Source organism: Nomia melanderi, chromosome 4, assembly GCF_051020985.1.
Source record: "Nomia melanderi isolate GNS246 chromosome 4, iyNomMela1, whole genome shotgun sequence".
Taxonomy (NCBI): domain Eukaryota; kingdom Metazoa; phylum Arthropoda; class Insecta; order Hymenoptera; family Halictidae; genus Nomia; species Nomia melanderi.
In genome coordinates this window covers 4,930,250-5,052,145 of record NC_135002.1, presented here as the reverse complement: position 1 = coordinate 5,052,145, position 121,896 = coordinate 4,930,250, and the positions used below count along the sequence as shown (strand labels likewise).

General features: G+C 41.4%; 2 protein-coding genes across 4 annotated transcripts; one reads left to right on the top strand and one right to left on the bottom strand.

The window, feature by feature from the left end:
• Positions 1-325: 325 nt before the first annotated feature.
• LOC116435084 (uncharacterized) lies at positions 326-114,406 on the top strand. Its single transcript, XM_031994266.2, has 5 exons — positions 326-607; positions 92,808-93,124; positions 93,521-93,732; positions 106,423-106,766; positions 107,603-114,406. The coding sequence occupies exons 2-5, from the start codon at positions 92,809-92,811 to the stop codon at positions 107,730-107,732; spliced, it is 1,002 nt and encodes a 333-aa protein (XP_031850126.1). The 5' UTR covers positions 326-607; position 92,808; the 3' UTR covers positions 107,733-114,406.
• A 1,476-nt stretch (positions 114,407-115,882) lies between these two features.
• On the bottom strand, positions 115,883-120,317 carry LOC116435100 (cytochrome b5). 3 transcript variants are annotated; one of them, XM_031994300.2, is made up of 2 exons: positions 119,915-120,317; positions 115,883-116,704 (listed from the first exon to the last, which is right to left on the bottom strand). In XM_031994300.2, exon 2 carries the CDS (start codon positions 116,674-116,676, stop codon positions 116,233-116,235), a length of 444 nt encoding a protein of 147 aa, XP_031850160.2. In that variant the 5' UTR covers positions 116,677-116,704; positions 119,915-120,317; the 3' UTR covers positions 115,883-116,232. The 3 variants fall into 3 exon arrangements, with proteins under 3 accessions (XP_031850160.2, XP_031850159.2, XP_031850163.2); XM_031994299.2 differs by lacking the exon at positions 119,915-120,317 and adding an exon at positions 118,292-118,386; XM_031994303.2 differs by lacking the exon at positions 119,915-120,317 and adding an exon at positions 117,827-117,949.
• Between the last annotated feature and the right edge of the window lie 1,579 nt (positions 120,318-121,896).

Below are 121,896 nucleotides of genomic sequence, written 5' to 3'. Positions count from 1 at the left end.
ACAAAATTCATCGCAGACCTCGCCAAATTTCTGAATTCATTTCCAGCGCGAATGGTAAATACCGCAACAGTGTTCCCGGAAACCAGGGGCGTACGGAGTGCCATGACCGACACACCTGCGAAACTTACTCCTTATTCCTCCCCGTCTGAAAGATCCTTTAACCGTTTGCGTGCTCCCAGTCGTCCGTCGTATTTCCTCCTCGCAACCCTTTCCGTGTCCCCCGTTCGGCCCTCCCCTCCCGCCGTCGATCCTCTCAGCCGTGTCCTCCCGTTCGCGACCCCCGCGCCGCCAACCCCCGGACGATACGAGAGCGCCGGCCCGAAAGCCTCGGCGGAGTCAAGCTCCGACACGGTTCAGCCGAGTTCAGTCGCGCCACTCGGCCGTGGTGTTCACGCGCCACCGCAAGCTCGCAAGCTTCGTCAAGCTTCTGCCGTTCGTCCCTGTACCGAGGGGAAAAAAAAGGGAGAGAATTAACGTACAGTTCGCTAAGGGATACACGGAGAGGAGGGAGGAAGAGAGGAGGGGAGGAGAGAGAGGGTGGACGGAGCTGTCGGATCGGTGCACGCGTTCGATGTCCCCGCACGGTGTGTCCAGCGACGATCGCAAGGTAGATCCATAGATCGTAAGGCGGTTAATACGGTGCTCGGCCTGTCTCGGCGACCGCGTGCCAGTGACCAGTGCTGCGTTCCGATTCGACGATCGATTCGCGCTCGCTTCCCTTGAATATCTCACGGATAAACGAACCCTCTTGTCTCGGGATCGTTTGTTATGGTCCCCCGAACCGATCGTTCGGGAGTACGTTGGTCGCCGTCGATCGACGGGTCGAACGGTTCTGTGAGTGTGCACTTTGACGAATTTTCGGGGGACTATTTAACCCGTTCGCCTGCGGTATCGCGTCAGGCTCGTGGTGGTTGAAAATTTAACAAACGCGAATGCCGTTTGAATCGTTTCAATGGAGATTACGCATTGTTCTGTTATCGATGATTACAGTTTAGAGTGGGGACGTAGAACAAGACTGAAATTTCCTGTCTGCGAGAACTATTTGAAATGCGGGTTTGTTATTCGAAACAGTAACGAGGTAGATTAGAGCTCGGAAAGAATCAGGGCAAGGGGTGAATGGTTTTTTAATCGAGTAGAATGATTGTGACAGCTGTGTGGATGTTCTGTAAATAATGTATTTTCGTATTGAATTTTCGATCGTGCTGTTCGAAAGGTTTCGAGATTTCATCGATGAACTTCGAAATGACCAATGGACTTGTTGAGAGTTGAATATCACGCGAGTCGTTTTATTATAACGTGTTTAACGGGTTCTTTCCCGTTTCGTCGCGACAGTGAATGGGAAAGTCGCCCCCCGGTCCAGGGAAAATTCAGTTTGCGAAAGTTCAACAGCGTCGGGGGTAATTAAACTCGATATCTTCGTTAACCGTCCCTCAAGTCATTCCCCGGCCGTTCAACGAAGATATCTGAAATTTCGAAATTTCTTCATCGCCGTCGTTGATTGAATTCCGTTTGCCAAAGTTGCGCGTCGCGATTTCCGCTCGGTTTAGGGTGCGCTCACACTGGCCGTCCTGACAGGTAACGTTTCGGTATAGACAGTTATTCATCAGTTATTCGCCAATTGTTATTCGTGTCCATAATCACATTTCTGCTGAGTTAACTGTGTATTTTAATACAACTGAGTCCACGAGCTGGTACACGCTGTAACACACTCTTAACACTAGAACTACCAGATAGGTCAAATTGACTTGTTCCTACGTTCTTTCCGAATTATTAAACAATTACTCAAGAAATTGATTCAGCAATGCCCAAACTGAATCATAAGTCAATTGAAATCTTAGTAGCCGTATTCTTAGAGTTCCTATAAACAAATTTTGAAATGTCGATTTGACTGCTCGGTTCTAGTGTTAAACACTCGTGTAGTCCTAGCCCAACCGCATCGAGTATCGGTATCGAAAATAAGATGGGAACAGATGACCGACCAATTAGATCTGGATCCCTTCTGCTAACTTTGTCTGAAACGAATAACACGGTTCAACATACGAGAGTTGATACAAAACTCCACGTATAAATATTCCCATCGTATTACCTGCAAGAATATTTGTCTGAACTGAATCATTGTCATTCACAAACATTCTCTCCATTGTTGATAAACGAAGAGAAAGAGACTCGTAATGTGAACATATATTGGGTCGATGCGAAAATTTTGACGTTTTCTGTATTGGTTAACATTAGGTTTATCATTTCTTATATACCCATCTGTTCACCTATGAACAAAATCACATTTCCTTTGAAAACGACATAATTATACACAATGATCTTGTAAATGAAACTATAAGATGTCCGGATAAAAATCAGTATAGGTAGCAGAAAATGTAAACGGTTTCCGCAATGTTCACGCTCGAAATGGGTCAAAAGCCGCTCGGTAAACCTAGTGTCACCAGAAAATTGTTGTTACTTGTTTCAAAGGAAATCTGAACGAGTTCAGAGGAAATCAACAGATCTATTGTCAAACTATTACAATAAATATAAAGGACACTTCCTTCTCCGTTGTTACTTCAGCCATCGAACAGTTGAAAACTTCTTTCTATTTCCTACGAGAGAACATGAAAACTTTTGCATCAACCCAGTAGATTACAAACAACCGAGGACCGTTCGATCGAAACGAGAGCTGATCGAGACCTGACCGACAGTTGTGTGACGAGCCTAAACGCGCCCTCGCGCGCACAAGGGGAACTTGAACGAGTATTGTGCAATTCGACGGTGCAGTTGCGGGAAACGGCGAGCAAATGGTCAGGAGAGGGTGGACGGATGAATTTCACCGACGGGCAACAATTCCATCAAAGTTGAACAAATCTGCCGGCCAGAAATGAACTTTCCCCGCGATGACATATTTTCCTCGCCCCGAGTCCCCGTCCCGCTTCCGGTTCGAGCATAATAACGCGCGAAATCGGCCGACTGATCATTTCGACGCGAGCTATTAACGAGACAATGGCATTGGTATTTTCAGTTGCCGAATCGATTGATCAGTTAATTATATCGCGACGCGAGTTCATGGTTGACGGCAGACGCTGCTGTGGTATCTTATTATCGTCGTCCTGGGAAGAGAGTCGTCCGAAATGAATATACTATTAGCGTTAATACGCGGTGAGTTATGAGGTTCGCTAATTTGACAGTGAAACGTGTTTATTCGTTCGTTGCTGCTTTTAGTATATCGTGGCTTCCTATTTAATCTTGTTGATCAGTCAACGATCACGATGTATCGTATTTTTCAGTTGATAGAAAACAAAACGAACACCAAAATCCATCAAAATCTGCTAATTATTAGAGAACCATCGCTAGTGAAAATATCTCAACTTTCTCTTTAACCCGTTAACTGTGGAATTAAATTTCGAAAGTCTGATAATGCTTGCAATGGAATCAAATAATGATGTACACTCGTTAAGCTCAGGAAAAATGTGCCTGTCGTATATTCTAACGAAAAGCTAAAGCAAAACGCAGAATTGCATGTTTACCCGAAAAACTAAACAATTTATCGTTGAAGGAATTAGTATCATTATGATTTTAACTGGTTAAAACGAAGTAATTCTCCAACACAAATTTTCCTTTGAATCCGAAGAATCTCATGTCTCCAACTCGCGACCTTCCCTCGTGAGAATAAAATGACCGTACACAATGTTTATTATATAATCGATCAATATTGATTCAGTCCGAGGACAATCCTAAGCGACAACAGAAGCTGCCTTTTCTTTCAAATATTAGTCAGCAAACAATGCAACACGCGAATTCGAATTTTCTGATGGCCAAATCGTCCTCAAAAGTGACGTCTGCACATCGAGAATCAGTCTCGTGAATCGAATAACCGTATTCAATTCGATTCCACATGCATGGAAAGTATCGGTGTCGTTAGCACGTTAAGTGTCACGAGAATCATGAAAGTTTTATACATGATTCGTTCCTTCGTAGCAAAAGTAACTAGGAACAATTATTAATTTTTGCATCAGAATTCTTACGTTACGCTATTGTCCACTTATTTATGTTATTCGATACTTTCAATCGACAGCAGTCATCTTGCATATTATAATATCTGTCAAGCAAGTCAGAAGCTTGATCATCGAGCTTGTCATCGATGACCGACACGGCGTTCAACCTGTTAACACTAAAAGTCACTCATTCCCGATTTCTTTGTTAAAAAGATGACGCTTCTCTGAAAAACGACAAAATAATTCGATCTAGCAATACGCAAATTGAATTGTAAATCAATCAAAGTCTCAGTAGATGCGTTCTTCGAGTTCCTACAGAGGAATTCTAAAAAGTCAATTCAGTTGGTCGGTAGTTCTCCCGTTGATTTTAATTTCTCGTTATAACGCCGAAGAAGCCGCAATCGTAACAATGGTATAATAGAGATTCCCCGGCACGTAATGGCCGTTCGCAGTACAGCACGGGATTGTTGTTTAGCAAGTTTATAATTAATTCGCCGGGAGGCAGAGGGTTTACGATTCGAACGGCCGCGAGACGCGCAATAACTGCGGCCGGTCGTTCGCTCGCAGATCGAGCGAATTAATGCCGCCGTTCTTCCAGTTACCCGGTCGTGTCTCGATGTATAAATATTTTTAAGGCCCCGATAAAACGCGACCGCGCGGCTCCTTCGTTTTTGCCCAGTTAATGGGATTTATCGTCGTTCTATGGGTCGCGGGGAGAGACCGTTAATCCAGAACCGATGACACGGTGCCGCGATGAGATCACTGCGGCCGTCATTTTGGTCTACTCGAAAGAATTGTCTCGTAGTTTATGGTCACCGATAAGCCGGGCGAACGCCGCCGAAGGAGAGTTCGCTTTGATCGATATCGGGCCTCGAGAAATTGAAGTGGTAGCTTGGAAATGTTCGTTCTTATACTTTTCTATTATTCGGATCTCGCGAGGAATTAACCCTTTGCGCTCGAGAGTTTTTCGCTGGAAATATTCCATGTTTTCGAATGAGATAGGAACGATATTTTGGAAACTTACTTAAAGAGAAATTATACATAAAGAGAACAAAGCTGTTTCATTTCAATATTCCACGTGGTGATGCATTATAGAAAGATTAATTTAAATAAGATTAAAGTTAAATATCAAACTTTACAATTTTATATTGAATTAAGTGGTGACTGGGAGTCACCAGCCGAGTGCAAAGGGTTAATGTATTCGGAGGCAAATTAATTTGTGGAATAAAGATCTCCTTCGACTTAGGCAGGCTGCATTTGAATTTCATTCGAGAAAATAAGTTTCTTTTTTGTGTCTGTTCTATCTGTGCCACCTTTCAAAAGTATTTCATGGTCCTCGGATAATTTTACCGACTAACTTTGAATAACTACAAAGTATCTCTTTCGAACATCTTCATACAACTCTCCTATCTTCCGTTATTCATAATTTTCACTGAGGTAACTTATATCACATAGAAAAACTCAGATATCATATTCTCCTGTAATATATCTTAAATAGATAATCAATTCGAATTAAATTTCATATTTTCTCAATGCTGCGGTAATTAGCGAAGTTGCACAGCTAAGTGTCTTTATATAAAAACGAGATTTCTCGTCACCGGTACGCAACGTAACGATCATTGACTTATACCACTAACGCGATTATCGTTCCTTTCGCACGGGATAAAGGGCATTAATTCGCATAAGCGATTGCACAACAGAATAAATTTCTCGTGAGCAAATAAAAATGGGGTCACGGTTTCGAGAGATGTGACGGGATGGGGTCGAGAATGAAAAAAAGAAAAATGAAACGGCGATCGAACGGGTGGAAGAAGCGAGGGAGAAGGAACGATATTGTAATTAATCACGTTGATTCGTGCTCGCGGAGAAATGGTTGGAAACGAGGGAAAAAGAGCGGTCGCGAGGGGGAGGGGGTGGACGGGAGAGGGTTGATTGGTTGAAAAGAGCAATTTCTCCTTTCGACTCTCAGCAGTTTCATTTCGTTTGCCCGCGTCGCGTGTCACCCTACCGTGTTCGACGTCCTTTCAACGTTTTCGTTGGCCAGTTAGTTAGGCTCGATTCTGGACAGGCCGGAGCGTACAGGGTCAGAAGAGGAGGGAGGGGGATGGGATTTCATCATGAACAATTTCAATTCCATTGCGACGATCGGTGTTGCATCGGAGCGAGACTACGGCTTCTTTTATCTGTCCATTGACATTTGCTCTTCGCTTTGCTTCATCAAGCTTTCGTTGCAATTCCTTCAACCCCCGTAGAGAAGAAAGATTCTTCGAGATGACAGCAGCGTTTGATTCTTCGCGAGTGAACAGAATACTAATTAGTTCCGTCCTAAGGAACCGAATCATCGAATTGTAAGATTTTAGCTGTCGATCGTCATTTATTCTTTGCCTCGATTCGTCCACCTTTGTTGCATTTTCAACCCCCGTAGAGAAGAAAGATTCTTCGAGATGACAGCAGCGTTTGATTCTTCACGAGAGAACAGAATACTAATTAGTTCCGTCTTAAGGAACCGAATCATCGAATTGTAAGATTTTAGCTGTCGATCGTCATTTGCTTTTCACTTCAGTCCATCAAGCTTCCATTGCGATTCCGATAGAAAAGAAAGAAAACGAGAATCATGACTATCGTCTGATCTTCCGCGAATGAGATTAATAATTAACTTTCCCGGAGAAACTGAACCACCGCATTACAGAGTTACACAACTTATAAACTAGAAAGCAAGGAAACGTATTCTCCTGTAACTGAATTACGAATTGCATCGGGAAACAGTTAACTCTTAAACAAGAAAGAGATGATAATTCCGTTTCGAGCACATTCGTTCCAAGATCGCAACACCGTCAGACAACGAAAGAAGAAAGTACCCCGCAGCGTTCGAAAAATTAACCAGACATCTCTGATTGCGCCGGCCAAATAAAGTTCATCCTCTCCGGCCAAGGGTGGAACCGAAAAAAGCTCGACGGTTCGGACGGATTGAAACATTCATCAGCTCCCGTTGAGTTCGAACTGATTACAGTTTCGCCGCGTCGATTTCCCCGTCGAATTAAATTAAATTCGATCTCGACCATCGTAATTCGCGGACATCCGCGATCCTGCGTGCGCCGAAATTCGTCGGTTCCTTCGTTCGATTGAAAACACGCTTAATCGCGAGCGGACAGTATCGCCGCGCCCGTTCCTGTCGTTCCCGGCGCGCGGGGAGGGGATCGATTCCGGGATTATCGTTTTATCGGGGTCGTTGCCAAGAGTTTCGACGACCCGTAATCTAGACGACCCGACCGGTCGACGCGGAAACGGGCCAGCCCCGAAATTTCCGTAAATCTCGGCGTACACGACGCGCGCTCGCGGCGTAATGTGTTTTTCCCGGTTCAACTCCGGCCCGCTTGGGAATTCACGGCGATTATACTTTCCCGGGCGGCGAGCGCCGGCCTCTGAATGCATTAAACCGGCTCCTTCTGATGAGTTACGACGGGGGCCGTTGCGCAACCGTACGGCGAAAAGAGATTTTTTCCCCGCGACGGGGATCCGCGATCCGACCGTAATCAGAGGCCGCATCTATCTCGGACGTGAGCCGACCTGAACCCGGCAACTCGCCGCGTAATCTCCATCGAGCCCCGTCCTAACTTCAATTTAGATTAACCCGGACACCTAATCTCGACTTGATTCTGACGTACCGGTCACCGACGCTCGGCCAACTTCCTGATCGTACGACGGCTCGAATGGTATCTAAACTTTCGACTGACTAACGGTGATCTTCGCGTTAAGATCGATCGCGAGCTAAGCCTCGGCTAACGCGAACTTCAGTCGCTGCGATTCTGTTCGAGGCGACAACGGTTCCAGCGATACGCGGATCTGGATAATTTTCGATACGGAGATGATGGTTGATGAAGGATTAACGTCGGTTGAACGGTTTTTACTGTGAGTTCTTGGAATGTTTAAGGAAGTTTAGAGGCTCGTTTCCATCTGTTCGCAGCAGGTAATTGTTTCGGAGATTCGTGGAGTGTGTTGGAACAATGTGAAGTTTTAAAGAATTGGTTCACTTGGTGCCTACTCTATGTATCAATGTTGATTAGATGGAATATAGATGAATATACAGGGTGGAAATTATAAGGCGTTACAGTCGAATATCTCCGAAAATATTGATTTCAGAAGAAAGTTATTCAATACCGAGGGGGACATCATGGTGGAACTTTTATTTTTCCTGGTGACACTCCAAGGTGAGGCGAAGGTCGACTTTCTTTTTTTTGAATGGAATGACACGTTTTTTTATCCACCATCAAATAGTACGTTTTAAGACGAATTCGACGACCTATGACTCAAGGTCATTCAAGATCAAACTTGCAGGGAAATGGAGAAAAGGCGTGATCGTTTTATTTGTACTTTAGTATGTGTTCAAAATAATTACCTCTTACTTCAATGCACTTAACAATTCTTCTTAATGATTCTCCAACTTTGCTCAACATTTCAACATTTATCTCAGCACAAGTTTCGCTGTTGATGTTGTCCCGAGTAATGCTGACATATTTACAAATAAAACGATCACACCTTTTCTTCATTTCCCTGCAAGTTTGATCTTGAATGACCTTGAGTCATAGGTCGTTGAATTCGTCTGTATCATTCTATTTAAAAAAAGAAAGTTGACCTTCGCTTCACCTTGGAGTGTCCACCAGAAAAAATAAAACCACCACATGATGTCCCCTTCGGTCTTAAACAACTTTCTTCTGAAACATTTTTGCGTATAATCATTTTCGAAGATATTCGACTGTAACGCTTTATAATTTCCACCCTGCATATCGTCGATTAGGGGACATTTCCTGAAGGAATTTCCTAATTCAAACAGCGCGCTATATTTCTGTTCGTACACGGCGATCTCGCGATTCGAACGGAACGGAAGGAAGTTTATTTGATGTTTAATTTAGCACTTCTACGGGCACGCGACTGGATACAGGGTAAAAGACTGTGAAACGAGTGACACGCGTTAGCAGACGGCTCCGGTCGAAAATTCATAGGATATCGTCCGAGGAAAGCGCGCCGGCCAAATCCCGCGAGTGAACCGAAAACGCTCCACGATCCATTGTTTCGTTGTGGCTGTCGTTAGCGACGAGATTCGATCTATCCTCCGCTTTGCCGGGGACGCGGTGAACGGCGCACGATTTTCCCAACGGGGAAAACTCGTTTTCAGGCTCGCACGTGAAAGCTCGTTTTAATCGAACCTCGCGTCCGTATCGATTGTTCGCAGTCGAGGACGACCGTCACCGTGGTTTGTCCGCGGCGACATTAAGTGGAGGCTGATCGAACACCTTGCCTTATCATTGGTTCGGTGATCGAGCTTGCAACAGTAAGTTCATTTCTATTAATTTGGACTTCGCGGGAAGGAGTGTGGGTTTATTGTAGATCAAATATTTGTAACTTGTATCAGTTTCGTTATTAACACTAGAACTACCGAGCATTTAATAAGATTGATATGTGATCTCTATAAAAATTGTAACAGTAGATTATTTTCAGTTTCTTTGGATATTCATCGTAGTACTCAAGTGAAGCTATTTATTTCCAAAATCATTTCAAATATTCAATGCTCTTAAGGTATTGATAACTGCGAAACAAATCGAAACCAGTCATTTTGACTGTTAAGGTAGTTCTAGTGTTAACTAGTGTGACGAATTAATTTAATTTATAGCTTTGCCTTATCATTGGTTCGGTGATCCAGCTTGCAAGTTCATTTCTACTAATTTAGACTTCGTGGGAAGGATTAATTTCATTCATAGGTTTCTGTATGAATATTTTTCCATTTAAAATTTCAATGGACATAATCAGTACCGATCATTCTATCGACACAATACAGTTCAATTCAATATTAATTATACATCACATCCTGTCAAATACAATTTTCAATCATCAAAAATCCATTGAATTACATATTACCCTTAACTCCTTGCCACACCACTCGCCCGACAAAATCCGGGCCTTAATAATAATAATCATAACCGATATCTTACTCGTATTGTCACCTCGAGTCAGATTCGTGATATTTATATTAGAAAATTTTCATCACGAGTCAAGCTCGTTGAAGTACGGCAAGCGGTTGAAAGCTTTCACTGGAAAATCCTCCATCAATTTCTAATTCACTTCGATCCGAACATTCACGATTCGAAACTTCCTCGTTGCAGGTGTGAAGTTCAATGAAAATCTGATTCGAACGAAAGCGCGTGCAGCGAAGGCTCGAGATATTAAAGTTTAAAACGAGGGAACGCTCGCGGATCGAGCGCGCGCGGGTTCGAACATTTTTATAATCACAGCTCGGCGAGCTCGGTTTCGCCGGCTCCCGAATTTCCTCCCGCGCGACTCTCGCAATTTACTGCTTAATCAGACGCCGGCTAAAAAGCCCGCCTAATTAGACAAGCAGCTGAAAGGCTCGCATTTACTTTGACACGTGTATCGAACTAGGCCATTCCGAGTGCGCGACGCTGGGGCGTCGTCGTCGTCGCCCCGTGAAACTTTCCTCGCCGGACCTGCCCCCCTCTTCTTCGTCCCGTAACTTTCCTACCGCTGATAATTAAATTCCGAACGACTTACGTGACTCCGGCCGATGAAAATTTCAAGAACTAACAATTGAAAAAGGCAGCGGCCGGCGAAGTGAAGCGGAGAGCGCGGTACCTGTTAACTCGGGCGAATCGACGAGGATCCGATCTCGTCTCAATTACGAATCGCCGGATTCCTTTAATACGTTCAGTACTGGTAACGAGATATCTCGTTTTTATATAGAGACATGCAACTAATTACGGCATGTAGAAAATTATTGAATTTCATTCGAACTGATTGTCTATTTAAAGTATATTACATGATAATATGTGGTATTAATCCTTTGCACTCGAGAGGTGACTCTCGGTCACCATTCGATTTGACGAAGTAAAATTAGAAAATTTAGTATTTAATATTGAACTATGTGTAATGCATCGGTGATTTCTCTTTGAATTCATTTAAAGAAAATCATCGTCTTTGTCTAGTTGGAAAATGTTAAGTATTGCTAACGATATACTTCCGAGTGCAAAGGGTTAATTGAATTTAAATGTGTTTTATTTAAAAAGACATAGGAATATATAATTGAATAAAATACAAATAAATAGACTCGCTGTCCCACTGTCTTAACCCTTTGAACTCTGTAGGCTCCAACATTGCACCAGTTCTAATATTAAATATTTCAATGAACCTTAACCCCTTGGCGTACTATTTACTTTCGTTACTAAGCTCGTGTAATATTTTACTATCGACAATTTGTAAGAAATACAACAAAATTTTCCATTCTACTTCAGGTGGAAATTTCATTCGAAGATAGTACATTGATAATAGCAAAATAGTTTAATTGTTTATTGTTAAATTAGTTTAGAAATCTTCATCACGAGTCTCTCTCGTCATTGTACAACAAGGGGTTAAAAAACTACCCTAAAATTATTCGATTTTCCACACATACAAATTTCCTACTAAGGAAAATAAAAGATCGAAGAAATAGCATTTCTCATTTTCGCTAGGAATACCATAAAAATTAGTCGCAGTTACTGATAGATTATAAAACAACTTAGAGTGCTAAGGGTTAACACTACGACACTATAAATACGATGTCTGAGCTTTCGTATGTATAGTGATATAAATTGACCTCGCTGAAAATTGCCATTAGCACAATTCAGTTTTCTAAGAATAAGTGGTACGCGATATGTTTACACAAAAACTACCGAGCAATCGGAGTGACTTATTTCCAGGTTTCCATCGAAATCAGGACAACGCGTTTCTTGAGATTCGAAGAGCCTCTTAGACTCGTATCTACAGGAATACACGGATTTAATTGAAAATCGTTCGCAAAAACGCCTTCGTAATTGAAATACTTGCAGAATAAACATTCTGAGGTGGGTCAATTCGACCCGTCCGATAGTTTTAGTGTTAGCAATCCCGGAGCAGCGAACTTTCCCAGCTTTGGGAAGCTGTTGCTTCATAACCGTTAATATTATTTTAATATCGCTCTCCGCCGCGAAACGATCGGACATGTTCCGTGGTTTAACTCGATACGTTGGTGTGCGTATATCCTGCGAAAGTTTTCTCGCTTAATCATCGTCCCGATAAGAACGTCTGTGGAAGAAGTGGTCGCTGAATTAGAACTTGGACGAAGTTTCTTTATTATTCGGTTCCGCTGATGATAGGGCAGTTTCGGCTGGGAGGGTCCTTTTATTGGATGAAAAACAGCTGTTCGGTGGTGTCGGGGCAGATGTTGTAGGATGAATGTGTACCTTGGTTTTTGTTGGTCGGAACTTTGTCAGTTGATCTCGGTTTAACGCTAGATTTACGGAACCTGTCATGTTTTAAACATTATTTCGCAAAGCCGACTTTGATTCCGACAGTCACGCGAATACGCGTTGCAATATTCTAGCTTTCAAGCTACAATTTTCACGATCTATACAGACGAGCACGTAGTTTCCTGGAACCCATGGAATGCAGTGTAGAATAAGTGTCCGTAAATGTAGTGTTAATGTGACAGTATTGGGTTGTGGGAATTACTGTAATTTGGGGAGTTGGTGTAGTTATAGTATTATAGTAACTATTGTATGTAACAATTACAGTAAATAACAATGTAACATTATAGCGATCATTATAGTAGATATAGTCATTTATACAGTAATATTGTCGTAACTATTATTGCGATAATATATTAAATGCATTATCAAATATATCAGTAACGAATTAATAATCCTAACACGCTAAAGAAATAATTAATTCCAAAGCAAGTATTCTTAACCTGTTAACTGTAGAATTTAGTTTGAAAAACCTTTTGTTTTACGCTCAATAAAATAAAAAAATGAAGTGCACTCGTCAAACAATAGAATTACAAGAAAGCAAAACAAAGAATTACACGTTTAACCGAAAAAATAAATAATTCATCCTCGAAAGAATTCGTGTTATTTAAAGCTTTAAGATGACGCGTATACTCGTCAAACGCAGTTAACTGGTTGATCGCCTACATACATTATAATTCGAGAAAATGATCCATTCCCTTTAAATAAACGTCGAAAGCTAAAGATGTATAAATTCTAACAAGATTTCCAGGATCTTAAGGTTCCGAATGTTTCGATGAATATAAAAGACCCGATGATCGCTCGACGCGAGTACGCGGCGTCGGCGACAGCACACGTGGACTCGAAAATTCAATAGAGCTATTAAGCTTCATTTCCACTGACAGAACTGTGTCGCGTCTGTAAGCGACTCGCGTCCCGCCGCCGCGCGGCACGAGTGTATTAATCGCCATTTGAACTTCATTCAGCCGTCAGTTCTCATTTTCGCGATCCACCGCCGCCCCGCCGTGTTCGTCGAAATTGCTCGGAGCCGGTTTCGTGTAAGTGATTGTGTAACTCGCCCGACTCGGTGACCGTTGTCGGCGTCTTGTGTATCGGAGAACGTCGATCATAATATCGACGTCGCAAATCCCGCGATTGCCGTTGCAGTGCAATATCGTGTTGTTACGAGGGGAACGGACACTTTCAATATTTTCCGAGGGAAGATCCGTTCGGGATATTGAGACGCGACGCGAACTTCCCGAGGATATTCTTGAACTTCCGCCGCCGCCGCTGCTAGAGATTCTCATCGTGAATAGTTTAATCTTCTTGATGTCCTCGTGATTATTCTGATTTAATATCGTATCGAAGATAAGGGATCCGCGCTCTCGACGATTCGATTCAACGTGCTCCAACCGATGTCGCCGCGATCGAACATTTACGGAATTAATGTTATTGTCGCTTGTTGTGTAACGTTGAAATTCATTTCTACCGTAATCATTCCACGTTATTCCCATGAACAATTCTGAACAATTCACTTCCAGTTAAAGGACTCCGCGCGACGTATTTTCCTTGAAAACATTTCACGTCGGAACGGAGGATTCTCAAAAAGAGAATGTTTATCTTCCTAAAAAACAAGGGATGCTTCAAGCTTTTCAGTTGCGCCGGATATTTTTCGTTCCTTTTTATACACTCGCGGAAACTTGCCGACCGCCTCTCTTCTTTTCGGAAATGCAGTTTAATACAGTAGGAAGTTGCATGAAACTGGATCTGACGTACTCACTGACCATTTCCTTTTTACCATACGGCTTTCTTCTCCGTACCCTGCTCCTATCGCCGTACAACGCAAATTTAGTACTATAACCATAAAAATCGGAAAATCGTAGTTCGATATCAAAATAACTCGATCAACATAACTTAACATATCTAAAAGGAACTCCCTAATGATTTGCGCCCTCGAATCATTCTCCCGAACGAATAAAAAGCATCTCACATTATACTCCAAACGCAGTCATTCGCTAATTGACTTAACACATCAAAATCGTAAAGTTTTTCAAATTGTATCGATCATTACAATTTTGCTGCGTCGAGTCAATTGGCGAATGACTGCGTTTGGACCACAAGTTAATGTGAGATGCTTTTTATTTGTTCGAGAGAATAATTCGAAGACGTTGCAAATCGTTAGAGTTCCTTTTAGATATGTTAGGTTATGTTGATCGAGTTACTTTGATCAAGTTTTTCAAATTGTATCGAACATTACAATTTTGCTGTGTCGAGTCAGTTGGCGGATGACAGCGTTTGGAGTATAAGTTAATGTGAGATGCTTTTTATTTGTTTGGGAGAATAATTTGAGGGCGCAAATCATTTGAGTTCCTTTAGATATGTTAGGTTATGTTGATCGAGTTATTTTAATCAAGTTTTTCAAACTGCATCGAACATTAAATCTCGTAGAATGCCTCAATACATGAAATACTCAAAGACAATAGTTTCCTTCCTATACGCGATTTCTCAAGTCGATTTCAGAAAACGTCACCCGCGCCCCATTAGAGAATATCGATTGTTTCCAGCGAAGAACTTCTGCAAAGGGTTGAACATTCGAAAGTCCCGCGAATCCATTACCTTGTTCTTCACTCCATTACCATAAATTACAATCGCGGCGATGATTTTAACGCCTCCCGCAGTTCCCGGCACAAAGGACACAGCGTGTGCGAGGCGCGCGAGCTCGCTGAAACAATAAGAAACTATCGTAAACCGGCTTGGACTTCGTTCAAGTGAATTGGACTCGGTGCCTCCGGGATTCCGAAGACTCCGGCACCGTCGGTGCCGCGCCGCGCCGCGCCGGGATGGATTATCGGGGGTGGAATTTTAATTAATGCGTCTACGTGGACAATGTCTTAGAGCTAGGCTCCCGGCCATTCTATTCGGAATATTAAAGCGGGGCCGGCCGCTTAATTATTTATTCCTGCCCCTCCGTTCCCCATGTCCATTTACTTTTCCACTCGGATCCTCTGCGCCCGCGCGTCTCGGCGGGGACCGAGCCGCCACGCTGTTCAACGGAACACTCCCGTTCTGCATTATTTACCCGCGTTCCTTCTGTTACCGGTGATCCACCTCATTTTTAGCGTTCGCCACGGACATTTCCCGTCGCCCCTTTCATCGCACTCTCTCGCCAAACAGCGAGCCGCGTGCACGAAGAAATGGTAATACTAAGTATGGAGCACGCCGGAAAGTAAATGCTGGATTACTTGAGTAGAATTTTTTGCTCGTGCCGGAGTATTAATTAAATGCAAGGGAAAATTGGAATAGTAGACAATGATGCAGTGAAATATTAATTGTAATAATAGAAGTATATGGAAAGTAAATGCTGGATTACTTGAGTAGAATTTTTTGCTCGTGCCGGAGTATTAATTAAATGCTAGGGAAAATTGGAATAGTAGACAATGATGTGGTGAAATATTAATTGTAATAATAGAAGTATATGGAAAGTGAATGCTGGATTACTTGAGTAGAATTTTTTGCTGGTGCCGGATAACGGATGTTGGAGAGTATTAATTAAATGCTGGGAAAATTGGAATATTCGGCAATGACGTTGTAGTGAAATATTAATTGTAATAGGATACTGTAGAGTAATAGTATACTGTAATAATAATGATAATGATAGAAGTATGCTATACAATAATATTATATAATAATAATAATAATAACAATAGAAGTATACCATACAATGGTACTATATTATAATAATAAATATGATATACATTATGGATAAGAGTTTTAACCCTTAGCACTCCACATAGTTTTGTGACACGTCAGCAACTCCTACCAATTTTGATAGTCCTACTGAAAATTAACAATGTTATAACATTTCTTAGACCTTTAATTCTTTTCTCAGTACAAACTTCGTATATTTGGAAGATCTAATAATCTTAAGGTAGTTTCCTTAAAATTCAGTAAAATATTTAACACTAAAACTACCGAGCAGATAAATTGACATTTTGAAATTTGTGTATAGAAACTACAAGAGTATCTATTGAAACTTTGAATGACTTAGAATTCAGTTTGCGCATTACTAAACTAATTTCTCTAATAATTTCTCAGAAAAACATTTGTTATCTTTTTAATAATTGCAAGAAGAAGGAATCAGGAATGGGTCGTTTTGACCCGTCTGGTAGTTTTAGTGTTAATATTAGATCTGCTGCAATATTGGAGCCTACAGAGTTCAAAGGGTTAAGTATTCATTAGACGAATTCGGAGAATACTGTTTCCAGTAGATACTTCACTCTTCGCGTACGCGCAGGAAAACGAGTGTTCGCCCGCGAAATCACCGGCCGAAGCTTTTATTTCTTTCTACGCGTACGGCCCAATGTCGTTTTGCTCGAAAATAAACGTTTAACGCGTGAAATTGATTCAATCGCCGAGCGAGCTGAATATTCATATATTTTTCCGGACTCGGAATAACCGTTCCGCGCGCAGCAATTTCAAGGATTGAATTATATCGATGCCGTTCATTTCGTCGATAGTTTTTCAAATTGAATAAGTACTAATTGGTTTTCGCGTTCCCCGCGTAATATCGCGGTCCGCGAGTCTCGGGCGAAGTTCCCTTCTAATTGAATGCCGAAGAATCGCGGTCACGTCTCCGGGCATCGACGGCCTCGCCGCCTGACGAAAATTACCTGGAAACGTTGCTCGCGGTATCATACCCGAGACTTTTCTAACAGTTTCGTTATGAAACTCTGAAACCACGGAACACCAGTTAACACTAGAACTACCTTAACAGTCAAAGTGACTGGCTTCGATTTGTTTGTTTCGCAGTTACTAATACCTTAAAAGCATTGAATGTTTGAAATGATTTTGGAAATAAATAGTTTCACTCGAGTACTATGATGAATATCCAACGAAACTGAAAATAATCTATTGTTACAATTTTTATAGAGATTACACATCAATCGTATTAAATGTAAAGCTTGACATGACACTAATTTTTTCATGAATTCTTTATTTTTTCACGTAAACGTGTAATTCTTTGTTTCGCTTCGATCTTTCATTAAAATACACTGCGTGCATTCGTCCTGCGTTCGATGAGTACAAGCTCCATTTTTTTATTTTATCGCACGAGAGGTTTTTCCAACTAAATTCAGTTAACTGGTTAAATTACCGTTTCCATAATTGTTCGATGTTATACTTTCGAGAGGGCCGTTCTCACCCCGAAGAACAAAAATTTTTCTCTCATCAGAAAATTTCATAGATTATCATCTCCTCGTTAGATTCTAAATGAAGTACTTCCTGCAAATTCCTCATTAACCGTTTGAGTGCTGAGGAGCGCTATAGCGCTCTTGTGTTGTGCCAAAATTGCGGAGAGCGCGGAGGCGCTTCTGTTTATCAGTGTCAATTATAATTTTCTTACTGTATTCTTCAAGAAATAAATTAAATTTATTTGAATAAACGTTATTCTTTGATATTTTTTTGTAGTAACACAATATTTGTGATCTCATTAGATAAGTACTCTTATTAATACTTTTGCATACACACCCAATCACTTCCGCATTTTTGGTAAATATCCACTAAAGTTTTTTAGCATCCAAACGGTTAATGAATAGACGCGACCTATTTTGAATGATTAACACGTTGAACGCCACACGATTTCGCGGAGCGAAACATAGAGAAGGAAAGAATTATTAAATCATTTGATTGAATTGAATTGTTGTTATTGCAAATTCATCTAGCTGAACGTAACCGTAAAAAGTACCATTATTCATAATATAGAGTTGTTTCCAAATAATCATCTTTTTGTCGAATCAACTATAGTAACTCGATATGGGGTCGCACGTGACCCATAGCATTCAACGTGTTAAAAATTAATGTTTGCATTATTAAAATTGAATTTATTTTAGTCGAGAAGAGATTAGATTGTTAAGAATTTCAGTTATTTCAACGATTCAAACAAACCAACGAAATTTTAATGATTCAACGTGAACAAATTTTGTTTATTACGAATGGTTACGTAGTTCAATAATGATTTTCTCGATTGAATTATTAAAATTGAATTTAGTTTAGTCGAAAATAGATTAGATTGTTAAGAACTTCAGTTATTTCAACGATTCAAGTGAACCAACGACCATTTTTGGTGAATATCCACAAAAGTTGTTTAGCGTCCGAACGGTTAATATTTCTAATCGTTTTCCATAGGAATGCCTTCAAGGGTGTTGTTCCGCTCGGAAGTCAGGAAAATTACCTGATAATTATATCGACCTCTGTAACTCGCCGTAGTTGAGAGAGATAAATGAGAACCGGAACTTTTAGGATTGCCGAAGTTCCCTTGTTAGCGTTACCGTAATTCGAGGGTTATCGGCGATTCTTTCATCGATCCCCGCTCTATCCGACGATTTACCCGTGAAACCGAGGCACGGGCGGCGGCTCTTATTTATTTATCTTTTCGGGAAATAGAAGTAGGTCGTGGGATGGAGTGGCTCGGTCGTACTTACTAATTACCACGCTTCATGCATTCAGAAAGAGAATCGAGGAAAATAACGGCAGAAGCGGCGTGCGTCTTACTGAATAAATCCCGGTGAATGAAACCCGGGCGCATAGAGGATCCACCATAGAAATTCAGGGACAGGCCGGGTGATTAAACGGGGAGAGACCGTTCGATTCTTCGTGTCTCCTTCAATCTGTTCCTTTCCCACTGGCTCCATTGTACCTCCGACGTTCGTAGTTGCATTCACCGACGGTTATGACTTTCGGATCGACCGAGAGGCGTTTATCTTGCTCAACGAAATACGAACTGATAATGTCAGTCAATTTATATTGTAGCTCATCGATTACGTTCATTAGAATAGTGGACTGTCTCCTGTTTCTGTTTCCTCGAGAAAGAAAGCACTTTCGAGAAATATTCTTGGATTAATTGAATACCAATATCGCGACGATGTAAACAATTAATAATTATTAATCAGAAATTATTAAGTTTGATATTTAATATTACACTTTGTACGACGTATCAGTATGTGGAATATCGAAAGAATAGTTTCGTTCCTCAATTTATGTGATTTTACAAGTTCGAATGTTGGTATCATTAGAAAACATTGAGTGTTCAAGAAACTTCTGGAGTGCAAAGGGTTAATGTCATTAATAGCATTGTGCTGTCAGTATTTCAATCATAGAATATCTCAAAAAAGCTTCTTCTCCTCGAGAAAAAAGGACTTTCGAAAAATATTCTTGGATTAATCGAATACCAATATCGCGACGATATTAATTATCACACAGAAATTATAAAGTTTGATATTTAATATTACACTTTGTACGACGCATCAATATGTGAAACATCGAAAGAATAGTTTCTTTCCTGAATTTATGCGATTTCTCAAATTCGAATAAATGTTGTTGGTATTAGAAAACATTGAGTGTTTTCAACTTCTAGAGTACAAAGGGTCAATGTCATTAATATCATTGTGCTGTCAGTATTTCAATCAAAGAATATCTCAAAAAAGCTTCTTCCCCCGAGAGGTCGGAAATAAAAGTTAGAGCGCTATCATTGTGAGCCATTCAATTATAAATTTAGAGTTTCATTATACGAGAATATAATGATAAGCTGAAGAATGTGATATCCTGAATAGACGTTGAAAAGGATCGGACTCTTTTTATGATGTATTACTTTCGACGTGCAATTTTTTAGCTGTCAGAAGGCTCGGAGTGGCCCGACGTAATTATTCATAATTTCTCAAGACTCACTCGGGGATCCCGTTCGCATTATTCACAACGCAGCTGGCAGGATCGCGAGCCCTTTTCAAACGTATTCGTACCTGTTCGCGTGGCAACCGGCGCCGGTGTTAAATCGCGCGGAAAACCGTGACGTTCCGTTACTTTGGCCGCGAGAAACATTTTCACCTTTCACACCTCCGCAACCGGGCCCCCGTCCCCCGATATCTGACACACTTGACATCCCCTGGACGCGTCCGTGTTGTCTTTATTGCACGGGGACAATAGTCGTGATTTCCCATGTGCCGTCGCCTCTTATCTTCGCACCCGAACCCGTTCGTCACGGGCTTTCGGTAGCTTCCCGAGAAGAAATTTTGCCGCGCGACGAAAACAGGGGGAGGATGATGCAACGGTGGAAAGAAAATCAGGAAGCGATGAAAGACGAACGTTCGCAATGGATATTTTTTACTCGGGCGATGAAAAGTAATTGTTTGCGTAACAAGCATTAACTTTAGATGCTAGGAAGTTATTTTAATAATATAAACAATATAAGGGAAGAGTATAATAATAAGAGTAATAATCAGTGAATCATACTGAAATTTCTCTGGAAGAGTGATTGCGTAACAAGCATTAACTTTAGACGCTAGGAAGTTATTTTAATAATATAAACAATATAAAAAGGGAAGGGTATAATAATAAGGGTAATAAGTGAATCGTACTGAAATTTCTCTGGGAAAGTGATTGCGTAACAAGCACTAACTTCAGACGTTAAGAAATTATTTTAACGATATATACAATAGACAAAGAGAAGAATGTAATGAGAAACGGTATGATTTATAGTTGTTCGCGAAACGATCACTAAAACCGAAGAGAAAAGAAATTTTTCTATTGCAGTTTAACGATTAAATCTTCCGAATTACGATAAAAGAGAGAAATGACAAGCACTAACTTCAGATACTAGGAAACTATTTTAATAATGTGGACGGTGAAAAAGGAGAATATAATAATAACAGTGATAATAAATAAATCATACTGGAATTTCTCATTCTAAACGAGGCAGACTACAGCTGTTCGCGAAACGATCACTAAAACCAAAGAGAAAAGAAATTTTTCTATTGCTACAGTTTAACTATTAAATCTTCCAAATGACGATAAAAGAGAGAAATGACAAGCACTAACTTCAGATACTAGGAAACTATTTTAATAATGTAGACGGTAATAAAGGAGAATATAATAATAACAGTGATAATAAATAAATCATACTGGAATTTCTCAAACGATCACTAAAACCAAAGAAATTTTTCAGAGGCTAAAGAAGTGTTTCTACTGCTACAGTTTAATGATTAAATTTTCCGAATTATGGAAGAGTGGAATCATATAATAGAAGAGGAAATCGCGAACGAATGACAACAACTCTTTTTATTCCCCTCTCCGATTTTCTTATTTCGATCAAGGAAGGGTAGAATCGATGACAATGACTACCAAACTCGTACACAAAAAGAGTTTTTCCGCCGTGCGCGTTTGATAACGAAATTGGCGACGTTCAATTCTCCGCCGGAGCTTTTTAGATCTTGAGGTCGAATCTTTTGAGCACCGTTCGCCTCACCGGAGGACTTTTGTCGTTGAGCTTTCAGGGTCAGAGCTTTTTGCAACCGAGCTTGCGTAGCTATCTATGCCTCCTCTTTTTTTTTTTACTCGTCGCACAACTATCAGGGTCGAAGTTTCTTGTCGCCGGGCTTCAAAAGTTGCAGCTTTTTGCCGTGAGCCTCTCGAGGTCAGAGCTTCTTCCGACCGCGCGGAACGTTTTAACGTTTTACCTAACAAGACGGAAGGCATTTCGGTGTCTTCCGGCGGCGACCTTTCTGTGAATGATTTCCTACGCATTGTCGCAGCCCGCAGTTAATGGCTTCGTTTTCATTTTATTGACTGCAGTCTTCTGTAGAGTTTCGCCCGACAGGAAGCATTTATCATTTTTCTTTCGTGATTTTGTACGATTTTCAATTAAATTTTATCGATACAGAAGGTATGATATAAAAATATGGAACATAATTATTACTGCAATTAGTTAATACTAAAACTGCCGGACGGATCAAAATAACTCATTCTTGATATCTTCTTTTCGCGATTATTAAGATGACAAATGTTTCTCAGAAGTTATTAAAGAAATTGGTTCTCGTGCAAATTGAATTTTAATCAATTGGAGTCTCGACAGATCGTCTCGACGATTTCGTTTTAGGCAGCAGTTGTAGCTCGATATTAACCCTTTAAGAACGGAGGCTGTTTAAAGTACATAAAGCTGGCAACATATGAAGATAAATTATACTGTGGAGTAGGTGGTGAAGAACAAAATGAATTATAGAAATACTTTCCTCAACACTGTTTATTGACGTCGGCGTCGCGGAGATTCGTGACGACGTCGGTAACGCGGAAGAATGAGAGTCGCGAAACTCTCGTCGGAAAATATATACCAGCGCGAAGAAAGAAAGAAAGATGGAAAAGTAGAAGATCGAGAAGAGAAAAAATTCGAAAGATAGAGAAGAAGGATGACGGTGAAACAGCAAGTAAAGAGATGTGTAATAAAGAGTGGAAAGTTTCCAGTCCTGCAAGGGCCTGTCCGTCGAACTGGGCAGTTCCGAGCGAGGCCTGGAAAACCTTTGGAAAATCCCGCAGGCTCAGTTATAACGGTAGAAAGTGAAAATGAAGAAACCAGTGGCAGCTTTTCGGCCACAGTACATCGAATGCTTGAATAATAGAAATAAAGGAAACTGTACACCGAACTCTTGCTATTCGAGTAATCAAATCACACGTTTGCAACTTAGTGTTCCGAATACGAACATTCCATGTCGCCAAGACGTCGACGCTCAAGGGTTAATACCTTATTTCACCTTACGTTCCATTAATCCCCTACTACGGATCGTCTATCCGACAGAGACCAAAGCAATGCGATTACTCGTTACAGAGGTTCGCGTCGCCAAAGGGAAAGAAACCGGTTTCCACGTTGCAAGCGAACAATGCTCACGGTAGAACAACATTCCCTAACAATATAATCAAAGAGACTACCGGCGAGGGAACGCCCACGCCGCTTTCCTTGTCCGGGCCGCGTGCGAATGTGTCGCGAATGCTTGAAATTTGATTTCCGCCGGCAAATCTCCTCCGCTCGGCGCGCCGTGAGCCGATGCACAATTCTCGGATTCCTGGCGCACGGTTTCGTTTCTCACGGCCGCTTTCTTTCGCCGCGATCCCCGCTCGATCTCTCCGCTGCCGTTCTCGCGAAAGACAGAATTCAGCGGCGCGACGCGACGCGACGTGTAAAACGGTTTCGCGGAACCGGAGAGACACAACGGCGGCTTACGGGGCTGCCGCGGACAAAAGAGCCGGCGGAGCTCGAAATCGAAAACGTTCCGAAGGTAGAACAAAAAGAAAGGGGAATCGCGGAGGGAAGCCCGATCCACGGGAAAATCAATATCCGGGGACCGTCTCGATAATGTTTCGAATAGCTACCCGATCGGGATTTCATTCCTGCGGGTCGGCCCTTTACCGGCGCAATTTTTACTGGGAAATCCGAGGACACTTTATTGAAAATGCGCCGGGCGAACCGTCCGGATGTGGGCTGCGCGCGGAACGCGGGGAGCGGCGCGAGAATGACGCGTTAGAACTTTTTTAGGATGTTATCAGTGGCGGGATTTTGTCGTGAATTCACTGGATTAGGCAGGTTGCACTTGTTATTTTTGATATCAGAGTGTAGATTACGGGTGTTCTACATTTTTAGATCGTCGATCCAATGGAACGAGAAATCTGGGATTGCTTTGTTCGGTGTTGTTGGAGACTCGCGCGAATTTTAGATTTCTTGTGGTTACTTTTTGAGAATTGTAGAAAAAACGTGAATCTCTTTCGAGATCGGAAGATCGTACGCAATGAAAATAAAATAGAACTACTATTAAATTAAGACGTCCTTTAAGACTTCATTCTGCTGTATTCAATTATAAATTATTTAACAGTTGGTAGTTCATTGAAACAATGTTCGGGCGTTAAAATACTTGATATACAATTTGATTCGTCTGGTAGTTTTAGTGTCTACACTATTTACATAGCGTTGGAATCGAAACGCAGTGTCCATTGTCATTGGAAAAACTTCATGGCATCCCCGTAACGCGAACAAATATATAACCACCATATATTCAGCTCTATGCCTTACAACTTTTGTATGAACCAGTTGTTTATATCACTCATACTTCTTAAGTTATCGAGTTTTCTCCGGAAAACGATCGTTTGTTCGCTCGGTTCGCGGGAGTACAATATCAAACACGCAGGTGATCGCAAACAGTCCCAAGAATTAATATCGGCATCGAGGAGATGATCCATCGCGAGCGAAACAGAAACATTTCGTTACAGGGGGGCGGTAAGCGAGGAAGATCCTCTTCAGCGACGAAAGCGGGGAACAAAGCGGCGTTGCTCCGCGACGGAGGAACCACTCAGACTGGCCAGAAGCTTTAACCACCAATTAGAAGCGTTGTATAGCAGGCCGGGGGTGCAACAGAGGAAAAAACGTCGTCCTCTAATTTAATCGAGGCGAGATAACGAGCTCGCTGCGATATTCATCTCCTCCGTTATCTCCGCCCCCGGCCCCGTTCCGTTCGACCCCCCTCGGCAAAGGAACAACGGCGGACAGGTTGGAAGTTGCGTGTTCAAAATTGCAAATCGGCTAACAGAGCAATTAAAGCGGGGCCGTTTAACGGTGATTAAACGGGACCCGGAGAGTTTCGGAAGGAACTCGGCGGACACTCCCGGCTCGATTATGATTCCGGCCCGCCCGTAATTCTCTCGTTCGTTAAGGCGTTCTTCTTCCATTCCGCGTCATAATTTATTCCGAGGCCCGGAGCGCAGACTGTCTCGCGTCCTTGCGCTTCCCCGAGCCGGCCGGGCTTGTATACTTTTAATGAGCTCGCGAGGCTGCCAGGCTTTCGAGGCCCCGCGAAATAACGAACTTTTCGCGCGGAGACGTTGTTACCGCCTCTAATACGTCATTTTCTTTATGGCCGACTCGATTCGGTTCTTCTGTCGCTCCGCTCCGGGGAACGGCTCGAGTGTCCTGCGCGCGGAGGTCTCTCGCGATTTTTGTCTTTCGAGTTTCGAGAATTGGACGGTTCCTTTTCGGAGGAGAGTTTCAGCTGAGTTTGCTTGTCGGTGGATTTATTATTGGAACTCAGAGGGTATCTTTTATACGAATTTCTAGCTTCGGTTAACCCTTTGCGCTCTGAATTTCTTTCGCGTTTTTTCCCTCGATCACTCTGTATTATCTTAAAATGCATTTGAAAAAATAGTTCGTCGAGATTCTTACTAATATTGAAAATAATAATATAATCTATTTGAAAAGTATCTACAAAGAAGCACATCTGTGAATAGAGCAAAGGTTAACGCTTTGTGGACGAGAATTCTTCGAAATATGCGAAACCTTCAACATATGAAGCTAAATTACATATCAATTGCTTAATTAATAGAAGAAAGGGAAACTGCGGTCTGATCTCTTGCTATTCGATTGATTAAATCATTTGTTCGCGAGTTAGTCTTCCAAATATGAATATTTCATCTTATCGAAATGCCGACAACCGTCCGCAAAGGGTTAAGGAATAGCAACTCGGAATTTTTGTTTCACACTCGGAGTCTCGAATGTTTCAGAAGTTTCATCTTAATTCTTCCCACCCGGATAATTGAATGGACAATTTCGTATTCGAGAGATCCGGTGCGCGGGTCAGTCTCCGAAGCCACGGCGTTCCGAGCCAATAAACGCGGCGAACGTTACTTTCAATCTTGATAAAAGGAGTATTGATTCGTGCGATATCCGAACGACCGATCACGGCAATCACGGGCGTACAATAATAAACCCCGTCTTCCCGTGATCTCTGATAATCGCCGGCTAATTGCGTCCGCGTTTCGTAATGCCGGGCAACGGTTCACGTGGACGGCCGGCGATTTGCGTGAGATTTTCTTCCCCGTAACGCGCCGCGCCGCCCGGCTAATCGCGACACGTGAAGTCGATTCCCGAGCCATCGACCGTGCGCCGGTTAATCGGCGATCGTTGTTCAACCACTAACGTGATTGAACTCGTTTCACGTGCGCGGAAACGATGATCGCCGATTTAATGAGGGCAATTAACGTCCCGCGCGCTGGTTCAGCGTTTATTTCAACTGAAAGACACGTCGGTACAATAAGGGAGCGGGGAACGTTTATCGCTGAACGAGCTGCGACTGAAACCGGCTCGTTAAATGAATTATCGCGCGAAAGGCTATTTTAATTGCGCGACACCGCCACCGTTGTAAACAATCATCGGCCCGTTATCGTACGGTAACCACGCGCGCGCGCGGGATCCCGTGATCACCTCCCGATTTACGGTCGAATGAAAGATGAATTTCGGTGGGAATTCTTCGGCCGAATTTTCCGATGGGAACCAGGATGCCGGTAGAATGCACCGCGCGAGAATTTTCCACTAATATTCTGCGGAGGCTCGGGGTTATTTGAAACCTTCCTAACGGGATGTTTTAATTACTGGAGTTTTGCATAAAATCCCCGTCTTTCGGCTGCGAGAAGAATATCGACGAACGTTTGGGTTTTGGTTCGTTGAGATGGAGAGTGAATGTGTTTAATATGTTCTATTGTGAAATATTTTGTATGTTGAATTCTTGGTTAATTCTGTGTGTTATGAAATTCATATCTTCTATAGTTTCTATAATTCTATAATTCTAGTTTCTATGATCCTTTTATAATTCTATGATTCTAGTTTCTATGATTCTTTTATGATTCTATAATTCTAGTTTCTATGATCCTTTTATAATTCTATAATTCTAGTTTCTATGATCCTTTTATAATTCTATGATTCTAGTTTCTATGATTCTTTTATAATTCTATGATTCTAGTTTCTATGATTCTTTTATAATTCTATAATTCTAGTTTCTGTGATCCTTTTATAATTCTATAATTCTAGTTTCTATGATTCTCTTATAATTCTATAATTCTAGTTTCTATGATTCTTTTATAATTCTATTATATTATCCTATTATTTTAGTATTCTATTATTCTATCATTCTATCATTATATTATCCTATTATCCTATTATTCTATTATTCTATTCTACATTCGTATCATTAACACTGAAACTACTGAATGAACCAAATCGACCCACCTCAGAACCTTCAATTTGCAAGTATTTAAATCATGAAAGCATTTCTGCGGAAGATTTCCAATTAAATTTGTGTATTTACACGAATACAAGGCTATTAGACTGTTTAAATCTCGAGAAAAATACTCATTTTTACACATAATTGGAAATAACTGTAACTGCTCGGTGGTTTCAACGTTCAGTTCGATCACAACTATAGTTACAATCTAATTGCATATTTACTTCCTCGGAATTTACCGCGAGTCGTAGTAAAATATACCCTCTAATAATAAAATCTCTTCGAACGCTGACAGTCGAATACCGAAAGCTACCTTCAAATTGATCTCCCAAGAACAAGACAAATCGACGTCGGTCCAACGATACACCCCTCGAATTTCCTGGGAATATGTTTTAAAGCTCAGGAACAAAGTCGCGGCGCTGTAAAAATAAATTCCTCCGACGCAACAGCGAAATTGCGCGAGTCCCGCGACTTCGGAAGCGGAGACGCCTCTGCTCGTTGAATTTCTTCGCGATTCCGCGAAGTCCGCGCACGTTCCGCCCCTTTCCAGTAAAAAACGGATGTAACAGAAGGCGGTGGGACGTCCCGTTGGATGTGTTCTTGGAGCTTCCCCGCCGACTTCCGGGGAAAGAAGCTTGAGAGAATCGCGGAAAAACGGTAATGCACTTATCTGCGACCGCGAGCAAGCTCCGGGCAGCCTAAATGCATTTCCGAAGCAGTAATTCATCGCGAAGCCCCAGTGTACGGGGTGTCCTAAAATTTATTGACCGGAACGTTATTGCTTGGAATTTCATTAGCCCGTCGTCGCACCGAGCGGCCGAACGCCTGTTTTCAGGAGAAAGCTGAATAACTTGCAAAGTATCAGTGGTACAAAAATGTGTTTCCGATAAAAGTTGTATGGTAGAGCTAAGCTTATGGTGGTTGTGTTTTTGTTTACGTTATGGGGATATTATAGAGTTTCTTCAATGATAATGGACATCGCGTTTCGATGCCGTTATATGAATAGAGAATTTCCTTGCACAAACTTTGTATTTTTCAAGTGAAAATCATTTTGTAGCAGGGATCACTTAGTACATCGGGAATTCATTTCGTGCGCTGGATTCATTTGCACCGTCCACGGTCATTCGAATTTATTATTATAAAAGTTATCGGTTCGAGAAGTCCCCTCAAAGGCGTTTCAATTACCTGCACGACTGGTCCGCGTGTTTCATCTGAGAAGCGAGTTACGCTATCGTCCCGAGCACACTTCCTTAATTACTTCCGTTTAATTGTCCCGCTCGCAATCTCTTTCTTGGTCTGTCCCGAGAAAAATGAGGAGTTCCTTAAATCGATAGCGGCGACGACGACACGTGCGACTGATCTTTGTGACGAATGGAGCGAGCCTTCGGTGTGCTTCTTTTTAATTAAGTTCGTCGAATCGGTATGCTCTTTGTTTAAAAGTTTCGAATTGTTCGAAATGATAGGAAATAAATGAACTTTAAGTGATACGTGGAATTACGTTGCTTTAAATTTTTGGCATTCGTTGAAAGAGAGCTTATGAAATATTATTTATAGTTAGTGAGTGTTTCTTTTGTTTTGTTTGACGTTTTCTTCGAACAGAAAAGAAATTTGCAAAGGGAATCTAACAATGATATTTTTAACCAGTTAACTGTGTTTGACGAGTATACTCGTCATGGAGAGGTTGCAGTATTTTGTGTCATGACGAGTATACTCGTCATGGTAAAAAGTAGTGAGCCTTGGCTATTTAAATTATTTCTGTGAAAAACCAATGGTCATGACACAAAATCCTGCAACTTCTCCATGACGAGTATACTCGTCAAACACGGTTAACTGGTTAAAAATATTATTGTTAGATTCCCTTTGAAAATTTCTTTTCCATTCGCAGAAAAATTCAAGCGAAACAAAAGAAACATCCACTAACTGTAAAGTGTTTCCGACTGTTTCAGTTTTGCGAAGTGCACGCTCGCTTCATAAAATTGTTGGTTAAAGGACGACGCTACTGTTACTTAACGCCGACACGGTTTTATCCGCGTGACCGTGTACTTTATACGGTAATTGCATTTCATTACACACACGTAGGATTACGTGGTCCCGGTTATTTTCGTCCGGAAGACGGATGTGCAGAAACTTTACTGCTGTTGTTACTTCAAGGTATTAACTTCGATACGTGAGTTTTATTTGTTCGGCCATTTGCGTCTATAAAACCGTTGCCATCTTCGCCGAAACTTTCCGCGTAGGTACGTCGTTGGGAATAAACAATGTCGAAGCTTCCTTCGTCGAAGAAATTTTACGTGGAAGCATCAAGTCGAATATTTTTTCCAGAGAATTTCCGTGACCCTGTTCTTCATTAAAAAACATGGCGAACTTGTATTTCATAAAAGTGTCTATTCTTATTTGTAACCTTCTCTTTATGAAAAACCATTCTTCCACAGTTCTTTCTAATTTTAAAAGCAATAATCTATTAGACATTCAAAAATTATTAATTCAAAAAATTCTTTTGACCACTGAACCTACAGTTAAATTGACTTTGAAATTCCGTAGAAACTTCAATTGACTCGATCGAACGAAACGTGTTATTTTTAATAACAAAGCGGCATCAGAAATGGGTCATATTGACCCACCAGTAATTCTGTTAAAGAGTGTCTTATTTCAAACACCGAAATGCTCAAAAGCTGTTGAAAAAATTCCCGAAGAAAGCGTTTCATTTCATCCACCGAAATCCCAATTAAAAATTCTATCACCAAAAATAAAAAACTCTCTTCTTTCCCAATGATGAAACGAAACTCGAAAATCGGCCTGTTTAACTGGACGTCATAACAATTCTCGCAGCGGGGTCCATTGATCTCAAATATTATTTCCGAGAGACGAGCTGTGATCAAATATGCCCGGCGCCCGTTGAATTCCCGTCAATTAAACATTCGCCGGCCGAACAATTTTCCCGGAACAATTCAAGATCGAATTATCGGCCGGCCGCGTGCCGCGCGTTCGGCAGCGTTCCCCTCGGTGAAATTAAAGACACGCGGCCGCCTGTCATTTCGCTCCTGTGCGAGCAAAGCCGCCCGGCCGACGGTTCGGCGCGCACGTACACGTGTACCGTCGTTTTTGACTAATTAACTCGGGTCCACGTGTCGCTGCATTCGTCACGCGGCCGCAGCCTCTGTCAAATTCGCGCACAAACGGAACGCGCGCGCCTTACCCGCAAGTAGTTACGGTCTGTCACTCACAGACGGCGAAAAGTGCACCGCAAAGAGCGACCGCGGATTAATTATAATTATACGTTCGGACGGATTCGCGAGCGAAATCCGCCCGTTTCAAACGTCTCTTTGATCCGTTTCGCTCCCGCGTGCGGGAAGAATATTTTTCTTTTGATAATTTCCGCTCGGACGACTCCGGACCGCGATCGTTATCGGATTTGGTGGTAAGATGCGTGGCGAACGCTGGATTCGGGGGACACGTGTTTCACGGATGTTTAATCCGGAAGTTGTAAATTTTGAGTTTCTAACGACTGAGCGTGGGATAAATGTGAATAGTGTTAACCCTTGACACTGGAACTATCGAGTGTTTAATACAATTCATATGTAATCATACAAATTGTAACAATAGATTATTTTCAGTTTGTTCAGACAATCGTTGGAGTATTCAAATGAAACTATTTATTTTCGAGATCATTTCAAATATTGAGTGCTTTTGAGATAATATGAAAAATTCCATTGATGATTACATTTATCGTTATCGAAAATAAAGGGTAGCTCGCAGGGACCCTATAAGGGTTAACCCTTCGACCCAACAAAATGATGAAATTTAAAGTTCAATATTAAATGAACGACATCGATTGTTGTTAAATTAGTCTAGAAATCTTCATCACGAGTCTCACTCGTGATTGTACGGCAAGGGGTTAATCAAACGACTACCGAAGAAAGCGAAATAAAGCGACGTCCACGGATTCCTTCTTCACGAATGTATCGTGTTATCGGCGAGCTGGGATCTTCAAATGTCGAATGAAATTGCATATCATCGACGTGAATATTGTATATCGTTGACAGACGATGACCAAAGCGGGGGGCATTCGGTTCAGCTGTTGCTCTGCATAATTAAAATCGTTTGCGTTCCCCGTCGACGGGCATCGCGACCGCGAATTTCCGCAGTATGTACTTCCAAGTGGCTAATTAATCACTATCAACTACCATTTACGCTACGCTAATATTAAAAGTACGCAGCTTTTTTACAAACGACTGCCTCTCAAATTATTCGTTATTAAAACTCAAATACCATTTCCATAATTTTTTCAACTCAATAAAATTCCTGCTTCGCCGTGAAACATTCTGCTACTGTTTGCAAATAAAACGCTGTAATACCTCCGTCAATATTAACACTAGGAAAAGAAGACCTCACCAAAGAAATGTTTAAAACATTTGTCTCGAGGACACAATACGCTTTTTAACACTAGAACTACCGTACCAGTCAAAATGACTGGTTTCAACGTTTTTATTTCGTAATTATTGATACCTTAAGAGCATTGAATATTCGAAATGATCTTGAAAGTAAATAGTTTCACTCGAATACTATAATGAATGTCCGAAGGAATTGGTAATAATCAATTATTACAATTTTTATAGAGATTACATATTAATCGTATTAAACGCTCGGTAGTTCTAGTATTAAACAGAGCAGTATCCACAGCATATTCCTCAAAATAAAAAGTAACTCCAGAAACATTCGTCGGAGAACTTCTCCGAAACATTTATCGTTCGAACAAACGAGCGTGCCTTATTTAAAGGCAACAATCGCGCCGGTATTGAATTCGTCGCTCGGCGAACTCGCAGAAACTTTCCTGTAGGACAGAAAGTAGGTAATTTCCTCTGTGTACGTCTCTTAAAAAAGAAGTTTGATCGATGAACGCCGCGGGGCCCGATACAGATCCGAAATGAACAACTTCGTGCGCCCAATCGACGCACTCCGAGCCTCGATCGAGCGTGAAATCAAAGCGCTCGATGCTTCCAATTCCGCTCGGGCGGCGTTGCCGCCGTCGGGTCGTGGACTTTAATATTTCAATAACTTTGTCGTGCCCGCGAAAAACCGGTACCGGCGAGCGTCTACTTTTCAGACGAAAGGATCCGGGGAAACCAATTCGGAGACAGCGTTTTAGCGTCGTTTCGGCATGCGGGAAACCCGATTTCCCGAACGATATTCGACAATTTTCTATGTACCCACTGGAATCGTTTCTACGGGCGAATAGCAGAATATTTCATTGTACTTTTGCTCGTTTCAGCCGATTTTCGGACGGCGGGGACGAGACGCGAGCGTCGAACGGGGGTCGCGATTCAATCGGGCCGTGGGGAAATAACGAGAATATTTGCAATTAATTGGAGCGGCTGTAAAAATACCAATGGGCCGACTATATTCCCGAGCCGGACGGAGTCGAATAAATATTTCGAGCGTCGTGGTTATTTTATTAGGCGAGGAACGACGGGAAATTCTCGTTCCTTTCGCCTGACCCACTGCGGTTTCTCGTCGAGGAATCGACGAGGCTTCGCGCGTGCCGACGTGTGAACCTTTCCTATTTATGGAAACAAATGATCGAAGTCGCCGATAATTATCGACAGACAATTTACGCGATTTTTCCTCGAATCCGTCGGATGAATCTCATCAGCGGACTCGCTTTTAACTGAAATTTCAAAACTATATAAATCTCGAGCCGGAACGTGGCCACGGGGTGCTAAATACCTCTCTATATTCCTGGATAGAATATTAAACACTTCGGAAATAATGCATTATCACTCTGACGCCCCAATTTTCTCTTACACTCTGACGCTACTGTCTGACACCTACTTCCAAAACGAATACACTGTATCAACGATATTTATAACCGATTCATTGTCAATCACATAGACGACTAATTTCCCTTATCAACATCTCGTACCGCTAACGAGACATCTCGTTTCTATATGAAGACACTTCGCTAATTACAGAAATAAAATCTAAAATCTCACTCCAATTGATCATTTAAAATACATTATACAACATATCCGAGTGATCGTAAGTACGATATAAGTTGATCTCACAAAATCGCCATCGGCAAAGTTCTCTGAAAACCATAAGCTTCCCTGTTTACGAGCAATCGAGCACCTTCGAAATAACCGACCAAGTTCCGCGACATTTCGAATTAATTCGACGGCGAGCGGACGGAATCGAAATTCCTCTATTTGTCAAACGAACACGCTAGAACAATCGAAGAACGATGTCACGGTTAACAACCGCGAGCATCGGGGACGGTTCGATAAATCAACTGAAATATTGAAAAAAACCTAGCAGCCGCGCGGTATAACGATCCTCCGGCGGCATAAAATAGCCGGGACCGGATCGGCAATATTTATAATTAATTCGGCAGCGAGCAGATCGACGACGGCTCGGTTTTATTTGTCGTCGAGGCGGGAGGGCGGAACGGGTGGCTCAGTGACCTAGCTGTGACCTGGTTCCGCGAACCCCCGGGTCGACCTTCCCGCCGCCCACCTGCGCCCGGTTCGCTGCCAGTAGACCAAATTCCTGGTTTCCGGCGTTCTCTCGTCATTTCCTCCGTTCGTCGGGTGCATCGGTTCCATCTCCCGCGTCCCCCCCTTTTCTCGCCCCGTCGTCGGCGATGCGACACGCGCCGTTATTGTTGCCCGCGACAGCCAGTCGGTCTTTTCCCTTCCGCGGCGCACAGCGTCGGGGATGCACGCCGAGAATCGATCGGCGTCGTACCGGAGCCACGTCCCTGTTATATCGGCTCGCGTAAGGTGGAACCTCGGGCTCCTTATCAGTCGTTAATTGATCATTCGACTGATCCGCGTTCGAAGCGCGACGGAAATTCGTACGCGATGCGAGCTCCGACTGATTCGCGAAGCGGATGGTCTCAACTGTACCGGAATTTCGAATGTTTACAGGTTTCAAGGACTTCAGGAATTAACTTTGCACTCGAGAATATTTTTCTTAACGAATATTCATTATTTTCTGATGAAATGTCAATGATACTTTTTATAACTGACATAAGGGAGTACCTTGGGTAAATGAAGTGACAGAACTATTTTATTTCGACGTTCCATGTGCTGGTACATTATATAAAGTTTAATATTGAACTATAAATTTCATCATTTTGTTGGGTCGAAGGGTTAACCCTTATAGCGTCCCTGCGGGTTATCCTTTATTTTCGATAACGATAAATGTAATCATCAATGGAATTTTTCATATTTTCTCTTGTTTTCTGTTTACTTGTACCTCGGATTGTATTGTGATATAACGTTTTCCCAGTTTTATTCTATTTACAAACGGCACTCGATCGGTTGATATCTAATACAAAGGTGACGAGGATTAACCTTTAGCACTCCAGGTTGTTTTGTAATCTATCAGCAAGTGCGACTAATTTTTATAGTATTCCTAGCGAAAATGAGAAATGCTGTTTCTTCGATCTTTTATTTTCCTTAGTACAAAATTTGGATGTCTACGAAATCTAATAATTAGGGTAGTTTCTTTAACCCCTTGCCGTACAATGACGAGTGAGTAAAGATTTCTAAACTAATTTAACAAGAATCAACGTGGTTCATTACCCATGGGTTAAAACAAACGACTATTTTGCTATTATCAATGTATTATCTTCAAATAAAATTTCCACCTGAAGTAGAATGGAAAATTTTGTTGTATTTCTTACAAATTGTCGATAGTAAAATATTACACGAGCTTAGTAACGAAAGTAAATAGTACGCCAAGAGGTTAAGATTCATTGAAATATTTAATATTACAACTGGTGCAATATTGGAGCCTACAGAGTTCAAAGGGTTAATAAACTTCATTTGAATTGACAGTGAAACTACCGAGTTCTATCAACTTTTTGAAAATCCTCTATAGAAACACAAAGCCTCATCTCTTGAGACTTTAATCGAAACAATTCCTTTAATCAATTATTAAAAATTTCAGTGTTAACTCATCGGAATCTACGTCTTATTCCCGACTTCCCTGAATTCTCTCGAATTCTCCATTCCCCGTTACACGGGTCATCGTAATCCCCACGTAATCCAGATTTCTGAATATTCTTACGACAGCCTTCGATTCGTCGAAGTACGAAGAAGTGATAATTAGATCCGAATGAAATAGAAAAAGGTGCTGGAAACGAGAGCATCCCTCGTCGACGTCGTTCCTGAAGGGCTGAAAGACCAATTCCTCTTTCCCTTTGAATAACCCGACCGACGTTTCGGGTTACGCGACCTAATAATTCGAAATTCTCCGCGGCGGGCGTTTACAGGGACCAAAACGGCGTGAGCTGGGTCCGACGATGCTCGCGACGCGGAAGGGCCGGCCGGAAACTGTTTTTCGGTCGAGCTGATGTAGGCCACCGTCCGGCGAACCGGGTCAGACGCCAGGCATTTTCGGTTCACGTTAGGAACACGAATTTCGGGCTCGAATTACGCTTTCCCCTTTATTTAACCCGCACGTGACCCGAGCGTTGCACGCCTTTCACTCGGGGATAACGGGATTATTTAATGCGATCCCTTCGGTCCGGCGGTTTCGATTTGAATTTTAAATCGATGGAAATATTGGAATTGAAACGGAATATTAACACCTTTCAGTTGAAACTGAGGCGACAGTGATTTATAGGTTGATTTAGGCAGCTGCTTGTCAGTGGCGTTTCTCTCGAGGATCCTACATTTCTTTCAGATAAGCTTCATTTAAAGTGAATATAAGTTTCTTTGACCTTTCGCGAATAATTGGGGATGAAGTGTAGCTGTTGTTAACGCTAGGTATACGGAAAACGTCAAATTGACGCATATTGGATTTTAGAAATATTATTTGGTAAATGCTTCTGTCGATTTTCATTGATACAGTAACACGAATGTGTCTAATCATCTAATCTTTAAACGTCCAACTTCCAAAATCTAAATGAACGAACATAAAATTTGTTGAGACGATTAGAATAAACTGAACAATAAATATCCGTAAGCCTAGAGTTAAAGAGATTCCGGGATGAAGTGTTAAATGGATCTTCGTCGGAATTTCTAGTGGAATTTTTGTGAAATACCATTTTTATAGTTCCACGGATACGCTTGACGAAGAAATTAGATCACGGGAAAACTGCGTTTTCTACACCCTCGGACGTTTCCTTTAAAACTTTTCTCCAATTCTAATCAACTCAGCCCGTAATCGCCTTTGTATCCGAGCAGGCCCAGGCTCGAGCGGCGAAAATTCTCTGAAAATATTTTCCCAACGCGGAGAACCACTTTTTAATCACGCGAACATCGTTCCCGTGTCTATGAAAGTTCCCAGAGGGCACCGGGGAGCGCTCGAGGCCGAAGCTACGCGGCTTTTCCGCGATTTGCATACGATAATGTGGAAAGTGGAGGTCTGCGGTTTCGGGGCTGAAGGAAAAAATGGGTTGATGAAGAATCCTGGCGTGGAACGTTCGAACTTTTCTCATCTCTTTCTGAATGGAATACTATTTTAATTAACACTGAACGTATCGCGGCCGATACCGGTTTTCAAATTTCAGTTGAAATTCTGTGCTTCACTTCGTTCATTCGATCTTATATCAATTACTGCATTGTCCGTGTTAGGACAACAGGGGGAGAATTTTACGACACGGGAATTATTCTTAGAGACGTTCGTGACCATCAGCTTTCCGTCCGGTACTTTAGCAGGCCGGCGTGCAGCCAATATGCGGCCGCTGAAACACCGCTTCATTCGATACAACAAAACTATCAAGTTGAATATTTAATATTTGAAATGGAACTTTGCACTGCTACGTGAAAGATTGAAATAAAACTCCTTCAGTGCTTAATTTATCTATGAATTATCGTTAAATAGTTTCAAACTATCGCCTATATCTCGTCGGAAAATGTTGAATATTTCCATTGAAAAACTTTCGAGTGCAAAGGGTTAACACTAGGTTTACGGGCATTTATTGTACACTTCATTATATTATTCCCAAAAGAATCGATGCTCGTTTATTTAGACTGTGGAAACTGGAGATTTGATAGCAGGTAATTGGGGTACATGTCAGTGTGTAAACATTTACAAAATAATATTTCTAAAATCCAATATGCGTCAATTTGACGCGTTCCGTAAACCTAGTGTTAATAATTGCAAACAATCGCCGCTGTGAATGACCTCGTAACGGGTTCAAGTGATTCCCAGCTTCTTCTCGAGTCGTTTACAGTGTTCTCGAAGTGTCTACTAGTCCGCCGAAGCTCCTTGATCCGCGAATGAAAAAATATATTGACCGGAAACGATCACTGTACCCGAAATCCGGCGGGAAAGCAACAGAACCGCCGCTATTAAACGGCGCGCCAGCCGCCTGTATTTACGCAACGTTCCAATTCGCAGCGGCCTCCTCCTAGCCGTTTCCCTGTACACCGACCGAACGAAATCCCACGCAAAACGAACCGGGGAAACGAAAGCCGAGCTCGCGGGGGATCCGCGTCGAGTTCGATCGCGACTGAATCGCGCGAACCGACTTTGATAAGGATTCCATCGAACGCTCGATAGATCGGAGCCGGTGACCAACCGGTGGGTTCTGCGAACGTTGCTTTCGATAACTTTTCACTCTACTAGGAAAGAGATTTTTAGCAGGAAGTGTCGATTGTTGATTTCTGGTGAAGTCTTTGGGAAGCTGAATGTGTTAGGGATAAATTGATTGGTAGCATTTAATTTTTGAAGGGAGAATAATAGGGAATTGTCGTTAATAAGTGATTGGTAATGGAGGTTTGAAAATGGTAATTTTGTAAAAGAACTTTGGAAATGAAGTGGTTAGTAATGGTTCATTTTGCGAAATGTTTGTTATAAGGTTGTCAATTCTGTTAAAGTCTTTTGGAAGCTGAATGTATTAGGGATAAATTGATTGGTAGCATTTAATTTTTGAAGGGAGAGTAATAGGGAATTGTCGTTAATAAGTGATTGGTAATGGAGGTTTGAAAATGGTAATTTTGTAAAAGAACTTTGGAAATGAAGTGGTTAGTAATGGTTCATTTTGCGAAATGTTTGTTATAAGGTTGTCAATTCTGTTAAAGTCTTTTGGAAGCTGAATGTATTAGGGATAAATTGATTGGTAGCATTTAATTTTTGAAGGGAGAGTAATAGGGAATTATCGTTAATAAGTGATTGGCAATGAAGATTTAAAAATGGTAATTTTGTAGAAAAGAAGTACTTTGGAAATGAAGTAGTTAGTAATGGTTCATTTTGCGTAATGTTTGTTATAAGGTTGTCAATTCTATTAGAAAATGATATTTCTTAATGAGAGAATCCTTAAAAATATTATATGTGTGGATATAGTAGAATGTACAAGGAATGCAAGAGAAATGAAGATTTAACAGTATTTCCACCGAAGGTGTAAAAAGGTACCTCTTGAAATTTTCATTTAAAATTACTTTCCAAGCTTAGTACATCCTAAATTGAATTTTCGAGTTTTCCAATAACCACTATAAAGTTACCTGTAAGAAATATCCAAAATTCAATTGAGGAAAAATGATAAAGAAAATAATTTGAAGTGAAAATTTCAAAAGGTGTCTTTTGGAAATACCGTTGAAAGTGGTAATTTTGTAGGAAAGAAGCACTTCGGAAATAAAGCAGCTAGTAATGGTTCACTTTGCGAAATATTTGCCACAACTTTTTCAATCCTGTCATAAAATAATATTTCTTAATAAGAGAATATCAGAAAATATCAGATGTACGGGCACAGTAGAACCGAATATGCAAAGAACGCGAGAAAACCGAACAATACTGACGGAGAATTAAAAAACAAGTTAAGAGAACTCTCCTCGAAACCCGGAAAGTGCGAAACTTCGTAATTCATCGGTTGAGTACCGTAATTACCGAAATCAGTTGATTTAACGAGCATGTCCCCATCGATTCACGGGAGGCGCCTAAACTTGCCGCCGCCAGCGTAAGTCGTAACTCTCCGGGCTGCTATATTACAGCTAAGGGGGAGTAGCGTAACCCTACGTCATGTCAGACGAATTTAGTAAATTCACGGAATGTTGATCGAGTAGAATGAGAACGTATATCACCGGCAACGACTGTTGAACCGCCGGAGAGTGAGCTAATAAATTGCGCCGTTCGTACGTGTAAGCAAGTGAAACGGGGATGGATACGTGACCAGAGAAACATAATGGAATCCTACGTTGCTAGACGAGCAAAATGGAATCGTAAATTCAAGAAGTAGAAGCGTTACATAACATTTCAGGAATCAAGGAAATCTTCGCAAACATTTCGAGAGAAATCTACTATTTTATTCGATAGTAACCACCCGTGTGTAATAGATAATTATATAACAATACAATGACGTACTAAATATTCAAGAGAAGAAATATTCTAGCAAACTTAACACTAGAACTGCCAACTCTTTCAAATTTCTTCGTGAGAGACACAAGTGTATAATTCCTCAAACAAGTATCTGTGCCTTTTTAACACTAGAACCGATGATTTAATACGATTAATATGCAATTCCTATAAAAATTGTGACAATAGATTATTTTCAGTTTCTTCAGACATCCATTATAGTACTCAAACTATTTTAAAAATCACTTCGAATATTCAATGCTTCGAAGATATCAATAATTGCTAAACAAAAGAATCGAAACCAGTCATTTTGGTACGGTAGTTCTAGTATTTATAATTGTAAAGGAAATCGAGAATGGCAATTTATTTCTCCTTTAACACTTTGAATACCATGGTCACCGGTGATCCGTGAAAATTCAGTTACTGCCTCAATTAAACGATAATTATCTGGGAACATTCCTCTATTGTAAACAACGCTGTCTAACGCGGTGACATTCGGCAGGGCAAAACAGCGGCAATAACGGCGCAGTGCAACGAAATGATTTAATATTGTATCGTTACATCCCCCGCATTCGGCGTCGTAAAATCAGGTGGCGTTCGACGTGTTAAAATCATCCGTTCGACCATTTCGATTAGTCCGGAACAATTCCAATTAACCTAAACCTCGAGGAACCGAAAGAGTTATCGACAGCAGCGCATCGAGGCTGAAATTCCGTAGCTCCGACGCGATACGAATCGAGAGCCGAGCAGATGAAAAATAAATTTATTAAAAACTGCGCGATGGGCGTTAGAGTCTCAGCAGGAGGGCATTGTTTCCCAGGGATTTCCCGCGGAAGAAAAATCTGGCCGGCCCGGTACGTCTCGTATTTTCAATTGGAACAGCGGACTGGAAGCTTCGATATCGGGCTGTCGATACATCGCCGTTCGGTCGACAGAGAGGCGTACTTTTTGGCCGGCGGATAAACGCCGATGGAAAATAGAAAGTGGCGCGGCCTAAATCCGCAACGGCGGCGTGCACGTGAAAACAAAAAAAAAAAAGGAAAAAAAAGAGAGAAAAAATTGAAACCGTGCGCCGGCATACCGGCGGCGATTCCTTTCCTTCTGGCAACCCTTTGCCACGGAAATCATCCCCTATTTACGTGCCGACTGGGATGATATCGAGCACGCATCAAGTAGCATCGATTCGATGTAGTACCTGTTCGAATATTTCCGTCTGAACGCACCGAAACGCTCCGTGACTGCGCTGAAACTGGATAAGAAGGAATTCTTGGGTCGGGTCAGATAAAAAATCGAATCTTTTGTTCTTCGATGTGATGTTCACCGTGAATTTTGTTCCGTCCGGTACGGTAGACAATAATAGATTCTCGAAGTTTCGTTTGTGACGTGGACGGGCAGACAGTTGAGTTTAGTGTTCATTGTTTTTTAATACTTTTGAGTTTTAGTTACTATAATCGATATGTTTACATATATATATATATATATATATATATATATATATATATATATATCTCCGTGGGTAATGAACAACATTGATTCTTGTTAAATTAGTTTAGAAATCTTCATCACGAGCCTCACTCGTCATTGTACGGTAAGGTGTTAAAGAAACTACCCTAAAATTATTCAATTTTCCACACATCCAACTTTCGTACTGGGAAGGAAAATAATAGATCGAAGAAATGTTATAGCATTTCTCATTTAATGCCATTAAAGACAATTAGCTATTCAACTTCGCTAATTACCACAGCATTGAAGAAAATATAAAATTTAATTCGAATTGATTATCTATTTAGAATATATTACGTAACAATATGATATCTGAGTTTTTCTATGTATAAGTTGACCTCAGTGAAAACTAGCCGGTACGCAATGTGTTAACCCTTTGAACTCTGTAAGCTCCAATATTGCACTAGTTCTAATTTTGAATATTTCAATGAATCTGAAAGAAACCACCATAAAATTATTCGATTTTCCACACATCCAACTTTTGTACTAAGGAAAATAAAAGATCGAAGCATTTCTCATTTTCGCTAGGAATATTATAAAAATTAGTTGCAGTTGCTGATAGATTACAAAACAACCTGGAGTGCTAAGGGTTAACATGCAAATACGTGTCTAATTACTCACGATCTCCTTGCACCTGGTCGAACAGTGACTTCCTGTAGTCCCAACGGTTTTTCGTGCACTAAACACGATTTATTATTATCGTTGTTGTTGTTGTTAAGGAAGTAACTTATCTCCCGATGCAGTCTGTAGCAAGTTATTGCGCAACGGGAGCATAAACTCATCGACCTTTGCCTTTCTGCAGCCCGGCGAACTTCTGCAATCTAAAGATTACCGTTTATCTTCGTAATTACGCGACCTCCGAAACTGCAGGATACACTTTGCGGTGCGCGCGGCGTGTTTCGCGGTAATCTTACCGAATATTGGAATTCAATGTGACGGCGTGTGTACACCGCAACCTATGCATGCTCGGGTCTCCGGTATCGCCCGCACAAACTCCGTTTAAATTCAGTTGGGATAATGGGGGAAATAATGGACAGGACATACGTCAATTTCACGCAGAGTCGTAGGAAAAACCTGTCTACAACCTGAACGGCTTTTACGCTATTCAACACAAATGGTAAATTGATATGACCTAATGATAAATAATTAGATAATATTATTAAGTAGTAATTCTGATGTCAAATGATCAATAATCGTATTTACGTTCGCTACGGTAGAACAATCAACGTACAAAGCTCTCAAGATTCTCGTGGCAGTCAACGCGTTAAGCGTCATTCCGTAATGATCCAAGTAGATTTTGATGCAATTGTGCGAATGTACATTATAATTCTCGAAACTCTAATCTCCTATATGAACAAACACGTCTTCCAGGAGTGACAGACCAAAGTGTAGAACAGACGTCCGTAAATCTAGCGCTGAAGGCATCGAAACAGCGATAAAATTAATACGTCGCTCGATGAAATCGCGGGGCGTCCAACGTGTTAATAAATGAACGAGCGTCATGAACGTACGAGTCTCATGGTCAACAGAAACATGTTTGCGACCAGAAAAAGAAATATCCTCCGTTTGCCGTCTGCGAGCTGCATTGTTACGCATCTCCTTGTTCGTCGCGCATTTCCATCCGACAAAGGATCAAACGAGCGCGAAACAAAGGGGAACAAGGATAGATTCGGGCTTATCCTTCCGCGAGGCTCCCTCGAATACGTAAAAAGCCTTGTTAATGGCGTTAATGCCGTGCCGTCGCGGATGTAACTTTGTCGCTACCCTTCGCCGAGAGGCCAGGCCATCGAGCAATCATATTTTCCTCCATTTCTTTCCGCGTCCAACGTCCGCGGACAAGGTGAATGAATATTAAACGTTACTTAGACCGAAACACAAAAGAAGGCCGGTGAAGTCTTTGCGACGCGTTTCGATAATTGACTCGCGTTTGCATAAGCGATCGTCCTTGATGCTTCCCGCGCCGTCTCGATCGACCCCCCTCGAAATTCTGATTAACGAGCCTCCGACGGAGGAAGCTGCTTTTTGTCGAAGGGCAACGCGTGAAGGATGCTTACAGCCCTGTGATCCCGTTGCATGAATTATTGAATCCGATCTCTTGTCGCGTCTATTGTCGCTTTGTTGCGCCTCGCGTCTGAACCGGTGCGCCGCTTTGCTTTTCAAATCGCGCACGGAGGACACAGGGGAGCTTGTAATCACGGGAAATGGAGGAATTTCGTTACTCCCGCTGCCAAAAATGTTTACGGCGCTCGTTCTTTGTTTATATTAGCCGCGAGCGACGACGTCATTAATCAAACGGAATGTTGATTATATCGGGATTCAATGGGTTTCCACTATTGCGGAGGGTAACTATTGTCGATTACCTATTGGCGTCATCTGTTTGATACCTTTGTTTCGTTGCATTGTACTTATTCGTAACGGGCTAAGAAATTTAACGTTACAGCGAAGTTATTTTCAAAGTTAGTGATTCAATTGTGACTAGATTAGTGATAGCTAAATCGATGCTCACAGACACCAGTACGATCAGACCGGATTTTTTAATAACCCAGATACTGAAAAATCAGGATTCTTCGTAATTACTCTCCCAACCTCCCTGCGTCTCGCAGATCCAACAAAATCCACCGCACAATAACCCAATTAATAATCCAAACACTGAAAAATCGAGATTCTTCGTAATTACCCTCCCAACATCCCTATATCTCACAGATCCAACAAAATTCACCTAACGATAACCTAATTAATTACCCAAACACTGAAAAATCAAGATTCTTCGTAACTACCCTTGTTAATGTGTAATATAGGTCAATGGACCAAAGATGTTTATTTTATCTATCTGGTTTGTAAGACCAGATATTTTTCGTAACTTGGTTACACTGGCGTACTGAGTTTTAAATAATTGACAAGGCTTGGCTTGATTTATCGGACTTTGTCCCTTTATTTTCTTGTTGATAACACTTGTCCTAATACTACGATGACACTGTGATATCGCTGTCTTGATAAACTCTCGCTAATTTGTACAATCGAGCGTCTTATACTAATTGTGAAGATGAGGGTGTGTACTGTTTCATGTGCATGTTGAAAGTGGGAAATATTTTCGTCCGATGAAGTTGTTGGGGGTTGAATCTGCTGTCTTGTGGTCACGCCTTGTAGGGTAAGTCGGACAGGTCGAGTCAGGTATCGTCAGTAGGAGTGAGGAGCACCGTTAGGGTGTCGCGAAGCTAAGCCGTCCTTTGTGCATTGAAAATGTCTTAATTTGTTTTTTACGGTGTGTCGAATGGTTAGGATTTTACTTAATGTGTCCTGGCCTTTTTCTCTATCGTAAAAACTAAGTGTTCCTTGACTATAGAAATGCAAACGGGACGGTGAGGGTTACTGCTTAATTGTATGTATTCTTGCATGCAACAAAATTGCACACAAGGGAATCGTATTACCCAAATTCAAGTGTTACATCACTGAGACCACTAAAAAGACGTTCAGCCGAGTATCCGGCAACAACATAGATCTCCGGAACGTTCGCGTGGCTCACTTTCTACCACTTCGTAACGAGCGAACGCAGCTCCGTGTTTCACCTTTCATTTACGGGCGCTCCGGGCGTTTCAGCCGACAAAGGGGGAAATAAGCCTTCGAAATAACTGTAAAAAAACGAACGGGAGAAAACTAAAGGGGAAAGAGTCGGGCGTTAGCCGTCCGCCGAGCGTGGGCTCGGTTCCCGCGGGGGATCCCGGTCGACAGAATTAACTCCTGCGGGATTAGCGATCGCTCCAGGATCCTCGGGGGTCACCGTGGCCATTAAGGATTACCGCCGCCGACGTTTTAATTCCGGGACACCGATATCCGAAGTACCCTGCGCAGGCCAACTTCCCGCGAACTTCTTCAGGAAATGAAGCTCGGCCGCGCTGGCCCCAGGGAAATGGATTTAGAATTTTCCACAGCGAGCACGACGCTTTGAGTGGGAATTAACACTAGAACTGTCGATTCGATATAGTAGAATGATCAAGTGTTGAATATGTGTAACCTTTAGCAATTGTAAAATTTGTCAATATATGAAACATCGAAACGAAACAGCTGCGTTGCGTACCGGTAACGAGAAATCTCGTTTTTATATAAAGACACTTAGCTATGCAACTTCGCTAATTACCACAGGATTGAAAAAAATATAAAATTTAATTCGAATTGATTATCTATTTAGAATATATTACATAACGATATGATGAACTAGTCGGTACGCAATGTGTTAACCCTTTGAACTCTGTAAACTCCAATATTGCACCAGTTATAATATTAAATATTTCAATGAATCTTAAAGAAACCACTTCTATTAAGAAGGAAAATAAAAGATCGAAGAAATGTTATAGCATATCTCATTTAATGTCATTAAAGACACTTAGCTATGCAACTTCGCTAACTACCACAGCATTGGAAAAAATATAAAATTTAATTCGAATTGATTATCTATTTAAAATCTACTATATATATACATTTTTTTTTTAATTATCAGGAATGGGTCATTTTGACCCGTCTGGTAGTTTTAGCGTTAATATTAGAACTGCTGCAATATTGGAGCCTACAGAGTTCAAAGGGTTAAATCCTTCGATCGAATTGCATTACGATTATTACACGTTGATACAATCAATTCAAACTATAATTGTTTCGTTGGTCACAGTTTCCAAGTAGATACTTCACCTCGCAAGAACGTTCACCGAGAGACTCGTGTGATTACATAAGAACCTTCATCGCGTACAAAACCGTAACAGTTTCTCACCCGACATTTTGAAATTATAAGCGAACATTCATTCGCGAAAAGGTATCCCGCACACTCCACTTCGCGCGCAGTGTTTCATATTTTCATTCGCGGAAGTCCCATCCATTCATCTCCGTTCCGCGCGCGATCCGAACTCGCCCGCGGAGTGAAAGATTAAAGTTGCAAGAAGCTCCCGCGCTGCCCGGGCCCGGATATTTTTCAATTTGTCGGGAGCCGGTCCGTTTGACATCAAGTCAAATCGATTTCACGCGGCCCCGCGCGCCCGTAATTTTCTGATTGATAACGCGCGTCAACCCGAAGGGTAATCCGCGCCCGAGATTAAATTCTCCGCGGGCTCTCGCACGCCGCTCGGACCCCGGCGACCTTTCAGGGAGAAGAAACGCGGGTGTAATCTTCGGGAAGCACGATTAATGGCCGGCTTCGCGACAACACGTCCCGAGAAATACAAGGATCCGGCCCTTTATCCCTTCGGAGATGGAACACGCGTCCTTTTTCCCGTTCCAGTCTCACGAGTCTCTCCTTTTTCATAGCCGGAAGCTCTGACACTTCGGGAAACGTTCTCTTGGAAATTAACGACGTTAACGTATGTCCCGTCCGACACGGAGGACCCTGATCAAATATTCTCGAAGTTTCGTTTATGACAGACAGTTCAGTTTAGTGTACATTCTTTTTTATTATTTCATTAATTTCATAAAATATTCTTTCCACCTCATCAGAAGACGTTAAAATATTTCTAATGAAAAACTTCCGAGTGCAAAGGGTTAATTGTCAAATCCTAAGAAGTGTAATAACTGTTAACACATCGAATGCGACGTTGACACTCTAAAGGTTAAAAGTGGTAAAGGATAAATGAATGTAATGATGATCTTCAACTTTGAAGTTTTCAGAGACTTTGTTCATGGTGAACGAAAAGCTAAAAATAGTTTTCATGCACGTTGCCAGGTTTTAGTTAGTTTTACGCTACTTTGGCGACCAGTTGTCCAGTCAGTGCTCATAATTTTCTCGTACGGCAAGATACAGTCTAATTATGTCGGACCATACCCGCCATCCATTCCGCTTATCCGGCTATGGACGACCTCTGTTCCGCGTGTCTGACCTTGAACCGTCCCTATTTCACTTGCTTCGCTATGAGAATAGAATATTCCGTTTGTTTCGCTACGGAATATTAACACATTGCGTACCGGTAACGAGAAATCTCGTTTTTATATAGAGACACTTAGCTATGCAACTTCGTTAATTACCACAGCATTGAAAAAAATATAAAATTTAATTCGAATTGATTATCTATTTAAAATCTATTACATAACAATATGATATCTGAGATTTTCCATGTATAGCGATATAGTGTGTCTTATATCTGTGCAGGTATACAGATTTAATTGAAAATCACTAGCAGAAACGTCTTCGTAATTGAACACTGGAGCTACCGTAGCAAGGTGATTGGTTTTGGTTTTCTTCTTTATCAATGATCGATATCTTAAAAGTATTGAATGTTCGAAATGATCTTAAAAGTAAATAGTTTCCGTTGAATACTATAACGGATATCCGAAAAAACTGGAAATTATTTATCGTTACTATTTTCATACGGATTGCATATTAATCGTATTAAATTCTCGGTAGTTCTAGCGTTAAGGGGCTCGCTTTTCCCCGGGAAACGCTTTCTGTGCAATTATTAAGAGGATGACATGTTTCTCTGAGGAATTATTCAAGAAATTGATTTAGCAATACGCAAACGGAATTTTAAATCTATCGAAGTCCCAATAGATGCACTGTTGATGTTTCTATAGAGGAATTTCGAAAATTCGGTTCAATTACTTGATAGTTTTAGTACTAAATGATTGCTTATATTGCGATTGGATTAACTGGTTATTTGGAAAAGTGATTATACGTGAAACGATAGGAAGATCGATTTGTGGTAACTGGTGTACCCATATATTCGTGATGTATGTATATTAATTAACACTAGAACTATCAAAATGACTGTTTCCGGTTTTCTTGTTTCGCTTTTGATATCTTCAAAGCATTGAATATTCGAAATGATTTTGAAAATAAATAGTTTCACTTGAGTGCTATAACGAGTATCCGAAGAAACTGGAAATAATCTATTGTTACAATTTTTATAGGCATTGCATACCAATCGTATTAAACGCTTGGTAGTGTTAATTATTTTGTCGATTATAAAACGTCGTTTCGCCTCTATATTTTCGACGACATTGAAATAGAGGAAACGTAGAAAGAAACCGAGTTATTCGACGCTACAAACCGGAAGGATCCATCAAGCCAGCGACAGACGCGCGTGCGTCGAGTTGTCTCGCGTAGGCGTCGAATAGACGATGAAACAGAAAAAACAGTCGCGACGAGCTGGCATGCGCGCGCGCTTTTTATTAGCAGCGACGGGGAAAAAACAGGTGGATGCTCCCGAGAACGACTGAGAGGACGCTGAATAAATTTATATCCTTTTGACGGGAGGGTTGACGGTGCACGATGAGAATGGCGGCGGAAAGGAACGCGCGGGGTCGAGTTTAATAAAAGTGATAACGTTTCTGCTCGTTCCGGATTATTAAGAATTTGCGGCGCGCCGTCGCCGGATAGATTGACCCGTTTCACTGATTATTCTGTTTCAGAAGTCGGATCGACGGGCGAGAGATAATAAAAATATTTCATACCTCCACAGTCTTCTCCCGTTGACGGTAATCATCGAGATTTCGGAAAACGAGAACCTTGAAACCAGTACCTTCGAAATGATCTCTGAAAATGATAATAATTGAAAAACGTAACATTCCATCGATTTTAATTTACAATCAATTATACCACTTCATTCAGAAACTTTGTAATCATATCGTCGATCATTTATTTTCGAAATACTTCGCTGTTTCTAGAAACTCCCCGTTATTCGATCGTATCGATCTCCCGATTAAACGAGATTGAAACCAGTACCTTGGAAATGATCTCTGAAAATGATAATAATTGAAAAATATAACATTCCATCGATTTTAATTTACTATCAGTTACACCACTTCATTCAGAAACTTTATAATCATATCGTCGATCATTTATTTTCGAAATACTTCGCTGTTTCTAGAAACTCCCGGTTATTCGATCGTATCGATCTCCCAATTAAACGAGATTGAAACCAGTACCTTGGAAATGATCTCTGAAAATGATAATAATTGAAAAATATAACATTCCATCGATTTTAATTTACTATCAATTATACCACTTCATTCAGAAACTTTATAATCATATCGTCGATCGTTTATTTTCGAAATATTTCGCTGTTTCCAGAAACTCGCGATTATTTCGTCGTTTCTCTTCAGGCGCGTGACTTATCTTGACGCGGAGAGATATTCTTGAACGGCGACAGACGTATGAATATGTATGGGCCGGCATGTTGACGATCAACGGATTGTTTTAACGCGAAAGTAGGTAAACATTGTTCGGAATTAACCGCGGGATACAATGAATAGGAATTAGCTCGGAGGGATTGCCTCGCGCTCGTTCCGCCGCGGAAATCTCGAACGAAATTCACGATTACAACCCGGCACGCCAACATTTCTCTCGTATACAGATTAATATGTAATTGTTACACACTCGTCTGATGGGAACCACACTCGAGTGTCTATTCTGCTTGTCCGACGCCGAATGGTTCTAATCTGCTTTCCACGGCTGCGTGGGGTTTATTCTTGTCTGACGGCGGAACCGTGTTATTTCACTCGCTTAATCCTTTGCGCCGCTGATGTCTTTGCGCAACAATCTTGTGCTACTCGCGCGATCCTCGAAGCTTTCGTCCGCCCCGTTAGATCCGCCGTTCTTTTCATCTATTTAATATATTCAAAACAATTCCCGCGTTCGCATTACATAAGAGAACGTCAGTTCATTTCCCATTCGCCTCGCAGTAACGCTTTATTGTCTGATCCGAACAATTCTAATACTACTGCCACGTTGCGAGGACTCTAATTTGTCCGACTTGAAAGAGGTCCAATACACTTTATTTGATCACAAAAACTGCCGTTTGTCCGCGTACCGGTATTGTTCCCTTTGTCCTTGCCTAGACAAAAGTCGAAGCTTTGTCTGATGGAACACCGTCTCATTCTACTGGCTTTGTTTATCTATATGCATCTATAGGTATCCTACTAATATCAATCTAGCAAAGTATTTCAGGGTATTATGTGTAAACGGTTGTGACATTAGGAAAAATGACAGAACAACAATTTGTAGATTTTTTACTAATTTAACATGACATTTCAAAATAATGTTCAATATTTAATATAAAATAAAATAACGAAGCCACAGAAAATATATTCTTCTATCTATAGGTATTCCACTAATATTAATCTAGCAAAGTATTTCAGGGTATTATGTGTAAATTGTTATAACATTAGGAAAAATGGCAGAACAATTTGTAGATTTTTTACTAATCTACCACGATATTTCAAAATAATATTGAATATTTAATATAAAATAAAATAACGAAGCAAAAGAAAATATATTCTTCATTCAGAAGTATATCCCTTGTCTGACTATCAATGACTTATTCCACTGAAAACTTGTTCCATCGTGTTTAAAAAGCGAAATTGAACGATATAGTGTTTAATTTTGCACGAATTAACCATTCCACTGGTTCCTCAAATATCGATTGCTTGATATATTGCCGTTTTCAGCTTCACGGCTACCACCGACCACTTCCTAACGTTCATTAAAAACACTACCGTCGGATTTCACAGATTCTCCGGCCATTGTGCGGTCCCACAATAAGTCTGGCATTGAATTCGACACGGAGAACTCTCACGGACACAGTTCCGAATGAAATTCAAGGCTGTTCGCTTGATTCAGCACGATCGGCCGAGCGAAAAACGCGTGTCTGTGCCACTTCCACCGGCTGCTAATCCCTCCGATCCGTTTTATTAGAACAGTAACATCCCGCGTCGCGCCTGTTCCTCCCGCTACTTAGCAAATTGATCGTGAAAAACGAATTACAATATTCGTTTCTATTATTCCGCCCATCGACCGCTTAACGGACCAACACAATGCACCGGTATATGCCCGAGGAATTTGACATTCAAGTACCAGCTGGAAATCGGCGACGTTCCTTCTAACTTAACCCTCTGTAGAAACGAGTAACTTTGAAGTCACATATCAGTATATTGGCATCTTGTTGATTTATTTCATTTTGCACTCGAAGTGGTGAATAAAATTAAGTAACTTTTATACGTTCAGGCGTGAAAGTTTAACGTCACTGTAACTTGAAAGTTACAAAATGTATTCGTTTGATGAAATTATTGAAACTATTGAACACATTGCTAATTCGTATTCATATGTGGATACTTATTAATTCTGTTATAATCATGAACAAAAATTCGGCCTACAGAGAGTTAACATGGCAACGCATTAACATATTCTGCGTGCCATATTCTAATCCTTCGATTAACACTAGAACTACCAGTCAAAATGACTGTTTTCGTTTTTTCTGTTTCACAATTATTGATACCTTAAAAAGATTGAATATGAATGATCTTGAAAATAAATAGCTTCTCGAAAATAATCTATTCTAATTTTCATAGGGATTGCATATCGATCGCATTAAATCTTCGTTAGTTCCAGTGTTAAACATTCAATAATTAATATTCACACAATATCACAATAAAAACAAAACCAGCAGAAAATACCGTAACTCCCAGTAACAAAAATTTCCAAAGAAAAGAAAATTTCCAGTGAAAATTACTTCATCAAACAGACCTTATCAAAATTCACATCTTCAACATGAAACACTTTATCCTCGCAACACGATTACCATCGCCATCATCACCATTCCACACTATCCACAATATCTCCTAACAAATCAAAATCACATTATCAAAACTCAAAGAGAACCGCAGCGATTCCTGCGTACAATTTAAAAGCGCCCCTTTGAATTCCCTCCCTTCACGCGGACCAATGGCTGAAGAGTACCACATGTTTGTGCCCGGCGAGCAGTCGAATGGTTCCGCGTCGCTGCTCATTTGCATTAATCACGGACGGCTTTTATCGCCGGGTCGCCGGGGTTACGATTTGTCATTCAGCCCGGTTATCGCTTCCAACTCGCCGCTGCCCGGCTGAATAATGAAATCGTTTTTTACGGCCGCCCCGACCCCGTGAAATTTCATTTTCCCGCGGCGCGCCGCGAAGCCTCATTATAAGCCGCGATCCCGCCATTCCTGTAATTCCCCCTTTCAGGTGCACGCAGGAAAAGGAACGTGACCCCGATCCGTCGCGGCGGGGAGTCGCGCCACCTCAGCCACCTCACCTTTCTGTCTTCCCCGCCGCCCCGTGGCCTCTGTCATCCAATATTCTTAATCCGGACTGATCTCTTTTGATTAGCCGCCGCCGACGCCGCCGACGCCGACGCTGAAAGAGCCCCTTTCATTCGCGGATCCGCCGACACCTGGCTGTCTCGTTTGTTCCCCGTCATTTTTCTTTTTTTATTGACTAAGCCGCTCCTCGATCGATGCCAACCGCCGGCTCATTCAGCGCGAGCTTTCAACGGGCCGCCCGGAAAGGGATGATTTATCGGTAATCGGGCGAAAATGTGACGGGAATTTCCTCGGGAGGAACTTAACTTGTCTACCCGTGTTTCGGAGCTCGCGTCGGGTGTTCGTAATTCGGAGGGTTCTCCCGTGGGCTCGGTTTCCTTGTTTGAGTTATGGGAGATCGTTCTACTTGGAATTTGAATCGATGGTCGCGGCGGGTATTTTTGAAATGACGCAGAGATTTCGGGAATGTTACGTGCCGCGAGGTTAACCTTTTGTGCTACTTTGTCGTCGTTACGGTTTCCCTGTGGGCTTGGTTTTGTTGTTTGAGTTGTGGGAGATCGTTCTACTTGGAATTTGAATCGATGGTTGCGGCGGGTATTTTTGAAATGACGCAGAAATTTCGAACGGAAACGTGCTGCGAGGTTAACCTTTTGCACTCCTTTGCTGCTACGGTTTCCCTGTGGGCTTGGTTTTGTTGTTTGAGTTATGGGAGATCGTTCTATTTGGAGTTTGAATCGATGACGATGTGTATATGAAGTGACTTATACACCTAATAATGTAACAATATAATTTCTACATACTACTGAAACCAATTTTGAAAATTTCCAACTGAATCGCTAGAAATCTTTCATTTCCAACAAACTATCACTGCGCTACGAATTAACCCTTTGAACTCTGTAGGCTTCAATATTGCACCAGTTATAATATTAAATGTTTCAATGAATCTTAACCCCTTGGCATACTAATTACTTTCGTTACTAAGCTCGTGTAACATTTTAATATAGACAATTTGGAAGAAATGCAATAAAATTTTCCATTCTACTTCAGGCGCAAATTTCATTCGAAGATAATACATTGATAATAGCAAAGTAGTCGTTTGCTTTGTTCCGTGGGTAATGAACAACATTGATTCTTGTTAAATTAGTTTAGAAATCTTCATCACGAGTCTCTCTCGTCATTGTACGGCAAGGGGTTAAAGAAACTACCCTAATCATTAGATTTCGTAGACATCCAAATTTTGTACTAAGGAAAATAAAAGATCGAAGAAATAGCATTTTTCATTTTCACTAGGAATACTATAAAAATTAGTTGCACTTGCTGATAGATTACAAAACAACCTGGAGTGCTAAGGGTTAATCCTCGTCACCTTTGCATCAGATATCAACCCATCGAGTGCCATTTGTAAAAAGAATAAAACTGGGAAAACGTTATATCACAATACAATCCGAGGTACAAGTAAACAGAAAACAAGGGAAAATATGAAAAATTCCATTGACGATTACATTTACCGTTATCGAAAATAAAGAGTAGCGGTTAACCCTTTGCAGTTCGAGCCAACAAAATGATAAAATTTAAAGTTCAATATTAAATTTTATAAAATGTATCAGCACATGGAACGTCGAAATAAAATAGTTCTGTCACTCCATTTATGCAAGGTATTCCTTTATGTGAGTGCTAAGGGTTAACACTAAAACTATCGAGTATATAATACAATTAATGTGTAACTCCTATAAAAATTGTAACAATAAATTATTCTCGGATTCTTCAGACATTCACTATACTCAAGTGAAACTATTTATGTTCATAATCATTTCGAATATCCAATGCTACCAGGATATCAATAATTTCGAAACAAAAGAACCGTAAGCAGTGATTTTCACTGTTACGGTAATTCCAGAGTTGATATCGCTACACGTGTATCACTTACATTGTACGTATAAAAAACAGTCCATCCACAGACTCCGTGGAAGCAATATCGTCGGCGTTGTAGTTCACGCGAACGAAACTTAGTCCGCAACAAGACCGGAGCGCACAACGGCTCGAAGTATCTTCCCCGGCAGAAATTCGAGATGATTTCCGACGGAGACGCTGCGCGGAACAATGGGCCATGAAGGGAAACGCGGTTCGCGGCGAGCGGAATACCCGCGTGATGCGCGAGCCGGCCGTTTTATTAACAGATCCATTGAACGCGTCTGTCGTTACGGTTCTTTCTATTACAGCGCGCCGCGCGGCCGGGCGATACGCCGAGAATCGAATATAACCGGATCGCGTATGATCGGATAACGGGAATAAGACGGTGCACGGTCGGACCTCGGTAGAATGGGATCGTCGGAGAAGTATCAGGGCAAGAGCACAGAGAAAAAGCATCAAAGTCCGCGCGGTCGGACGAATTGGAAGGGAATGTGCTCGGACAACTGGAAGAATGCCGTGTGTCGTCGGACAAGTGAAAGAGGACGGTTCGTTTGAGACGGTTGAAAGGGAATCCGACGGAGACGTAATGCAGAACATCGGGACGGAGGTTCAGGCTTGACAGATGAAATAATAAATGATTAACCCCTTAATGTACAATCACGAGTGGTTAACATGCTCCGTGCCACGGAAATTTCGGTCATATTTTGCTTATGAACTGTATTGATTTTTTAAATAAAATATTAAGTTATATTCAAATTTCTTTTTTAATTTTATATATTTTGATATCGTTTCTTGATATTTTCGGTGCTTTGTAACGTGTAGCTATTCTTGACCATGTGTCCCTTAAAAATATTTTGTTAGAAAAATTAACGTGTACCACGTATGGTACATATGGCACTGAACGTGTTAATTAACCGATTTACTGAAGATTTCTAGACGAATTGGAAGAGAATGTGCGCGGACAAGTGAAAGAAGACGGTTCGTTTGAGACGGTTGAAAGGGAATCCGACGGAGACGTAATGGAAGAACGTCGGAACGGAGGTTCAGGCTCGACAGATGAAATAATAAATTATTAACCACTAACCGTACAATCAAGAGTAGGTAATTAACCGATTAAGCGAAAAGTGAAAGAGAACAAAAGAAATAAAAGATGATTAACCCCTTGACGTACAATCAAGTGAGACTCGAAGATTTCTAGACGAATTTAATAACAATCAATATTGTGCATTACCAACGGATCAAAGCACTATTTTGCTATTATCAATTTACTATTGTGGGAATGAATGTACCAATGGATGATGAGCACGTGTGCAAATAGATGAACGGCGATTATGCATGTGCGCGTGAATGTTCATGGTGTGTGGAATATCCTGGAATATATTGATTTTTTGAATTATTGATTTCTCGTCGCTAATGATATTCGTTTTAATGAATCTTGAATATTCCAGATATATATAAAGTTGATGCATGGTAACGGAAGAATGTTCTGAAAGGTGTGCAAGTGAGATGAAAGTATGCGATTGTATAAATTAGGGGTGCACTTGAATTTCGGTGTGAAATTCAAAATATTGAAGTCGAGTTGTGCTAGCGTGACGAGTAATTACTCGTATTCTAATTATAATCAAACTTCTTAACACTAGATTTACGGACATTTATTCTATACTTTATTCTATTGTTCCCAGAGAACTACGTATTCGTTCATATGAATCGCGAAAATTGTAGCTTCCAAACCAGAGTATTGCAATGCGTATTCGCATAATTGCACGAATCTAGGTCGACTTGAGCTATTACTAAATAATGTTTAAAAAATGCAATATCCGTCAGAATGACGGGTTCCGTGAATGTAGTGTTAAAGCGTGTGTATACCATTTAGCGCGCGCGTGTGTGTGTGTATTATTCTGCGTGAAATATTATTATTTCCTACATTATCTTCGAATGAAGTTTCCACATCGTGTAGAATGGAAATTTTAATTGCGTTTCTCCGAAATTGTCGATAGTAAACTGTTACACGAGCTTCGTAGCGAAAGTAAATAGCACGCCAAAGGGTTAACAAAGCAAAGCCGTGCGGCCGGACGGTTGGGAACATCCTAACGAAGCATGAAAACGTTTCTTTGAGAATTATAATTGCTAATTCTGAGAATGATTCTGAAAATGACGATATTGTAGTTACCGGACTGTTGAGTTCCATGGAAACACGGAGGTTTTCTAGGTAAATCTGAGTGACGAAATTAAATGGAATTAAGTGGACTCCGGGTTCCTTCGTGGATGGTTTTAGTAAATTACCAACGAAATGGGATGGTATTTAATTTAATGAAATTCTCTTTACCGCGATTTTTCGAAGACTTGTAAGCGCGGCAGAGGTATTAAGTTCCATAGCCTGCTAACAATATTTTCTCGTTTGTAGATCGCGCGAGTCAATCTCGCAGTGATTTCACCGAACTTCATTTTCTCCGTTGAAATACGCGGTGATTCCGTTCGAAGAAGCCTGTTACATCGGTTTAATGCAGAATCTGCCGAGCAAGAAAGCTCGTCGCAGGAAGATATTAAATCTCAACCCAATAAATTAATAACCTCCATTCACTCCATAAGACTTCGATTAACGGAGTCGTTATCTTTTCAGCGAAATTATTCGCATTTTAACCCTTTCCACTCGAGAGGTGACTCTCAGTCACCACTTGATTTGACACAGTGAAACTATAGAATGTGATATTTCATGTTAAACTTTGTGTAATGCCTCAATGTACTGATGATTTCTCTTCGAATTAGTCTCAAAGAACATCGTCTTCGCCTCGTAAAGAAATGTTAAATATTTCTGGTAAGAAACACCCGAGTGCAAAGGGTTAACACACAAACTACCTGACGGATCAAAATTGGCCCATTGATTTCCTCTTTTCAATGATTCAAATGATAATATACGTTTCTCTGAGAAACTATTAAAGAACTCGATTCAGCAACACGCAAACCGTAGATCAATTCAGGTCTCGACAGATGCATTGTTGGTGTTTCCATAGAGTAATTTCAAAAAGCCAGCTTAATTGCTCGATAGTTTCAGCGTTAAATCATTTCGGTTATACGGTGCTTTCGATGCACCAGTAATCAACGCACCAAACTAAGCCAGTTAACTGTGGAATTTAGTTAGCGCGCAACAAAATAAAAATATAGAGCGTGCACTCATCGACGAATGCACGTAGAGTATATTTTAATGGAAGATCAAAGCGAAACAAAGAAGAGTTACATGTTTATGTGGAAAAATAAAGAATTCATGAAAGAATCGGTATCATGTCAAGCTTCACGATGACGTGTATACTCGTCAAACACAGTTAACCCTCTGTAGGCCCATGTAATCTTTGAAGTAACATATCAGTATATTGGCATCTTGTTGATTCATTTCATTTTGCACTGAAAGTGGTGAATAAAATTCAGTAATCAGTTCACTGAAACTTTTATATGCCCAGGCGTGAAAGTTTAACGTCATTGTAACTTGAAAGTTACGAAATATATTTGTTTGATGAAATTATTGAAACTATTGATGTAAAGTACTCCGATTGTCACGAGCACTTTTGAGTATATGCTAAGTTTTTCGAAGGACCACCCAATGATGGGACTAAATGACTGATTGACTGATAGCTGAGCTGATTCTCAACTGATTCTGACTCTGAACTGAACTGCTACTGATTTTGACTGAACTGATTCTGAACTGATACTTATACTGACTGTCAAACTGATCTTTCTGACTGTTTGAAGGGTTTTTATACTGATCCTGGGCCTACTCCCTCCCTCTCGATATACGAAGGTGGGCCTCAGGGGCGGTTTTTCTATCCCTTCCTACGCAAGGTACCTACCCCTGTCTCATCCCCTTCCAGTCGCCAGTAGCGCGGGTTTCCTGGAGCGGGGGCGACGGAGTTGGTCGCTACGCTGAACGAATGTTTGGCAACGCTGGGGAAATTCCATTAGGTCAAAATCCTTGAGGACACTTTTTCTAAAATTCTAACAGACCCTCTGGAACACGACTTCACGATACCTGGACTGAAGTGAAAAAACTAGACAATGGTTAATTTCTACGCTGAACCCTTATATGCTGCATATTGGCTGCAGGCCCGCCTGCTAAAGTACCGGAAAGCTGATGGTCACGATCGTCTCTAAGAATAATTCCCGTGTCGTAAAATTCTCCCCTTGTCCTAACAATTGAATACGTTGTTAATTCCTATTCATACGTGGATATTTATTAATTTTGCACCGCATAGATTTTGTAATCACGAACAAAAATTCGGCCCATAAAGGGTTAACTGGTTAAGAAAACCAAGAACAATCATTCCAACCGGTAACTCCGGTGTCGATTAAATCGGACAACCGGTTTGCATTAGCCGAAAAACCACACCAGCAATTTCATAACTGATCCATCCCGCTAAAAGCGTAACGAAAACGCTTACGCACGAGGCTGCGAACGTATAGCACGTCACTCGAGAACCACTTTACAACGGTGCATTTGCAAACCGGCGCAGCTTGCTGCTCCCGCGATTACAATTGCATTTTCCCCGAGATCCTTGTCCCGTGTCCTTGGCTGCAAAGAGTAACCAACGCGCGCGCGCGCGCGCGTCGAGGACGAGGAATATTTTTCAAGGAGCACACGCGCGCGCAACAATTTCCGCTCCCTTCCCGCCGTCCCCATTTTTCTTGTCTTTTCGGACCATTGAAGATTTTGTCGGCTCTTTAACACTATTTCTACGGAAATTGTCAAAAGACACTTCGAATTTTTAACTTGAAATCATTTTACAAGTGCAGTATATTCTGAATTGACTTCTCTAGTGTTCCAATAACTATTGTCGAACTAACTATAGGAAATGTAGAAAATTCCATTGAGGAAGAAATTTTTCTCTAGAAATCTACCCTTTTTGATGAATCGTAGAGAATATTTCCGAAACGAACTTATCGAGAAATCACGCATAAACTGAGAAACGAAGGTATTTTATTTCAATGTCTCATACATTCGTGGCGTTTGCAGAACTTAACCTTTTACGATCCTATGCCGAGCACGGCTCGACATCAGTTTTACTCACAGCTGTGATTCTTCGCCAAGATATTTTTAAAATAGATTACATCAATATGTTATTTTCAATATTATTATTAAACGAATTATTTTCAATCATCGAGGAGAAGCTACAAAAGAAATTCGGAGTGCCACGTGTGGTGCACGTTAATTTTTGTAACAAAATATTTTTAAGGGACACATGGTCAAGAATAGCTACGTACGTTACAAAGCACCGAAAACATCAAGGAACGATATCAAAGTATATAAAATTAAAAAAAGAACTTGAACACAACTTAATATTTTATTGAAAAACTCAACACAGTTCATAAGCAAAATATAACCGAAGTTTCCATGGCACGGAACGTGTTAAGCATTGAACTTAATGACTTCGCTACATCAAATTAAACGGTCACCGTCAGCTGTCGAGTGCACACGGTTCGACCGAGAAAAGAATTTTAAGTGACAATTTCAAAAACTGTCTTTCGACACCCTCGGTAAAAATAGCCACGTATTTCGGCGCGAACAATGGGGCCCGCGTTTATCGTTCGGCCCCTTTCAACGTCCGGACCGGAATAAACGATTCACGGATCGCGGGGAAAAAACGACGCGCCGCGGAACGGGAGCAACACGGAGGGAAACGGGGCCGGCGAACAAAGTGAGCGTGAAACTAAAGAGCCGGCAACTTTGGATTAACTTTTCCCGACGACGATGACGGCGGAGCTGCGAGGAGTATTTAACTTTGATAGGATTTGCCCGGGACGCGGGGTCTAAGCGAGCGCCGAAATTAGAAATTCCGGTGATACTGATCCGCGGAGTTTGAAAATATCGAGCCACCCGCGCCCGCCCGTACACTCCTGTACCGCTCTCTTCCGGCGTGGCCGGGTTATGACGAAACTTTCAGCCAGATCGCAGCCGGAATTTTACTCGGGGGCGTGCAATCGGTCGGAGTTCGGCTCGACTTACCGCGATCCTGGGAAGTTTGATTGATTATGCGCTCCTCGAAAGGTGACCGGGTCAAGAGTCGGGTTTTCTTGGATCCTCGGTTAATGGGAATCGATTCGCGGCTTTGGGTAATTATTCGTGGCCAGGGATATTGGATTTCTTGAGGTTCCCGCGGCGCCTGCGACGACGCGACGGTATTTTCAAAGGAGATTTCCTTCCGGATCAACTCAAGTTCTAGGGAAATGCTAGCGAGTTTTATAATAGATTCGTGATAGAATGTTTTTTACGTTTCCTATGAAGTTTGGACATGATGCTTCTCGAGGAGTAATATTAAATCTACGTGTGATTGAGACGAAGAAATTCATTTTAGTATCGCAGTTTTAACCTTTAGCACTCCAGGTTGCTTTGTAATCTATCAGCAACTGCAATTTTTATAGTATTCCTAGCGAAAATGAGAAATGCTATTTCTTCCATCTTTTGGAAGTGCGTGTGTTGGCCTTCGTGGTATTAAGTTGTATTTTTACGTGTTGTCCATATTGTTTCCTAATTCTCTTTTTACTGAAGATCCACCTTTTCAATAACTATAATAATAGTAGCCCCGCTATAAAATTGTGGGCTCAGCCGGGATCACTATATTTCTATTTATTTGTATTTCATTGAATTATCTATTCCTATGTTTTTTTAAATAAAACACATTTGAATTCCATTAATATCACATTTTCATTCCCGCGGAGTAAGAGTCGCAGCGAAATAAATCCACAACGCGCCGCGGCAAAAAGGAATTACACGGCAAAAAAGGATTCTAAAAAATTATACGGCGGATGCAAAAGATATTTACGTTTCCCTTTTCCCGGAAGTCGCTCCATATATCAAGCCCGGCGACCCTCGAGCTCTCGCTCGTCCACTTTTCCCTCGATAAAGCTCTCAGCGGGTTGCAGCTGTTCCTCCTTTGCGGCCGCGCGCACGGATCCGCAACGGGCACATTCGAATGCCAGTCGCGGTGTCCCTTATCCGAAAAAGTTGAAGCTTATTACGCGCGCGCGCGCGCGTGGCCGGGATTGCCCTCCGACGGAATGAAAAACGGGGCGAAGTTCGTCGAATCGTTCCGCGCGACGAAACGCCGGCTTAAGGTCGCCGGAGTCCACCGTGACGTTTTCACGGTTAACCCTTTGCGCTCTTGTGTCGAGCATGTCATCAGTTTTATTCACAAAAGCGATTCTTTGTCGAGATATTTTTCAAACGGATTATATTGTTATGTTACTTTCGATATTATTAGTAAGAAGAATCGTTTACACTGCTCTCTACAAACTATCTATTTCCTCAGGACACGGTTTTTTATCCACCATAAAATAGTGGGTTTCAAAACGAATTCAATGGCTCAAGGTCATTCAAGGTCAAACTTGCAGGGAAATGGAGAAAAGGTGAGATCGTTCTATTTGTACTTTATTTCGTGCCTTCGAACGTTCACAGCAAAACATAACATGTGTCAGTATCACCATTACTCAGGACAACGTCAACAGCGAAGCTTGTGCTAAGATAAATGTTGAAATGTTGAGCAAAGTTAGAGAATCATTAAGAAGAATTGTTAAGTGCATTGAAGTAAGAGGTAATTATTTTCAACACATACTAAAGTACAAAAAGGGCGATCACACCTTTTCTCCATTTCCCTGCAAATTTGACCTTGAATGACCTTGAGTCATAGGTCGTTGAATTCGTCTTAAAACGTACTATTTGATGGTAGATAAAAAAACGTGTCATTATATTTAAAAAAAGAAAGTTGACCTTCACCTCACCTTGGAGTGTCCACCAGGAAAAATAAAAGTTCCACTACTTGATGTCCCCCTCGGTATTGAATAACTTTCGTCTGAAACATTTTTGTGTACAGTCAATATTTTCGGAGATATTCGACTGTAACGCTTCATAATTTCCACCCTGTGTAACACTTTGTAATTTTGTCATATCAAATGAAATGGCGACTGAGAGTCGTCCCTCGAGTGCAAAGGGTTAAATTATTCCTCGTAGGCTGGAGGCGTTATAAACACGGAGGCAGATTTAACGTTAATAGTCCCCGCAGAAACGTAAACTCTCGTTAAGGCTGTTGTTAGACGACCGCTTTAAAATCTGAGATAATAGAACCAGCCGGCCATGGGATTACCGGAGGTAACAGGAATTTGCGGCCGGGAAGTCGCGTCACCGGCGCATCGCGTTTCCGTTCCGCGAATGGCACGGATAAAGGGGGACCGAAAGCTCCGTGGAATTATTGAATCTTCCGTCAGGCACGCCACGAATCACCGGCGCTTCTAGAACGTAATTAACTCCAATGTATAAATTAGACATTCATTGGGTACGTCGGATTAATTCGCTAGGAGGAACTGAGAGGTTAAAAATCTTTGGCTGCTTGATTGCGTAGACATTGTCTTCGCGAAGAATGTTTTAACACTAAAACTACCGAGCAGTTGAATCGACTTTTTGAAATTCCTCTATAGAAACTCCAGGAGTGTATCTATTGAGGCTTCGATTGATTTATAATTCAATTTGCGTATAAATCAAATTCCCTCAAATCAATTTCTTTAATAATTTCATAGAGAAACATCTGTTATCTTTTTAAAAATTGCAAAAGAAGTCGGGAATGGGTCATTACGACTCATCTGGTAGTTAGTGTTAATAATGATAAAAAATGACGTATTATTTGTTATAAGTAGATGCTGATGATTAGTGTATGATTTTAGTTGCAGAAATAGTAATTTTCTATGGTAACAATTATATTAATTTCAATAGTTTAGGAATGGTGGAATTAATGCTGTCTGACTGCACGCTGACTTAATCCACTGAAGACGTTACTTTTAATTTCGCAAGTCTTGGGTAGATGAAAGTAGTGCTGCAACGAAGCAGGAAGCTTTTTAATACACTTTATACTGTTTTATATTATGTACCGCATGTCTGACCATGCGCCAGTACTTTCTACTTTTCCCGCTAATAAATTACTTTACTACTTCCCGTAGCCGTTACATTCCGAATTATTCAATTCCCAACTTTATGTCATATTACCGCAACGTTATTAGACAGTGTGAGATTAATTTCGTCCGAACATACACCCACTCAATCTACTGAAACCATTATTTCAAATATCGCAATATGTATCGCTGAAACTGAACCTTTAAAGGAGAGCTGTTGTACTATATATATTCTGGATATACTTCTGGATCGTACTCTAACAATTCCACTCGCGTATACATAATACATCTTTCATACATTTATTCACAATTCCCAACAGACGTTGCAACCTAACTCATTTTACTTTCAGCCTGATACTGCTCTAACACACATCAAACTTACATTTACAACCATTTTGCTGTTACAGGCAACACATTAGTCTCGTGAAAAATTATGGGTTTAAAGAATTCACTCAATTTAGTCCACTCAAACCTTATCAAACAACACATTAGTCCTATACAAAATCATTGATTCAACTGTTCACTCAACTTAATCCACTCAAACCTTATTAAGCAACACACAAAATCATTGATTCAAAATGTTTACTCAACTCATTTCACTCAAACCTTATCAAACAACACATTAATCCCATAAAAAATCAATCATTCAATTGTTCATTCAACTTATTCCATTCGAAACTTACCAAGCAACAAATTAATCCGATCTAAAATCACCGATTAAACTGTTCACTTAACATATTCCATTCAAACCTTATCAAACAACAAATTAGTCCGATCTAAAATCACCGATTAAACTACACACACAACTTATTCCATTGAAACCTTATCAAGCAACAAATTAATCCGATCTAAAATCACCGATTAAACTGTTCACTTAACATATTCCACTCAAACCTTATCAAACAATAAATTAGTCCGATCTAAAATCACCGATTACACTATACACACAACTTATTCCATTGAAACCTTATCAAGCAACAAATTAATCCGATCTAAAATCACCGATTAAACTGTTCGCTCAACGTATTCCGCTCAAACTTCATCAAACAACAAATTAGTCCTACCCGAAACCAATGATTTCAACCGTTCACTGAACTTATTCCATTGAAACCTCATCAAGCAACAAATTAATTCGATCTAAAATCACCGATTAAACTACACACTCAACTTATTCCGCTCAAGCCTTATCGTCCTGCCAACAATCCTCGTTGAAGTGAGTCCCGAGCAAGAGACGTTTCACGCCCAACGAATACACCGGGTTTCGATTACCCGGGTGTCGTTTATCAAGCCAGTGATCAGACAAAGGACAGTTACGACGAAGCGATTGACGAACACTGTGATCAAGCCGGAGGGAAACCAGGCCAGCCGAGAGGCAAGGGCCAATGATAACAACGTTCCGACGACACGCCGCCCGACTCGTAATGAGTCCAACACCGTTAACACGTTTGTTCCAGACTTATCTGTCTGCCAATCTGCTGCCAAACCCTTTTTACCAGAGTATAATAAAAAACATGAGCACAAACAACTCTATTAACACTTGACACTAACTTTCTTCATGTGTGCCTTGTGTCAATTGCTTACATTCATAATGAACGTGTCAATCTTCACCGAGCGAAGGCTGGGTCCATTCTGACCCAGAAAAAATAAAATGTTTCAAACTCTATCACATTATTAAATACATTCATAAACTTCATTGATCCATTTTCGAACGGTTTTCGAACAGTTCATTCAACGTTTCACATTATATCAAACTCGACTCATTAACTGTGATTACATTTGATTTTACATGAAAATTCACTTATCCTCTACTTTGGTAGATGAATGGGTATATGAAAATTCAAGGAATTTAACACCGACCGTACCGAGAACCGGTCAAATGACCGGATTTCAAAATTCTACGTTTCGTTCATTTAACTCTATATCGTTTCCCATATTGGCAAATTAGAACTGGTGCAATATTGGAGCCTACAGAGTTCAAAGGGTTAAGTATTTATTAGACGAATTCGGTAAATACTGTTTCCAGTAGATACTTCACCCTTCGCGTAATGGAAACGCCGAAGCTTCTATTTCTTTTTACGCGTACGGCCCAATGTCGTTTTGCTCGAAGATAAAAATAATAAAAAAATAAATATAAATAAAACGTTTAATGCGTGAAATTGATTCGATCGCTGAGCGAGCTGAATATTCGTATATTATTCATATGTATGCAATATCCGAGCCTACGGAGTTCAAAGGGTTAACTGTTCGAGACGCATCGGACCCCGAATTTCTTTGCCAGTCGGGCCGCAACGGCTCGATGAAAAAGGCTCGCCCGCCGAGGGCGTCGCGGGGGCGTCATTAAAACTTGCACGCGAAGTCGTTCGCGTCGCGGCGCCGCAAGCGGAATTCCAGCCCCGACGTGTTTTGTCCCCGGAACTTCGTGCCCGCTCGATGCCGGCTGGAATTGCTAATCCGTAACTGTTTCCCCGCGCCCACCGCCCCCCTACCCCGTCGGCCGCGTTTACTTTGGGGAAATGTAGGACACAGGACAAATTAAAGCGGTCCGTGTTTTGCTGGACCATTTTGATCATTTTTCGAAGTCGATTTGCTGGCTATGTTTTTCGATAATTGGACGGTGTAACAGGTCACTCGATTTCTCCGGTTTCAACGCTATTTCCACCGAAGGTGTCGAAAGACGTTCAATTTCAGATTTCAAATCTCAGAAGACAGAAGTCAGACATCTAATTTCAAATTTCAGAAGACAGAAGTGAGATTGCAAATTTCATATATCAAGTCTCTTAATTTCAGAGTTCAAATTTCGTTCACTAGTTTCACGCAGTATTCTTAAACTATTCCGATCGCAATCAATCTGAACTAACTTTCCATTTTCCTAACGCTCTCTATTTCCCCCTTCCCACGCTTTCCCTTCGATTCGCCACTCACTCATTCTTCCCCTGGCAATTGTCAATAGCACTTTTGCAAAACTCAACGCGCAGACGCTGCGAAGGTTCCCGGGAACGCAAGAATAGAATGACAGACGGGAGTTTTCGGGAATCCGAGGAGAAATCCCTTATTTATATTCACCGTATACGTCAGCGCGATTGAACGGGCACTGAAATCAGAACCCCGGACCGTCCGGAACGCCTTTCACAGTGGAAGGTTTTAAATAAAACCGTCGCCGGACCAAGAGAATGGCCAAATAAATTTGCGCGGCATCTCGCGCGCGCTCCCGCAACATAAATATTTGAGTCAACGTTTCCCTCCTCGTCCATTTTTGTTTCCACTTACTTCTGCTTCCATCGCGTTCACTGTTTATGCGCCGAACGATTTCCCTTTTTTATTTAAATCGGAAAACCCAGCGAGGGACCAGCGTCGAAAATTCGAATGGGAAAAATCTGCTTCACGGGCAAGCGCTAAAACACATTATTATCGATATTTTCGATGTGTAAACTTTATAACATTAAATTCCGACGCGTCGAACAATATTTTTAATGTCCACACAGTTGCTCGGTTCATTTAATATGAAGAATCAATTACGACTGTCGGTTACGATTAATTTGTAAAAAGTTAATACATCCAGATTCAGTTAAATAGTAACACCCGATCCAATGTATGAACTTTTTGACAGACCGTTGATTTTGTGCGTTCATTTCATTCTGAAATTTGAAATTAGATGTCTGACTTCTGTCTTCTGAGATTTGAAATTTGAAACTGAATATCTGACTTCTATCTTTTGAAATTTGAAATTGGATATTTGACTTCTGTCTTCTGAAATTTGAAATTGGATATGTGACTTCTGTCTTCTGAAATTTGAAATTGGATGTCTGACTTCTGTCTTCTGAGATTTGAAATTTGAAACTGAATATCTGACGTCTGTCTTCTGAAATTTGAAATTGGATATTTGACTTCTGTCTTCTGAAATTTTAAATTGGATATGTGACTTCTGTCTTCTGAAATTTTAAATTTGAAACTGGATGTCTGACTTCTAAAATTTAAAATTTGAAATTTGAAATATGAAACTTAAAATTTGAAGTATGAAACTTGAAATTTGACTTCTGAAATTTGAAATTTGAGATCTGAAGTTTGACTTCTGAAGTTTTACTTCTGAAGTTTTACTTCTGAGATATGAGATTTGAGATTTGAGATTTGAGATTTGAGATTTCAGATTTGAGATTTGAAATTTGAAACTTAAAATTTGAAGTATGAAACTTAAAATTTGACTTCTGAAATTTGAAATTTGACTTCCGAAGTTTCAAATAGAAAATTTGAAATTTGAGTTTCAGTACATTAACATAGAAGTTACCAGAAAATCCGTGGCTATGAAAAATTCGCAGCTGAAAGTTGAGAATTTAAGTGTCTGCGAGTGACACGTTTCTTCGCTCCACGCGACGAGAATACTTTCCGGGGTAGAAACGAAATAAAACGAACTCGGTTCACTCCGAACCGAGGAATCGCAGCACACCGAGTTGATACGTATAAATTTTGTTTCATTGCTTTTACAAGGCGCATCTCTCTTACCCATTCCCCCCGGGGAGAATATTCTTCCTAAAAGCATCGCTTCGCTTTCCTGCAGGACAAATTTCCTCGCGCCATCTAACTTCCGTTGTAATCCGTTTTAGTCTACGCTGGCTGCGCTCCTAACGAAGACAGTTTTTTTCGGGGACAGCTTTTTCCCTCGATCGATCTCGGTGTAGTAAACTTTTTCTCGGCAAATTCAATTAAACCCTTGCCGTACAACAGCGAGTAAAATTGATGAAGGTATCAAGCTCGATTTAATAAAACTCAGTGTCGTTCGGTACACACGAATAAAACTAAACGACTACTCCGCTGTAATCCATGTTTCACCTTTAAATTACATAAATCGCGCACGTGTAATTAACTAAAAATTCTCGCAAATTAACACGCAGGAAGTTCTAAATACGAAAGTTCTAAAGCTGATTCCTACAAACTTCTGTCATACTATAATAAAGACCAGAGTTGCTAAATTTAAAAAAACTACCAGACAAAAATTCCTTACTTTCGTAATTATTAAAAAAAATAACGAATGTTCCTCCAAGAAAATATTAAAAAATTCAAAGGTGATGTAAACATTGAAAAATAAATCATAGAATCATGACATACATAATCACTTTCAAATTTTCTGTAATATTAACCCTTTGCACTCCAAAGGTGCCTCTCAGTCACTCGATTGGTGTATCGAAATTGTAAAATTTCATATTTAACATTAAGTCCTGAGTAATTTGTCGATACGTGAAATGTGGAAATAAAATACCATTGTTCCCCTTATTTTGTGAATAGATTCCTCGTTAAGTTTTGAAAGTGTCATCTATATCTCATAAATTGAATATTTCCAGTGACAAATTCTTCGAGTGCAAAGGATTAACACGTTAAGCACAAAAGTCTCAAGCGCTTTCCCATAGAGTTTCTTTCGTATCAAAGAAAAGCAGGAACAATTACGAATTGTTTATCGTTGCAATGTTTGCGTTACACTATCAACTCAGTTGCTAAACATTTTTATTTCACATCGATTGTCTTGTATTACGATTGTTTCTTAGTCATTCAGAAGCGTCAGTCCGGTGACTGACATGGCACTTGATGCGTTAAGGGTGCCGAAAATCATTGTCATCTTATTATTCGTTTATCGTCGGTCACTCGGCCGGCAGAGATTGGAAAGAGACGAAATCTGACGGGCGCTTAAGTGCCTACAACGATTGCCGGGGACGACGACAATCGCGTCTATCTTTTCTGACGTTTATTGTTTCGTCTAACAGGGAGAGAACGCCGGCCGTGAGCGTGTCACCGCGATCGGCGCCGCGCAATAATAGGAGACAGCCGTAAGAAATTCAATTACGTCGTTTCCCGTGGAAAAGCACGGGTCGCGTTCGCCTTCCCTCGGGCCGTGTATTTACCGTCTGTTTGCCAAGGAAACGTCCTAACGTTGACCGAGCAATTACCGCGGGAACACGTGATCGTTCGTGATAAAGCTCCGCCTTTCGTCGGCGGAACTGACCGCGACGAATCTGATTCACGAGCTCCGATGCTTCGTTGTTCTGCTTTACATTTCACGATTAACGCGTTCCGGCTTATTTGGAAAAACTGAATTGCGATGGAAATTTTCACTGAGGTCAACTTATATCACTATACATAGAAAAACTCAGGTATCACATTGTTATGTAATATATTTTAACACGTTCCGTGCCACGGAGACTTCCGTTATATTTTGCTTATGAACTGTATTGATTTTTACAATAAAATAATAAGTTATATTCAAGTTTCTGGTCATTTTTATATATTTTGATATTGTTTCTTTGTGTTTTCTTTATGACCGTGACCATATATCCATTAAAGATATTTTCTTACAAACGTTCGCGTGTACCACCTGTGGTACACGTGGCACGTAACGTGTTAAATACATAATCAATTCGAATTAAGTTTTATATTTTCTTTAATGCTGTGGTAATTAGCGAAGTTGCATGGCTAAGTGTCTTTATATAAAAACGAGATTTTTCGTCCACTTTACACTGAAGCTATCCTATGTCACCAGTTATTACTCTGTAATTAAATATGAAAGAGAAATAATCTAAATAAACTCCAGTACAGTTTATTTATACATAATGAATTGAAATGAAACTTTGGACGTATCTTTCATATAGTTTTGAATATTTAGTTTTTACGATATATATTATCTGTATTGCCCTTGTTTTCAAAAATTGAAATTGCTAGTAACGTGTTAACAGTCAGCGTACCGGTAATTTTCCTACCGTGACTAGTCAAATAACTGGATACAAAATATGTATGCAAATCTGACAAATTTCTCGAAATCTAATAATAAATATCTATCTGAATCTAACGAAGCAGATGAGAAATTTTGTTTAGGAGAAAGAGAAACAGAAGAAAGGATGACAATATAGGAATTGATATAAAATTCGATGAACAAAAGAAAAAGGATCTGAACTGGGAATGAAAATGTCTTGTGTTTAGTGGTTTCTGCCGGGGATATAATAAATTTGATTGTGAACTGAATTATTTTGGTAATTTGATTAGTCTTTAGTTTGTCAGTTGTGAAGATTGTAAGATGTGTGATACCTTGTATCGATAGTACATTTTAGAATTATGCGATTCGAGTTATTAATAACTGTATTCAGGGCAAAGTTATAATTCCAGTCAACGTTAACTAATAACAATTCGATTTGACAAAAAACTTGTACCAATTCAATAACACTCTTTCCAAAAAAAATTGATTTTTCATTGGTATAATTATTACTACAAATGAGAGACGCATTATTTTACTCCTCTCGTGAGATTGTGTTCATACTGTTCATTTGTTGCACTTTATTGATTTCACTAGTGAGAACGAATTGCTTGACACCAGATAGACGCGTTTTACTTGTCAGATTACACGTTATCTCGCGCGAGCCTCGCACGTGGCCGCAAGTTGCGAGATTACGGATAAAGTCTAACCAGAAATTGACACGTTCCACTTTCCAGTTGAAAAACCACGTTGTTCCAGAGATTTCCCGGTTTCCTCTCCGCCGTGTCAGTCACCAGTTGGTTCGTTCCGCTGAAGTATATTGCTCGATCAATGTCTGACATTTGCACCCTCGACCCGCGCGTGTTCCGGGCAACGAGAATCTTAGAAAAGATTCCTCGCTGATAAACATCTCCGTATAAAATTCAGCGAAATCAGAGGAGCGCAAGAGAAATTCGTATCGCGCCGGAATGAAGTGGCTCAAAAATCCCCGGAACTCGACGTAACGCGAAACCTTGAGAAGCTCGGGCATTAAAGCATTCGTGACTCCCGTGGAGGCGAAGGGACTCTAAAATTCAAAAGAAGGAGGAGCGACGCCGCGTTTTGTTTGCTCTCGTTCCTGCGGTATGCCAAACATTCCAGCAAAATCAAACAATCGCGCGCACCGGGGCGCGTAAATACTTTAACACATTCCACTGGCCCAGAATTTCTCGGAGAACGAAGAAATTTAACCCCCACGCGCCCCCCGAATTCTTTCACTTTTATTTTCTGCCGCTATTTTGATTCCAAATACCAACTTCCGCGCCGTAGCGCGGTAGATGCTCGCGAAATTCAAGGAGAATCCAAACACTTTTCGCTCGCGATTGAATTTTAATGGACGTTGCCGAACGACAAAATTCGATCGTTCGCGAATCTCGCGAACTGACAATATCCAGTTCAAACCTCCGAGACGAATCCTACACTTTATATAGATCTCTGCTGAAACTAGTATACTCGAGCTATCAGAAACCACAGAAAATCAAATCCTGACTAATCATTCTCTTATTGATATTCAAAGACATTCAAGACAGTAATACATTAATTAATTAACACACTGATTAAAATATTGAGCGACTTAGAGACAGTTAGCACTAGAACTACCGAGCATTTAATACGATTAATATGTAATTCTTATAAGAACTGTAACAATAGATTATTTTCAGTTTCTCCAGGCATTCATTATACTCAAATGAAACTATTTATTTTCAAAATCAGTTCGGATATTCAATGCTTCGAAGATATCAATAATTGCTAAACAAAAAAATCGAAACCAGTCATTTTGACCTTTGTAATTTCCACTCTTTCCCATTTGGCAGCTGAATGATCAAAATTGATAAAAATATTGAAATGATCAATAAGTAAATTAATTCTCAACTATATGGCAATGTTTTCTAATTACCAAACCATTTGACGAGCCACGTATTTGATGATGCACACCGTCTAATGAGTCTAATCAATGGTACTCATTGTCTAATGTGATATTTCACAGTGAGCCACCTATTCGCTTGTATCTGATCAATGAGTAGCCAAAAAAAAATATTCAAAACATTATACATTTTCGTTAAACAGTACATTTTAATTTCGTCACGTACAATTTAACGGAAATCCAGAAATCCTATTCCATCTGTGATCCCAAAAACACAGACAGCAAAACAAATTGTCTATATTAAATTCTAATCGAAATGTTAAAAACAGTCATTTGACTGGTTACGGTAGGAGTAGTGTTAAGAGACCATCCCAAGTTCGAACCCGAAAGGTCAAGGAACACGGCAGGAGGATCGTCAACGAGAGGTAACCTAAAAAACGCGAATCCTCGAGAGCCGAAAGGAGAAACAGAGGAGAAGGGGACGGCAGGAGAGCAAGAAAAAGCCGGCTCGTTTCTCCAGCGATTTACCTCTCAGAAAGGGAAACATCTAACCCACTCGAACCGGCGTAAGGACTTTATGAAAAATCCGCGAGCGCGGTGGAACGCGGCGATACACGCTCACACTCGACACATTTTATTAGCCGGGGCTTATTAGGTTACCGGATCCATCTCGCAGCGGGCGGATGCATAACTGGATGCGGGAGGGCGGGACCGCGCGAAGGACAAGAAAAGGGAGAAGTGCAAGGCGGGAGGGCGTGGAGGCAGGTGAATCCGGGTCACGCCGGGACAGGAAGCAGTGACACCGAACCCAACCCGGCCACCCTTCGCGGAACTGGGTCACCTTTCACCCTTATTCCCTTCCTTCGCCCGCGATTCGCCGTTTCCGATCGGGAACGAGAAATTCCCGCGTATTGTCCCCTCCCTCTGACCTCCCCCGTTGCAACGTTCGCTCGTGTCGTTCGGTTACCGAACGACCAGGGTTGATCCCCTTTGCGGCGGACCGAAAGGAACACGGAAAATTGCAAACGGACGGGGGTATAATCGATGATTTACTCGGACGATCGGCTTTGTTATTTCGCGGCCGCAGCGGCGGGAAGCGTCGGTCCGTGCCGGAAATTCCGTGCCCGTAATCGGCGTCGTTCTTATAAATTATGCATCGGCCGCCGCCGGTATCGCTATTATTCCAAACGCGCCGATTTTTCGCCGGGAAAATACGATCGGACATGATTCACGGCTCTCCGCCGAGTGTTTCGCGCGGGCTCGAACGGCGGTCCCAGTTTTTCGGGCGAAGTTATTGTTGAATTTAGCAGGGGATTATTGGTGAGATCGGCTGTTGTAATTTATAATGGGATTACTCGGAACGGGCTCGATCTCTTGAAGCGTCCGCTGGTTTCTGTTCGGGACACGCGATCGGGAATGATTCATGGCGAGTGTTTTGCGAAGGTTCGAACGGCGATTGTTATTTTTTCGGTGGAATTGTTGGAATTTAGTAGGGGATTATTGGTGAGATTGTTCATTGTAATTTATAATGGAATTGTTTGGGATTCGATCCCCTGTTGTAGAGCCTCGGTGGCTTTTGTTTCAGTGATTTATGATCCTATCATATTTTTCAGATTGTTTTCTCGCTCGTTCGGGAAAGAAGCAGAGAAGTTGCTTTTGTAATTTTCACGTGACAATCGAACATTTTGCAACGAAATTGTTTAGGATTCGTTCTATTCCTGTTGTAGAGCCTCATTGATTCTTGTTTCAATGATTTATAACCCTATCATATTTTTCAGATCGTTTTCTCGCTCATTCGAGAAAGAAACAGCGAAGTCGCTTTTGAATTTTCACGTGACAATCGAACATTTCGGAACAAAAGCTGCTGTTGAGGTAGTTTAGTAACAATGCCTGTTGAATATAATTGAATATTGTGGAGTTAAAGTCTGCACAAGGGAATTAGACTGAAATGTTAAATGATTAATCGTAGAAGATGGTTTTTGATTTGGAAATGGCACGCAGCTCGCGCGACGGCGGAGGAATCAACGACTTCAACGGGACAATGCGAAAAAGCTAGTTTCGCGTTGCCGCTGTCGCGAGTGAACAATTTAATCGTATTAGCGCCGTGTACCCGTTCTAACGGAGTTTCCGAATTGTTTTGAATAAATGACTCACGGCACGGGTCGAAAATATGAGAACGCAGCCCGGAAGCTCGGTCGATGTGTACGGATCTAATTTTACGGTCTAATTCGCGGCGCGGCTCGTAACGGAAAACTCCCGAATGCGAAAGAATCGATTTCAAGCGAGCCTGAAATAATTTTAATTACTCCTATTTTAATTAATCCTGCCGTGCGCGCGAGCTTTTCCTCCTATGGAAAAGAAGGAAAAAGGCACATGCTTTCCGGAAATTTCACCTGGCCTGTAACAATGAACTTATTGGCTCGTTAATAGGAGAACCAGAGGTTTCGTTTAATTGAACTTTATTACTGTGTATTTTGCAGGAACAGCGGAATGAATATTGATTCTACTTTTTTAATGACAAATGCCGTTAGGGTCCAGCGAAAAATAAGGAAACTTTTTGGCCAATTATTTACTCGCTGACTGTTCTACTGGTATTTTGTGTATCTAGTTGTACATTTCTGATTATTATTGTTTATTCCACTTACTTTCATGAGAGAGAACCTTAAGGCTGTCTTCACAATGAATACCGTACATTATTTTGTATATGGAAACATGAAAGTGCTGTCTGATTAACAACAACTTATTCCACTTTCGACTCATCGCCAGTCTCCCCGACTTGTTCCATTTATCTTGACCCACTTTCTACAGATTTGCACCACTTTCTGCTGTTGCGTAACGCATAACCGCGAATTAAGGAAACTAATGCTCCTGAAATTATTTTATTACGGTAACATTCTGTGCGTGACACTCTTTTCCCAAGAATGCAAATATCTACTCCGTTATTCTCGATCCTCGGAACTCACAATATTCCTCCGGCATTCTGACAAGACAAATTATTGATCTACTTACATGTCCCCTCACGTACTGACCTATTCTACTTGAAGGAACATTTCATTCTCGGATTTCTTGCATATCCCACGAACAAATATTACGACAGGAATATGCAGATGAAGTAATAATTTATTTATTTGTTAACCACTTGCGCTGGAAATGCCACACATGTCGAGACGTTTCTATCCCAAAATTCTCAATGATGTCTTTCACACATTGATAATCTTGTTGCATTATACATATTAGATTGTTTCAAAATGTATCATTCTATACAAAATGATTAACAAATGAAATTAATGTCCACATCTGCGTAAAATAGGTAAAAACAAAATTCGTCGTAGGAGACTTGGCCAAATTTCTGAATTCATTTCCAGCGCAAGTGGTTAACACTAGAATTACCGTGCCAGTCGAAATGACTGGATTAATTATTTACATTAGTCGCAACAAGCATCGTATATTTTATCAGAGTTGAATGTTTCTAGTACAAAGCTTTCGAGTGCAAAGGGTTAACATTAAAACTAATTGCTGGAGCAACTGGAGTGACTTATTTCTAAGTTTTCATAGATATTAGAATATATCGTTCGAGATTCGATGGGACCCTTATTGCTGTACCTGTGCGAATTCAGAAATTTAGTTAACGATTTCTCGCGAAAGCCGTGTCATAATTTAAACGCTTGATTCGAGAATTACTTCTTACTTAACTCTCGATTATTCAAGATCCACTCTTTCATTATCTATACTATAGTAACACTATAATATACATGCGCGTTATGCGCATTTATAGTATCTGAACGTGCATTGTGCGCATAGAATGAGCAACGAAGAAACGTTTATGAGAATTTTAGAATACTAATGTAGATTCTTTCTGAATTTTTTCAAATCGTTGAGAAGTCAGTTTCCACTTGTTGTTCGTTTCTGCCGCGGAAAATTCAGTTTCTTTTACGTCGAAATTACCGTGGAAATTATTAAACGATTTCGGTTGGTTTCAGTATAATTCGGTAGAATCTATAATAATTCCACTTGAATATTATAACGTACATCCGAAGAAACTGAAAGTTAGAATTTTTATAAGAATTACATATTAATCGTATTAAATGCTCGGCAGCTCCAGCGTTAAGTACACTCGACGTCATTCTTTCGTCGTAGCGAGAAAACAAAGAAGGAAGCGATAAGACACGAAAGGAGTAATTGAATCTGCAAGGATGCTCGCGCGCTTTCGTCGAACTGATTGTTCCCAATTAGCTCCGGTTGCCAGACTGTCAGCAACATTATCGACGATTTAATCAATAGTAGCATCTACACTGGTACTACCACCAGCACGCTCGGAGGAGTTGCTATAATTAATCCAGTCATGCGCCGGCGGGCTTACCGAAGAAAACCCTCGGAGCACGTTCAGGACTTTCCAGAAATTAATCTCGCCCCGCAGCCGGAATCACATCACGTCCCCCCCTCGCGGGGGTTCCCTTCTAAAACGGGACGTCTTCGAGTCCCGATTGGTTCCGTGTCCGGTTCATTGGAAACAGATTCGATTCTTTAGCCAGCGAGCCACGGCGCCGTATCGAACTTATCGAAAATTCTTCGCCCACACATGCTCCTGATTGGCCGCGTTTCGCGAATCGTAATCATTTTTCGGGACAAAAATGTCTCTTACGTTGAGAGCTTTATCATTCGATTCATAGATTGTTCGCATTGCGATTTACGATTCTCACTTTCCAAAAACTACCTAAATTACAATTATACTGTATATTATTTTGAATTCTGCGACTGAAATACGTGATCTTGCTGTCGTATTTTCCTCAGATCTTTACTGTTATCAGTAAAGGTATATAGTTTCAAATGGGGAATTATAGGTTGTAATTGTAATAAACTATTCTGCTGCGACTCAAGATTTTTCGTAATTTACTTATGTGTGTATTTTGGTGTAACGTGGTTTGGTATAGGGGTTTCACGAGGGATTGAATCTCGTATAGAAGCAGAATTTGAATTTTTCGGGGCTTCTAATAGAATCCATTGTGATTATGTAAAGGACCGCTTTAATGATTTCGAGCACGGGTCATAGACGAACTGAAAAACTCGCAGCGCCAAGGGAGCAAGCCTTTTGAAGGAACTTTTCCATGGCCGAACGACCCGACTCGCCACAATTCCCCCGTGTTGAGGGCGTATTCGAAATTGCTAACCCGTGTAATCGCGGCCAATGGCGTCGTAAATTTTCAAAGACGTATCTCAAAGTTCGGAATTGCGATTGACAATTAATTTTCTTTCAAACGGAGCCCTTTGAAGTCGAAACTTCGTTAGCGCGGCAGATTTTTCGTCGTGTGCCGAACAACTTTCGTGAAAACTACCTGAGTTCCTTTTCTCATCTCCCTCGGTCGAATTAGTTCCTATGATAATAAAAAAAGAAAAAAAATGGACGAAAGTATCGGCGGTTAATGTCGCGAGCAGACTATGAAAACGGAAAGCTGTCCGGGCTCTCGGTCTCCCTTTCGAGAGCACTTAATATTAGTTTCATTGGATGCACGACCGGCGGGTAATTCAGATGCATATCGGGCAACCCATAAAAGTCTAATATCTCGTCGAAGTGCAATAACCGTTTTTCATCCCCCGCCGCCGCAAACAGTGATATTGCTTCTTAACTCGCGGCAAACGAAAACGAATGAATCGCGCTTTTGTTTTCCCGCTTTAACGTGCTGCGCCCCGATAGATTAAGATGTGTTAGACGAGTAAACTGAGTTTATGATAAACATCGTAATGTGACATATAATATTATTATACTTTGAATGTTTTTCAATCTATTTATTTTAGTTATTTAATTCAGTGTTTGTGTTCATTCTTCTAGTCGTGTCTGCTCTATTTGATCTACTCTATCTTTCGCTTGTATCGATTCTACTGAGTTTATTTCTTCTATCCATTCTATTCAATCTACTTCTTCTCGTTCTACTCTAATCAACTCATCCTAATTAACCCACTTTTTTCTTTTCTACTTAGTCTACTTAAAATCTACTCAGCCTACTCAGTCTACTAAGTCTACTCAGTCTACTCAGTCTACTCAATTTACTCAATCTACCAGATCTACTTCCTCTCATTCTACTCTAATCAACTCATCCTACTCAACACACACTTTTTCTTTTCTACTCAGTCTACTTAAAATCTACTCAGTTCACTCAAATCTATTCAATCCACTCAATCTACTCATACCCAAACAATCCCACGAAACAACTCCAATCTCTCTCAATCCACTCAGCAACAACTTACCACTCCCAAACCTCGAATTCTCTCATTCCTTCCAGCTCAATTCCCTCTCTATTCACTCCACTCCCATCTCCACCTAAACTTCGTTCAAACTACTCGATCCACCCAACCAATCCGACTCCCGTACCTACTCTTCGTCCCATTCTAATCGCCGCAACGATTCTACTCAATTTCAATCCCCAATGCTTCACACCATATTTCCCTCTGCAAACAAGTGCCGGCTCGAATTACAGAACGCGCCGCGCGGATGGGATCGCGCGAACTTCCGTTCGAAGTCGCGCATGCACCGAGGCGAATTTCAACCAGCCGCGAAACCGCAACCGATACGCCAGTTGGTTAATAAAACCCCTTTCTCCCTATTCCTCTCTCTCTCTCCGTCTCTCTCCCTTTCTCTCCGGCATTCACACGACCGACCCAATTTTTCGAGCACCCGATCGCGCACGCCGCTCGCCAATTACATGTAGCATCGGCGGCGTATCGCGATGCGGGAGGTCGTGCATTATTCCTACGGCCGGATTCCCGATCCATAATGAAAAGCAGGTAACAAAGCGTGCCGGGACGAGGGCGGCCGGGCGGGGCAGGGGGGCACGTGCACACAGTCGGCCGACAGATATACCGATGCCCCACTTTTACACACCGATATTTCCATATACTAATAACGAGACCGCCGAAGCATGCATAACGCAGGTTACGCGGCTCAATGATTCCGAAGGAAACGGCCCCGCGGAGGACGAAGGCGCGCCCTCTTCAACGGGGTTCAAATTTTCTGCCCGATCCTCGGATCCGAGCAGTCTCTCTCTCTCTCTCTCTTCGTTTTTTTTTTCATCTTTCTCCGTTCTCCTGTAGTCGATAGCTCGCGAGGTTCACGGCATCCCGAGCCAGGAACATCCTTTCTCGCGTCATGAAACAGTAACTGCCTCCCGGAGACCACTTTCGCCCGGGCGGGTAGTCCGATCGTATATTTTCATGTTCCGCTTGGTCTTTTACCGCCGCAGTTCGCTCGTATATCGTCTCATTATTAATTCACCGGGTGCAGCGGTACACGCCCGTTCGGTTTATTAGTTCCACCGACTACGGCCGGCTCTTCGTTGCGACTCTTGCATCTTCGCTCGGTTACGAGTCTCGGGAAGGTTGCTCGAGGAAGTTCGGACGGTGATTTTGGTTTCATCGAGAGTTAGAAGAGTTTCGTTGGATGTCGTTCTGAGGGGAAGTTGTATGTTCTTCGGAAGTGGAAGAGTGGGTTGGAGTAGAATTTTGAAGTTTGTTTATCGTAGTAGACGTGAACATTGATTGTCTACGTCTCTCGGCCGCTTCCCTCTTTCGTGACCTCTCACGCTCATTCTTGCGTTCGCACTTTGAAATATCCTGTTAGGTATCAATGAAAACATGAAAAATACTGAAGATCAAATTTGTAGTTTCACAATGATTCCTCTTAAAATTGTATTTTAGGACAAACTCTGAATTATGATCGTTCCAAGCCTCGTCACATCACTGGCAGAGACGTTTGATTGAATCAATAGATTAATCAAAATTTCAGTAATGTGGCGACTTGCAACCGTCCTTACGGTATTACGAGCAGGGACCGTGGCAGCCATAAATCCCTGAACCCATAAGGCCCGCGATTCTTGCTGTAGATTTTCCTTGTCTATTGTTCACATCTGGCGTCCAGCCACCAGTATTTTTAACTCTCTAGCCCGTCTGTTAGCATGTGTTAAGTCCAAGCGTTTCTTGCTTTTTACCTGCCACGGTCGACGACTGCAAACGGGACGAATTAGTTATTAACATTAGCAACTAGGAAGACCCAAAAAGGGAGGGGACTGTGTCTCCCTTCCACAACCATCTAGATCTAAAAGGGCCAACCAGAACGTCTTCACCCCCGCGAAGACGACATTGCGGAGGTGTCGTCAAAGACGATTCTGGGAGGACTAGGCAGTTGAGAAACATAGTTGGAAACAAATAGTTAGACAAGCAAAAGAGATCTAACAAGAATTTCGAGCAGACAAGCAAATAAAGAGTATATTACATATTTCGAGTCACTACATTGATTTCCACAAGTGAATACAGTCCACTCAACGAAACTAAAAATTGCACAAAGTTAATTGCGACGTACTGATTTAACCACCGAACATCGTCGGTGGAAATCGGGTACACGACAATCATCATTCAGAAACAAATCACAGAGCAATAGATGAACGACGCAGAACAGAAACCAACCGATCTCGACGAAGTCGCAAGATCAAGTTCACGAAACGTTCCCGACGCACACTCCGCGACGACCGGCGAACGCGCGGCGCCCGGTAAATCGAGCGGCGCGCCGAAACGCGGCATAATTACGCGATCACGCGTGGCTAATTAACGGGCGGAATTAATTAGAAAACGTTTCCGACGCGAGCGTTATCCCCGTCGACGGGGATCAGCGTTAAGCAGCTTTGGCTTGTCACCGTGATCCGGCGGAGAGACCGACGATTTTTCGATCCGCGGCCCCGTCGCGAGCGCATTATTCCGTCGGCTGAGATTTTGCATAAGTTAATTGCGAACGGGGATTATACATCGGGTATCGGGCGCAAAGAAGCGCGAGGAGCGGCGCGGCGGGGCCGCGGGAATAATAACGGCGGATCACCGACGCAAGTTCCGCGCGCCGATCGACAGGCTAAAAATTAAACGAAAAACAGATTATCGGAGGACGCCGGTGATCCGGCGCGAGACGATCACGCGCTCGGAAAATGAATCCGAAACTTTAAATTGAATTCCGGGAGGGGGGCAGATTACCGGCTCCCCGGTGTTGTGGATATTTAAATTTACCGAGGCCGCGATTTTTCGAACGGGAAAAGTGGCCGGCCTCTGGGAAAGTTCGGACTCCGGGAGCGATCGGCCGCAGGAAGTGGTTTTCAAGTGTGATTAATTAGGTTGTAAAGCGTCCGATCGACGAGCAATTAGCTGGAGATTAATATGGCTCGCGAAATAATGAGTCGTTGCGGGATGTGTAATTTATTTTGTGATTTGCGTTCAATGGGCTAACGTTTGTTCGAATATAGTGGGACCTCCGAGAGTTGTTGGATGTTTATTGTTAATGGAAGAGGATCGTGTTCGTTGGTTTCTTTGATTAATGTTTTCGACGCTGGAACTATTGTACTAGTGAAAACGATCGGTTTCGATTTGTTTCGCAATTATTGGTATCTTACGTGCATCGAGCATTCGAAATGATGTTTGGAATTAATAGTTTCACTTGAATACTGTAATGAATGTCTGAAACCGAAAGCTATTGTTATATTTTTTGTAGGAATTAGATATTAATCGTGAATGCTCGGTAGTTCTACTGTTAACCCTTTGCACTGGAAAGTTTTTCAATGGAAATGTTCAATACTTCTTGACGAGATATAGGTGATACCGTTTGAAAGTAATTTAACGATAATTCATAGATGAATTAAGCAACGAAGGTGTTTCATTTCAATATTTCACGTAGCAATGCGAAGTTTAATTTGAAATATTAAATATTCAACTTTATAGTTGAATAGACACTTAGCTATGCAACTTCGCTAATTACCACAGCATTGAAGAAAATATAAAAGCTAATTCGAATTGATTATCTATTTAAAATATATTACATGACAATATATCTAAGTTTTTCTATGTGATATAAGTTGACCTCAATGAAAATTGTCATCACAATTCAGTTTTCTGAAAATTAGCCGGTGCGCAGTTAATTGGCTTTCTACTGCATTCCAAATACAACTGAATCATTAAAGAAAGAAATCTGTTCAACGGCAGCTCCTCGCATTAATCTCCGACTAAGTATTACGGGAGATGTAAAGGGAAGTTCACAAATTTACGTTCGTTTTTAAGGTTCCTCCCGTCCTCGATTGCTGCACAGCTTCCGTTATCAATCGACAATGCTTTCCGGCTCGTTCCGTCGGGTCATGCGATGTAACAACTGGCGTTGGTACAGGTTAACTGATAAACCATTACTCAATGAGTATCAGATACGTTGCGAAACACAGTGGTACTCCGTTATCGGATCACAGCCCAACAGACATCGGAATCCGATACCTTTGATTTTGGCTCAACCCAATTCGATGAATTTTTTTCCATCTCTATGTACATACCCTCACAAAAAAAAACTGTTTTCACTAAATTCAAATACAAACGCCGGTCGCCGTGGAACTGTATATTTTTCGAAAATCCACGAACGAACCGAAATTCGTGTAATCGATTCCACGCGTTTTACATAATAATCGAATCCCCGATTCAATATTAAATTCAATACTACGTCAATCTCACTGATTAATAGAAGATTCCTGATCCACGTTCACATCGTTTAACCTGTTAACTGTGGAATTTACTTTCGAAAATCTCTCGTTGCACGCGCAATAAAATGAAAACATGAATATTTGAATCCTTTGCAGAGGCGACTCCTAGTCAGATGATTTGATACAGGAAAATTGTAAATTTTCGTATTTACCATTAACCTTCGTATACTGCGTCAATACGTGAAATATTGAAAGGAAATAGCTGTTCCGTAATTTATGTTTCTTGATAAATTTATTTTCAAGAATCTTGTCTACATCTAACTAGAAAGTTTTAACCCTTTGCACTAGAAAGATTTCCACTGGAAATATTCAACATTTTCCGATGAGAGACGACATTGTTTGAAAGTAATTTAACGGTAATTCACAGATAAGTTAAGGTACAAAGCTATTTTATAATATTTCACATAGAAACACAAACTTTAATTTAAAATACTAAATATTAACTTCATAGTTTTGCTGTGTTAAATCAAGCGTTAAATACATTAAGCGAAAAACTTTCGAGTGCAAGGGTTAATGAGAGGCTAAAGCAAAATAAAGTTGAATCACACGTTTATCTGGAAAAATAAGGAATTCATCTTCGAAAGAATTAGTGGCATTTCAAGCTTCAAGATGACGTGTATACTCGTAACGCAGTTAACTGATCAAAACAAACTCTTCCATTCCAAATACGCCGAGACCATTTCAACCAGATTTATTTCAAATCGTTCGAAATAACGCGACGTTTCGCAGTCGAATAATTGCTCGCGGAAAGCCTAAACATCCGCAATCAAAGGGAACAAGCGTCGAGCCGAGGTAACTTCGAGCCAGAATTTAAACGGGAAGCAAAAGCGCGTGCGGCGTGACCCATTTAACAGCATTCACCGAGCGACAAGTCGAAAACTTTCGATCAGACCGAGCGACCGTTAAACAACGTTGCAACAAAGGTTTCGCTCCGTTTGCCCCGCGTCGCGACGCGACGCGACGCGACGCTCGAAAATGAGCGTCGTTCCCGATCGGCGCGCTCGCTGTTTGCTCCGGCCGCGACAACAATTATCGGGAGGAATCGAGGGCTCGGTTGAGCGCCGCGGCGCCCGGGCTCCTTCGTAACGATCAAGAACCGACGACCGAATTTCCCTTCCCACGGAATATGCCAGCGACGTTGATTGCAAATTGGAGCGAGTCTCAAAGTACCACGGGATCCGCGGTTAATCCCGAAAACGTCCCGGTGTAATTCGAAACGCCCGACACACGAGACGATGTTCCGTCCCGCGATACAGCCAATTTCGGATTAATTGAAATTCAAGCGCCCCCCCCCCCTCCCTGCCGGTCTCCGCTTCGTTGAAAAAGCGCGTCGACGCGATCGGTGACGCGCGATCAATGTGTCCACCGCTTTAATTGCGTTTCGGTTAATCAACTTTACATCGGAGCATTCCGGCCTCCTTCGGAGGAATTTCGTTGGCGGTTTTTTAGTGAAATTCTTTGGGGCGCTGGGAAATTAGAGTTATCAGTGGGAAATATTCTTCGCAATGTGTAATATCTGTTTGAAATGAAGAATTGATGGTGTCACTTTGAAGCTCTGTGCGGAGTGTTCGAGCTTCTCAAACTTGACAGTTTACGTAGATCTTCGTTCTGAGGAAACTACAGTTTACTACATTGCTTTGAGAATTCATTTCAAATCACCTGTGAACTAAAATCCTACTTCCATAAGACACCATAACATTAACACTGAACAACCAGACAAGTCGAAATGACCCATTCCTGATGATCCTTCTTGCAATTATTAAAAAGATAGCAGGATGTTTCTGAGAGAAATCATTAAAGGGATTGATTTAGCAATACGAAAGCTGTAAATCGATTAAAACTACAATAGTACTCTTGGAGTTTCCACAGAGAAATTTCAAAAAGCCAATTGACACTAAAACTACCAGACAAGTCAAAATGATCCATTCCTGATGATCCTTCTTGCAATTATTAAAGACATAACAAGATGTTTCTCTGAGAAATTATTAAAGATATACAAAAGCTGAATCGTAAATCAATTAAACCTACAATAGCACTCTTGGAGTTTCCACAGAGAAATTTCAAAAAGCCAATTAACACTAAAACTACCAGACGGTTCAAAATGACCCATTCCTGATGATCCTTTTTACAATTACTAAAAAGATAATAGATGTTTCTCTGAGAAATTATTAAAGAAATCGGTCTAGCAATACGGAACCTGAATCACAAATCGATTAAAGCCTCAATATAAGCACTCTTGAAGTTTGAATAAAGGAATTTCAAAAAGTCCCTGTAACTGCTCGGCAGTTAGCGTTAAAACAGGTAAATTACCGAAACACTTCGTAATGAAACAAAAGTCCCCCACGGGGGAAGATCCCAAAAGATTAATAAGAAATTTTTACGGTCACTTTGTCTGATCGAGGCGGCCTCGTCCCAACAGTTTGCCTCCTCTAGGGAGCGATCCATCCATCTCGGCCGAAAAAATATAACAACCGGTGGAAGAACGATCGAGCAAACACGCCGGCAAACAAAAGGATTAGCCATCAGTCGGTTCCGTTTGACGGATCGCCGGCACTCGGTCAAAGTCGTCGCGGCGACGAAAGGCGTCGCGCCGCCTCGCGCGGTCGTGTTGGAGGGCAAAAGTTGGCCAGAGGCTGTCGCCGGCCGGAATGAATACTAACGGGTCGGGTTGGCGCGGTGCAGCGAATAGTTTGCCGTCGAAACTAACTAAGCTCTCGGGGAGCTCATTTCGCAGCGCGCCGCGTAATTTAATTTCCGCGCAGCGATTTCTCTGCCGCCGCCGTCGCCGCCGCTGCTCCAGCTGGATGTATCTTCCCGTCGCGTCGCTTCTCGTCGCATCGGAAGCAGATTCACTCGGAGATATTATACCCGTGGAGCGGACAGCCGGAAAATTAATTTCATCGATTATGCTCAGTATTAAATTCCGTTCGGCCGTAAAACACTTTACGATTCCTGGAACGTTACCCTCCCGCGGTAACGAGGCAATAAGGTTTCGATTATCTGATACATTATCTGTATCGCCGGTGATCAATATCGCTGCCGCCTGCCGGCGTCGAAGGTGTACCATTATTTCCGGTATCCGGCGGAAGACCTTCTTTACAGCGGAAACGCGAGATCGTTCGTGGGACAAGGAATCTGGTATTACTGATTTGTAATTTATATGATAATTTCATAGATTACAAGTTTTAATGAAATATTCACTGTCGTAGAGGATTGTGCTCTGGATTATTGACCATTGTTCTAGCTAGTAGATACCAGAGCACCTATTTTTACTGTTTCCTGAGCAATTTGCAATTTTCTAAATATTCCACTAAATTATGTTCCAAGTTTCTCTAAAATATTAATATATAATTAATAAATATTCACTGTCGTAGAAGACTGTACTCTAGATTATTGACCTTCGTTCTAGCTAGTAAATACCTGAGTACAAATTTTTACTGTTCTCTGTGTAATTTGTAATTTTCTAAATATTCCACTAAATTTTGTTCCAAGTTTCTCTATGATATTAACACTAGAACTACTACCAGTCAAAATGACTGGTTTCAACGTCTTTATTTCGTAATTATTCATATCTTAAAAGCATTGAATATTCGAAATGATCTTGAAAGTAAATAGTTTCACTTGAATACTATAATGAATGTCTGAAGGAACTGATAATAATCAATTATTAGTTTTTATAGGGATTACATATTAATCTATTAAATGCTCGGTAGTTCTAGTGTTAATAATTAATAAATATTCACTATCGCAGAGTACTGCCCTCTAGATTATTGACCATTGTTCTAGATAGCAGATACCTGAGTACCTATTTTTACCGTCCCCTGAGCAACTTATAATTTTCTAAACATTCCACTAAATTACGTTCCAAGTTTCTCAAACACAATTTAAGCTTCGAGAAAAAGCTCGTGCAGATGCCCTGACTACAATTTCATCGCGCAACAAAGGATCGGATATTGACAGTTCCTAATTCATACGATAATTTGATACATAACAAGCTCCAGTTAAATATTCACTATCATAGGAAACTGTACTCTCCATTATTAACCTTTAATTTATATTCAAAATATAAATTACTGTTCCATCCACCTCAGTACTCTTTTCTATTTCCCGCGCACTCCGCAATTCGCCGGACATTTAACTAAATTACCTCCGACCTTTCCGACGCGTCTTCGTCGATGTAAGCTTCGGGGGCCAAAAAGCTCGCGCAGAAATACCCCGACGAATTCAATGAAACCCGGTCGTTGTAGCCGACGAAGGATCGAAATACATTTCCCGACACTTATTTCGCCCGGGCACGAAGGGAAGCGAGAGATCGAACAATTCAGCGAGCTTGTAATTCACTTTTAAACACGGAACGGCGAACGGGGGTCGGGAGGGGCGGCGCGGACGTCCGAGGGGTAACTTCTTTTTAATCTCTCGTGGGAGCGGAGGGAAAAGCTTGATGTACAAGGGAGGAATAGGTATCCCTTTCGATTCGCCGGCGATACGAAAATTGGATTGTGCCGTCGGCGCTCGATGTCGCGGCAGCCGGGGCGTTTTCTCGCGGAGAAGTTTCGCCGGCGTCGGAACGAAATTTACGCGCGGACGGGAGGGAAGCCGGCTCCCTCCGCGAGAGATCTCGAAGCGGACGGCGGGTACGTCGCCCTCGGGACCGCCGACGCTCCCTTTCGCGCGCATCGGCCTTCGATTCGGCCTTGTTGCGCCGTTGAATTACGAGCGGCCGTTGTTCGGCCGCCTTTCACCGACTCGCGCTGAATTAACTCCTCGAATCGGAGTTTCGGGGAAACGTGCCGGAATCGCGAGAAACTTCTTTCGTTTCGGCGGACAAACGAAGCGCCCGCCGGGGCGTTCCGAAAGCCATTTGAATTCCGGGTTTAATCTCGTAAGAGAACCGCGCCGGAACTCGGAATTGCGTCGGTAATTGTAACGAGGGGTTTGGAGGGCGACAGCGGTCGGGGAACTGAAAAATTGATTTCGAGATGGAAGTAAATTAACCCTTTGCGCTCGAAAGTTTTCCATTAGAGATATTCGATATTCTCCGATGGGATACGGACGATGCCCTTTAAAACTAATTAATGAGAAAACGTATGAATTAAGGAGGAAAGTTGTTTTATTTCAATATTCCATTTATTGATGCGTTGTACGAAGCTTAACCCTTTGAACTCTGTAGGCTCCAAAATTGCACCAGTTGTAATATTGAATATTTCGATGAATCAAAGAGACTGTCCTAAAATTATTAGATTTTCTTTAAATAAAAGATTGAAGGAATAGCATTTTTCATTTTCACTAGAGATACTATGAAAATTAGTTGCTGATAGATTACAAAACCATCTGTAGTGCTAAGGGTTAATATTATATAAGACTTCATAATTCTGCGAATCGAATCAAGCGGTGACCGAGTCACCTCTCGAGTGCAAAGGGTTAAATAAAGTATCATCGATCCAAGGTACAATACTACAGTAGTTAGAACTTTAGATTTAACATGGAAGATCGCTGTACGAAGCTCATGGAAATTACACAGATTCCATTCAAAGGATGACGCTAAGGGGATTATCTCATGTAGACGGAAAAATAGACGTCTAACTGAAGCCGGTGAATTTAACCGACGTCTGCTTAATTCGACGTGTGCGATGATAAAGCAGTTCGAATCCTGGATTAAACTTCGCAATAATATCATCTCGCCGCGAGCTGAAACGCCGGAGCCAATTATAATTGGTTAATTCAAAGGGTAGCGATGGTAGAACAGTGCCGCGCGGTCGGACGTCTGCCAGATGAAATCTAAACCGGCGACTAAGTTAAAATAACAGAATTCAGCGTAATTGGACGTGTCTGACTGTACACGGTCGGCCTATAGTAGAACAGCGGCTGCAATCAGACACATCAGTAGCACGACGGTACATATTTGCCGACATAAGTAGCGCAGCGTTGCCCGCAGCGAGGCGCGCGAGCAGCGCGGCATCGTAAATACTCGACCGTACCGATACGACCGGAGTAAACGTCCTCCGGTGGCAACGGAAGACCGTTTCAATTAGGATAATAAGGAAGAATAATGACAGAGGACATCCGAGCGACTCGGGAGCACGAGAGTATCGTTAGAGCTCCGGTCGGCGGCGCACGAAACACGACGACGGCGCGACGCGTATCCGAGCCGCGACTCGAGAGAAAAATCATCGAAAACGAGGGACCCCGCGGCGACGTAATGGGATTCGGAGCATTGTTCCAGCGGAGCAGCGCGTCGCGAAGCGGGAGGAGAAAGAAGACCTGCCCGTTTCCCGGATTCCGGTAAATCACGCCTTTAAATCTCGGATATCAAAGCGACTCCCTTTGATTTCGTGCCTCCCCGCCGCGCGGCGGGGACGGGGAGCCGAGGCTTCTCCGAGAATCGAATAATTAACCGAGCCAGTCGATGGCACGGCTGCCGGTCCTCTCCCTTTGCCGTCTTCGTCGGCGATTATCGATTTATTGCCGAGTCTCAGACGCTCCGAGAGCTATTCGGACGAGTTTATCATCCGCGCCGGCATTCCCGCTTGTAATTCCGAAGGCGGGCCGAGATGAAGACGTTTATGTTTGACCAACCGTTCGGTTCTACTTGTACGGACAGGTATGACGTCGCTGCTAGTAACTGGAGCACGGGGACCCATAAATTCTGCGTTTCCCGGGGAAAGTTTTGGGAGAGTAATGGGTGGACTTAGGTAGCTTTGCTAGCAGGTGTTTGTAGTGAATGAGGACAGTGTAATAATATGGTTGTGTTCTATATAGGTATGTTCTGATGATAAGTTCTATTGTAGATTATACCTATGTTGACGTTTTCAATGAGAGGATGCAGACTTCACGGTAATGTTAACCCTTTCGCGACGGGTGCCGTGTATATACGGCAGTCCATTTTTGTGCCCCCACTACCAGGGAAAATCAGTATATAAGTACGGCGTTTTTTCCCAGAAATGATCAGAATCCAAATTACCAAACATCCAACGATGTTACGCTGCCGACGGAGCGTTGACTTATCGTATCGTATCGTCACTAAATCAGCATCAGAAAGCAAATTATCATCAACGACGTTACGCTGCCCGACGGAGCGTTAACTTATCGTATCGTGTTGTATCGTAACTCATCGTATCGTATCGTATCGTATCGTATCGTATCGTATCGTAACTCATTGTATCGTATGGTCAACTAAACCAGCATCAGAAAGCAAATTATCATCCAACGACGTTACGCTGTCAGACGGAGCGTTAACTTATCGTAAGGTATCGTATCGTATCGTAACGTATCGTATCGTATCGTATCGTATCGTACCGTATCATATAATATCATATCGATATCGTCATTACAACACGATACCATTTCAACGCGTCCTCCAACGTTAATTCATAACAAAACATACCTTAACACTAGAACTATCGTGCCAGTCAAAATGACTAATTCTCATTTCTTCGTTCCGCAATTATTGATATCTTAAAGGCATTGAACATTCAAAATTATCTTGAAAATCAATATTTCTACTTGACTACTACAATGAATGTCTGAAGAAACTGAAAATAATCTATTACAATTTCTATGGCAATTATATAGTAATCGTATTAAAAACACGGTAGTTCTAATGTTAAGCACCCAACGCTCAAGAACCTATAATATAAATTACTCGGGTGTGTATAGGTATTTATCCTACTCCCCATTCCGAACTAATTACGTCCACGAAAATCGTGATTCTTCCTCGAACCGTTTCGTTCTGGAATTTCCATTCCTAAGTAGCTCCGCCCGGAAAAAATTGGATTTCCTAATAGTTGAGATAACCGTCGCGGATGCAATTTCAAGAACACGTCTCCCTTTGGAAAGCAGTTCCGTTTATTCCCTTATCTTGCCCTTAATCGCCCGAAACGAGCGCTGAACGGCGAACACCGGGGCCTCGGTCGAGGGTAAACGTTCCGAAGTGACTCCAATTAGAGGCCATTATGGCACGGTTATTAATGGTCCCCGCCCGTGGGCTGCATAACGCGATTCCGCGGAACGCGTGGCGTTATTCCATCAGATTATACACCGGCATTACCGTCCGACAGTGTCGATATCACGGATCCGTTCGCGTTTCCGGCGGAACGCCGTTGTTTGCCCGCCGATCCGCCGTTGTGTTCTACCCGTGGCCAATCCAAATAATACTTCATAGTAAACCCAACGAATTTAGGGGATTAGACGGAACGCCACTATTATTTTGTTTATCGCGGCCGCGCCTGACCGTGAACGGACCCTGCCCACTGTTTCATTATTCAATAGACCGCGCCCATTTGTGTCACCGCGTATAAATTTATTCTATTCGCGTGCGCTCTAAACAGTCCCGCATTACCCTGGTACATCAACAATTTAGTTTATCCGCCAGATTGCGTGCGGTAATGTTCTACGCCCACGTATCGATCTTTCAGGAAAGAAATGGAAATCCGGCGTTAATAAGATTGATTATGTACGACGTTGTTCCTGTATTCCTGTATTCGTTCCTGTGCTTGTCTGAATGCACAAGTCGCACTCCACTTGGAGTTACTTACATTTTCCCTTAACCCTAATCGTAATATTTTATAACGAATACCGCGATGTGACTGTCAGTCTCTTATGAGAATAAAAGGAATGATTGAAATTTTATTGTTTTTGTTTATAGGGCGCAAATATTAAAAGCCCAAAGAATCCTTTGGTCATGCAATGTGAAATAATCAAGAAATTTAAGTGAAGAGTCCAAATGTGACTCAAAGTGACTCACTATGAATATTGTAGCAATAGATTATTTTCGGTTTCTTCAGACATTCATTATAGTATTCAAGTGAAACTATTTATTTTCAAAATCATTTCGAACATTCAATGCTTTGAATATATCAATAATTGCGAAACAGAAAAACTGAAACCAGTCATTTTGACTGGTACGGTGGTTCTAGTGTTAATTACTCTGACAGCAAGAGATCAGCTCCTAGTTTCCTTTTTTCCTATTAATTAATTGATATTTGATTTAACTTCGTTTGTTGAAGACTTTGTATATTTCAAAGTATCTTCGTCCGCAAAGGGTTAATAGTGATTGTGTCTAATAAAATTGGTTAAACAAGATCTTATATTCTTCGTTTTCTAATGTCTGATTACACGTTTGGATATTCTACTTGATATATACAGTTCTCCTCGGACAGCATTCATTTTAATGAAATTTATTAGAAGATTGTACTGTATATAACTGGTTTCTACTTATACGTCTGACTACGTGCAGGTATAATCTACTTAATGTCAGCAGAGACTTTCAATTTTTCATTCCGGAAGCTACGAGCATTAACGAAATTAATTACTTTAGGTTGAACACTGCTCTCTTCCTTTTTTCGTGTCTGATTAGATGCAGGTGCATTTCACTCGCTGTTCCCATTACCTCTGAATGTAAATTACATTCCCCATTAGGGGATTTAACCGTCCACATACGATCTTGTTCAATAGCAGCGATCCAGGCTTACAAGCCTCACTGTATATTACAATATACGGCACTATACTTGCTTCGGTTGCACGTCTGACTATATAACGCACTGTTCTACTTGTACATAATCTACCCTGTTTACTTTCAATCAAAATTAACCGTCCCCATTGAAACGCAACGTTGACTGTCGACTGATGATTCGTTCCCTGATCCACCGTGCTATTTAACCAATCAATATCCGTATTATAATAAACTAAATGTTCGTTAACAGACTTGGAATAACAATCAAGTGCCAATATCGGCTCGTGATTTCCTGTTGCTCTATGTCAATCGTCGATATCTCCGGAACATTAGTCGAACAGAATTTCCAAATAAATTCATTATTCACGGTACACTTCTAATTACAAATCACGCGTGTAATTAATGTATGTGCTTCGGCGTGAGCAAAGGTTCGCGGCGCGAATATGGAATCTACGTTCAGTGATGCTCACCTCCAACGCGAAGCTACCTCTCCCTTTTCACAAAGTTCCTCTGTTATTATTTCACATAAATAATCTGCTTCCAATATATATCAACCAGTTAACTGTGTTCGACGAGTATACACGTCATCTTAAGACTCTTAATGGCGCTAACTTTTTCAACGATGGATTATTTATTTTTTGAGATAAACCTGTAACTCTTGTAGTATCTAGAATATTTATTGAAAAATGATCGCCTTTATCATAGTTTTAAGACAGTGGGACAGCGAGTATTCTGAGGGTCATAAAAGGGAAAGGGACTCATGGAGACCAGGCCCAAGGGTTGCTGGGTTTTCCCAAAGGATGCGTAAGCAAGGATGAGTGCGTGGTGGTGAGAGTAGGGTGTGTTTGAGAATTTATTGGAAGTGTGAGTAAGAAGAATGCTTGTGGGGGAGAGAATGATTTTTAACACGTTGAATGCCATGGAGGTCACCGGTGACCCCCCATCGAATCGAATTACTATAGTTCATTTAATTGAAAGACGATCATTTGACAATATTTCTATATTATTATACATTGAGCAGGATCAGCGTGCAATAATAATAACGCAATTCAATCAAACGATTTAATATCATATTTTTTCCATTTTGTGCATTTTGTTCTATGAAATCCTACGGCGTTCAACGTGTTAAGTACGGATGGCGAGAGATTAGAAAGAGAGTTGCATTGAGAAGAGAAAAGACCTGTACACTGCGAGCTATATCGTTTCTATTTATTTGTATTTTATTCAATTATCTACTCCTATTTTTTAAAAATAAAACATATTTAAATTCCATTAATACCACAGTAAAATCAAAATCTCCCTTCGATTAAAAGATCTTCGTCTGTTCGTTTTCCCCAGAATGCCTAACGAAAACGCGCCAGTTTGCGGGTGCGGAGTGGTGGTCGATCTCCCGAAATCCCGGAATGGCTCGCTGGCCTCGAAAAAGCTGACGCTGAGGATATCGAAGTCGAAGAGCGGCAAACCGGATGGACGGTCCGGGAAGAAACAGCAGGATGAGGCGCGCTCGAAGAACAGGAGCTCCGAGACCGGAAGCAGTAGCTCGGTCATGGATCAAGCGAGGCAAGCCACGAAGAGCAGCAAGCACGAGAAACGCCTGAATCACTCGAGGCGGACCCGGAGCGCTGACAGAGCGGAATCGCATTACACCTACATTGGTTCGTACCGAAAAAACATACGTATCCTTTCCCTCGTATATTTTCTCTGGATCCTAAACCCTTAAAACATGGAATCATCATAAAAAACGGCAGAAATCACTGAGCCAATTTGCAGTCTTGTAATCAGGAATTTAATATTCGCAAATTGAGCAAGTTTTATATTGTTGATTGGAGCATAAATCAGTTTCGATTGCCAATAAATCAATAGTCGAATGAAATGTTGTTAATAGAATCTGAACTCGGTGATTGATATTAAATATTGATTTTATTAAGTTCTAAATTTAATATTAAATTGTTCAGTATAAAATTGATATAGACTTTCAGTTGTATTCTCTTTTTAGTAAATGTTGTTTCTAGATGGCGTGAATTCCCAAAATTTCTCTAAAAATTTCGCAGATTCGGGGTCCAGTATACTGGGCAGCGGAATCCGAGAGAACACCATACCAGAGGCTCTGTACGCCACCATCCCAGACATGCCGAACGCGAGTGTCAACGAAACCGGAAATGGTCAATTAAACGCGCAAAGAGGATCGCAACCCGTTTACGCCGTACCCTCTATGGTGTCGCCGCCGCCGACCTACGACGTGGCGATTTCGAAAACGTGGCAGGTGAGGGGCATCAATCCGCTAAACCATGAAATCATTCGATAATCCAGTCACACTCGATTGATTTACAACTCAAACATTTGATTAATAATTACAATTACATTCCAAAACAAATGTAATACACTAACCCTTGAAATCATCAAAAAATCCAATCACACTCGATTAACAATTCAAACATTAAATTAATAATTAAAATTACATTCCAAAACGAATGTTATCCACTAACCCATGAAATCATTCAAAAATCCAATCACACTCGATTGATTAACAAGTCAAACATTTAATTACTAATTACAATTACATTACAAAACGAATGTAATCCACTAACCCATGAAATCATTCAAAAATCCAATCACACTCGATTAACAATTCAAACATTAAATTAATAATTAAAATTACATTCCAAAACGAACAAAACATCCATTATTCAATCATGGCAGGATAGTAACTTCAATCCACTACCCATCAAATCATTCAAAAACCCGATCACACTCGACTGATCAAAAACTCAAACATTAAATTAATTAAAATCACATTCCGTAAAGAACACGCGGAGCATCTATCGTTCAATCATCCCTGATCACAAAAAGCTCGTTCGAAACTCGTTAGATCGACCAAAATAAAAGATCAACACACGCATCGGGCAAAATCTCATGAAAAATGACATCTCGATAAACGTAACGTCGGCGTTGTATCTACCCGGAGGATCGTGATTTACCGGCAATTTAATTCCGACTAGACGGATGGAAAAAAAGAAATTGTTTGTCCAATGAATTTCCGTTCCTATCTCGCGGCGAATAAATTTCTCGAACGAATCGCGCGGTCCGTTTCATATCCCCGCAACGTTCCGAGCCGAACTTTCGATCATTATTGCGGAACGTGTTTCATACGTGAACGTTAAGTTCCGAATTGATGCGTGCTAATTAAATTTAACGAGACCACGTTCGTTCCGAACCGGCGAATCCGCGCGCGGTACGTTCACTCGTAATTTCTATTTACTCGTAAATGATATTGATGAAGATCACGTGACGCGGGGAGAAAAAGAAAGCGGCCGACCGTTCGCTCCCGGCTGCAACCGAGTTCGCAGCGGCGAATTAAGATATAACCGCGGACCAGTGGAATCCATAAAAATCGATGTTATCCGGGAATCCCGTGGCCCGTTCTAATTCTTCGATAATTGCGGCCCGAACATTTTTCCCTACAATAATCTCGACATTCGTTTTCCTCCTCGGTGATCTCGCGCGAATATCGCGATCACCTTCCGTTACGCGCGAGAAAATTCTTCGTTCCACCGACGGGGCTCAAGGTGAAGATAAAAATAATCGCCGGTCGAATAATGAATTATACATATAGGGTCGCGCGAGTATTTCAATGTACGGAACGATTTTTAACCCTTTGCGCACCGAATTTCTTTTGCGTTTCATTCTCGATTGCTCTGTGTTACTGTAATGTTTGATTTGAAATGCATTTTGAAAAATAGTTTATAGAAAGTGTAAACAATTCTTTTTACTAATAATACTGAAAATAACATAATAATATAACCGTTTCACTGCTGACTTTTTTGTTATGCCGAGACTGCGTTTTTACTAATTTCATCCACAAAATGAATTAAAACAAATTGAACTAAATAAATGGTATTTTTAAAAATGTTTGTTGTTGCAATGCAATATAAGTGGATTTATTGTATGAAATGTGTTTTCCATTTTTTTGGCATAGTCCGAAAAATCCGAAAAACGGTTAATGTACTTGAAAAATACGACAAAGCACAGCTGTGAATAAAACTGGTATCGAGTCGTACTCGAGGTAGCGCAAAGGGTTAATGGATTAAAGGCGGGATCTTCTGTAATGTAGTTTGGTTAACCCCTTGGCGTACTATTTACTTTCGTTACTAAGCTCGTGTAATATTTTACTATCGACGATTTGTAAGAAATACAACAAAATTTTCCATTCTACTTCAGGTGGAAATTTCGTTTGAAGATAATACATTGATAATAGCAAAATAGTTGTTTGCTTTGATCAGTGGGTAATGAACAACATTGATTCTTGTTAAATTAGTTTAGAAACCTTCATCGCGAGTCTCTCTCGTCATTGTACAGCAAGAGGTTAAAGAAACTACCCTAATTATTAGATTTCGTACACATCCAAATTTTGTACTAAGAAGGAAAATAAAAGATCGAAGAAATAGCATTTTTCATTTTCACTAGGAATACTATAAAAATTAGTTGCGGTTGCTGACAGATTACAAAACAACCTTGATAATAGCAAAATAGTTGTTTGTACAACATTGATTCTTGTTAAATTAGTTTAGAAATCTTCATCGCGAGTCTCACTCGTCATTGTACGGCAAGGGGTTAACGATAGAAATTTATCTGGTATATTCTGATGAATATTTTGAGTTTTGCGCGATGGAAAGGAAGGATATTCGCGAAGATTTTACAGAATCCTTGACTATCGTAAGATCCCTAGATATTAAACGCGAGAAGGAAATTGGAGCGGTGATCGGCGCGCAGAATGAAAATTGAGCGTTTGATGAACGCTCTCGAAGGTCAATCGAAGCTTCTGACCAAAGGGAATTTTTCGAAAGAAGGAAACAGCTATTGCGCACTGGAATATTCTGAGTGCAGAATTTATTACAAAATTCCCGTTCGGAGAGATGGTCTCACGTAAATAAAAGGGAAATGTACCACATATCATAAAAGGTAGGAAATATTCTTCATTTCTCGGGCAAAAACAGGATCGCAAAGGACGTCGCGTGTATCCAATACGACTCGAAATCGAATATTCCCATTGGCATAAAAATTGCATTTAGGAGAAAGGGTGTTGTGCGAAAGAAAAACTGGATGAATATATTAGTTTCATCGAAAGCTCTTGTTTTCCTTCGCAACATGGCATTTACATTATAATGTAACAATAAATATTGCAAATAAATAAACTAAAAACCAACAGAAAGCAGTCGAATAAAATATTCAACGCATAATTAAGTAAAATTTAATTTAGCACGTATTATATTAGTAAACATTGCAAATAAATAAATAACAACAGAAAGCAATCGAATAAAATATTCAACGCATAATTAAATAAAATTTAATTTAGTACGTATTACACTAGTAAATATTACAAATAAATAAAAAACACAAAGCAATCGAATAAAATATTCAACACATAATTAAATAAAATTTAATTTAGCACGTATTACACTAGTAAATATTACAAATAAATAACAACAGAAAGCAGTCGAATAAAACACAGAACGCATAATTAAATAAAATTCACTTCCACGTACAGTGGTACTAATGAACATTGCAAAGAGGTAAATTAAAAAAATAACAGAAAGTTGTCGCGTAAAGTATACAACGTACAGTCGAATGAAATCTAATTTAAAGTACTGCAGTTTCTCTTGCAGCTTCGCTTAAAGACGCGACGAGACTTTTTGGCCAATACAAAAAGGGGGGATGTTCTTGAATCTCGACGACGGAAGAGGGCCCCCCTCCCCGTGAGCGTGACACAACAGGCAAATTTCAGCCACCCCCGAACCTGAAGGACCACTTTGCCTCTGGCTCGCCGTTTCGCATAGTTCCGCGGCGCCGAGCGACACATAAATTTCCGTGGCACATCGCGGTGGGCATCCCCGACGAAAAACACTGTCACCCCCCCCCCAGCTTCCCCCAGACCCACTTCAAAGTCCCCGGTAACGATGCCAGGACTCTTCGAATTCCGCTGAGCTCGCGTCGTTCCGTTCCCACCGTGTTTTATCGACTACCCACTTCCCGCCCGCCGTGTAATTCGAGCGGACCACAGATTTTTCGGTTACGAATGCGGAAATAAAACTATCCGCGTGTAACTGAGCTGTTAAACTTGTTAATGGACTGTGGATTTTGTGAAGACACTGTAAAGCGAAGGTATTTTAACACTAAAACTACCAGACGAATCAAATTGACACGTCTTAGAATATTCAATCTTCGAGCGTTTAAATTACGACACGACTTTCGCGAGAAATCGTCAACTAAATTTCTGCACTCGCACAGATACAGCAATAATCCCATCGAATCTCGAGGAATATATTCTAATATTTATAAAAACTTGGAAATAAGACACTTCAGTTGATCCAGCACTCGAAAGCTTTTTACTAGAAACGTTCAACTCTCTTTGATGAAATATACGATGCTTGTTGCGACTAATGTAAACAATTTAATCGATAAATTAAGGGACAAAGGTGTTTTACCTTGATATTTCGTGCAGTGATGCTGGATCAACTGGAGTGTCTTATTTCCAAGTTTTTATAGATATTAGAATATATCGTTCGAGATTCGATTGGACCCTTATTGCTGTACCTGTGCGAATACAGAAATTTAGTTAACGATTTATCGCGAAAGCTGAGTCATAATTTAAACGCTTGATTCGAGAATTACTCTTACTTAGCTGTCGATTATTCAAGATTTACCTTTTCATTATTTATACTATAGTAACACTATAATATGCATGTGCGTTGAGTGCATTTATAGTATCTGAACGCGCATCGTGCGCATAGAATGAGCAACAGAGAAACGTTTATGACAATTTTAGAATACAGATGTTGATTCCTTTTCAAATCGTTGAGAAGTCAGTTTCCACTTGTTCGTTCCTAATTGCCGCGGAAAATTCCGTTTCTTTTACGTCGAAATTAACGTGGAAATTATTAAGCGATTTCGGTTGGTTTCAGTATAATTCGGTAGAATCTCGAATTCATTCCGGCGCAACATGCAACCGTTGCGTGCATAATGAATTTGAGTGCGACTGTCTCGCGCGAAATATACGGTGCACCGCACATTTTATTGAATAATGCAATGGAAATGTATACAAAAAGTTATCCCCTTCTCGCCGCAGGATTTCACGGGAACAAACAACGAACGGCGGACTTTTACTTCGTCCGTTGCCGGTAAATCGAAATGCACGTAAATATAATAAAACGTCGAATTAAATAAAGTGGGATGATATTATCTCGCTTTTAATGTAACAATCAGCTTATCGCGTCGCGCATCGACAAATGAATTCATGTTTTACAACAAAGGCGGTTCGAAACTTTCATGATAATCTCCGCTGAAAGGAAAAAAGAAATTAAATTCCAGTTGCAATAATTGGCGCAATCGAGAAACAATATTCATTTCGATAATATTATCAACAACCTTTTCCCTTCGTTCAGCGAGTGTCGTCGATCTTAAAAATTCCTCGCACTTTTTCCTCAGTCGATAGAACAATCGCGATTCTCGCAAACACGTTTCATCCATTCCCGACAGCAATACCGTCCGCGTCATGGAAAACGCTCGGCCGAAGCGTTAAGCGAGAAATAAACGGCTCGCGCGATGATTTAGGTCCGCAACTTCCCGACCGCGTCTTAATATCGCGTGAATCGCGCGAGTAACAATCTCCGCGGGAGATTAATCTCGCCGACGCCCCGAATGAAACAGTATAAATCGCGCGCGTCGAAAAGTTTCCGCGGATTCGCGTGGAACCTGTCGCCGGCGAGTACGTTCGGACAATGCTCGCGGTGGAAGGTAACCGTCGCATTCATTTCCGGTGGGAAAGTCGAGATGAATCGACGTCTCGGCCCCTTTCAGGTAGTTTTTTGTTGAAACCCTTGCGCCGGAATTCACTGCGCCGTCTGAGACGCGATCATGACGCACGTGAGATAATGCATTGACAGACTACTGAAAACTCAAATTTCAAGTATTTTGAACGTTCAGTACATGAAATTGAAGCTTGAAGTGTGCACTTCAAGATGCAAATGTGTTGGATGAGAAAGAACTGTGCGAACCCATTGAAAACTGCATCCGAACGTCGCAGGTGACCGAGGTCAAAATTGAAACCCGAGTTCGAGTTGACGTTCGAAATGTTTAACTTGAATTTTTTGGTTTAATTTCTAACTTGAAGTACACTAAATTGAAGCTTGGAGTCTGCACTTTATGATACAAGTGGATAGGATAAGAAATAATCATGAGAACCCATTGAAAATAGCAGTCGAAGGTCAAGAATGACTGAGATCAAAATTGAACCCCGAGTTCGAGTTGACGTTCCAAACGTTTAACTTGAAATTTTTAATTTAATTTCTAACTTAAAGTACACTAAATTGAAGCTTGGAGTCTACACTTTACGATGCAAGTGGATAGAATAAGAAATAATCACGAGAACCCATTGAAAATAGCAGTCGAAGGTCAAGAATGACTGAGCTCAAAATTGTACTCTTCATATCGAGTTAACGTTCATCAGAAGAGTAACCCCGAAACATTCCAAATTTCCAACAATATCCGAATCGTGATAAATCCCGCGAGTACTCTCGCGTGTTCCAAAACCCGGGCCGACTTCCAGAAAAATTATCTTCCCGATCCAAACCCGATATTTTCGGATTCTCGCGGCCCTCTAAGCGAAATAAATCAGCGAATAAATCTTCGAGCCCATTAATCCTGTCGCGCGTAGGGCGAAATGGACGTTGTAAATTGTTTCTCGGGGTTTTCCATCGACAGAAGGAGCGCGAGTATAAAATTCAGGTTCGGACGGGAAATTATACGCTGCTGCTTTGAATATTTCTCGCTGTCCGCTATGAGTAATACGCTCGGCAGACGTAACAACCGACCGCGAAACACAGCGAAATAAATAATAATTTTCCCGCGAGTAAGTGTATTATATTGCGGCCGCGCTGTCATCGTAAAACAAACGCCGGCGCGCGTTCACCGGCGGCGAATTTTCGGCTTTTTTCCCCTCGTCGTTCGCGGAGCGACGAGGGGAAAGTGGCCGGGGAAAGAAACTTTCCAGCTGGAAGTAGGAAACCGATATATTCCGCTCGGAGCGGAACTGTTTCGCCCAATCACGCCGCTTTATTACAATGTTTACCAAGTGGCCCGCCATATTCCACTGAAATTACGACGGCTGCACGACCGGATTACGGTATCGGGGAAAGGATGCGATTAAAGCGGCACCTAAACGACCGGGGGATACGTATAGGAAGCGATCCTCCGTTGGCAGTGTTCCACCCCCGCATTCGCGATAGCGTTAATCTTATTCGTTTATACGATTTCGAGGAAATCTGCGCGGAATTCCCCCTGATGCACGGTTATTTAATAGCGCCGGCGTATACGGGGTGTGCATGGTTGAACATGGAACGCGAAACATTCTCAACCCCTTGGACTGTGATTTCTTTCTCAACTCTGATACGGCTACTTTGTCACTAATAATTTATCGGAAAAAGAGAAAAATTCTAGGCATACGTTATGCCTATATTTCCTTTTAAGTATAATAGTTGATTACAGAGGAATAATATTTATTTTGAATTCGAATGAACTGAGTAATACATATATTTGTTGAATCATATTGAAAATAACACATTCACTGCCAGTCATGAATATACTCGTAGCAAGAGATTACCAGTTTGGTAGAATGTTGGTTGTATTTGAAATGTTAATATAAAGCAAAATAAATTGAAAGTATAAATGAAATCGCACATTTTATGCTAGCAGTGAATGGGTTACTACGATTTGTCATTGTTATGAAAGAATAAGGAATATTGTATAGATGAAAATTCTCATGGCAGTGAATGTGTTAATAATTTATTGGGAAAAGAGAAAAATTCTAAGCGTGTGTTAATAGTTGAGTAATAATATTTACTTTGAATTCGAATGAACTGAGTGATACACTGTGTTGTTGTAGGGCAAAGGGTTAATAATGGCAGAATGGAATTTTTGAGAAGAAAAATGCTTGTTTCCGAGAAACAAATATTATAACAGGAAGGATCTCTTTTTTGGGAGTTGTATCTTTCGACAGTTTTCGACATTATTGTTGGATTTAACCTTGAGACGATTTTTAATGGAGTTATATGGTAAACGATGGAAATTGAAGATTTAATATTAATATTAGAATAATAACGGTTTTATCTCTGGCTGGAAGAATTGGAAAATGTTAATACCTTTCAATTGAAGAACTGGAGAATATTAATACTTTTTAATTCAAGAACTAAATATTTAAACTAAATATTTTTAGTGCGATTAATATGCAATTCCCATAAAAATTGTAACAATAGATTATTTTCAGTTTCCTCAGACATTCATTATAGTACTGAAATGAAGCTATTTATTTTCAAAATCATTTCGAATATCCAATGCTTCGAAGATATCAATAATTGCTAAACCAAAAAATCGGAACTAGTCATTTCGACTGGTACGGTAGTTCTAGTGTTAATCGAAGAACTGGAGAATATTTATACTGTTTATTTGAAGAGTCGGAGAACATTGATATTTTTAAATCAAATTCGAGTTTAAATTGCAGAGTCAAGAAGTATTAATACTTACGAACTCCACTTGAAATTTTCGTCACGAATCGACGCGATATAACAAGACGAAGGATTGAAGGTTCCAAAACGCGATGAAGGATTTTAGTGGGCGAAGACGTAACGTTTCAAAGACGAAATTTCGATTCTCTGCGACTCTGACGGGCGGAGCGACCAGTTTTCCCCCGTGTGAACCGTGAAATTCGCTTCCCCGAGCAGAAAGGAATTGTCTGGTCGGCGAATAAATTCCAGTTTAATCCACGGTCAACGATCGTGTAACCGCTTCTCTGGGATCTCATTAATATTATAGAGAATGGAAGAGGGGAGAAAGTTTCCACGGAAACGATTCCGCGTCGCGCTGAAAATCGAATCGCAGGATAATAATCTTGAAACTCGATTTCCCAGCGTTCGCCGTCTTCTTTAGCGGTGCTCTCTCTCTCTCTCTCTCCGACGCGAACCGACAAAAATTGGCCAATAACTGCGCCACGGTCGGTCAAAAGCACGGGGGTCTTCAGTTTTCACCGCCAGCGGTCAAATGATTCCGGCAGAAATATCGGCAAAAGGATCCTAACCAATAAACGACTCTTGTTTCGGTAAATCGCGAAATCCTCGGCTTCTAATGGACCTCTGATCCCATATATCGCGACTCGCCGATCAAACATCCTTCTGTGAAAGCTCGCTTACATTCAGCCGATATTCATTAACGCTCCGATTACATTTTTCAATCATTCGATCAAAAAATATTCGATTGCATTCCATTTACACTCGTTGGAGCAGTTAAACCCCTTGCTCCTTCAAACCTCCAAAAATCCGAATCTAACATTTGCGCTCGAATATCAACCCTTTGCACTCGAGAGGTGACGCTCACCACTCGGTTTCCTACAGAAAACCTATAAAATTTGATATTTAATATTACACCACGTATAATGCAATTTCAGAAATATTCAAATAAAATAGCTTTGTTCCTCGATGTACCCGTGATCTCTCTTCCAGTGAATCTCGCAAAATATCGTCTGTATCTCTCCATGGAATGTCAAAATATTTCCAGTGAGAAACTGTCGAGCAAAGGGTTAAATTCTGAAATATTCAGCGAATGTCGAATTACCGGAGAACATCATTGTCAAGAGATGAATCTTCAAGAGCGCGATACTCCGTCGGATTCTATCGGTCGCTCTTTCGCCGTGAAACCGAGCGTCGCGAGTCCCGTTTAAAACGCTCGGCGACGTCGTCGGTGTTTTTAAAAAAAAATGTCCTTTCGGACGTCGGATTAGCGACATTTTAGAAAGCCAGACGGCGAAACGGGCCGCCGTGAAAAGGGGCAGCGTTTCGCGAACGGCGCGCGCAGGGGAGGGTAATGAGCGCGAGCCGTCGCTCGGCGCCGACGTTTCGCGCTCATTCAGACCGCTTTATCCGATTACCGCCGTTGAGCTCTTAATTAACGCGAAGCGGTAACGTTACTTTCGAAAACGCCCGCCCGAGGCTGGATGGCAACCTTTCGCCTGAGCCGATCCGCCGCCGTAGCCGTCGCTGCCGATGAAAACCCTCCGCGACCGTATCAAACGAATGCGTCCCGACGCGGCACGATCCGCGACTCGCGGCGAAATTGTTCGAGAAGCGATAAGAATCCACGGTTTTTTGTCGGATCGCGTCGTTCCGGGGGAATCAAGTGCCGGAAACGTTTCCATCGATGGTACGAATGTGTAATGGCTTTAGCTTCAATTTTAATAATGTACTGAAATTGAAGCCGACGTTGCTATGAATCAGAAGCTTTGTTCGTATTGTTAGTGTAAATGAAGATTACAGTATGTTTCCAGTTTTTTCGGGTTTCTGATAAAGCTGCATATATCTCTTGGTAAAAGACTAATCGGTTAATCTTCCAAGATATAGTACCTTAAGCAGCTCATCTCTAATGAAATCAACAAAGCCTCAATATCCAGTTAACTAGGAAGAAAATCAGTCTTCACTGACAAAGTTAAGAGAGTATGATACAAAATGACAGTTACGAGACTTTATTGTCACACGAAGTAATTTGCATACGTAACAAAACTTCTGTAACTACCGACGAAATTAATTGGAAACATTTGCACGGTAATTCCGCGATAATCTCTCGAGTCTACAAGGATTACGCTGCATAATCTGAACGTTGGACGTTCGAGGAATCGATTCCGCTTCCAGTACGAGGTATCTTTCTTTTCAACCGCAGCCTCGCCTAGAAATGAAGTTTCGCGCAGCGGGATCTGATAAAGTTCCCGTAACGCGTTTAATTGGCCGCGTCTAAATCGCGTCGCGAAATTAAACGTCACGCGGGAGTAGATTTCTGTTCTACTTTCCGCGCGTGAACGGGATCAATTACCGGCTCCGCTCGGCGGCCCCCGCGTGTTTTAATTAAACCGTGCGCGATTCATTTATTAGCGCCAACGATACCGGAATTTCCCCGAAAAATTTCCACGGCACGCGGATCGCGACGGACACCTGCGATTACGTTCTTTGATCGCGCGATTTTCGGGTTGATTGAATTCGATCAGCGCCGACCGACATTTGCTCCTCTTCCCTCTTTCTCTGTTCGATCGCGACGAACGCGAAACTTCATTACTTCTGTTCCACTTTTCCCTCGTTCGTGCGTGATTCGTTAATTATCCCGTAAATCGACGCGTGTCTTTGATTGTCCCTTTACCTTACGGTTTCGTTTACTCGTGGAAACTTTGAAGTCTGAAGATAATCGTGTAATCTAGTTTAGTTCATTCAATCTAAAGTTATGTCAATTCTGCAAGGTTTCGATTGCCTGCGAGTGTATAAACGTTAGCTGCTCGACCTAAATATCGATGCTCGATTATTCAGTTTGATTTTCCCGAGAACAGTAAGTTGGACATCGAGCGTAATTCCTAAGTAGTTAAGTTAATGCATTAGCCGAACTCGATCGCTGTACGGTAAGAATCAATTTAATTTAAGATTCAATCTGCCCAGCAAGAGAGGGAAACTCTTTGGCGAACGATATAACCTCGTTTGTGCATATAATTTGTCATTATTCCAATGCGAAACTTCTGCAAGGCTTTCTATTTAATTAAAAATGATCTTCATCGTCGATCGGTTCCGACACACGAGTGTCAGTCGCGCGTCGAATATTTTCGGGGGAATAACGAATAGACTGCGGACGTTCCGACCGAATTCATATTTCGTCCCCGACGTCGAATTAAAATGAAAATACGTATTAACCGTTCGCGAACGAGACCCGATCGTAAAGTTCGGGGTATTTTTCATGCGAGACGGGGAACGTCCATAAATCAGAACTTGGCTGGTGACCGGACTACGTAAGCGAAGTGCCAGGAAAGAAAAACCGGTGGGACCCGAGGCGTCTCGGCGGCGCGAGAGCGGCGTTTTTGCTCTTCAAACAATTGGCTCGAGTTCAGAACCAGTCCTCGGAACTTTTCTGCAATTTGTCGCCCGGTAAACAGTGTAGCTTACCGCGGAGACCGGATTTTCCACGAAAACCTGCATACTTCCGCGCGCTCCGCGCTGCGTTTATTTCAGAGCTCGATTCGATAAATTACTCTCCCATTGTATATATCCTAAAACGTATCGCACTTAACACGGGACTCGCATTTCATCGCATCGCGGACGTTCCACCGTGCGAATTTCACTCGTTAATTAATTACGACACTCCGCTCCGTTAATGGGGAAATACCAAAATCAGCGAAAGTTCATGCTCTCGATCGAGGAATTGATTGGACTCGATAAAATAGATTTCTATATAATTGCTTTCCACTCGAGGGGGACCCAGGTTTTCCACATATTTCCATTCATCCGTAGAGCAACGGCTTCTCAAAATTGACTTTGAATTTGAAAGCTCGATTGCTCGCAACAAGTAATACCAATAAAATGATTAACCGTAAGTAACCATTGTCCGAGACACATCCGTGTAATCGAATACTAGTTTCATCAAAGTTTCAAAATTCAAAGTTTTTCATTGATTTCAAGGAAATCAGTTTCTTCGAACGTTCATCGATGCTATATCCTGGGAGTCGCGTCTTCCTCTCCTAACACGTTCACTGCCATGAGAATTTTCATTCTATACAATATTCCTTATTCTTCTATAACAATGACAAATCGTAGTAACCCATTCACTGCTAGCATAAAATATGCGATTTCATTTATAGTTTCAATTTATTTTACTTTATATTAACATTTCAAATACAACCAAGATTGTACCAAACTGGCAATCTCTCGCTAGTACATTCGTGCCTGGCAGCGAACGGGTTAACACGTAGAGATCTTCCATCGCAATTATATTCGCGTTGCTAGGTGAACATCACATATCGTTCGCATTACGTCGCGAATACTTTGTAACGCTACAATTCACACGAAATCGATTGACACGAAACTTCTGAACCGTTCGATTTCAGTCCGGCCTGCCGCCGACCTACGAGGAGTACCTCTGCCACAGGTACGCCATGTTGTCGCGGTCGCACACGCCGCCGCCGCCATGGTCGGACTCGGCGACGACAACGCCAGCGGCCTTGACCGCTCAAACTCGCCGCGAGCTGCTGGCGACGCAGCTCGAGCTCAGAGAATACTTCGCACAGCTGTCCCTTTCCCAGCGCAACGAACGATCCGGCGGCGGTCATCACCAGCATCACCAGCAGCAACAGGGAGCCGTGCTCAGGGACAGCAGCTACCTCTCGAACCAGCAGGCCTCCAGGGAGCAGCAGGTCAGGACGCAACAACGTTCGAGGGCAATGCCTCCCAGGTGAGTCCCGACACTCTCGAGGAGGAACGAGCGATCCCGCGGGGACGCGCTGCGAGCCGCGAAATCATTTACACCCGCGGCCGTCGTTTCGACGCGACCACGTGTCTACGACGCCGCTGGGACTCGAACATAGCTGTCTCGGGGACAATCGCTCGCGGCAGCGCTCGTCAAAACCGAGGGAGAGATTCGATTTTACGTGATGCTTCCCATCCATTTTTCACAACTGTCTTTACGTGTTTCTCAGTTTCTCTAGGATTCGATTTTCGTGATATACGATCGGGGAAGTTGAGGTATATTGAGAAACATGAATGTTTGAGTGTTCGCTGGCATTGCTACCGCGGATACCATCGAATCGTACTGCATCTGTTATTGGACGCTTTTATTACTAGAAACTTGAGAAATTGGTAATTAACGCTAGATTTACGGGCGTTTATTCTACACTATTCTATTCCTAGAAAGTTACGTGTTCGTTTATAGAAATCGCGAAAGTTGTAGTTTCGAAACCAAAGTGTTGCAACGCGTTCGTATAATTGCACGAGTCGAAATCGAAGCGAAATGTTGAAAGAATTCGGTATCAAATTGACGGGTTCCGTGAATCTAGTATTAAAATCAATGTTGGCATAACAGGTTGATGTAACTGTTCTATGGTTAGATGATTGGAAAGACGTCGGTATCTTTCAATTGTATAGCCAGATAATTTATTCCAAGATTAGTATTGCAATGGTTAATACTACCAACGAGAAACCGAGGAAAGTCGAAGAAGTTCGGAATGTAGGTGCCTCCGCGCGAGGATCCGGCGTGAGCAGGTGCATATAAAAGGACACGTAACGTTTCAGGTCTCAAAGCGAGAGCCGGGTGCAGCAGCAAAGACTCGCAACGATGTACGAGGACGGCGCGTTCTGCATGGAGACGACCGCGTTGCAGTCCGCGTTCGAGAACGGAATCGCGCTGTGCAGTCTGATGTAAAACCGTCGACGGCCGATCGAAGAGGGAGCAGCGGAGGAGCGACGGAATTGTACTCGAGAACGGTCCTCCTCCGCGACCGCCCGAGAAGAAGGATCCCGTCGCGGATCCGACGAAGACAGTCGAAGTTCCGAAGCGAATCCTTAAATCGACTTTGATATGATCGATCTCATCTCCCCCTTTCACTTCCGATCGCGCGCGCGATCGGGAACTAGGACGCGAACGATCTGAGGGACACGAACACTTTCCTCCGACGTCTGTTATTGGTTATCGCGCGCAAAATGGCCGGCCCCGCGCCATTATCCGCATTATCGCGTGAAACCGGAGTAAAAGATCCGCGGGAAATCGAAACAACGCGTTCACGGGTGCCGCGAATTAAACTCGACGCGAAACGAGACTCGAATTACGGGTGAATATTGATATGCGAGGAACGACGTTGTTACTCGCCCGTATCCTGAAAGCGGATACGCGAATATTTATAATAACATTAAAAATAAAGTAGAACATCTCCGTTGCGTATGGAACGAAGGTAAATCCGATCGCGGGACGTTTACTCTTCAAACGTACGTTTCGCGTGCGACGACCGGATTGAAGCTCTCGATTTCATTCGATCTGTCGTCGCGTATGATGACAGGTTTCGAGGCATTCGAAATTTCACGAAGAATTCGACGAAACTCCCCGAGTGAAAAGTCGCCGGCTTTCCCGAGGTTCGCAACAATTCTCGAGAAATCGATTCGTACCGGCTCTCGAGCGGCCTACGAATCGCGATCGACGTTCTTCGCTTTCGGAAACGCTTGGACCTGTTCTCCGGTCACTCTCTGAAGCGCCGATCCCTCGAACGATCATCGTCCGCACAAATCTTTCGATAGAATACGCTGTCCCGGACAATTCCGTTGCGTCGGACTCATTATTCGAACGATATCGACGCTCCGAGCGATCGAAATCGCGCCGAGGCTTAGGAATATTCGAATACGAGGATTCTGTTCGTCAACGACGGCAGGCAGCCGTCGTTCATCCTGGCTGGTCCAGGCTCACGCAAGCCTAACTCGATTGAAGGACGCGGAGAAGGAGAATCATTCGTGAAGCGTAGAACGGTGATTTCCATTAAATTACGTCGGTTACCGATATCAGTTTGCGAAAGTGAATTTATTTTTCTCGACGTCGCGAAGGAGGGACGTTACTATATTCTATATACACGCGTGACGATTCTTTGGGCCTAATTTTCGAAACGGTTTCTTCGTCTTCGCCGATAGCTGGAAGTATATTTGATAGACGCGCAGTTTTTGTACGATTGATCTGTATATATTTATTATTTTCTACAAGCGACTCGCACCTAAATTTCAATTCCCCCGACGTTTCTACGAGCGTGATCCTACAATAGCGTAGAGTATCCAGCGATCGTATCGTCCGCGCTGCTAGACAGATGCGTATGATTTCTCCCCGCGCAACGTTCCGTCGTTCCGAACATTTCCCATTTGTTTCGCGACAGATGTTCCCCCACGATCGCGCGATTTCCAAGAGAGATTCCGGGTTTTCTTTAACGAGACAATCAAAGGAACCATGCTTTTGCTGGCAGAACGAAATGAATACGAAACGACGGCGGAATGAATGCGAAAGCTTTCGTGGACAGCCTGCGCTCTGATTTACGATGCAAGAAACATTTGCATGGAAAGGGTGGCAGGCAAGGGAGAAAGGAGGGACAGTTACAAAGATAATCGACGATCGTCGAGAAAGGTCCACGCCTCGTAAAGGAATTCGTGTTCACTACCGAAGCTCGTTTTCTAAAAGCCAATCGAAGAATGAAGAATAATTAAGGCCATACTCTGTGTTCATTACAAATGTTTCTCGATAATTCACCGTACAAACGCTGTCAAATCCTTTCACATCGATTCCGATGAAAGCTTCCAAAGTTGTTCCATTTTTTTTTATTTTTTTGGACACCCTCCCCTTTTTCTATATTTCTCATTTTGTTCGTTTGTTCCTTGCGATATTGTCGGAACTCCGTATCGTTTCCAGCGAACGAAACAAGATAAGCGGATTTAATTCTGTAGACGCGCCGGTGTGAAATTTTTATTTTTGTCAACGTAACGTTTCATACGAATGAATGTCGTAGTGTATTCTAGCCACCGTACGGTTTAAGGGAATTATGGGTGTTTTAACGGAGACACGAATGGAGATAGACATTCCTATAGCGAGTAGGTCTACGAAGTAATCTTTACTGTCCTACTGTATATAAATGTAATTAATTATAGAAGGCGGAAGGCTGCGTGGGTCGGTATAAAGTAATTATTATCTTTGGGTTTCGGTGATTCCAGAAAATAATCGTTTGTCCTGTAACAACATCCTGGTTCTGTGAATGTGGAGAACAATTAATTTCAATTTTTAAGAAAGAAATAATTACATCAAAAATCTGACTGGACGCCAATTATCCAGACAAAGTTGAAATCCAACATCGAAAAGTTAAACGTTTAGTTGCTATGAAAATATAAAATTTCTTTTTAGCATAGTTCTTGTATTTCTTGTATTTCTTCAGTATTGCTTCTATTTCTTAACCATTAGCACTCTAGATGGCTTTTTAATCTATCAGAGACTCCAATCAATTTTTATAGTACCCCTAGCGAAAATTAACAATGTTATAACATTTCTTAGATCTTTTATTTTCCTTCTCAGTACAACATTTGGGGAAATCTAATAAGCTTAGGATAGTTCGTTTACGATTCATTAAAATATTTAACCGTTTGCACTCGAGAGGTGACTCTCAGTCACCACTTTATTTGACACAACAAAAATATACAGTTGAATATTTAGTATTTTAAATTAGACTTTGCACTGCTATGTGAAATATTTGAATAAAATAGCCTCGTTGCTTAATTTATCTGTGAATTATCGTTAAATTAGTTTCAAACCATATCGGCTGTATCTCGTCGGAAAATATTGAATATTTTCTGTGCAGAAACTTTCGAGTGCAAAGGGTTAAATATTTTAATGAATCTTAAACGAACTATCCTAATTAGATTTCCCCAAATGTTGAAGGAAAATATTATAACAGGTGCAATATTGGAGCGTACAGAGGGCAAAGAGTTAAACTATACTCCTGTTGCTTAAAATATATTTCTTCTATTTCTTTAATTACTACTTATCCCATTAAAACTTTCCATTACAAATATAATTGATCCGGTGATTGAAATCATTTCACTTTTACCCGCCCAGTAAGGGCAAAGACTTGTAATTAAAGTGCAAAGATCGGATCGATGTCCGGGAAGCTGGCATCCCGTCGCAATCCGCGAATTAACGAGACACTCATTATCCGAACATCCAGACGAGCGGGCCGCGTCACCGATTCAATTAAGAATCGAGTCATCAATTTTTCTACATGAATCGCTGCTTCGCGTCCGCCATTCCATCGTTCCGACCCCGCCGCTGCGAAACGTCCCGCCGGCCGTAACCAGAATTTTAATGGTCACCGCAGCAATTAACCGTGTACATTTATCGAGCCACTCGACGTACCGTATTAGACGATAGGAGAACGGGGATGAGTTAATTAAGTAACGACTACATTATAGGCTGTCCTAACGACATACAAAACAGAAAGTAGCGTGTAAAGTCGGTGTTTTAACGAAAACGAACATAAAAATGAAATAAAAAAAAAAGCAACATAAACAAGAAGCGTGTTAAACGTGTAGAGTAGAGTTACAACAACATCAACAAAAGATGACAAGAAAACTGTTCCGATTTAAGTGTAAATTAGACGGCGGATACTCCGTCGATTAGAAGTTAAGAGTTTCCCTTGCCGAACGTTCCGCGTCGAGGATACGCGTAATTGTAAATAACGTCGAATGTACTGTTCGTCTATTTGTCCGGTATGTTGTTTCTGAATTTTGGAATTTGCGTGACTTTCCCTGTAACTGTATTTCTATATTTCACTTACGAACGTCTCATCGATTCGAAGAATCAATGTGTGCTTTAATAAAGTTTGATTTGGTCGAATGACACTTGCGCTTGAACTTCTACGGAAAATGTGAATGTTTTCAGTTAAACCGATAAACGAGCGTTACAAGAGAGAAGGATATTATTTGGATTATCGAATATTTGTAGACTGGATGTGCCAGCGACTTCTAGCGCGCGGTGCTCGCCTGCGCAAGCGTTGAAATCTCCGTCGCTAGAACGACGCCAGCCTCTAGAACGCTGCACGACTTCGAAGAAAATATTGATTCCTTGCAAAATTCACGGACAACACTCGTTGGATGATAATCGAGGCTACCGATTCATGTGAAACTTCACTTCCGATCGTTGAACTACACGAGATAGATGCACAATACTCGATAAGGACTCGTGGCTGTACATAACGGTTATCATTACTTCCCGAAGAATCAAAGTATACTTCGAGTCGAGAACAGTGAATGAAATTTTGCGCGTAAGCTTCTCCTATCCGATCACCCGGTGGAAAATAAGACCTCCGGGCGACACGAGAACAAGTTGTTTTCAAGCTGCAATACGTCGATGAGCATCGATCGTCTCGTAGAGTTCTGTTTCCGCGAAGCACCGTTCTGTGCACGATTAAACGTTGCATTAACGACAGCACGGTACTCGATCATTTATTTTTGAATTAATGATTAAGGGAAACGACCGCGACACGTCGAAGGGATTTCTCGTGCACAGAATTACTTCGCTGTAAATAATTTCCATTGATTTTCTATCGTCGTTAGTGGCAACAGCAGTTCTCTATCTACTCTGTCGAATGCTTGTAATATTAATAGTTCCTCGATCGATAAGAAGAGTGCTGCGAGGATCGAATACGAGAAACGAAGCAGAGGAAACGATAGAATAATCATGGTTATACACGTTTCACTAAATCGAGGTGTCATTATTGTTCGAATCGATTAAACATAGGCATACCTACACGCATTGCGAATCACCGTAAAGAATGTTAAGTTTTCTAAGCGATAAGATGAAGCTGAAATAAGACAGTATATATTATTAATGTTACGATGAACGTGAAATCGTGTAGATTAGAATTCGCGGTGCTCGCCGTGTTTAAACAATCTAATGTTAATGATTTCGAAGCCGAGTCTCAAGCCGATGCGACGCACACTTGATTCTCCTGTCAGCTGTCGACTTCGCTGTTCACTTGTGAACGAAAGCCAGAGGTGTTAAGGCAATGGAACAATTTATTCATTCATGCTTACGTAATTAATGCACATTCATTTCATAGAATCTCTCTGTCTCTCTCTGTTTCTGGGAAAAATAACGATAATACATTTCATTACTATTAATATGCGAAATAAATATTTTCCTGACTTCAATTGTCATGAGATCATTACTGGAGTGTAAATTTAGTTGAATAGAAAAGTGACAGAGACAGGAAAATCAGTTTGCGAGCTGACGTACGTCTAAGCGCACACGGTCGATCGTTTAAACGATGCGGATAATAAATCTAAAGAGAGATAAATAAATAAATAAATAAATATATATATATGTACTATATTTAAAATCGACGGATTGAGGAGGATCGTTATTCAGCTTCCACCGTAAACGATCGCGTAGAAGCGTGGGTATTCAGGACTGCCAAAAGAGCGCGAAATTTCTAAAATCTGTAGCTTCCTTTTCCACGAAAGGGGTTCGCGTGAATAAACCGCGGCGCAACACACAAAAATATTCGTGTCAAAGCTTCACAAAATGGAATAATTAAACGCGTTGTTTGCGATGCCTTCCCGTTCGACACGATCCACCTAAACCTCGTTGAACGTTCAAACGGGACTTTTTAGTTGGAATATTAATTGCAATAGCGACTGATTGCGATCGCGTTCAGTGAAGTATTAATAATTCTATTCGACGAAGGTGTAATCGAAATGTCACGGTGGAAAAGCGTTTTCCATATTGCGGGGTTAACTGAGGGCCGTAGTATCGTAAGGGGAATAATTTAAACAAAAACGAGAGAGAAAGGGAGAGAAAGGGAGAATGAAAGGAAACTGAACGAACGAACGAACGAAAGTGAGGGAAAGCGAGGGAGCAAGAGAATGAGAGAATGAGAGAGAGAATGACAGAAAGGAAAAAATGAGAGAAAGAGAGAGAGAGAGAGAGAATGAAAGCGTACAAGAGAAAGAGGGAGGGAGCAAAAGAAAGCGAACAAGAAAAAAAGGGAGAGAATGACAGTGAACAAGAGAAAGAGAGAGAGAGAATGAAAGCGAACAAAAAAAGAGAGAGAGAATGAAAACGAGCAAGAGAAAGAGGGAGAGAATGAAAGTGAACAAGAGAAAAAGGGAAAAAATGAAAGTGAACAAGAAAAAGAGAGAGAATGAAAGCGAACAAGAGAAAGAGAGAGAGAATGAAAGCGAACAAGAGGAACTACGACCGTATCTGTAGGTGCATTACTCTGAACATAGAAATATTTTTCTCATCGTCGTCGTGTACCTCGTATTATTTTCCGTGGATGTCGATAAACTATTTCCTGCCGTCGAGCACAATGACACGTTCTAGCTATACGAAGCGGGAATTGATAGAAGAGCGCGAACATCGGACAATTGTAAATGTTCGCGAGTAATGGGAAACTAATTGCGACGTTCTGTCGGTACCGCATTAAACGAACAACTAAAAACAAGCTGAATTGCTATGTCATATTGTATGTTGTGTATATTATGAATGTTTAGAGGACCAAGAAATATACTGTACCGGTGTAATACGGCTCGCATCATTCCTCTCCTCCCGTTCCACTCCAGCGAACGAAGACACCATGGTTCTCTTCGATCTTCCTTTTCCTTCTAACACTAAATTCTTCTCGTGGGCTGGACAAATTTGATTAGATCATAAACGCAGTGAAGGTAAGTAATACATTGTTTCGAAGAAGAGAATCTTCTTTAAGCCTTACGCTGGGGATGAAAACTGTCCAGTTCGAAACTTTCGGTTCCAATTAGCGGGGATTAGAGTTGCTCGGATAATCTAGTTCATGGGAAATTATGTTTTACACTATTTTTGTGGGCAACTGGTATATTGTAAGTAACTTTTACGTTGAACTACGGTGGAATTGAGTTCCGCTGGGAGAACGAAGTTTTTTATGGGAAATTAGCTTAGTCGAGAAGGATTTTATGTAATTAGGAATCGTATTAGATCGGATTAAAAGCGAAGTTACTTCTATCGATAAGAAAAGGATGAATGTATCTTAAAGAAGTTTAACCCTTTGCACTCGAAAGTTTTTCACTAGAAATATTCAATATTCTCCGAGATACAGACGATGTTCTTTGAAACTAATTAACGAGGAACCATATGTAAATTAAGAAGGAAAGTTATTTTATTTCAATATTCCATATATGGGTCGAATGACCCATGCCTGATGTCTTGTTTTTGCAATTATTAGAAAGGTGACAAATGTTTCTTTGAGAAATTATTAAAGAAATTCATTTATCACTATGCAAATCGAATTGTAAATCAATGAAAGTCTGAACAGATGCACTCTTGGAGTTTCTATAGCGAAATTTTCAAAAGTCAGTTGAAGTCCTCGGTAGTTTTAGTGTTAATATTATATATAAGACTCTATAATTTTGCAAATCAAATCAAGAAGTGACTGAGAGTCACCTCTCGAGTGCAAAGGGTTAAAGAACGTTGTTTAACACTTCGACTGCCACGTAAACATTCATCAAAACTCCCATGTACTCGAAACAGTTTTCTTCGCTAACCTAAACTAAGAAACCAAGATTCTTCTTAATAACTGCACTATCTTTCTTATATCTCATATATCCAACAAAATTCGGTTCGTTCGATACGTCATGAAAGAAATCAATGTCCACTTTTCTGTAAAATATAATGTCATACGGGTGACGTGGCAATCAAAGTGTTAAGGTGCGATGGCTTCGAGGTCTATGCACCGATCTCGCGACTGTCGCGCATAGATCGTTGCTCTTCGCGTCACTCGAGTCCTCTCGATTTAAGGTGCGAAGACTGGAGCTCGAAAACTGCGGGATCGCTTTGTAAAACGAGTGCGAAAGTGCAAGCTGATCTCCAAAGCGCGACTTAAATACCTCAGTTCGAGACCGCAGACACCGTAAGGATCTAATTTCACAGAGTCTAATTAAAGAATACCGGATCTCGATAACCTAGACACTTCCCTACACAAACGTGTCGATTTAATCCGAAGTCCTCTCGAAAGCAAATTTACTAACTTCGTGAAGCTTCTCTTTATTAACCATACTATTAAGTACTAATCTCCCATAAATATAAAAACGCAGACGCGAATGTCACGCTCGTCTTCCAATACCCACCAGTCTGTCAGAAGCCTCGAAGGTACATTAAATAGTTAAATATGCCAGTACACACTCTCGATAATAATTATAAATAGCATATCATTGATACGATTGATTGAAACACTCAAAGGACGGCAACTGCAGGGAGTGGATCCATTGCACATAAACGATGTCGATGAAGTACTAAAAATATTCAGTCGCCACACTCAGGGATCAATGAGATCAGTCTCTCCCGCTGAATCTCGCGATAAAGAATTCTGCTTCGCCGATTAGAATTCAGCGACCTTCACGCCGTTCGGGACACGGAAGATCCTTTCTCCCGGTGGAAGTTCGCCTATAAGATACCTCTCTAAGCTCAGTCTGGCTGCCCTCGAGTGTCCCGTCCCAATGAAAGCCAGAGTGGCGTCTCTGCCGGCGTACTCGAGTATCACGTCCGACCCGCCGGGATGATTTTTCAGGAAATCCGTGCAGTTGTACACGGAATCGTAGATCACGACCCAGCAGTTGTCGACGGTGTCGTGCCAGGCGACTTCGTCCAGGCTGATCGTCTTCGGTTCCTGCAATTCCTCGCTCGCGGGGGCTGGCGGCTCCTCTTTGATCTGTTTGGCCGCCCTCTCGGCCGTGTTCTCCTCCCTCAGGTCGAGGAAACCGTCGCTCTGCGACGACGAGTCCCTCAGATCGATGGATCGGAGGGTCAGGCTCAACAGATCCATGCTGTCTTTCGATTCGCCGTCGCTGATTCTGAAAATCGATTGAATTCAGCGCCGATTAGAAGGCAGCTCCAATTTTCCAAATTTCTGTAATTTCAACCCTTCGCGGACGGAGATTCTTTGAAGTATACGAAACCTTCGGCAGATGAGGTTGAATTATATATTGTTTAAATAATAGAAAGAGAAGAAATTATATTTATTTGCGGCTTACTCTTCCAAATATGGAAATTTGTTCGAAGGGTTAAATATTCACACGATATCGATCATTTCGATTTCCGTGATACGTTCGATATGTACGCGACGAAATCCTTCAAGGAAATTTATCAACATTCTCGTTGGAAAATTGTTGTTCAATGTACAATGTAATTCCACGGTAGAAATTTTGGCAGCCATTAATCACGCTCGCGATGACACAGTAGAATGTTGGCTAATGAGAAATTTAGTTACAAAAGCCCGGTTGATGGGACGAGTGATTAACACTGAAGTGCAGCCATGGCGAATGTAAAGGGTGTTTGAAAATATTAGAGGCAAAGTTCTCGAGTGTGCAGTGTTTCTTCGTGTAAACGAGGAATTTTGAGGAGACTCGAGCATTCGGCGTTACACGGATGTTACACGGTTACGTCGTGTTAAAGGCTCGGAGCGTCGCGGGGCGACAGGTGCCGTCGCTAACGGCACGTCAAAGCCGCGAAGGAAATTACAAACGTCAACGATACGGAACCGTTGAGTCACCTGCCGACAACGCGAGGGAATTCGGAGGAAAGTTTGCCGGAAAGCAAATGAGGAAGTCTTTCGAGTTCAAGCTGCCGTTACGATCCACTTTCGGAACTCGTTGACTTCGTCGCTGTTTAATTCTGTGCCACGGAAACTTCGATTATATTTCGCTTACGAGCTGCATAGAGTTTTTCAATAAAATAATAAGTTATATTCAAGTTTCTGGTCATTTTTATATATTTTGATATCGTTTCTTTATGTTTTCACTGCTTTGTAACGTACACCGTGACCATATATCGATTAAAAATATTTTCGTACAAACATCGGCGTGTGCCACATGTGGTACACGTGGCACGGAACGTGTCAACCGAGCGATGCCTTTACGTGATCGGAAACACGTGACGAACGAGTGTTCAGGGTGGACTGAATCGCGCGCACTAACCTCGGTTCACTCAGCTCGCTAGTTCCCCAAGGAACAGCCAAAGTCGGACTGACAAAATTTTGTTTCTTTCGTCGAACAGAGATATTGACAATACACACAACTCCGTTGCACGCTCAATCGTCGAGGCAACAGAGAAAAACAAAATGATATTTACGTTCGCACTGTTCTCGACACAATCGCGACCAATTTCACAATTGTAAAAAACTGTGTTTACGAAAACGTGCGTTTACGCAACGAACAACTCGTTGATTACGAGCTACTGGATTGAACTCGAAGCTTCAGAGATGCGGCGAATTATTAATTGTTTAATTGGCTGCAATTCAATAGACCCGCCGAGCCGCGACCTTTCTATCGACGTTATTGAATACGATTTCTAAATGATTACACTATTTCACTGGACTATTTCGAAAGTTCTCGTAGGCGAAGATAACTGAACTCAAATGGAAAGTATCGTTTGACGATTACTTTGGTTCGTTCACCGGGTTCTCCTCCATTTCTCACGGACCTTCCGCCACCTGTCCAGGTTCTTACTGGACGGACATCGCGCGCGGCAATGGACGCTATCGAGAAATCAATTCCTCCGTAGGGGAAAGGAATATAATTCTATTACCGGTTGAAACCCGATGCGTGCCTGCAAGGTGTTCCATGGTCACGCACTGTCTACGCAACGCAACGACGGGTTGCGGCTATTGCATCGTCACTGCGATCTGTATGAGTCGCTCAGAGGCCAATGTGGCTAAGGGCAGAAAACGAAAACTGAGAAAATCAGCGGCTGTACGAGTCAGAAGTTGTGAAATGAAGGGCTTTCCGACATAGAAGAAACGAAGGAACGAGTACATTCTTTAATTATTGAAAAGAATATTTATTCCATTGAAATTTACGAAAATTAGAAAATAGTAGAGGACTTCCGCATTGACTTCTGAGAGACTTGTATGCCAATACTAGAGTTATGCAGAATGTAATTAAAAACTAGTACTGATTTCTAGGAAAAAGATCTGTTCGAGAGATTGTCTTAATGGAAGTAGAAAAATTAATTAATTTTAACCTGATTCGTAGAACCAGTCTTTGCCAGCTGCTACAGCAAAATTTAAAGACTGGTTCTATGAATCAGGTTAAAAGTAATTAATTTTTCTATTGAATATAAGAATATAAAGATCACTGAATATTTGCCAGTTGCTACAGCAAAATTTAAAGACTGGTTCTATGAATCAGGTTAAAAGTAATTAATTTTTCTATTGAATGTAAGAATATAAAGATCATTGAATATTTGCCAGCTGCTACAGCAAAATTTCAAGACTGGTTCTATGAATCAGGTTAAAAGTAATTAATTTTTCTATTGAATGTAAGAATATAAAGATCATTGAATATTTGCCAGTTGCTACAAAATTTAAATATTCAATGAACATTTAGTAATTTATAAAACAAACGGTTATTAGAGATATTGAACCATAACTTAAACTAATTTGTAAAGATAGTTTTTATGTATAATTCGAGCGCGTTGAAACTACTCAACAAATTCTTTACTCGTACCACGTCAATGCAGTAATTCAATTCTCGCTTTGCATACGTTAAGAAAGACGGAAAATATTTCATTCCGGCTTGTTCATCAACGATAAACTTCTGCTGTCGACTAAGCCGTTAAACCGACGACTTTCCGCGTGGCAATTTTTTATCCCTAAGTTACATTGACAGAAAACGAATATTTTTTTCCCTCTATCTAGACGAGTATCAACAGAAATTACGTATTCCTCGTTATGCAATCGGTCTTTAATAATTCTACGCACTCGCATAAATCATCAAGCCCCTCTAATGTCACTCGTGTGTCTTTATCGCGTCATACTGTTCGATAACGAATCCAAACATTGTTGCTATAATGATTTATTGTTTGCATTTTTCAGATACGCAAAATTTACACGCGATCGCGTTAACATTCGTGCGTCACCTAATGAATGAAACATTGAAAAAACTGCACGATGAAATTTCTGAAGAAGCTTTTCACAGAGAACATTCGAATTTCTTGTACAAAGAATGTTCCTCAATTATATTTCACAGAAGCCTGCAAATTAGCAATCAATCCTTATCACTCACCGGAAATCGATGAATTCACTCGGTGTATATTTCACAAAAATCTGCGAATCGATCCTTGCCACTAACCGGAAATCGGAAGATTCAGGAAGAAGAACTTAGGAAGAAGATATTCACTGGAGACAATGAGTACTCTTAATTATTGTTTATTCTGTCGGTGATCGTTATTCAGCGAGAATTGGATCGATACTGCGGTAGACCAGCCAGCGACGGTTTCAATTACTCTTGATCGATGCTTTTATCATTCGTTTTTTCTTTCCCTATTGCTGACAGTTCGTTGCTAGATACAGCAAGCCGCGTGCCGTTTCCTGAAATGCTTTTAGGTTATCTGCGGAGATTGGTTTAATAACCGGATGGAGCGTATCGATCAACGGTACTCGAACGGGAACGTGACACGCGATTCGCGGTTTCCGATCGCGAAACGATGCGGCTCGAGGTCAAGGGGAAAACATCGATGTCCGATCTGACGTAACGTGCGCCGACGATCGAATCATTTTATTGCATCGGATGCGATCGTTGCGCGAGAACTCGTTGATCTGACGTTCGTCCGTTTGCGTTTCATTCGACATCAGCCGCCTTAAAACACTGACAACAGCGTACCATTATTGTTGCCGTTCTAACGAAGAAATACAGTCTAATACCGCTAAACCTTTAATCAGCGTCATTTTGGAAATGTCATATTTCTAAACGAATTGTTTAGCTACATTCGTTTAGTATATTTCATTTTTCTAATTCGATGTTTGAATTCGTGATCGTATCCAATTTATTAATTATAGAGGGACAAAATAAAATCGTGCCGAACATTTTGCAAGGTAGTTTCATCATTGAGCAGATAAACACTTATGTTTGTAAAACAAACGACAGACGTAGCTTGATAACATTATTTTTCAGTCTGCAGCCCGCAGCAAAGAACAATTGAAGTTTATATTTGTTCATAAGAAAACAGCGTGATACCGATTAGTATCCAATTAATAAAATAACGCCACGAAAATTAACAAAACTCAGAGGCACTCGAAGTGTACAGTGCATTTATGTACAATTTCGGTGGGACGCGACGTGAAAATTTCAGTGGATATCGTCGCAGACGCAGCAACGTCGATATCTGACTATCCGTCGATACAGAGGATGCTCCGCGTCGTCTTGTGCTGACATCTTGCCAGCAGGCGGCAATATTTAACAGCGACCAATAACGGATATCGTGCGAAAGAAATCAGTGCTGCTTTGACACGAGATAAAGAAATATCTAAGCCTGCGGTTATTTACCTACCAAAAGAAAAACAAAGTAATTGTACGCGAAGTTTGGAAGGGTCAGGATGGTTTTTCTCGAATAAAAATTAACCGTGTGATGATTATGTACGCAATGTGTTAACCCTTTGAACTCTGTAAGCTCCAATATTGCACCAGTTATAATATTAAATATTTCAATGAATCTTAAAGAAACTACCCTAAAATTATTCGATTTTCCACACATCCAAATTTTGTACTAAGAAGGAAAATAAAAGGTCGAACAAATGTTATAGCATTTCTCATTTAATGTCATTAAAGACACTTAGCTATGAAACTTCGCTAATTACCAGAGCATTGAAGAAAATATAAAATTTGATTCGAATTGATTATCTATTTAGAATATATTACATAATATATCTGAGTTTTTCTATGTATAGTGATATAAGTTGACCTCACTGAAAATTTCCATCAGAATTCAGTTTTCTGAAAATTAGCCGTACGCAATGTGTTAACACCTGCGCCTCGAAGGACATCGCACGTGTCCTGTCGCGTCCCAATTTCTGAACGCTCTGTATCGGCCTCCGACAAAGGACGCCGGGCTACACAAGAATCGGTTCTTACATAATCGAATCTGCCAACTTGTAGCATTCAAAATCAACGGCAAACGCGATCCCTATTCATCTAATAAAGATAACAATACGGTAATGAGTCTATTGAAAAGATGAATTATTTGTCTGGAAAACAAGCGATTGTGTCTG

Bases quoted from the DNA above. Each gene is read 5' to 3' on its own strand.
- LOC116435084 (XM_031994266.2), top strand. From the start codon at position 92,809: ATGCCTAACGAAAACGCGCCAGTTTGCGGGTGCGGAGTGGTGGTCGAT. The intron at 93,733-106,422 runs GTGAGGGGCATC...GTTCGATTTCAG, and splicing joins CGATTTCGAAAACGTGGCAG to TCCGGCCTGCCGCCGACCTA. The intron at 106,767-107,602 runs GTGAGTCCCGAC...GTAACGTTTCAG, and splicing joins TCGAGGGCAATGCCTCCCAG to GTCTCAAAGCGAGAGCCGGG.
- LOC116435100 (XM_031994299.2), bottom strand. From the start codon at position 118,320: ATGGAGGAGAACCCGGTGAACGAACCAAA. The intron at 116,705-118,291 runs GTAATCGTCAAA...ATCGATTTTCAG, and splicing joins AACCCGGTGAACGAACCAAA to AATCAGCGACGGCGAATCGA.